This window comes from Scomber japonicus, chromosome 6 (genome assembly GCF_027409825.1).
Source record: "Scomber japonicus isolate fScoJap1 chromosome 6, fScoJap1.pri, whole genome shotgun sequence".
In the NCBI taxonomy this organism is placed as follows: Eukaryota; Metazoa; Chordata; class Actinopteri; order Scombriformes; family Scombridae; genus Scomber; species Scomber japonicus.
This window is the reverse complement of record NC_070583.1, coordinates 16,815,959-16,957,499: the sequence shown is the minus strand read 5'-3', so window position 1 is coordinate 16,957,499 and position 141,541 is coordinate 16,815,959. Positions and strand designations below refer to the sequence as shown.

The window sequence follows — 141,541 nt, the reverse complement described above, 5'->3', positions numbered from 1 at the left end:
AATTGATTCCCAGCAAGCAGCGTACATTAATAGCTGCTTTACACACTAATGCAGACCGTTCAAGTCAGGGAGAGATCTGTGTGCACATGTAGTAACACGGGGGCTGCCCCTCACAGGCCAGACTGCCAAGCAACAGAGATTTATTTAGTGATCAAACATGGCAGGAGATACCCAAAAATACACACACATACACACAACATACACGGTCGACCCAGAAAGCCTAAATCACCCCCGCTTTCAACCAAACTTAATGAGGAACTACGGTGTGAAATATTGCTTTTTGATTAAAATTTAAATTAAAAAATATACATGTTCAAATATTTTGCTTTTATGTGTGTGCACGTGTTTTTTTGCTTGAACAAAGTTGAAAAAGTCTTTCAAATTTTGCATCCTTGGGGGAATAAACACTCCAGTCAACTGACTTTCTTATTGTGAAATTATATGTAAACTTAAACTACAGTCATGACCTTTGACCCTGAAAACATACAAAACACTCCCGATGGGGTCGTAACTCACAACACAAACACATTACTTGAGAAGCCAATGGGGTGACAGTGACTTATTTTCCTCTTCTTGGAACCTGGTGGTTTTTAATCTCTTAATCTGCTTAATTAGTCTGGTATGGAGAGGTACTATATGTGTTTACTGTGTTTACTCTGGTTCAGTGTTTGTTGTTAAAAAAAAAGGACTGATACATGTTTATTCTGTCTGCTCCGTTTAGTGTAATAAACCCCTGATAGATATATTATTCTTTTATGAAAACTCATGTGACCAATCTCTTAATTTTTAGCCATTTCTTAGCTGTTTCAGAAAGAATTATTAATATGTTTAATTGTATTAAAGCTGAATAACTGTCGAAATTTGAGTGAAATTGCAATATATCTGTATCAATCTATATCAATTTTCATATTGCAGGAGGCAAAATATGTGTCAAAATGCAATTTTTAACCCTTAAAACAGGCAGGAGTGGAAAATGAGATGTGAAAATTATTCTTTTTATGTACTTTGATGTTACTAGTTAAGTCATTTGCACCTAAGTAAACATTTCCCCAAATCATTTTTAAAATATTTTGGATATTTTGGATTTTATGAGTTGTACCTCAAACAGGATACGTTGCCCCTATTCAGGTATAAAAAGATGTATATATGTATATGTATCTCCTGGTGCATGTTGCCTGTTTAAGGGTTAAATTAAATATATTTAACTTTTTTTGAAAGTTGTATTTATCCTTTATTATATCGTTTTATATTGAGATAGCTTTGGAGTTAATATCAGTTCTATTTAATATGAGTAGATGCATCCTGCGACACTCTTTTGGTTGCCCAGCTTGTCTTTCATGTTGACCAATCGCAGCTTCTCTATGAAGTGACCCCTGTCTCCTGCACGGATCCGAGCGCCTGCGGCAACCACAACTCGAGTTGCCACAGAAACGAGCACCCCTGGCAACTGCAGCGGCTGCTTTGCTGCTAGGAGGATTACGACTGATCCTTAAAGATGCAGGTGACTAGACAGACAGACAGAGGGAGAGAGAGAGAGAGAGAGAGAGAGAGAGAGAGAGAGAGAGAGAGAGAGAGAGAGAGAGAGAGAGAGAGAGAGAGAGAGAGAGAGAGAGACTGAGGCAGAAAGGAGAGAGCGGGCAGAAAAAGAAAAACAAACAAACGGAAAACCCTGGCTTGTTGCCAAGGTAACTCTGAGGCAGCACTCCTAGAGACGTCTCCATGCGATTGGAGGACTGAGCGGGGAGTCAAGCTCTGATAGGGTGGATGGAAGGAAGGGGTGGTGCTGGGGATAAACCTGTCTGTTTGATAGGCCGAGAAGGTAACAGGGAGACCCCCTGACAGAGGAGCAGGAGAGAGGGAGAGACAGCAGGGTGATTTGGTTGCTCGGTAGGGGGGCGGGTTGAGGGGGGCGTGGGGATAGGGATGGAGTGGTAAAGTCCTGGACTCATTTCCATCATTGTTCCTGATGATATTTATCAACCGATCATCTATTTACCAAGATGGACTTCATTGTCTTACATGAAGATTTACTACAAATATACTTAAGATTAATTTAATTTAAAACAAATAATCCATTAAATAATTAACACATCACATTATAGAAGAAAGTGGCTGTGCGACACTAATTTAAGAGCAAATATCAGCACATAAAGGTTAAACGTACAAACACATCAAGACATCATCACTCTGTAATAACACTCTGTCTAGTAACCATTGTTAGAAGGATTTCACTCATCTTTAATTAAACATATTCCTTTTTCACACCCTGAGTCCGCTGTTATACCCATGAACTGTTAAAAATAGTTTATAAAGTAGCCGGGAGCACTTCTGTGTAATAACTTAATACCATATTTAATTGCCTATGACATGCTCTGTCGTCAACTGGGGAGCAGTGAAGTTGTATGAAAGAGGATGCACGAAAAAGGATGAAGCTCAATAGTGTTTGTGCCAAGTGTCCAATATCATAGCAGAGTCAGAAGATACTAAAAAGCTCAGAAATGTCTCCCCAGATTTCAACCTGCAGGTCCATGTCTGGCAGATAAGACGCATCAATGCTAAGTGCTGCTGAGACCACTTTACCTGCAGGTCAAGTAAAAGTAATAGATGTACAGTAACCCTTCCCCCTATATCACCTTCCCTCCTAATTAGGCCAGTCAAATATAAAAAGACAAGTTTCAAAACAGACTGAAAGTAGAGGTGGAAAGCTTAAAGATTATCAGCATAGCTAATTATTATTTACATGTTACTTTACTATCAACCCAACTGACACACTGACTAGTTAACTGACTGATTGACTAAAGAAATAACCCACGAATTAACCTAAAAAGCTGACTTTACAAGCAGCTTGCCCATTAATTGACAAATAAACTCAATAAATAGCATCACAAACAACCCAAATTTACACTAAATTCTCCAAATAAACTAATGATAATCTAATGACTGAATTATTAACTAGCAAACTGACTTAGGAGATGCAAATATCTGAGCAATTGATTAACTAGGTTGCTGGTAACTGAATAATTAACTATCTTACTGACTGAATAACTAACTGACTCCCTAATTAACTCACTAGTAAGCATACAATCTGAAAGAATGTATCTGAATCTGACTTTCTGGCTCATAATCTTGAATATTTGACTTAGTAAATGGCTTACAGAGATCTGCAAGGTGACTAAATGGTCGCATTTATGGCTTTTGGCAAACTTCATGATGACTGACTTTGTGCTGACTGGCTGAGCGGCTCAGAGAAGCAAGCAGGAAATGCTGCAGATTGTTCCTCTTGTGCAGCCAGAACAGCAAGAGGACAAGCCTGAACATGCCCCGAGACGCACAGCTGACCCACAGCTGAGAGCGGAGGTGGAGGAGGAGGAAGAAGAGGAGGAGGAGGGCAACTTATCTGTTTACATTGCTACAAATCTGTCACAACACAGTGGCTGTGAGCCAAAGTGTAAACCTGCCTTTCCTGAAAGCAGCTGCCACCTAAATTTCCCTTTCTAACGCTTCCAGATTTCCCTCCAGGATACCGAAGTTTATGTTGTCTCGACTACATCCGTCACTGCACTCACTCGAATCTTATTATTCTTTTTTTTTTTTCGGACTAAACAACAAGAACCACATTTAAAACAACCGAAAAAAACATTTACTTCTGGAGCCGAGACAGTAAATCAACCCCCCCCCCCCCCCACAAACACAAACACATTTTTGTCATTATTCACAGTGGTAAGAGAAGCATAAACTATCATGCTTCTTTTTTTTGACTGCACAGTCAAGAAACAAGCAATAGGAACATCTATCATAGGAACAAAAGAGCACCTTTTAAAATCTTTTCAGGACTAATGCCCATCATAACCAGTTTAACCTCCTCCCCTCAGACCTCAAAACCAGACAAAGTCAGACATTGAACCCTTGTCTGGTGTGAAAACCAGTCTGAGCAGTTTCACCGCCTGTCTGACTTCTGCGTAACTTCATGATTAAACCAGTTAAAGATGGCCCGCTGGTTACAAGGCTACCACGCAACACTGACAACTGTAACACACATCTCTCATCTCCTATTTCTTTATACTGTACTTCCCCCTCCAACCCCCCTTCCCCGTCCACCTGTCCCCCCCCCATCAACACCACCCAAACAGCAGTCTCATGTCATGGAAACACTACACACAAACCGATACTCCACTTTGCTATAACTGATAACTGTTTTGTTTACTTTAGGGTGGAGGTCTACAAAGGCAAACGGTGCTGTGAGGCTGCGGCTGAGTCACATCTGGTGTTTTCCACCGTTTCATCAGGACCTGAATCCACCGCCACCCGTCAGCAGACGTGCAGCAGTGAGCATAAATCAGCGCCGCCTCTGTCATGGCTCATTCTATAAGAGGCTAAATGATTACTGACATGCAGGGCCCGACCAGTACTGCATTTTAGAGGCCGATGGGTCAGTGACAAATAAGGGTTGGCAAGATGAGTAATTCAAAAATATCTTTAAAGTTTTTTAGAATGTACATTTTGCATTTTTGTTGGTTTTATGTCATTTGAAATTAAATGGATGGATTAAAAGCAGAACTTTTATGGTCCACCAAAAAAGAATGTGTTCAAGCTAACGGAAGTAACTAAATATAGTTATTTGCCCGATAAAGGGTTAAAGGAATATTATGATCCTACCTTGAACAGTGCCTCGGTTGCAGGGCGGCGAAGAAGGAAGAGGAGGAGGAGGGGGCGGCGCTGAGGACGGCGCAGATACATGCTGATGAGTCGGGGGCTCGTCCTGGCCCTCTGGGTGGGGAGGGGGCGCAGGCATCTGATACGACAGGTAGAAGGCCTGAAGAGGGTGCACTTGGCTCCAGGTGTTAAAGGGGCCCGGCAGCTCCATGTGGCAGGTGCCGGGGCGAGGAAGAGGGCTGTTTCCTCCACTGCCAGTTTCCCCGACGTTGTCGATGGTCTCGGCTCGGGCCATCTCAGTAGTGGCCTAAACAAGACACAGAAAACACACACACACACACACATATAAATAGATGGACTAGTGATAAAATAGTGATAGACAGAGAATACAAAACAATTATGTTTTAAATGGAAATATACTTAAAATATTAAACATTTAGTTCTTAGAAGGACTTTATGGGACATCCCCTCCATGTTTGTATAGTGTGTTTAATGTTGTCACAGCTGAAAGATCAACAAACCGTCATTTTTACTGTCCATTTTACAACTTTATCACTTTTATTGCCAACCGTTTATGTTAAGTTATTTTTTTAATCTATGCATTTATGATTATTACTTTTACCCTTTGCACTGCTACCATGCTGATGGTGTCAACAAACTGAAAGTGGAGTTACGTCCTGTATGTTATCTTTATTTTGTTATGACAACACTTCTCAAACATTTTCATGTCAAAGACCCCTGAACTTTAGATATGTCGAACCCCCTGACCAAAACAGTCATACATGATAGTCATTGTGTTACTTATGGATTGGTTTATTGGTTTATTTGCACATTTATAAGATAAAAGTCAGAGGAAAAATAGTAAATAAAAAATAAAACTCACGGAGTGCGGGTGAGGTAGAAACCCTCTATGGGCTTATCTTAAAACCTCACCTACAAGAGATTAAACACAATTACAATGAAAAGTAAAATATAAAAATAAACATAAATGTCATTTAGCTAATTAATATTACATACAATAAAGCAAAACAGCAGAAATTATATGTATTTAGGAGGTAGAGCGGGTCGTCCACCGGAAGATCAGTGGTTCGATTGCCGGCTCCTCCAGTCCACATGTCAATGTGTCCTTGAGCGAGACACTTAACCCTGAATTGCTCCAGATGGCTGTGCAAATGGTGTATGAATGGGTGAATATGATATGTAGTGTAAAAGCACTTTGAGTGGTCAAAAAGATTAGAAAAGCGCTATATGAGTACAGTCTGTTTACCAAAAATAAATGATTCCCCCTACTGTTGGGCACCCCCTAGAACCCCCTCTACGCCCCCTTGTGTTTTCTGTTATTGTATTATTGTCACACATGTTGTAAGTGACGCTCAAATAAAGAGTTGGAGGGGCAAATACATGCTTTGTCGCTTAATGTGCCTAATATTTTACCCCCTCATGTATGATAATGTATATAGCGGACAAAATATTAGGAACACCATTCAATATAATAGTCCACCACCACCTCTACAACCTTAGTAGGATTATTACCTTTCTGGCAGACACTGATACAAGCTTCAGAAATCTATCATTTAGGCAGGGCTTCTGTATCGAACTGAATTGCTCAGGTGTTCCTAATAAAGTGATCAAAACTCCACAGTTCAGTTCTATTTTTAGCACAGTTGTTTTTTCCCCGCATCCTCTGTTCTGCACCACTTTGACCCACCAACCTACATAATACGGCGTTATCTGCCGCTAGGGGGCAGCAGCGGCCCCACTTTTTCATGAGAGCACGAGACTTCTGTGTTTGTAAACAAATCCGTGCCGCCCGAGCACGAGGAAGCACGCGTGCACACGCACACTGAAATGCAGAGAGTGTCTGTCTCCATTTAAGCGGTGCTAACAGCTTATAATAAAAGGAAGGAAACTATTAAGCATCATAAAACCGCATGAAGAAATGCTCTTGAATTCTGCCTCAAACGCGTCTGGAGACACAGATGGTGCCAGACAGTGCAAAAATAAATGATATGTTTTAACTTCATTTACACCTACAGTTACATGTCAACATCTTTTTTTTTTAATTGTAGATCAAAAAACATGCCTGGACTTGTCACAAAGGTGTTAAAAAAAAGAAAGAAAAACACCACAAAAGGCTCACTAACAGACAGATGTTACAGAGTGTTTGGTGACCCTTGAGTTTCTGTGACCTGCATTGTTAAGAGACATTTGGCAGATTAGAGCCTTTCCCGGCCCAAAAAATGCGGATTTTTAAAAATTATTATTAATAATTGTTATATTGTAAAGATGACGTCAATCTCAATATTAACACCACCATTCATGAGTTTCATCGCAGCACTGCTATAAAATTAAGTTTACAGCTCAAAAAGCGGAGAGCATTACCTCTTTAAGTAGAAGTACCACAACCACAATGTAAACAATGCGTTATTACCAGTACAAATCCAAATGAAGTAAAGTTGTATAAGTTTTACAAGCTTTATTTCTTACTTTAGTGCTTTAAATAGAGATTTTAAATGTACTTTAAGCAGGATTTGGTGTTACAGACTTGGTGTTTGGGGGGTGATCCATCAGATATTCTGTGATATTCAGTGTTGGAAGATGACACATAACATACAATGATCAATACTACAATAAATACTCGATGACAAGTTAAAATAATAAAAGAATTAAGAAATCCTGCATTTAAATCCTACTTAAAGTAAAAGTAGCAGTTTACACTTACATACTTTGACTTTAAGGATCTTCCAATACTGCACAGCACATAATCACCAAATAGGTCACCAAATACGGTGTAACACATGTCCCTATGAACATGACTTTTAGGAAATAGTGGTACTTCAGGTCTGTTCTAAAAGAAAAGGGAGAGTACTTCTAATATACTTAACTATAATAGAAATAAACAGGCATTAAAAAAGATATCTGACAGCTGGACAGATGATGCAACTTTGCCGCTGTCCACAATCCTTCCAGCTGTTTTACACTTTTAATTCATTCATTCATTAATCGATTAAAGCACTACTTACTGGGTTTATGTGACGCTCCGTGGTGAGTGTGTCTGCTGGTCAGAAAATGACGGTAACAGGTGGACATCAGAAGGGATAAAACACGTAAAAACCAAAAACAAGCAGCCGATGCGTCCGATGGGGGATCACAACAACAAGAAGAAGAAGGAGGAGGAGAAGACGAGGAGCAGTGAAAGTCCACTCGGGGTAAATGTGTCATTTCATTTTCAGGCTTCTCGGTTTTTGATTGTCTCGGATAAATATATTCACTCTTCTTTGTTTGCAATTAATCCATGAAAAACAATAATATCGAGGCAGGTGATGCAGCAGCAGCGACTAGTGGGGCTGGTTGTTGTCTGTTCGGGCTTTGCGGTCTCAGTGGTCCCTCCCTCCTTCTTATAGCACAAATACAGAGAGCATCCGGTACGATTTTTCACAATAAAGCTCCAGTGATACTGACATTTTACGACATTTTCCTAAAGTAGTGCAAAATGTACAAAAATGTTAATATTTATATACATATCTATACTTATGTAGCTCAGGGGCGGATATAGAAGTTGACAAGATTTGACAAACTGCACTTTTAAGAATAGACAAGATATCAAGAGTTTTTTTGGCTACAGCAGCATAATTCAGGTGTTATTCACTTTAAAAGTGTATATTTTTGTCAGGCGAAAATTAAATGTTTAATTTATGCTGTGTTCAATCTTCATTTAGTCTGACCCAGTAACATATGCTGATGCTTTCACCTCTACAGATATCTAACAAGTGTTACCTTTATTATGATACCAATATTATTCATATAGACCTTGTAGTTACAGAGATGTACTATATTCATTCTGGGTGTGTCATTTTGGAGCAGGACCGTGAGCCAGAGGCCTCGGGAGGAAGAGGTCCACTTTGCTGCCTCAACAATGTAAACCCATCATGGGACTAATAAAGGAATATCTTATCTTATATCTTATCTTTCGATTCAATAACAGTACATTTGCATGAATCAGCGTGAAATATGAGCAAATCAATGATGTGAAAATGTGTCTGTGTTCACATTATTTGATTTTAAATAACATAATACCAGATGAAAACTATTTGTAAGTGTTTTGAGTGCATGGATTTGCATTGTGAAGAAAACCGACTTTAGTCACCATTAGAGCCTCTTTCTTCACTCCATTAAGGTCATTTCCTTAAACGCTAGCTAACGTGCTTTTATTTAGAAAGCCGAGTCACAGCATTATGTGATTAACTTGACTTCCGTTTATGCTCCTTTCCTCCTCCATAACAAGTGCTGACATGCTCCTCGACGTGCCCCCCCCCACACACACCTCCCCCCACCCCACCCCACATACACACTGACATATTTTCACCCCTCTTTCTTTCTTTTTCCTTCCGTGTGTGTGTGTTTATTAAGATGTGACTATTTTTTATTCCTGCTGCATTGTTTTAATAAACCAAAAATGATCTCCCAGCTGCATGTCTATATTTACATATCTGTCTCTTTTTGTCATCTCAATACTTCAATATTGATTGTTCCTTCCGTGACTTTAACAATTTAACAGTCAATGGCCCCTTCATATCCTGTATTTTTCTTCCCCTCTCTCTGCCTTGTTATCTCTCTCTATCTCTCATCTCAGGACACAAGACATTTCCTCAACATGTGACAATCTCACACAGGAATTAACAAAACATTCACCACCCACCTACACACACACACACACACACACACACACACACACACACACACACACGCCCCTTTCCCTCTGCCCACACAACAACTACAACTAGCTTTCCCCCAATTTCCTCCTCAGTTTGACACATCTGCAGCAGTGGTTAACTTAACCAACACAATGTGACCAGTATGATGTGAAGCTGAGCTGAGTCAGCCTTTGAGTGTAACACATAGTTTGTAACACATTCACAGTGAAGGTGTCAGAACAATAAGTACCTATAATCACCTTAACAGTTGTGATTTAGGTTTTTTTTGCATGTCATTTAAGCAAATTAAAACATCACATTCTTTTTTTTTTTTTTTACACTGAAGCACAAGCCCAGTGCTTCCTGTTGGTGTGAGCAAGTCTTTGTGGGGTTATCTGACACTGCTCAGCTTTGGGGAGGAGGTTGTTTTTTAAAATTTTTATCATGATTTTAAACATGATTAGTTTTTCATTTGTCATGGTGTAATTTGGTGTAAACAACCCTTGTGTAAGGTTTTTAAAAATGCCCAGGAGTCCCGGATTAGTCACATGTAGAAACGTCTTGGATTGGATGAGAGGGCTAAATGTCTGCAGGTGTATCATTTCATATTTAGTTTTTTTCAGCAGTGTTCAACTTTAATAAGAAGACAAAAAAGAGCTGTAAATTGTAAATGTTCAGCTGCACAATCTGACATATTCAATCTTCAGGGTAAAAGTACAGAAATCATTTTTATAACGTCTCAAACAATAACAGCAGCAGTGTTGTGCAACCAAAAGTGTGGATCTATAGCTTGAGTGACTGCGATGCATCTCCATGTGGTCTGAAACTAACGTGGTGACATACAATACATTAACAATATGGTACTAGTCGAGCTGCTGCATTTTTGACCAACTGTAAGTGTGTAAAGGAATTCTGGTTAACGCCAACATAAAGGGTATTACAAAAAGTGGTGAGTAACTTGATTAGAAAAAGACAGACTGTCATGGAAGAAGTAGGCCTAACAACATGAATGTGTGTGTGTGTGTGTGTGTGTGTGTGTGTGTGTGTGTGTATAATATTTTTATTTGATTAATACATTAACAAATTGGTACTACTAAAAAATATAATCATTTATTGTAAAAGTATACCCGGTCATTTCTATTATTCCACGTTTATAGTGAAGACATTGAATCACTATAGGTATTCTTATACTGTGTGCATATGTCAGTAATTGTGATTCTCTGTATTTGAGGGTTTAAGGGTGTGTGTATGTAATTGGGTGTTTAATATCAGTGATGAAAACCGAGTATGATTTATGGTTTAGTGGTTGAGCAATTTAAGCAGAACAAATGTAATTTAATTCAATGATAACTATGTTGAAAGGATATTTTTATTGTGTCTGTGCTTACATGAATTAAAAAAATCATTAAAAAAGAATAGGATAGATAGCCTTTATTGTCCCAAAGGGAAATTCGTTTTCACAATCTGTCATAGACCTTACGGACACGAACAATATACATACACACAACAGCTATACAAACACCACCAAACATTGAGAACATATAAGTACACACTCACTGCACAAACACCACCAGACATTGAACAACCGACACATATATATATATCACACTGAGGAGGTTGGGTCCATATGGGGTTATTGGGGGAGGTTATTGAGTGCTCTTGCTGAAGCGTGCCCATCTCCATCTCAGAGTCCTGTATCTGTGACCAGACGGCAGCAGTGTGAAGTGAGGGTAGAGAGGGTGATCCGGGTCGTTAGTAATTGCTTGTGCGAGGCGTGTGACTGCTCTGTGGTTGAGCTCGGTGAGGTTGGATGCGGTATGAGTTATTTTTGTCAGTTTGTTTCTGTTGGTGATGGACAGCATGTTGTAGAAACAGGGTGAACAGTACAGGAGGATGGGTTGGATGAAGCTGGTGTAAAGTAGTGACAGAAGGTGGGGGGCAACAGAGAGGGCACAGAGTTTTCGAATAACATGGAGTCTCTGTTGGGACCATAGACTGTATATATGGGACCTTTTGAGAATGTTGGTGATGTGTTGATCAAATGACAGTTCATTGTGTATGGTGAGTCCGAGCTATTTGAAGTGGCTGACCTGTTCAGCTGTCTGGTTATGGATGGAGGTGGGGACCAGTCCAGATGGGGGTGTGCCTGAAGTATGGAAAAGTATGGAAAAGGAAAAAAAGGATTTATAAAACAGTGTTATCATTTTTGGAAGTCAGTTTACTTGTATTACAGCTTAATCATATTGTGTTTTTCTCACTGTTGAAATACTTTATTAATGAATTGTGAGTAATGTGGAGTGATGTGGAGACCCTGAAGAATCATCTGAAGTAGTTTTTCACACCACATTGGTGAGCATGAAAGGTGCCCATTGTGACTTAAACTTAAAATAGATGATTATATGCTGCAATTTGCATATTTTGCAAATGAGGTTAATGTCAGCAGTAAGCAGTATTTGTTAAACAGACTGCTCAGACATCACTGAGGTGTACATCATAGGTTTGATAAAAAATATGCTGAATTATTGTAGCATTATTGTGAGCATTTGTATATTCAGTGCTCAACGTGGCAAATTTGATTTAGTGAAATGGGATTATTTTCTTCACCGATTGCTTAGGCATTCAATTCAATTAAGATCCTATTTTTCTTTGCTATTATGTGTGATTTTATACAGAGATGTGTAAACAAACTTTTTTCCCCTGAATGACATCATGTCTGATTTAAAACCGCTATCAATGACGATCTATTTCCACCCTCAAAAAAAAGAAAGAAGCCTGAACAGGTCTGTGTGTATTTATAAGCTTCAGTCTGAGCTAACAATAAAAGCTTATTTGAAATGCAAACTTCAGTAGGAATCCATTAGATGGCTTTTGGGATAGATTTCCATAACCCACACATTGGAAATGATAATCCGGGATTAGTGGCTGTTTTGTTGACGCTGGAATCCATTTATGGCAAATTGTTTAATCCAAATATGCTGTCAGACATTAAACACATCTGGAACATGTGTAGCTACTTGTCCATTTAATGAATAGTTTATAGGTGTATTTTAAAAAAGAAGCATTGTAAAGTTGTAAACATGATTGCAATATATCTGTACTTGAGTTTAGTTGTCTTTTATTTATTCTGTTTTATTTTCTAATCTCCTCCTTGTTTGATTTTCAGGAGCATCCCAGGAATATTATTGTGTTTTTCTTATTTTTTTTTATTAAACTTGCACCGAAATTGGAGTCACAACAGCAGCCTAATTGTTCAAGCTTTTACACCCTATAGTCTGAAAACCCTGCATAACATTAGCATCCCAAATGACTTCAGAAACCCCCCTCTGTCTCGACCCCTGACACTCAGATCATTGTCCCCAGGGCACACCCCTCAGCTGCAGAGCATGAGACAGGGGTCGGAGGATGTTTAATCGGCTGGAAATGGCAGCTTGTTTCAAGGAGATCCCCCCAATCCTCCACTCACCACCACCCCGTCCACCTCCTACAACAGCAGATCTGGGGGTGTAGAGAGGGGGTGGTTCCTCTCTCAGGTACATGCCTGGGCAACATCCTCTGCCAGCTGACAGACACACAGACAAACAGGATTTGCATGGCATCCGGAAACAGTTTGTGCAGACTAGATAATGAATGTTAATATAAGTCGAGGCTGTGAGGATGCTTTTGTTTAACTGTGGCAGTTTTTATTATGAATGCCATTAATTACATTGTATGACACACTGTTCCCTATCATTCTTTATAATATTCTTCATCTCATTCTTTTACCTTTTTTTTTTGCATCTTCATCTTCTCTTATTCTTCAGCTCAGCATCAATAAAGCAGTTGAAAAGCATTATTTTCACCACTTATTGGTATTATGACAATGCTGTTTATTGAGTTTAATGACCTACTCCAAGTTTAGATCATGCAATATCAGAATGAATCCTAATGACTACAAGGATCAGATTTGATATTGAGGAAGAACTATTGGATGATTTGCCTAAAATTCCCCCCATGTGATGATCTCCTATCTGCTTATATAACACCATCACCTTATCAATTTCAATTTGACCAGTACTTTGATTTATGACCAAACGCCAGCAGAACTAACAATATTTACTTCTGTTAAGTTATACATTGGTTCGCTAACATGCTAAAGTGTAAGATGACGAACTGCTTAAAGCAGTGTTGTGGGTAAATGAAGTCTCACAGAGCTGCTCATCAACCAAGATTTCATGTTGGTATCAAATGTATAACCCAAAAATAACCCTTTTATGCATGAATTATGATAACCTCAGTAAGGATTTTTTTCATCCTAAGTGTTTTTATTTCTCCTAAATAAAATATTTGAACTTAATGATATAATTAATCAGGTCTGTTTATTTTAATTCACATGTTTTTTTTGATGCTGTTCTTAATTTATGTCGAACATTTCAGACTCAAAGGCCAGTCACTTATCAGTAATAAACAACACACAGCAACTTAAACACGTGATGATAGCACCTGTGATGAAGTCACTGTGATCAACACAGTTTTCTGTCCTGTGTGTGTGTGTGTGTGTGTGTGTGGTGATGGAGGGTGGCGGGGGGGGGGGGGGGGGGGTAACCTGAGTGCTGCAACTAGAGAGACATCATGACGCCACCAGATAAGGTGTTCACAGACCTGTGGCCCTGTTTTTGTGTTCACCAGCATCTCTCTCCCTCTCTTTTTCGCTTTCTTTCACATGCACAAACACACACACACACACACACACACACACACACACACGCAAACACACACCTCTGACAGGCAATCTATACCTCCGCGGCTGTGATAAGCATGTAAATGAGATCTGCCGCCTCACTCTTGCAGCACGAACCAGGTCACTCTCTTCTCTTCTCTTCTCTTCAGTTGAACAATCGCACATCAAAAATCTAATCTCAGCCTTACAACAACTACATCAACCCAACCGTAGAACCTCATTTGTCTTGGAAATGCATCATAAGGTGAGTGAATAAAGTGGAGTGTTATCTAAGGATTGTCTGCCAGAGCACCACAGTCTCTCCACAGTCTTTGCATGACTGTCTGACTTGCTGACCAGCAGTCAAATGCAGGTCACATGATCAGCACCTCATGTCAGCCTCTGGTGTAATCATGTTGATGTATGTCTCAATGTTCAAGCTCGTGAGCCGCGTCTGAACTTGAGCAAGGCACCCTGGCAGCCCTAGATGATGCTGACCTTTGACCTCTGACTTAAAAGCTGCTTCCATCTTTCTACAAAGTCAAATATATCTCTTTTAGCTTTTAGCTGATAATAAATCAATTAAGAAACCTCAAATTCTGCGCATGTGATTTGAATATTTGAGAATCAGACTATTGTGAGGACGTGATATCAAATTACAGGTGATTCAGGGGCATATGTAAGCTTAAACCCCCCCCCCCCAGAAATACAGAAACATATTAACCTTTATTTTACCTCGAAAGACCATTGAGGAGGAATCCTCATTTACAATGAAACATTAACAGCAACACTACAACACACAAAACAATATTAGGTAAAATAAAATAAAATAAAATGAATGAATTAAAAGAAAATATTAGTAAAAATATATAAAATGAAATAAAACAATGAATAAATACTGTTACATTTAAGACACAGTGAAGTTAAAAATGTTTACAATCAAATAAAACAAGGTCTTAGATAAGGCTTTTTGAACAGTAGAGAAAATGATCAATATTGACAGGGTTAAGTATATCAAATATAATACAATGGAAAAAGCACTTTTTACAGATGCAATAACACAGAATCATGGACTGCAGAGCTTGTTTCTCTTATTCAACATATTTTGCAGCTATTACTGCTCATTGACTTCTATCCTCACATAGATAAGACAGTTTCTGAGGGTCGCGGAGATGGATAAACTTGTTATTGCAAAGAAAACCTCTCTCAAATCCTTATCCATATATATTTCAAAGTATTATAGGAAAATACTTGTACTTTTTAAATCATTCAAATATGATAATATAGGGTTTTTATTTGCATTATGCCAAAAATAAAATGATTTCACACATTGAATGGGCTTAATTTAAGCAGCTTTACATTAGATTTTACTCCAGTTGTTCATTATAAGAGAAACATGTTGAAATCTGAAGAATCTGTATTACTTTTGCACATATAAAAGCAACACACTATCACATGAAAGCTTTGTGATTTCAATTTTACTAAAGATGTTCTTATCTAACCTTAATAACCTGGTTATTATGATCGCATCAGTGGTTTAAGGAAAAACTTTACCAACGGTCTCTAGTGTCTGAAACTGTCTAAAATCTAATAAAAGAAACTGAAAAACGTGTGGTTGTTGGGCTCAGACTGAGCTGCTTTGTTTTTCTTAGTTCCTGAAAACTTTGACATTTTTGAGGATAAATGTTTCCACCCAGTGCGTGAGTGTGCTGTTTATTGACCTGGATCCTTCCTCCACTGGTATAATCATGTGGTGGCAGAGAGTTTGCAGGTGTTTATCACATGAATGTAAAATCACAACAGCGTCTACAGATGCGGTTCGCTCTTCGCTGTGGAACAAACCCCACTCCTCATCATCAGATCAGCTGACCCACCCGTACAGACTGGCATGTGTGTAATATTGCATAATTATTTGTTTAATGTGTTAATTTTATATTTGTTTCATCTATTCATGCTTAACTATTGTTGTTTTGGTATAGCTTTTAAAATGTGTGGTTTTTGCATCAGTGTGATTTTTTTATATTTAATTCACTGAACTTGCCAAGAACAGAGAATCCCACCCATTTATTTGATCAATAAAGGGTTCACCAATTTTAAAATGATTAAGTCTAGTCAAATCAAAGTTTATTTACACAGTCGCCCATAAAGTTGGAATGATTATAATAATATTTTTTACTTCTTCTCATGAAATGATTGTGACAATGTGATTTATTCTTGATAGATAAATATATTCACAAAATTGTATTGATCAATCTCATTGCACCTGGTCAAAGGTGATTACTGATGTGTATGAATAGAAAATAAAAAGAGGAATGTGTCTGAAAACAAAATTATTCCAACTTGGGCGACTGTGTAGCACATTTAATACAACCTCGTCTTCGTCTTCGTCGAATAATAAAACCTTAGTGGACCAAAGTGCTGTACAAGCTTAAGACACAAGATAAAAATAAAATAACAATAAGATAAACTATAAAAACACAAAATATAAACTATAAAAACACAGAAAAATATAATTGTGCAATAAAATGCAGGATGTCAAGCTCATGTCATGTCATCACTGGTGTTTATTGTGTTCATTTTATATTTGCTCCATCTATTTATGTTTGACTTAGTGCGTGTTTTGTGTATAATATTGCTTAAATGGTGTATATTATATCATGTGAAGTTTATTTTATTTATATGGTGTATATTGTATTATGTGAAACTTCATTCAACCCTTACATTCAGGGTCAACAGTATGTATAGTTTGTCTTCTGTGACCCACAGCATACAAAAATGGAAATTAAATGCATATTTTTACATTTTTTTTATTCAGCCGATACACATTTTTATATATGCAAATGTACAAATATGACTTGTATCTATTTAAAAAAAAAAAAAATCAGCATTCAAGCATGTTATATTCATCATATTCTTTAAAATGTTCTACTGGACCATAAAATAGTGATTGTGATTAATTAAACATTTAATAATGACTGATGGATAATTGATGAATGTGAATTGGTGTAGAGACTAATTCTAAGTTAGAATATGAAATAAATGATGCATTATATTTCCATTTTTTTATATTCAGGCCAGGGTCACATTAGGGAAAATGTGTATAAGGTGTCTTTATGACTCTTAAATGTAAATTTTGACCCCTGAACAGTATGTAAGAGTTAAATGGTGTATATTGTATTATGTGAGGCACCTGGTAGCTTTAGTCTGGAAAGGTGCTATAGAAAAAAAGTTTATTATTATCATTAATCTCTTCCTTCTGCTATAATTCAAAGCTGACTGACTCCATCACCTCACACTCTGCCTCTCTTTCTCTCTCTCTCTCTCTCTCTCTCTCTCTCTCTCCATTTCATCCCTCTCTCTGTTACCATAGCTGAGGACATGTGGCAGCAGGTGGGGGACGTGACGAGAGGCTGAAAACGAAGGTCGGGTCCTCTGACAGGTCGGTGGTATCCACATCAAGTGTTTGTGATGTTTATCCTGCCGTAACCAAAACATAAGGCCTCAGCGTGTGCCCCATCCCCCCTCCCCTGCTACCACTGAAAGCCGAGCCAGTGTTTGGGTTGCTACAATGACATCACCCTCACCCACTACCTCCTCCCATCATCTGCCCCCGAGGCACAGAGGTCAAATTATTTCCTCATTTTCCTCATTTCTCAAAATCTATCCTCCTAAATTTCCTTCTTTTTGAACCTCTATTTTTTTTATTCTTTCGGCTTTACTCTCTACATTTCACATGTTCTTCTTCCTCTTCTGCCTTTATTTGCTCTCGTCTTTCCAACCTTCTTCCTGTCCCGTCAACTCTCTCTCTCTCTGTCTCTCTCTCTCTCTCCATCCTATACCTTTGTTATTTGATGCATTATATTTCCTCAATCTTTCAACTCTGTGTGCTTTTGAATTATCCTGTTATTCAAACCTTTTTGTTTAATCTTATCTCAATCTCCCTTAATCTGTCATTCCTTTGGTGTCTTCATTTGTTTATCACCCCCCCCACACACACACACACTCTCTCTCTCTCTCTCTCTCTCTCTCTCTCTTTCTTTCTCTCTATCTTTCTTGTGTCACTTGCATCTAACAAATTAACTCCTGCTGTTATAATTGTGATAATTATCTGCTAAAGAGGCACCAGAGGAGGTGGGAGAGATTGAACCCCCCCCCCCCCCTCCCTCTCTCTATCATCGAGTAATGTTAGAGCTGCACAGATACCTGTTAACACATAGAGGTAAAGCTATCTGAATTGACTATGGGGGAAGCCCAAAAGCTTACTGTTACCTTATCAGATGTTCGTTGTAATGTTAGCTGGGTGCTGATGGGATGATAGAGATCCTTGGTGCTTGGTGCTATTATAGCAGCCAGAGATCTTTTTTAAAAAAAGCTAAAATTTCTTTGATATGACTTTTTACAGCTTAATCCTCCATTTAGTAAAAATGTTTTTGAAATGACACTTATTGAAATCCAGATTAAAATAATATCCACAGAGCCCATATCTCACATAACTATAGGTAAGTTATTCCATAATTTTGGAGCATAATTTAAAAACACTTTGCTACCTGTTTCTTTGTGTGTCATAATGGTGTATATTTAAAAACTCAGATGATCTGTTCATTTAGAGCTTTAAAAACAAGTAAAAGAAGTTTTAAATCTATTCTAAAAGATACTGTGGTCTAGAGTCCCATAAGACATATGAGACAACTTACATAATACACAACAATTAACAAAAATGATACAGTAAAAGTAAGATAAAATCATAACCATCACTGTAACTTGTATTACACAGCAGCACTTAACCATGAAGAGATACATGTACATTAAAGGAAGTGATGGGTTTGGTGGCAGCCTTATAATGATAGTAATGATAAAAAAAGGTAGTGTGTGAGTGTGTGGGTGGAGGGTGGAGGCCTATTTAAAGAGGCTCTTGTTGAGGATGGTCACAGTTGATCACAGATAGTCATCGGTTTCCCAAAAATAAAACATTTTCCTGTAAACATTGTGGTCATATTGTTGATATAGCTGTTTGCCTTATAGTGATGATTGACTGTAGAGTTAGTTTATTCAAATTTATACCTCAGCTAGCATTTAGTTAAGCTGTAAATGTCACGTTCATCAGTTTAAATCTCTAATTGAAGCTGTAATAAAAAAAGGATGTCACATTAAATTCAGGTATGCCAAACCCTCTCATTATTAACATTATTCTCTCTTTTTTTTGTTGCAGCTTGGCTTCCTGTGGTTGAAAAGTGTCACAGAGCAGCGAAGCAATAAAACCTCACCAAGAATTCAAGGTACAAAGTTCAGACTATAAATCCACAAAGATAAACTGAAACAACGTGTGTGTCACTGTAACCACCTAAACATCATAAAAAGACTAATTTTACAGTCTAATTCGCAGCTGTTAACCTCCCACTTAGTCCCTTTTCACATATTTTTTATTGATTGACTACTGAATGAATGAAAAATATTGATTACCCTGGCACTGCTGCACTGATATCCCTATTTCATGTCAGAGAAGTTGTCTGACATGAATCCATTTGGATGCCAACACAGTTAATCAAACAGTCATTAACACTTAGCGGCCTCTACTGTTGATGACTGGACCAGCAGACAGGTGTGACAGCCTCATATGACAATCTTATTGTAGATAAACATGAAAGCTATTAGTACAAACACTATATAGATTTTTCTTGATATATATGAAGTATTTAAGTATTTTGAGTCTTTAAATTGTTTTTGTTTTTAATACAAGTAGTCAAAATCTACTCAGAGGAAGTCATTTTTTTCTATCTATTGCAACTATTATGTTTTCTTTATATCTATATCTCTTTTTTAATGTTCTTCGATGAACTGGAATGACTGGTTGTTATATTGTTGTGTATATTTTGTTCAATAAGAAGGAAAAATATGATATAAAATGCTATGTTATACTGAATTTCAAAACAGAATGGCCCAATATTTAGAGCACAGCCTGATTGAAGACATAAACATCTGACCACACAATGAAAACACTCATACATGGCTGACTGGTTTTATAGATTTTTAATTTAATTATTGAAGGAAAAGTGAATTTTATCTCCCTAATTGTAAATTTAAAGAAAATCTAACACATCAGGTCAAATGTCAATTCAGTGCTTCTTTACAGAGATAGAGATAGGGATAGAGATAGAGATAGAGGTAGAGATAGAGATAGAGAAAGATAAAAAGAGATTGATAGAAATTGATGAAAATAAATCAATAAATAAATCCATTATTGTGTATGGAGGAAGACATCAGAGCAATGTGATGGACAGGTTTATGAAGAAGGAGAGAGATAAGCTACTACTTAGACAATACCGATGAGCAGCAGCATTACCTCATCAGTTTCACCTCAAACAGGGAGCTGGACAGATGGACCCTGTGTATATGTGTGTGTGTGTGTGTGTGTGTGTGTGTGTGTACTGCTCAGCCTCTGACAGCCCACCAAATCCCTGTTATGATAAACCTGAGTCAACACAGTGTAGAGGAATGTGCATCTGCAGCACATCACTCCTGTTCACACATGGATTTATTTCTCCTACACAACGCCGGGAAAGATGGGATGGATGGGAAAATGGACACTGGAATTGGGGATATACTCACACAATACACATATGGTCTGATGAAAGTCAGACCATATGTGTAGGGCTGGGTATTGGTACTTGATACCTTTAAGGTATCGAACAAAATAAATCGATACCAAGTAATATCAAAACGTCTCCTGAAATCAATCCTTTTTGCACACAGAGCTAGAAAATATGACTATTTGAATAGACTTCCTCACAGTCAATCAACAGCAAGAGTTCTTCATTTTACTGTGATATGTGATTGGCCCACTGCCACAGCAGCTACCACCCAGTCTGTGGTGGTGAAGTCGTGATGAATTTGAGTTAGCACGTTTAGTAGTTCAGCAGCCAAGATGCCACCTAAACGCTCTGAAGTGTGGCTACACTACACGCCTGTTACACTGGATAAAAGCAAGTGCACAAAATGTGTAATGGGCAGTGTTAAGTGTAACGTGTTACAATGTAATGCGCTACTGTAATCACATTACATTTATCTGTAACAAAGTAATATGAAGGGTTACAGTGTCAGTCAGTAATGACAATACAGTTACAGAACAAACAAATATGGCATTTGAAAGGTGCTTTTCACTGCCTGACCTCTTATGCTAACACAAAGCTAATAGCCAAACACTTATGGACCAATGGTTACGCTTAAGCTGAGTGTATGCAGACTCCAACCAAGCAACAAACTCAGCAAAGGATTGATATTAGTGACCGGACTATATAATATAATATATAATATAATAGTGAACAATTATATTATATAACAATTCCGTAATCACACAGGAAAACGTTGGTGAGCTATTTGGACTGGTTGTTATGTCAGGATGGAGACGCCATCTAGTGTGCCTGTGGCCTCTTCAGTTTGGCTAGTTTTGTGCTGACTCCAAGGAGAAACAGGTTGTCTATATATCATTTTGAGGTAGTAATTATTTGTACAAGGTGTTATGATGGTCAAGACTCATATTATTTTATCTGTTGATATATTATTTTTACACATCACCAGCTTTGCTAAGGAGCAACGCAAAAGTAATGTAGTGTAATTAATTTCCGCAGGTAGTGATTAAGTCATGTAACCCATTACTTTATTAAAACGTAACGAGTAATGTGTAATACATTACATTTAAGTAAAGAGTAACTTCCCCAACACTGGTAATAGGTATCGAATGGAGTGCTCATTTGGTATCGGTATCGCTTTAAGGGGACCTCGATTGGTAATGATATTGTTATTTTTTTTACGATACCCAGCCCTACTGAGTAGCTACATGTACTAACTCTGCTTTTATACTATTTATTGTTTTATTTTGTTTTATTTATACAGACTGTAATGTGTCCACTTTACTGTATGTAGGCTACCAATGGAGATACTTTATTTCATTGTACGCAAAAATGTGAAATGGGTATCTAATGAAATACTTAGTTGGTTTCGGTATCACATTAAGGATAGGATATAGGGTAATATAATAATTGCAATTCTAACTTGTTTACCTTATTTACATATGAATCCAATACATTATGTCAACACCTTATATCATTATGAAATCCCTGAGATGTTTACTTGTTAAATCAGAAGACAATTTTTGCATATTGTACTCAAAAGGAACATGGCACTTATATTAATATTCCTTGTGCCAAATTGTTTCAGAATTTGTAATCTGGTGCACTATTTTTTAGGCTTGGAAATACTTTGATTTATACAAAGAAACCTTATCTGCCAAAACGTTCTGAAATGTGCATACCTATAATTTTTAGGTTAAAAAGCTACTATATGTTCACGTATAATTTTAAACAATATAACTTACACAGTACGCTTATGCTAGTTAGCTTTAAAATAATTGAATAGAAAAAGAGATAAATGCACTGGAGCTTAGTTGTCCCACATTAGTCAATGTCCCATATTACCCTTATCCACACTACTTGGTTTGGTACTGGTATCATCATTTTTTAAACGATATCCTGCCCAAGTCTCTCAGCTGATCATAGCTAACCATATCAACCTATTTAACTGCGATGCAAGTAATTATGTAACTTTTGGACTTCATGTATGATAAAGTTTCAGTTTTTCTTATCTTGACACAACTAGAACCTTGAACTCCCTCCAGGATTACTTAAAATGACCTGATCTGGGTTTTAGTTAAATGTCAGTGTTTACATGAAAACACCTATGAACATGAAACTGAAAGCATGTGTCTATCACATGGTCATGTCATATGATGGTGGGGTGTGATTTGAACATAGATTGCATGTTTAAAGCACTAACAAACAAACTGACTCAGCAGATGATTTCGAGTAATTACCACATCCTGATGCCTGGATGACCCCCTTGACAACTTCCTGACATGTTTTTACACTTGAAATATAACTACTGAAATACAATGTATGATATACTGTTTATATCTTAGATTATATCAATTTCATTATGAGGATCCAATTAATCCTTCTTTAGATTTACAAAATTCATGCATCATCTTTGGATCGTCTTTTTTGGACTCCAGTAGATGAATATCCAAAGGATCAAAGTCCATAGGTTTTCAGTTTCCATGGAGTCGAGTCAAGTTTTTTTAATTTTTATTATTAAGAACACAAATCACAAAGTTGCCACAGGGAGGATTCTACAATCTGTACAATCTGTACAACATGCTCTATCTTTATAACCTCGACTCGAATGAGGAAAAACAGAACTAAAAAGCCCTTTAACAGGGATAAAATGGAAAAAAACACACGCGTAGCAGATGTTGTGTGTACAGATTACAACTAGAAAGCAAAAATTATAGAAATACAGTGGGAAATAACAGAGAAAATTATAACATATTGAGCAATTATGTATAACACAGGAAGTTTTACAAAGAAGAAAAAAAAGGCAGAATAAAGAGTGAGTTTTCTCAAGCTGAGGCAGAGGCTAATGTCAGGTATTTCCCATATTTCTTGGGAGGGTTAGTTAGTGACTTTTCCAAAAACACGTGGATACTTCAGCTGTAAACTCTGCTCAGAGAGACACAGACAGTGTGCTCTGTTTATATTAACAAGAGAAAACCATTGTCACTTTCATCTGTCCGTGATCAGAGCCTCAGGGGGTTCTCATGTTATCCCTGGAGAGGCTGTTGTTTGGCTCTCACAACAATGAGCTCATCACTGAGTCCTTCCACCCCCTCCCTCCACCTCTCCCTCAACCACCCGCCTGTATCCATCCATGCCTGTGAAAGGGGATCCACAACTCTGCACCGGGCTGCCATTTCAGACTGGCATGTTGGACTTGCAGGATAATTAAACTATGGTTAATCCAGCGTACATGGATCTCAGCTGACCCATGTCATAGGGTGACATAATGAGTCACAATTAATAAATCAGGAGCCCAACAACACGAATGCTTATGTAAAGAGTTTTTTTTAACAAGCTGATTTATTTGTTGACTGAGACACTCATTTAAAAATATACCCTTAATATAATCTAACAAAGTGTTGCTAAGTTATAAAATAATGACAAAACACACAAAATTGAGCCAAACTTTATATATTAATTAATGTGCTGTTATAATCTTCATATGTAGGCTACTGCGGCTGTGAATCATGCGATCATTTAACAATGCCATAAATACCACATGTCATGTTATCGCACTTCCCTTCAACACCTCCCATCAGGTGATGCTGATGAAGTGATGATACCTCAGATCATGTCACGCTATCTCACACATCACATCACGTTACATATGTTATGTAACGTGATCTATCTTCTTTTTACAGTTTGTATCATTCTTATTTTCTCTATTGTTTTTTGCTCTTTTTCTTTATGTTGTCACTTATTCTGCTTTATTATCAGCCTGTCAATTAATGGAGCACTTTGAACTACATTAAGCTGTATGAAAGGTGCAATATAAATAAGGTTTGATTGATGCTATGTTATGTCGTGCTCACATTAGGCTCTGTGATGTAATGTGAGCTTACAGCTACATTATGCTTGTTGTTATCTTAAAGCTGTACTGTGCAGTTTTCTTGTATATAAGCTAAAGTTCTGTTTTACAGTCAGTGTTACACATCAAGATGCATTGTATGAGTCCTTGAGGCCCCCAAATACGTGTTGAATGCATTTCCTTCCTCATAAGACATCCATTTAAAAATACATTTTCCATCTGATTTCAATTGCTTGCACTCTTCTTGACTTTTCTGGTGCACTGTTGCATTTCTTTGCACATCACTGCTACCAAGTTAATAAGTAAAACATTAATATCACAATGTAAAAATTAATTACAAGTGAAAACCTGCATTTGAAATCCTACTATAGCAGTATTAGCAGCTAAATATACTTAAAGTACTAAAGTAAAAGTATTCATTTAGCAGAAAATCAGACTGTGACCAATATATTAAATGCATTTTTACAAAGTGCATTGTTAATACTGATCAGCCAGTGCAAAAACAGCATTTTTTAAAATAGTTGCTGTCCATGTAGAGCTAGTTTGATTAGAGTTACATGAGATAAAAGATAGTTCTGCTACATAAGTTTGGACTCATGTTTCTTTGTGTGTTTGTGAAATGAGAAATTTACCTCAAACATGTATTTATTTGAAACCACGTGAAGGGAAATTTAGAGGGGAATCTCTCTGATGTAATTGAGGCAACAAGCCAAAATGGGTGGGAACCCCATGTTTTTTCTTCAGTGTGTTGTGTAAAGGTCAAACTAAGCTTAAAAAAAAGGGAACTAAAGCTGTAAAATAGAAGTAGTGGAGTAAAAAGTGCAATGTTTTCTTTTGAAATGTAGTACAGTGGAAGTTACATCACATCATGTGACTTTGTTTTTTGATGTTAGATCATGTTAGGCTACATGCTGAGTCACATGCTGCTCTTTTTTGTCATGTTAAGTCACATGTTAAGTGCCATTTTGTTGTGTTGAATTCATGATAATGATGATGAAAGGGAACTTGGCTTCTTTCTGTGCGATACACCAGTCTTATCAGTGTAACTGATGCTGCTGTCTGCTGTGCCTCTCCACCTGTCTACACCTTTAACTTGGCACCAGGTCTCTTCTGTACATCCGTTGGTGACATGATGGCACAGCTAACCCGGTTCAGGTTGCATGATCTTATCAAGTGATAAACAAATCCTGCGGTGGTCATTAAATGTTCTGCCTAACAACAGTGTGGCTGTTTGTTTTGATTGTGTCCGCTGAAGCTGGGCTGCACAGGACACTCTGTCATGTGTGTATGTGTGTGTGTCTGTGTGTGTATGTGTCTGTGTGCACGCTAGTGTGTCTCTCTGTGCTTCTGTGTGTCTGTGTGTGTGTGTGTCTCTCTCTCTCTTTGTGTGTGTGTGTGTGTGTGTGTGTGTGTGTGTGTGTGTGTGTGTGTTAGTGTGTGCCGTGCCGGGGTGTGTGTGTGTGTGTGTGTGTGTTAGTGTGTGTCTGCGTCTGTGTATATGTGTATCTATGTATTTTGGCGGCAGGATTTGGCCTCTTTACAGCGGGGTTATGAGGTCAAGTCCGTCCGCTAGCCGTTGGCGCCCTCTGGTGGAAAAATAGAGGACAACAATTTTTTAAAACTTAATGTAACATCTACTAATTTCGATTATCTACGTCGTTATTCACCCAAACTGTAAGATATGTAGTGTAATTACGCAAACACTACTAGAGTAGCATTAAACCACAATAAGAGAAAAAAAAAGAAAGGGAAAAAAAGCCTTTAATGTGACTGTTGCTTTAAGTACCGAGGAGCGCTCCCTATTTGGCAGGAAGTTAGCCACTGCTAACAGGAAAGCCAAATAATGTGGGCACATTGAGGTGCAGGAATTGGCAAAGAGCAACGAGTCCCAAACATTGCTCTTACCACTCGTTACACCTACCTGAAAATAAGGTATTCTTGTTTTTTTAAACGAAAGTGTGCCTCAAACGCTTGCAAATTATGACTTTATCGTGTGGTCGCTTTTGTCGTCCGCTGGTGTGTTGTGTTTCCATCGCAGGTTGTGTCGGCGCTTTTTTGTAGCTATCATGAGCAGACATGGCTCAGTGTGCTTTACATTAACATCAGATGCAAACAGAAAGCTGAGTTTAATAGTTTATTAGAGGGACTGCAAGGCTCTTATTCGGTAAAATATCTCCAGCAGCCTTTTGTGGGTGTTTTTGTGTGTGTCCTAATTGCTGCTGTGGTTCAGGTTAACTTTGTATTTGCATCCTGTTGGCAGCTCTAATACGCTTACAGAAGCTTTGGAAACGCATCAAGGATTTATTCAATTTGTTGTTGTGTGGGTTCACATACATACACTCACACCTGGCTGTAACCTCACCTGTGATTAAACCTCGTCTTGATCAGTCATCAAGTCATAAAAGTTGAAGAGAGGTCATCACCAATGTGGATCCTTCAGACAGGACAGGAAGAAAACTGCACCCTAATTACTGTTTTGGTTCATCTATGGGTTGATACAATCAATTATTCATTTGATTAGTTGTGTGTAAATGCCTATTAAATGTTACCAAAGTTAAGAATCATGTGTTAATGGTTCGGATTAGTAGGTAAACCAGTTAATGTAATCAATCACAGCAGAATATGGAGGAAATTATGCTCTAAACACTAAATATTTGGTGTTTTCAGGAGGTAGATGTAGGAGTAGGTAAATAGTATAAAAGAGCCCCTCCAGATCTGCTTTAATACTTAACATAGATAAGTTCAGTAGGACAGGAGAAAACTGCACCTAATTACTGTTTGGGTTAATATATGGGTTAATTAGTTGTGTGTAAATGTTCATTATATGTTACCAAAGCAAAAAATGATGTTACTTGGTCAGACTAGTAGTTAAACCACTTAATGTAATCAATCACAGCAACAAATGGAGGAAATGGTGCTCTAAGCATGTAAATGTATTTTACAGATCTGCTTTAATACTTAACATAGAAAAGATAAGACAGTTAATCGAAAATTGGACAGTAATTGACTTTCTAAACTACTCTTTAATGCTGTTGAATCATGCAAATTCATGTCATCGCTCTGCAAAGTGAAGCTCAAATGTCCACATCAAATAACATTAAGCAATTTGGTAACCTTTTATATCTTATTATACAGCATCCTCTTCATCCTCTTTGCCTTCTACAATTACAGGAGGAACAGACAGTCTGCCATCTGTGTATGAAGACAAGTCAGAGGCAGCAATGGTGAGTAAAATGGAGAAAAAGAAAAACCTGTGAATAGTTCAGTTCGGTTACATACTGGCAGGAAGATCCCAAATACTGCTTAAGTATACATTCAATGGAAATGCAAGGATAAAATGTACATTATATTATGATATGGAGGTTGGTGTCATTTAGGACAGACAGGCCTACTCCTCCTCATTTAATTTTCCTCTCTGTGCCAGTCTTCAGCGGTGGATCTCAAAACCAAGGAGGAGAAGGATGCGGAGTTGGACAGACGAATTGAAGCTCTGAGGAAGAAGAATGAAGCTCTGGTCAAGCGGTATCAGGTATGGAGATGCTAGTTTTAGTCCACAAGATACACAAAATATACAGTTTTAAGCACAATTAAAGATGCTAATGATCATTTCCATCTATTGACCCCGGCTAATTGTAATCACAGATTTTTTTATGACTCACTTTTTTTTTGGGTCTACCTGCAATCTACAAGCCAAAATAAGCACCTCAGACAGATTCATGAATTTAATAAAACACATGTTTATATTCCAAAACTTTTTCAATTTACTTTTACAAACATATTGCACCTGAAACAGTGTGTCGGGTTAATGGTTAATGGTCCGATAATGATTTGCTTAACTGAGCTGGACCCGTATATTAACTCAGACTGGGTTCAGATTAAGCTATGAGTTTCAATTAAACCTTTTAAAAGAACACATTAACTTTATATATTTGATACAGTGTGTAGCTGTATAGCTGTGTGCTCACTCCAGTCCACAAAACTCGTTATCAGAGCTGTCGCTGTACGTTGTAAGTCTCACCAAGCGCGGACTCTGTATCAGTGAATCTTTTAGGCTTTAGATCTGTGCTCATACATGTACATACATACATTGTACATGTTTCTTTCTACAACCTTCAAAAGAATAGTCATTACTTTTTACTGCTATTACCATATAATCTATTTAAGATTAAATCCAGTTTAGTAGTAGATTATGTTTGTGGTTCCAATGCAGCAAAGCAACACATCCACCATCTTTTAAATTATGGTGTTGACCTTATTTGGTGTGTCCCAGTTAGGGGTGGGAATCTTTGGGCACCTCACGATTCGATTACAATTACGATTCAGAGGCTACGATTCAATTATAAAACCATTATTTATACAGTTTTTACTGTTGGCTGTAACTACACCAAAACAACCAACAAACAAGGATTTAGCTGCAACTCCAACTGTGTACTGCTCCTCTTTCCTCCAGCCTCCTCATACACACAAGCACACGCACTCACACAGCCCTCGTCGTTACATATAACGTAGCTCTTGTCCAGTTCACTTCCACCGTCAACGTTTTAGAAACCAAAGTGTTTCCACACGTCTGTTTTTAAATTAGAAGGAGCTGGTCGGATCTCATGGTGGGGTGTACAGCTGCGGTCAGCCTTGTTTGTTTTCTCTGTGTGGCGTGTCCGCTCCTGGTGCACTCCCCATAGTGTCCCGGAGATGTTCCGCATTTTAGAACTGTCTGTATTACTTTATATACAAATTTAAATAATCGAAATTTGGACGTGTGTGAATCATCCACGTTCGAATTGCACTGCATTTAAGAATCGGAAATATCCCCCACCCCTAGTCCCAATCCTATACTACATATTAAATGTATACATATACTTTACATGAACTAATCCATGTTAGTGAAACTTTAACTTTAGTGTGACAATGCCATTTAAACCTCAAAAATAGACATTAAAAAACCCAATTTTAAGGATGTAATTTTTGATTCTTTTAAGGTGTTCTTAAAGCACATTTTTGTAACCGTGAGTAGCTGTTATTCTTAATTACTTCAAACCTGCTTAGATTTAGATTAACTATGGAGTTTGGACACAGCTGTATTTTCATCCATCTCACCGATGGCCTTTTTTGCCACTGATGCCAACAGGAAATAGAGGAGGACAAGAAGAAGGCGGAGCAGGAGGGCATCGCCATTACAACACCACGGAAGCCCCGCAGCCACGAACCAGAGACAGACAGGAGGAAGACGGAGAAGGAAAACTTCACCGTCACAGTCGACCTCTCTAAACAGACAGGGGTAAGAGACACAATGTTGTAACCTAAACTTTTTAAGATCATGCTCCCTTTAGTTTTTCTCATACAGACATGCACATTCATCCTCTTAAAACAAGACAAATGACAGTGAATATACATTTTAAGACTCCTGAGACAGATCTATCCATCATATGGGGTTTCACACAGGCTTGACTGGAAGTGATAACCTCTTAACCTGTTATATGATGATCCTGCAGACAGAGGAAGCAGCTTATAAACTTTGACAGATCCTCATTACTTTGATCAGTTTACCAGTCACGCGCCTGCCTGTCTACTCATCAAGCCCTGCATCAGTTCTCTGCCCATTTTCTTGTGTTATGGAGGCTTACAGTTACATTTGGGAAAACTGAAATAAATATATATTGATATACATACAGAGAAATAAACAATAATTAAATAGTTGAATAGAGTCCCTGGGATTAAACACACTCTGTGTAGAAATACATCAACTGAAATGGCATGAAAGACCAATCAAACTGCTGACATAGGATTAAATCATTGTGGTGATCACACTGAGGTCTCCTGCACTAACAATAGAGCTCTACATCGATTTGTGTTGAACCCATTCCTCTACACACTCCACACCAGTGACTGCACCAGTGTGTCCTACCTCAAATGCTCTAAGCCCCAGACTATCACTAAACAGTCTCACATTTCATCCAGAGCAGTGTGAGGATAACCATCTTCACTTAAACGTCAACAAGACAAAGAAAATCATAATTGGTCCCACCTCATCTCAGCACCCCATTATCATCAATAACCAAACAGTTTAAATAATGGACACCTTCAAATATTTTAGAGTGATGCTGGACAACAGACTCAATTTTGATCGGCACATTAATTACACCTTTTTAAAAAAAGGAGCCACCAAAGACTGTCTGTCATCTGCAAGGTTAATGGACTCTGTGTCACCCCCCATCTCCTCCTACTGTTGTACCAGAGCATTATTCAGCCCATCATATACTGAACTGTTCCACCTGCTTCTTTAACATTTTATCTGTTACCAACTGAGTCAACCAACACTGCTGTCAGGATCATTTGTATCCTCACACCCAACCCTGCAGAACTAAACAATAAAACAGTTGGACACATTACAATCACAATCATTATTATTATTGTTATTGTGGTTTATTTAATAGGGATAAATACAATATACTCACCGACTCAATCATCACCTTACTCTAATTCCCCTCTGGGTGCTGGTACAGAGCACTGAGGTGCAAAAAGGCTGGCTTTGGGGGGAAAAGGCCTGATTCTTGCAGTTATAGCCACCTTAACAGCAGGCCTGAGTGTGCACTGCTGTCTGTCATTTTAATGACAACAGTAATAATGGTAATAATGATACGGTTATTTGTATAGCACCCTTCGTACAAAAAATGCAGCTCAAAGTGCTTTACAAACAAAGACAATGACATACACTAAGTAGTTCACATAAAAGGAGCATAAAACAATGTTTAAAAAAGAACAGGAAAGAAATAAAAACAATGCAAAGTTTGTCCTTTTTTTTTATTGTAAGACCTGTTGTCTGATCTGTACAATGTTTTTGTATTAGTGCATGTATTTATGTTGGTTATCCATCCATGCAGTCCTGTTTCTGCTGCGTAAAGATTTGATTAGGCAAACTTTTCTGGCAGCTGTCTTTAAAAACAGAGCAGCGATGATTGTACCTGTTTATAGAAACGTAACGAAGTAACAAAGCACACAAACATCCTGGGAAACGAGCTCTGTAATCTGTTTTATGTGACTCTGTATGTTCAGTATTCAGTTTACTGTGTCTGTTATCGGTTACTATGCGGTATGCAAACATAAAATTGTTTTTTTGTGAAATTGTATCAAAGTTAAAAATCCTCCAAATCAGCAGCAGTATGCTTTTAATTGTATAAATGTAAGATTAAATGATAGTAATGTGGTTAAATAGAACAAAAAGATGAAAAGCTCAGTAGTGTCCTCAACTTTTAACTGCGATTCAGTCAAACTATAACAGTACCACTTTAAATTTGTTGCGTGTTTCTAATCAGCCTCCTGCAGGCCGCTGAAGTTAGTGCTGATCATGTCCGAGAGAGACGGCGGCGTAAATGTGCCGTCAGCTCCTGCTGATTGCCTCAAAAGTGAGCGACGATGGCTGCAGACGCCCTGCTGATCAACCTGCGAAGGTTACAGAGCAAAGATAGACGAGTCTAAAAGGCAGCAGGGTGGCGTCGGCTCTGAATGCGTACCTGTCTGAGTGGATATCGATTCAGGGTCAAAAGGTTGAATTCAGTTCATTAATCTGTTAAACCTTTTCTAAAAGCTTGACAACAGTCTACTGATCCTTGCATTAGAGCTGCTTTTCGTCTCTCCCTCTAATACTCACTCACTCTCTCTGAGTTCTTCATGTCGTAGTTTTGCATAATCCATAGCCCTGATTAGTCCTTTGTACCTTTTTATATGGCACCAATTCTCCAGATTGAAGAGACTGAATCTGTTTCAGGTGTTATTCAGGGCAGGAAACTATGATATATCCCCCCCACAGATCGTTAGAAGCATAGACTGGTTAGAAGTCACCAGCTGTTAACACTTTATTATTACAAGTCAAACATGATTTCTAGAATAGGATGTAATGTTCAAATCAGTTGTGTGTGTGTGTGTGTGTGTGTGTGTGTGTGTGTGTGTATAAAACAACACACACAGTTAAGGTATGGTGAAGTTAAAAACATTTACAAAACAAAGTCTGAGATAAGGCTTTTGAACAGCTGTATTGACTGTTAATTGTTCTATGTATAAGGTGTGCATTATTAAGAGGACATTTTTCCTTTTTTGGTACTGACTAATGGAGTGTAGAGCAACAACCAATTCTGTGATCGAGTACCAGTACTGTGTGACTATTTTAATTCCTATTCCAAAGACTAAAAATCCTAGTGATTTGAATGAATTTAGACCGGTAGCACTCACCTCCCTCGTAATGAAAAATTTTGAGAACATTTTTAAAGAGGAGGTGCTCTCCCTTGTGGAGGGCAAACTCGACTCGCTTCAGTTTGCCTACCAAATAAATAAGGGAATAGAAGATGCCAAACTTTTTATTCTGGACAAAGCTTTGAAACACCTGGAAAAACCCAAAGCTCAGACTTTTATTTGTCGATTTCTCTTCAGCTTTTAATAAGCTGCAACCTCACATCCTGATCGAGAGGCTTCTTATTTTAACTTATCCCACCAGCTCCTATCTTTGATCTTTTAAACTTTTTAACAAACAGACCACAACAGGTTTTAGTTAATTGTGCCAGGTCAAACATAGTGGTTTCAAACACAGGTTCTCCACAGGGCAGTGTTCTCTGTGAAAGACAATAATTGTCTTGGCAGTGTGGTCAAAGTCTGTTCAAAAATGATTGGAGTAAAGTTGACTGATCTAAACTCTCTGGGAGCGTCGGGTCCTCCAAAAAAAGCTGGTCATTTATCGCCTCCTCTGATGTTATTGTGTAGGAATGAATGTTGTTGAATTGCTGTTTGTTTATGTGAGGTGGGGCCTGTAGAAACTGAATTGCCCCTCAGGGATAAATAAAGCTGAATCTGAATCATCTCCCATCTCCCAACCCTGAAGATATAATAGCTAAGCGGATAAAGGCAGAAAATAGAGCACTCTGTTAAGCTCAGAAAATTACATTTTTACTGTAATGCAGTCTTTAACAGCAGGAAAAGACAACACTTATTCCATATCACTATATTATGAGATGATATCTATAAAATATCAATATAATATCAATTTATGACTAATAAGTCAATAAATATGGTTTAGATTTAAGGTTCATACTGAAAATACTGTGTGTGTGTGTGCAGGATAAGAGAGTCGTGAACGATTGGAAACCTGGTACACCTCGTGGCCGGAAGACATCGGAGGAGAGTGAAGGGCACAGAGGACCAGGTGAGGGCCACAGAGGGCCGGGTGAGGGCCACAGAGGTCCAGTCGAGGGCCACAGAGGTCCAAGTGAGGGCCACAGAGGTCCAGTCGAGGGCCACAGAGGTCCAAGTGAGGGCCACAGAGGTCCGGGCGAAGGCCACAGAGGTCCGGGCGAGGGCCACAGAGGTCCGGGCGAGGGCCACAGAGGTCCGGGCGAGGGCCACAGAGGTCCGAGCGAGGGCCATAGAGGTCCAGGCGAGGGCCACAGAGGGCTGAGCGATGGCCACAGCCCACCTAGGAGGTCAGGATCTGGACGAGTGGGTCGAGGAGGGCAGAGAGGAGGAAGAGGAGGAGGAGGAGGAGGAGAACGTCAGGACAGGAGAGACCGAGAACCCAGGACACCCAGAGATGGAGAGACTGGAGATTCAGGAGGACAGGGACGAAGAGGAGGAAGGAGAGGCAGAGGAGGAGGAGTAGGGGGAGGTGGAGGAGGAGTAGGAGTAGGAGGAGGAGACGGAGGAGGGACCCCAGGTGCAATGGACAGAAAATCCAAGGTGAATGTAGACAAATTACTGTAGTTAATCAAAATTTAATGTACGTTAGAATGTTTTGTCACTAATGATGCAACTGTGTGTTTTTATTTTTTTGGGGCCAGGAATGGGAGGAGAAGAGGCGACAGAACATTGAAAAGATGAATGAAGAAATGGAGAAAATAGCAGAGTATGAGAGAGGACAGCGGGTATGAAAGTCACTGATTTTTGAAGATGAATCAATAGATTTTGCTTTGGATTTCTCCTCCTAAACCCAGAGAGATGACATAGAGTCCTCCCTCTGATCGTTTTTAACACACTCTCATGTTTCGCTTTATTGATCAACTTAAAACATCCCAGTTTTATTTCTAGTGTCCTCCTGTGCAGCCTTTTTAACAATTATATAGCAAACTCTTAGCAGCTCATCTTTAATTAGTCTTCAACATCTTAATCCTATAAAGTTGTAGTCAAAATGAAATGAAAGAGCTTTCATTATCGAGCAGTGACTACATGTAGAATTTGTCTCTTAGCCGGATGGAGACAAGCCTATCCGTAACTTCCTGGACGACCCGAGACGCTCCGGTCCAGCCCCGGATATAGACCGCAAAGAGGGCAGCAGGAGACACGTACGAAACTGGGGAGGCCTGGACTTCGACAACGTAAAGACGGGAACTGAACTGGAGAAAGAGTGGACTGTGAGTAATGCCTCTCTTAAAAAAACAAAACAAAAAAAATTTACGCTATCTCTGTTTCTCTGAAACCCTCAAATGTAATCCTATAGAGTCGAAGGCCTGGTCCAAAAGGCTCCATGGACATGACAATGTCCATGACCGGCCGGGAGAGAGCGGAGTACCTGCGCTGGAAGAAGGAGCGTGAGCAGATTGACGAGGAGAGACTAGCACGCCATCGTAATGCCACCGGCCAGTGGAGACGAGAGTGGGATGCACAGAAGACGGACAGCATGTAAGATAATGTTTTTTTTATTATTAACAATATTGAAATTAAAACGTGCATGTATCTCAAAGGAAGATAAAGATTATTTATTTAAATGTTTTTGGTGCAAGTTTCTGAATTACTATCCAACCATTTCTACAAGATCATAAACTTTATATAAACTTTAATTTCAAGACATGTTTTTAGGTCTATAACAGCTTTGCTCCTTTTATAAAAAATAGAAGTTAAATCATCAAATTCTGCATTCAACCTCCTGTTCAGTACACAGCATTTAGACTTTAGAAGGCCTCCTCATGTTTATTTCCACCCATGTCCAGAACAAAATGTCGTCTACTCAAAACATAATCTTTCAAGTCTGTAATATGACTATTCATATCACCACAAATATAGACACCATCTCTATCATCCGAGTACATCAGTGCCAATAAATGGCTAAAAATAGATCTGCATTCTGTCCCCATGCTGAGATTCCTGGAGATAAATAAAAAATAAATAATAATAAAGGAATATTGTGGCACCCGGTGTTCAAAATGAAAGCAGAGAATGATTTATCTACAATTTTATAAACACAAAACTGTCCAAAAACAGTGCCCTTAATAAAAATACCAACACCACCAGAGGCTTTGAATAGGATTAGCAGGTGAAATCTGCTATCCATCTGTTAATATTTCTACTAACAGGAAGTGTTCAGTATTAAGAGGCTGGGAATGCAGTCTGTGTCCTGTGGGGCTGCATTTAACCAGTCGACCATCCCCAGCTGGAATTTCTCTAAGGAGAGTCCCCGAATTTAAAATCCAGCAGCTGCTCCACATGTGATTTCACAGATGACACATTCATTAAACTCTCTGGGGGTGGAGGTGGTTGTTGTCGTCATGTTTTGCACATCCACTTTCTCCTGGATGAACTATAGTTTCACCTTATTAAAAAAACAACCTTCTCGTCCGGATACATTCTGCAGCTACAAGGTCGGGCACTAAGACACAGAAAAGACCTTCACTTTACACATTTTTCACTTAAACCATCAAATTAAATATCCAACAAATAAACCCCATTATTACCAGAGAGACATCGTCAAATCGATTCCTCTGCAGAGCTTTTTCTTTCGAATCTCGAGCTTAGAAAGCCCTCCTCAAGCTTCAGTCACAGTTCTTGGGCTCTTCTTTCCAGAATATCGCTGCTTTCTCCAATAATCCACATAGACTGACGATGTAACTGTTAACATGCTTTTCTATTGGATTTTTCATATGCTGTTTTTAAATTAAGCAGCTTCAGTTAATTCATGAATGCAGTAGTCTGGTGTTATCAGCCATCATTTTTGCTTATATACTTCAAAATAAGCCCCCAGTCTTTGCAACAGTTTGATGAATACCACTCAAACAACATTTCACATGTTGCATCTTGCCTGGGTATTACTGGAGGTTAAGGAGCATCAAAACATGTAGGGCCGTTTTTTTGTGGCAGCGCAACGACCAGAGCAAGCAGCAGTGAGACGGTTTGGTATTTGGACTTTGAACTTGCTTTGACTATCTATGTGATAGTTTGGTTACCAGTACAGGTGGGAGGAAAGGCGCATACAGGTGGGAGGTTCATTCAAATGAAACAGCACAAGGCCAGGTATTGTATTTTGATTGTAATTTGGTCTTAGATATTTCTGAACCAACATCAATCTGCTGCTACTTTTATTCACTTTATCAATAAGAGGAGTAAGTACCGTAAATACATGCTGCAGACGTTCTGCAATAATGGATTAATGCATAAAATATAAATAATTTCTTCCAATTAAACAATCTTGAACCAAAATCAGCACAGAAAACTTTTAACTACCATCAGTCCGATAGTTTTATAAGAGTGCAAGAGTGGAGCTATTGGACCAAGTTTCTTCTATTGGTCACTTTTTTAGTTTAATCTTCTGTGTCTCTGATTTGCCACCATGTTAATGCATTGTGGCAACTCTCATCTTAAATCAAGGGGGGGATTTTTTCATACTGATGTCCAGTCTCCTGCTGAGTCCTCATCCTCGTCAAACAAAGACAGGAGACACGAAGGAGGCAAGGCGTTCGAGTGCCTGTCAGTTGGGATGAGGGTGATGACTCAGTGGCGTGACGAGAAGAGAGTGTGTATGTGTGTGTCTCTAACCCCTGCAGCTTTTTTCACAGGTTCAAGGAGGACCCATATGCGGCAGCAGAGGGCATCACATCAGAGCAGGGCAGCAGAAGAGGCAAGTACACATACACACGTGCGCTTCTATCATGCCGTTGCTATGGTTACACAACAGCTGGTAGGACTAGGACATCAGCAGACCCTCGATCACCTCCATCCTATGTCTCCACTTGTCTGACATGGTATCTCTACAACATGTCGTCACACACACACACACACACACACACACACACACACACACACACACACACACACTGTAAACACAAAAAACCATCTCTTGCTCTCTCTCGCTCTCTCTCGCTCTCTCTCTCTGTCCTCAAGCTTGATTAAAGCTTGTTATGTAAAATGAGAGTTGATTAAGGTCGTTATGTAAATGACTGACTGTATTTCCCTGGAGTTCAAATCTGCCTCTTAAGCTGCGGTCGTGCTGACCTGAGAGGAGCCCCACTTTTCATTTATGGGTGCTAACTGACTCTCTCCTTCAACAAAGTAAAGGTAAAAACAACAAGATAAACCCTGACCACTATAAACCAGCTGCACCATATTACAAAAAAGAGCACCAAAGTCTGCCATTTTCAACCTCTAATTGATCCAAGTTCCTTTTTAAAATTTATGACAGCCAAAATCCACAAAATAATTAATTTTCATTCAATCATTAAGGATGTTTATGTGGTTAAAATGGCTTTATATGCTTTCTATGTTAACCATTTCTCTCGTGGATAAGCTGTTTTTTGTGTGCATGCGTGTGTGTGTGTGGTGGTCGTACTTGTACTGGTACTGTACTGTAATGTGATTTTGTGTGTGTCCTCTCTGCAGCCCGGGGGCGTAACTTTCGTACAGAGCCTCGGGGCAGGGCCTCAGGTTAGACCGCAGCATGGGACTGAGATTTAAATCACGTGTGCTCCCATTTGTGTGTGTGTGTGTGTGTGTGTGTGTGTGTGTGTGTGTGTCTCTCTGAAGAACAAAAGCTGCACCCAAAACCAAACTCACACGCCCGCTTCACAATAAACCATCTAATCAGCTGAGCCTATTGTTACACTTCTGTTTATCCAGGCTGCCTCATCATCTGAAACTTCATTTTGAAGGTTTTAAAAGTCTAAAAACATCTTACTGATTTTATATTTTACTATGCTACATATCCAGTCTTCACTTATTGCAGAATATATGCAAATTAATAGATAATATATAATATAAAAAGTGCTCTACTAATACACTTGTACCTTTTTATGTTTCTTAACAATACTTTAATACTAATTCCTGATTTATTTTGACCTATTCTGCCTCATATTAGTCATATTTTCTGTCTAATAGAGCTGGTTATTAATATTAAAAGCTCCTACAAGTCATTAAATGTAGCTTTGGGACACCTACAAATACCCTCTAATTAGACCTCGCGCTGCCCATTAAGCTCCATGCGCCTCACATGAATTTTAAGCCATTTCTCTCAAATTTTGTCAAAAAATGAGTCGTCAGCTTGTTCTGCAGCCACACAGATTTTGAAAAGCCACAAAGTTCAGTCCTTTCAGGATTTTTGCTTTGGAGTTGGGTGAGCATCAGTAAGGATTAGCTAATCTCCCCCCCCCCCCCCCCTTGAGGCTGCCGACACTTCAGAAAGCTTCTCGACTTCACATACAAACACACACACACACATGCACACGCACACACACACACACACCAACCTCAACCTCAGGATGTCAAACAGTGTTAGTAAATAGTTCTCAGTGTTTGAGTTTCCTTCTCAGCACCTCCTGGGTGAATTTGCCTTTTTTGTGCGTGAGAAAGGTCACACAAGAAAACTGAGAATTATTTTTAACCCCTGTTCACTGCTGGTTCCCTCCATTTCACCTCTGCCTCACTATAACTGGAGTGTATATTACAGATTATGGCATTACACCTGCCCCACATTAAAGCCTGTGCTCGCTTTGGCTGTGTGTGTGTGTGTGTGGGTGTGTGTTTTTTCCTTCTTTTTTTTACTCCACCGTTTCTAATTCGCTGAATGACTCGAGTGTCCTCGTCACAGTCCTGGGCTCCTTCCTCTGTTCAATCTCCTCATCTTCATCCTCTCAGTCTTTTTTTTGTTCTGATCCCTTCATTTCTTTTGTTCTTGTATCTTTCTCTTTCATGACCTTTTTTTTCTTCTTTTTTTCACACCCTCCCCTCTCCTCTCCCTCTTCAAACTCTTATCTGTCTCCCTCTGTACAACCTCTCCCTTGTTGGAGCTTTCTGTCTCTGACCTTTCTGTCTCCTCCTCCCTCATCTTTCCTTAATTTTGACTCTTTCCTTGTTCTTAAAGACCGTGTAAAGTGAATTGAGACTTTTTCTTCTAAACACATTAAATAGGTCATAAATGTATGTCTAAAGAAGGTGTAAAAAGCAAAAAGAACTGTGGAGCTAGGCTTCACAAACTGTGTTTCAAGATTTCTGTGTTCAGGATTTAGTGGACGGGTCTGAAAATGTAATTAGCATAAACCCGCCCCTGCTGCTGTAGAGGTATAAATACATTCAGCGCACACTACTACTACTACAGTCCAATGTTAGCCAGTTAGCTGAGTTAGCCGCCGAGCTGGCAGCTGAGTTAGCTGCCGAGCTAGCAGCAGAAAGCTCTGACATAGCGTCCATGTTTCGGGTAGAGGTGGTGACTTTGATTGACAGGTGACACTTGGTGGGGGGCGGGGTTTCAGCGAACTCGGAGGGCACGCCCACAGCGTTTGGCAGCAGAGAAAGAGGCTGATTTTTACACAACTTTGAAGCCTAATTTCATATATTTGGCGATTTTTTTTAATCATTTAAATTTGGCAGGGTGGTTAAAAACATACTTTCCTGTGGTATGTCAAACTCAGAACACATTTATGCTTTACACAGACTTTAAGTCTGCTTCTCTTCCTTCTTCTATACATTTCTTCATGCCTCCGTCATCTGCTTTTCTCTTCTTCTATTTCTCTCACTTTTTCGCTACTTTTTACTTCACTTTCCACTCTTCCACTCTCTTTCCATTCTTGATTCTCTTCTGTTTTCCAACATTTTTCTTATTATTCATCTCTCATTTTCTTCATGATGAATTCAGTTGTCTTTCTCTTTGTGACAAATTGGCTATGACTAAAAAAAAAAAAAATCTAAATTACTCTTATTACTTTGAGAGGGTTTGCTAAAATATATCACATACAATATACAGGCATTTTAGGTGGTATTTAAAACTTCTTTAATGGAAGGTTTCCAAAAGCTCAGAGGATTTTCTCCTTACCTGATGTCTTCAAAAATGTATTTTTTTTTGTTTTCTATTCTTTTGCCCATCATAATTATAATGTTCATGAAAAAACAAGATTCTCCACATCTAAAAAGGGAACAAGGCAGAGCTGATTTCTTAACGCATGTGAATCCTCAGCATGCTGACTGATTTTGAAATTACAACCTCTCTGGTTCCACTTGAAGGCAGGGTGTGTTTTGGCTCTTATAAGGTCTCTGCATTTTAATAGCTTAGTTATTCCTCTTCTCCCTTTCACTAGTAAACAAATAGAGGTTTGACTTTGTCCCAGAGTTCAGATGGACTCTGGGACAACTCCGATGTTATGTAAGACATCATCACTCAGACTGCAGCAGCAGAAAGTGGAAGAGAAACAGATGGAGGGATGAGCAAAATGTGACTGGAGACAGTTTTTCTTTTTACTACATACTACTTTAAATGACTTCAATACAGTTTTAAAAAACTGATGAGAGAGACTTAGTTTGTTTGACTTCACTTTTTATTAATTAATGGGGAACATAATAATAATAATATTTATTCACTTTTCTTAACATTATAAAGTGCTTTACAGAAATAATTGAAACCAAACAAGGTAAATAAAAAATAAGGTAACAGGCAGCACAGAGATAAAGACAGAAGCACAGAGTAATAGTACATGATGTATAAAATAATAATGATAATAATAAAATGCACAGAAGTAAGCTAGACTAAAATAGAGCATAAAATGAGTGCAGCATAAAATAATGATCTACATTATAACTATTTAAATGACATACAGTGCAAATAAAATATTAAAATTTAAAGTGCTTTAAAAGAACCCCGTCATAAACACATGAAAAGAGAAAGGAGTAAAAGAAGATGAATCAATTAAAAGTTGTAAAAACAATAAATAGGTCAATTCAAACATTTCAGAAAGCTGTCACAAATATAGTTAGTATGCTAATTTAGTGTGCAAAAAGTATTTCTACAATGATTTTTCTTATAATTGTAAATCCATACCTTACATCCAGTATCGTGTAGATGCTACAATACTGTAAGTTTATCAAAGGTAAGACAGACATTCACAAAGCCATAACAATGTTTCAAAAAGCCTTTTCATTTTGTGTACGTAACAAGAGAGGCTTCATTAGTTTGACTATTTTAGTTTTTAGTTATTTAGTTGTTTGAGTATTTGTATAATTATTTTTCTTATAATTGTAACTCTAAATCTTAAATCTAGTTTAATGTAGATGCTGCAGTACTGTAAGTTTATTCAAAGTAAGGTAGACAGTCACAAAGCCAAAATGACATTTTTTAAATAAATTGTGATTCTATGTATTTTTCATGCATTTATATATTGACACACAGTATATGCTCAATCTGGTTTATGAATTTTGGTTCCTGCCTTTTTAAAAACTTCCCTTGCATGTATGTATCACTTGTTGCACGGTAACGATCCCCAGCTGCTGTAACGACCATAAACACGTTCATCACCTCCTCCTACTTCTTTCAGCCCCTCTGCTCTCTGATTTTACCCCTGCCACCTTAAACGTTGTTTTGCAGCACATACACTTACACTTCCTTGTTAATATCTCCTCCAGACGAAAATAAGCGACCACCTAAAGCTCCGACATTTGGCGAATTCCTGTCCCAGGGCAGGACGCAGGGACCCCGAGGGGAATGGACCCGGGGACGGGGAAGAGGACAGAAACAGAGCTACAGGTAAATCAGCAGGTGTCAATATTAATAGTAATAATAATAACTTTATTTGTTTAGCACCTTTTCATACAAGAAATGCAGCTTAAAGTGCTTTACAGCAAAAGATATTGCATATACCAAATGCTTCACTTTAACCTGACCCTTGACCTAAAAGGAGCATTAAGCACTGTTAAGAAACATTAATGTAATATAAGATGGGAAATAAAAATAGCAATAGCTTTAAAATAGTAGCTGAAATGTAGAACAAATATATGAAATCAAGTAAAATTCAACATTTTAAAAGAAGTTCAGTAGTGCATCAGTGTGGATGGGATATAAAGCTAATAAAAGGATAAAGTAAATTAAAAAAATAAAAAAATAAATTTGATTATTCTTCAGCATATAGAAGGTTAGAAAATACAGCAAACACCCATCATAAGTGTCATCTTTAAATCAGCTGCTTTGTCTGAACAGCAGAGATTTATTTTATCATTTCTAGCAAATTATTATTGCTATCGATTAAATTTGTGTGTCAACTAATTCCAATCAATCAATCAATCTTTATTTATATAGGGCAGAATAACAACAAAAGCCACTTTTCACTCAGAGCAGGTCTAGAGTATACTCTTTAATGTTATTGTGTTAATAGTTCAGCAGAGTCTGTTAAATCACTAGATGGAGCCTTTTTCTTTCTGCTCTTCTTATTAATGACAGTTTCAGTTTGTTGGTCTGTTTTTGGGACTCTGATACTCTGCAGCAGAGCATCTGTTGTGTTGTTTTTCACTCACAGAGGCACTGAAATACTGTTCCTGCACTGGTTAAATAGTTACAAATCTTGCTGTTAACATTATGTTATTGTTTTTTTCTTTGATTTATAATATTTTATTGGCTGTACAGTGTGTCTGTGTTTGTTTGTTGAAAGAGACTAATGTTGTTTGGTCCAGCGTTATTTCTAACTTGATGTTAATTTCTTGTGACATTTCTGGAATTCCCCTTTGACAGCATGCATGACAACCGCTGGGAAGGAGAGAAAGAAGAAGGAGAGGAGGAGAAGGAGAAAGAAAAGGGTGACAAAACAAAGAGAGAGGAGAAACCTAAAAAGAAGGAGAAAGAGGAAGAAAAACCCAAACCTCCAACCGTGCAGAAGGTAGAGGGGCTTCTTTTAGGAATATGATTGCAAGAGTTGAAGGAAATCCTTGTTCAAGGTTTGCTGTGATGGTGTATGTTGTATTTTCTGTGATATAGGTGAACATTCATATAGGAACCAGGGCCATCTTGGTAAGGGGGGAGGGGGTGTTTTTTTTAGACAGTCAGATGTCAGTAGCAAGAGGTAAAATCATCATGGGCAGGAATGATCAAAGGGTTGTTATCAGATGTCACTCAATTAAAGGTGAGATCATCAGGGGCAGGAGTTACCACAGCTCTGTTCCCAGACGTCATTATCACGTCTCTGCCCAAATGTGTTATTTCTTCTTCACAAGCAAAGAACCATCCATTAACTTACAGCTGGAGCTAAACTGGACATGTTCACATTTTGATAAAAGTTGCCTTTTAGAGTCTAGGGGCCCCATCAAAATATGCAGTGAGTTTTTGGTGTTTTTGTGGAGAATGGGTCTCAAAACCTTGTCTGCTTCTGGAGGAAAGACACTCCGCTTCCACTTAGTGATTTTATCAACAAGAGAAGCATCTGAACATCTGTGGTTAAAACATCTGTATTAATCTGTTAATGAATGTGGGTGATTCTTACAGTGTCTGTTATCCACAGCTGTTTATACTGTAGGACTGATGTGTTGATAAATCTGTAGCCTCTGAGATGCTGCATAGAACGCAGTGCCATTACGTACAGCCGTTCACTGTTTATTAAATCAGCTGATGTCACCAGGCTGCTTTAACCACACACCTCTACACTCATCAGATTGGTCAGTTATAACTCCATATTCTTCCTTTTTATGAATTAAATGTGAGGTTAGCAGCTCATCAGCCAACTTTCCTTTTCAGCAAAAGTAACTCGTTTTATTCATGAAACGCATTACTTGGCAAATGTGCTGTTATAATAGCAATTCGCCAAAGTGACAGCACTCCTTGTTATTAAAAGGCAATGGGAGATGACACTCTGATTGGTTTATCACGTATTACGCCCAAACCACGCCTATGATTAATGAGGGGACTTAAGTCCAACCCTTTTAGACCATGCGCCTGGTGCATTGACCGTTTCTCCACCGTTAAAATAGCAAAAGTGGATTTGGACACGCCCCAAAGACACTTGTGCCACACGATTTAAAAAAGTCTAAAATATAATATAACAGCCATCAAACGTCAAAAGCACTAACATACACAAAGAAACTTGGAACTTATTTTTTATTTGATTTTGATTTATGTAAGATAAGTTAAGATCGTCCTTTATTAGTCCCACTGTTGGGAAAGTTACAGTGTTGCAACAGCAAGTGGACAGCAAAGAGCATCAATGGAAACAATTAAGAACAATAAATGAAAAGTAAGTACATAAACAATAAAAACAATAGTGGTGGAACATTTAGTAACGTTATGTACAAGTGTAATATTGGTGTTGAATGATATTACTCTTGTACATAATGTTACTATTTTTAATGTTACAGACACGGAAAACACACTAAACAAGCAAAAATCCTGATTTAATGTATACAATCTCAATGTTCTCTCAGTTGTCTTTTGTATGGGGTGAAAGTTTTAAACCTCAATATATCAAAACAGGAGGTCTTTTTTTTTTTTTAATTAAAAAAGAACATACTAGATTATTTTTCATTAAAATGTCTGGTTGAGCTCAGAAATAAAAACGTCAAATTATATTTTAGTAGCTTTTTGTGATTTGATATGAATGGAAGGGATTGTCTTAAATCAGCTGTGATATTGTCTCATATTGATCGCTGCCTCCTCAATCGAATCAAAATCATATGGTGGCAGATTTTGTGATATCAGCAAACATCAAATCATCGTCCATTGAATCAATATTTTACCATATCGTGAAGAAACTTGTGATTTAAACCCCTAATATCCCTTTCCATCTTTTCTCAGGTGGAGGAGAAAGGCGCTGACGGAGAGGAGGATGACGGAGAATGGGAGGATGCCAGCGATGGAGAGGAAGTCGACGAAGGAGTGGAGGAAGGCAGCGATGGTTCTGACGGAGAACACGACGAGAAGAAAGACACCGGGAAGGAGAAACCAAACAAGAGTAAAGATGCCTCCCCTACAACTTCCAAACCTCGTTCTCGAACAACATCGGCAGGAAGCCCCAAAGAGCAGCGGACCCCCAGGCCGAAGGTCCACATCCCCTCCCCGGCAGCGGCGCAGGAGTCACCTGAGGGAGGAAAACCACTCAGCCCCTTCTCCCCGCTGGACGGCCACCAGCCCGTTACAGACTGGGGGGAGGAGATGGAAATGCAGTCGCCCCGAAGCAGCATGGGAGGAGAGAGCCCACTGAAACCCCCCAGCGCTGAGTCCAGCCCCCCTCAAAAGAAGGAGCAGGGGGAGGAGACAAAGAGTCAAGCTGCCACCTCTGATGAACCTGCTGAGCCACAAAAAGAGGAGGAGAGAGGTAAGATTAGATACCTTCACAGGAGGAATATTCTTTAGTGTCTTTAATGCTGTGAGTTGAGGCTGCTGTATTTGTCCCACTCTTTTATGCCACAGCAGTATTAAGATGAACTAATGCCCCTCATGACATTTAAATTACTTTCTAACTTAATTAGAATATAAATTAGACTTGTAGAGGGAATCTCATCCGCTTCAGACACTCCACAGGCGGAGGTCGGCGCTTTCAGAACAGGACGAATTATGAGAAAAACAGTTTAAAGGGCCACTTCTCGAGGGCCGCACCCAAAAATAAAGATACTGGATTCACTTCACATTTATTTATACACGTTTATTCAGCTGCAAAAACGAAGCTCACTGCGTCTTCATCAGAGTCAAAACCTGAAAAATCTATCTCCAGTTTCATCTTTTGGTGTAGCTGTTTCATATAAATTACACTTGTCAGTTGAAGCCATGATAAAATATGACACCTTTCAGAGTCTCTAAACATAATATTTATGGAGTTTTATATAAAAACAATGTAGGCATGCATGAAGCTGCAAAGGCACACCTTGAAGTACAATCAGGGGGTGCCATAAGGTGGTGATAATATTAGTACATTTTTTTATTAACATTTTATCATTAATTGACATTAATAGAACATTTCATTTACAATTAAACCAAAGCATTAAACTAACACTTCATTTGTACGCACAATGTAGCATGCATGTTTACAGTGTTATATTACTGTATCTGATCATCAGCTCTGCTTTCTTTCCACCAATTCAACTGTATCTAGTCTCCCATCTTTGGCTGTCAAATTCAAGTCCCTGAACCATCAAATAAACGGTGACAGCTCAGATAAAACTGCTGCCACATGTTGGTTCACCTTTTCTGTTTCTCGCCACTTTCCTGATCTGTAGTGTTTTTTTAAAGTCTGTAGAGGAAATGATGAAACAGTTTACAAAGTTGGCTGCTAAAATTATGAACAATTGACACATACAGACAGATGTAGCTGAAGATCGGACAGCTAATGATTCAAGATTCAAAAAACTTTATTGTTCAAAATTAGCTGTCGGATTCAAACAAACATGTTGGTGGTGTGGAACTTCTTCAGAGTAAATGACACAGATAAAACATAAGCCATCTGCAATCTATTTAAGGGGAGCATCTGCAAAAAGGTTCAACACGACAATGACGACATTGAACGGATCTGCGAATTAAGACATTACAGCCGATCTCACAAATTGCATAAAATGCAAAACATCAGCCGATCCGATTATAGCCGATCAGATCAGTGGAAAGCATAGCAAACAGTCTCTCTCTCTCTCTCTCTCTCTCTCTTTCTCTCTTTGTCACTCTGCTCTCCTCTGATCTCACAACCTCGGGATAAAAAGTTGTTTGGAGAAGAGAAATGCTGTTTGAAGTGTGGATCTCCCCCGTCTGTCTCTTTGATTCATGTCTTCTCCGCTGCTCTCCTTGTGTCTTATCTTGTCTCATCTCTGTTTTCTGTTTCCTTTCACTTCCTTTTACGCTCTACATCACTCTCCTCTACTGTCTCCCATCTTCACCTCCTCTCCTCTCCTCTCTCTTTCTGACCCCTCTGTAGGTGTAAAGGTTTCCTCGCCTCCAGAAGAAAAGCCTCAAGTCCGGCAGACTGTGATAGTGTCAGAACCAGAACCAGAGTCTGTCCCTGCAGCCTCTCCGGCTGCACCGGCATCTGACCCCGCCCCACCCCAGGTGGAGGTGTCTGACCCCGCCCCACGCCAGGTGGAGGTGTCTGACCCCGCCCCGCCTCAGGAGGAGGCGTCTGACCCTGCCCCGCCTCAGGAGGAGGTGTCTGACACCGCCCCGCCCCGGGACGAGGTGTCTGACCCCACCCCGCCCCAGGAGGAGGTGTCTGACCCCGCTCCCTCTGAAGTTAGCGAGGCTGCTGTGACGAAGGATGAGGATACACCTGCTGCCCCTTCACAAGGTAATAAAAATAAAACATCTTTGAGTGCATGTCTCAGTCTAAAGTTCAACATTCGGGGGGGGGGGGGGGGGGGGTGTGGGAGTGTCCCGCTCTGAGACACATCCACCATCACTGACAATACTGTGGTCAGACTGAAGTGTGACTGAAGACCTGAGTGTGATCCTGGAGGACAAGCTGTCTGTAGCTCCTGTATAACATAAGGAGGATTTACCTGTTTTGTTTTTTTTTTGCAAGGGAGGTGATACAGGTGCACCTCCCTCCAAATGTTTGCAGCTGGTACAGAATACTAATGCTGCTCTGGTCTTCAGCCTCACATCACTTACTTCTCCATTCACTCCACTACCTCTGCTTTTTCGACTTTCGATGTGCGACCCGAACATTTCTTATATGACTGAATGGGTGCCATTTTTGGTACCATAACCAGCTCTTATAATAATTACGTCTATGTCAGCCCCCCGTTTCTTCCTGTGGTAGCTCATCAAGGATCCACTCTGTCGTGGCATTGAGCACACTCTCAGTTGTTTGTTCGGTTCATCACGACATCTAGCTCTTTATCTTACAGAAGAAAAAAAGCCTCTGCTAAATTAATATAGAGTAATGTGATTAACATGCTTAGTTTCAGTCATCAATACACAAGTTTAAAGATCAGACGCCCAAACAACTCACAGTGGTTTATGTAACTACAAGACAAGATTTGACAACTATTTTCTTGTCATGACAATCAAAAGGTTAAAGGTTACAAATGAATCTACCATGAATGTGGATAGGTTAGGATTGGGGTTAGAAAAAAGTTTTGTATAGGGCACGAAGCAGTGTATGGTGTACAGCATATCCCATTGATTTATGTAGCCATAGTCTAATTTGTGCCGCTAATTTGTAGTTTAGTTATTTGAAGAAACACGACACAAACTTGAAACAATGTAGAAAAAAGATATTTACTGGAAAAGTGTTTTATATGTTCCTCAGTAATGAACTAGTTGAACTTGGATAATCACTTCTGCTTTCTTTGTTTCAGAGCTAAAATATGGACATTAGCCTTTTTTGATGGTCTGTTTGGAACATTTATGAACTGGTAAAATGTATTTCCCATGCTTTGTGGGTGTGGCCTTTCTGCTGTGTCACCACCATTCATACCAATACAACCAGTAGTTAAAGCACTAAAGCATTTAGAACACAATTTTATTTATAGATACAACTTCTTAATTTTGCTCCCAGTGCACCAGAATGATGCTGTATTGCATTGGGGTTGAAGTTGAGGCCTTTCAGTTTTTTACCTGACTTTTGAGGAATGTCTTTTTTTATTTTTTTCAAGCAGGCATTCATTTACAGAAAAAATTAAGCAAATGTGGTTCCTCCCTAATTTATTTAATTTCAAACATCTTTGCTGGGAGAAATCAGTTAAACAGATCAGACACTATCACGTGCATCAGTTTGTTTTTTTTAAAATTCCCCTTACCACTCTCTCTCTCTCTTTCTGACAACAGACAAAGCGGACACCCCTCCTCCCTCCTCTCCCGCAATCCTGGAAGCTGAGCAGAGTTCCTCTGAGCCAGCAGGAGACAAAGATAACAACAACCCAGCATCCTCTGAGACCGCCGCCACTGCTCTGACAGCAGAGACGGCGGATTCCTCAGAGCAGCCGTCCTCAGGTGCGGTCTATATCACTGACTTTGAGACAGTGTCGTACAGTAAGAAATCCCCTGTGCACCTCTAACGTCCTCTCACGCTTCACTTAATCTTTAATTTAATTTTTTTTTTGGGGGGGGGGGGTGAATGTGTCGGTGTGCTATTCCCATCTTCATGTTTGTCACTCTCTTGCCCTCCTTTTTCCTCCCACGTCTAACTAACACTCGTGAGCTTTTTTTTTTTTTTTTTTTGCCTGGCTTTTGGATCTAACACAAGCTTGTCACAGCACCACTACCCCCTCCAACCAATCAAGACAACCATCCTGTGATGGACTGAACTCCTTCTTTTTTAACCTTGTGTGTGATGTATGCTGCCCTCTGTTCATCCTCCTCCTCCTCCTCCTCATCTTTCTGTTCTTCATATTCTTCATTGTCTGTTCTGGTTTCGTCCTGCATGTCGTGTCGTGTGCTTTACCGAACCTCAATCTACTGGCCTCTTGTTCTCTCTCCTCCAGATGTTCTGATGTTAATTCATGTGAAAATTCATGTAAGTTTATTTATGAAACGACTGATCTGAGGAGAGAGAACGGGAGCAGTAAAAATGCTTTGTGTGTTTAGCCTGTTTTTCTGTACAGTCATGAATTAATGTTTGATTTTTTTTTATATTAGCAGCTAGGTTTAGACATGAATGCTACTAAAAATATTCTACTATATCTCTCAAAATAGTTATAACTGCTCCTTGACTTGTGTTATGATTCAGACCATTTTTGCAGGGATCTGTTAGGCGAGGTTTAGGTTTGAATGACAGGGTCAGGCTGACACGCACACAGGTTTTTGGCTCATCAACCCAAAGTGGCGGCAGCTGCTGCTCAGACAGGATGATGGGAGACAGGGGCAGAGCTAGGCAGTGTTTTCTCAAAAACCTCAAATCTCATTTTAAAAATACAGTGAATTCAACCATCTGCTGACTTAATCTGAATGAGTTTCTAACAGTTTTAATTAAGAGTCAAACTTCTGAAGACATTTCAGGTTGAGTTACAGGGTGAAGTGTAATTTAAAATAAATGTTTTTTATTTTTATATTTTCCATTTGATTTTATGCCTAATAACAATTAGGTATAATTAACATTAGATGAGCTTATACATAAAGCCATTAGTATAAATATCAAAAGTTAGCTTAGCAACTATAATACTTTATTTATTTTATGTGTTTGCTAACATTAATTTAGCTGGATTTATTGTAGTGCACAGATTAAGAGAGTTAAAGGATTATGACATGTATCTGAGTCAATCCAAACTTTTTAAGCACTTTCTGTAGACTTCATATGTTTTACTACCTCTGTTTTAATGACACAATATGATACAGCCTTTAGCTTCTGGTTTTCTCTGTTTTCTCTCTGCACAGCTTCACTCAACTTTTTTATTAGCTGTGTTTTATGTAGTGTGCTTGTGTCTGGTGCTTTTTTCTCCTCCCTGTATGTCTCTATACTTCATTTTATATATATATATATATATATATATATATATGTATTCCTGTAAAGATTTTACCACATGATTTTATTTATTGCTGCTTAATAGAAGAATACATGGATTGAAAGCACATCATGGTACCATAAATTATTAATTGATATTTTATTAGAATGAATGCTCTTATCTCCCCAATGAGGTAGACCTCTCTGTTTTTCAGCACGCAGTGGTTTAAAAGTGAGCGAAGTGAATCCACCACAGACTGGAGGAGGACATCTCCTTACAATCACTTAGCTTGTGGTTCCTAATGGATTTAATAAGATATACTAATTTGAGGTCAACTTATTCCAGTTAGCTGCTTAAAATCACAAAAGTATAAACATAAAACAATGATAATAACTCTCACAATAATATAAACACATCCAGTGATCCATCATGATTGTCCTTAACTTTAAAATTGAGAATTAAATTGATAAACTAATTAGATGAGAAATACAGTTGCTGAAAAAATAGATTATTTTTCAACATATTTTAAGTTGCTTTTTAAGGGTGAAAGGGTAAGGTTAGTTTGTGGTTGTTGTTGTGGTCTTTTATGATTGCTGCTGTAGCAGGTAGAGCTGATAAAGGTAGTCAGTTTTAATCAATAAGTAAACTGGCAAAATCCATCTGCTGCTAATTCAGTAATCATTTAATAGTTTGAGTCATTTTTTAAAGCCAAAACATACTAACCACACTCTGGGTCAGTCGGATTTAGTGACTTTCTGACTTTTTATAATCAATAATTGAAATGATTGTTAGTAACAAGCTTGAGGAAAGAGGCACCAGCTGACTCTTAATGTTCCTCACGAGTCTGTTTACTATTCAAGAGATTGAATAAATGTTTAGTTTTTGTTAGTTTAGCAGAATTCATGTGGCCCTGAACGAGCCACATGAATAGAATCATTTTAAATTGTAAGAAAACTCTGCTGTTGACTCCTTTTTGTTCTGGTGTAAAAAGCTGCACTGATCACATTTACACTTGTCCTGATGACTCATTTGTGATTAACAGCAGAATTCAGATGAGCTCATGTGGCCATTGTGTGTGTGCCTGTGTGCACGTGCAAACACACACACACACACACACACACACACACACACACACATCTGTCGGCGTATGTAGCGTGTGACGGTGTCAGGGTGGAGATCAGGAAAGCAGGGAAATTACAAGCACAATTAAGTTTTTAAAAGGCTTTTGAGAGGAAATGAGCTGCAGCCTGCTGGACAGATGATGCTGCAGATAGAATAGAGACCGTTTGAAGTGCTGAAGTCTAATTGAATTAAAGCTTGTGATGTTTCTGAGGCGCCACAGTCGATAGTCTGACTGTGTGTGCGGAGATGGAGCTGTACGACATGAAGGAAAGTAACAGTAAACAAAAAAACAAAAACACTAAAAAAGAGAAATAAGAGAAATATTAGTCTGATAATCAGCATGTAACAAAAAAAGAGTAACTTTCCTCCTTTAAATTCATCCAAAGTGACACATTCTGTCATTTCACTGAAGAGTGCGCCACATGTATATGAAAAGACATTTTTCATATACATGTGTCACATTTAGGCCTGTAACAGATTATTGTATTAATCATCGATTGATCTAGCATTAATTATTTATTCATCTTTTATTTAAAAATTATTACGTGTAATAATTTCAGAAAAATGGCCGTCACACATTAATGAAGCCTAAAAGTGATGGCTTGTTTTATTTTCTTTCTCTTCAGGGGAACAACAGACACTAACATATAGAAATAAAGAAAATAATCAAAATAAATAATAAAATAATCATGACAATAATAATAATACAAAATATAAAATGATACCAAATATACTAAATATTGACAATACTTAAATAAGACTAAATGGTGACTTATAGATAGATAGATAGATAGATAGATAGATAGATAGATAGAAAGTATACAGATAAAAGTACATGTAAAGGCACAATAAATACATAGGTAAAGGTGCATTATGTAAGTGAGGCATTGTACAGTTGTATTGCAGTGGGTAGGAAGGATCTTTTGTATTTTATCAAATTAGATCAAACAAAACTTTTTTTTCAGATTTTTTAATTTCATAACGATATAGAACTGAGAAAAGCAGCAAAACGTCATATTGTAGAAAAGTTTTTTCTACTTATAATAAAAATATAAATTATTTACCCGTTGATTTGCTAAATTATCTCTTTAGCACTAATCTCTTAATTGTTCTTTGAAAACCACATTCTCCTACATAAATCTCCTTTTTAACAATGCAGTCGTGTTACAGTGACTAAAATTTAGTTCAATTTTTCTGACACGATAACACTTCAGATTAGTCCTTTTTTCCCGCCTGTTTCAACTAGAACAGGCTGTACTGAAGACATGAGATTAAAAATGATTCTATCAAGGTGTCGTCATATGTCTGGTGCATGAACACTTTGAGCGGTATTGATTATTAGACACTCTGCATGTGATTATCGCTCTCATTCAGCAGTAATGTTGATTTAATGCTGCTCCATTCTCAGGAAGGCCTCTCCCACGGGCACGCTCGCTCTGAAAACGTGCACACTTTATGGTACCGTGATGTGCTTCAGATAAAAGCATAGAGCACAAAGAAACACACACACACACACACACACATGCTTTTGGCCGCTATATATGACCCCTCCTTCTTCCCCCCCTGCACCACCACTTCCTCTCTTTGTATCAACAGGCTGAAGCTGCTGGGAACAAAAGGAGGATGGAAAAAGGAGAGAGAGAGACGGATGAAGAGCATCACACTACTCATCACTGCAACGACCATCACACATCTTTAAAAAAAAGTTTTTAAAAAAAGACTTAAACTATATGAGGAGGAAGAAAGAGGAGGAGGAGGGACTGTGCTTTGCCACCAGCCTCACATGTTCACAGCTCACTCGTTTGTCTGCAGCAGAGCTGTTCAACTCTTCTTTTTTATTAGGATCATGTCTCGCTGCCATTTTTTTTGTCTCACTATATTTAATATGGAGATATCACAGAGTTTCTGGTTTTTCAGCAGAATGAACTGAGCATGGTCCTTGATTATGTCCAGAAGAACCACCACATACACAAATCATGGAAGATAGATTTAAAAAATGCTGAAAAAATAACTTTTAAAATACCTTTTTCACAGCTTCACATACAAGATTATTAACACGTTTATGAATTAAGCCACTTGTCCGTTATAGGCTGATCCAGTCCCCCCCCCCCCCTTAAAATGAACTAAATGATGCCCCGTTGAGCCTGGCTAATCCAGTGTCACTATAAAAACAGTAAGATCCAAATCAGTGTTTTATTATATTTTCACTTGACATCGGTGTATATAAAATGGATTATAACACTTAATAATGTAGTTATGAGCAGATAAGAGTTTAATTAATGTATTTGTCAACTGTATAAACATAATGAATGACTATAGGTGTAATAATGTAAAATGTCATTATAGGAGAAAATCTAATAGTTGACACATACTTAAGATGAATAAACATGTATAAGGAGCCTCATATCTGCTCATAATTACATTTAAAGTCTCAAGTGATTTAAAAAAAGATGAAGAGGAGGACGTTAAAATGTCCACTTGGCTGTCAGACGTGGATAATTGGACATCGATCATCTAATTCAACAATTGATTGCTTTTTGTGCTACCTGCTAGCAGTGTGGGTTAATAGCTGCAATCATGGAGAATTGGATAATTGACTATTGTAGAAGCTCCATCGAGACTTTTAATGCAACATTTGGAGTCTACAATATCTACTGATATCTACAATATCAGTCTGTTTTTAATTTAATTTCATATTTAAGAACAATAATTGATTAACCTAAACCCACAAAACTATCTCACTATTGACTCCCATCTTTCTGAAACTGGTCTCCATGACGATTTTCTCTTTTATAACCTGTGTGAGTGTGTAGCGTCCACCTCGTGATTGTCTCACCTCTCCAGTGATCTCAGCACCATTAAGTCTCCCCATAATGAACAGATGCATTTTTAATCACTTCTGTCTTCAAGAATGAAATCCTTTTTAGAAATATCACCCACATCCAGCCCCGCTATCTTTTTTTTATATTTTCATTTTAAATAATAATCATGAGAGAGAATATTTCTAAAAACATCAAAAAAAAAAAAGACACATTCTCAGCCGGACTGTTTACATGAGCCTCACTGCAGGTCGTTCATGATGCTTTAAGTGTAATTTATTTTTACATCGTGTGTGTGTGTGTGTGTGTGTGAGAGATGTTTGCTTGCGTATGAACTGCCAGGATCAGGTAGAACACCACATGACCTCTTCACTCCTAATTATCATCTCAAAATCGATCAAAAATATAAAATGATATGCTTAGAGTGAGTTGGTTTTTTTCTGTTTATATACGCATAAAAACTTTTTTGTTTCAATTTTAGTTTTTTTTCTTCTTTCACTGGCGCAGACTGTGCTGTTAACGTTTTGAGTTGTGAACCATCGGAGGAAATCTCTCTCCCCCCTCATAAACGACACTCTGCCTCTTTTTAAATGAAGAGTTTGTGTTTGTTTGTTTTAAAATAAGAATTAAAGAGTTTCATTCCAAAATGGATTAATCATGAAAAAAAACCCTTAAAAAATAAACTACTTTCAAACTAAATTCTTCTAAATGCTTTTCTTTGGGAAAATGAGAGATTTGCAGACTTTTGAAGTGTACTAACATGAATTATAACATGAATAATGATATTTTTTTTGAGCTGCATTTTGGGATGAAACCTTTTCACTCATACCTCAGCAGACCAAGGGCTTCAGTTTGGTTTGTTTTATTGTTTTTTTTTCGGGGGGGGGGTTGTGCTTATTTTTCTGCAAAACAGCTCAGCCTTTTGATTTTGAACGTTTTGCTGTAGTGGAGGATAAATTGAGAGGGGGGGATGCTTTAATGTTTCTGTGTTCTGTATCAGAGGAATACAAGTCATGCATTTAATTTTATTTTGAAGTGACAGGAACTGCAATCTGTATAGTTTTAAAATGGAAATAAACATTCCGCATTTGGGTGTTTGTGCAAAATATAGCCGGTGTTATATATCAGCAAAAAATTATTGTGTTATGATTTTTTTTTCTTTTTTTTTGCAATATCGACGCTTCTGAAATGAGTGTCGATGACTTGATTGTATTTCAGGCGGTAGATGTTTTAATGTACAACCATTTCTACAATGTCTTCCTGTTTGATACATGAAATCGCTCAAATGACTAACAAGGTTTGCCTTTTTTTGTTGTTTTTTTGGAGTGGTGCAAGCTGGTTTAATTTAAAAAAAAACAATATCAGGACTATAGGATTAATCTAAAACTGTAGCTTTTTAAATGTTGTTAAAGCCATTCATGAGGTAAATGTCCCCACCAGCTCATAAATAAGAAAGAGAAGGAGAGAGAAAGAGACAGAGGGTGACAAGCTCAGATGTTTTTGTACAGCTTTCTGGAAAAAAAAAGTGCACCCACACGAAATGTCAAGCACAGTCTTGCTTTCTCAATTTTTTTTTTTTGTCTTTCCTCATTGAGCCAATAAATGTATTTCTCTGATGCTCTAAACATCACACGTTTTGGGTTTTCTTTTCATTTTTCCCTCCCCCTCTTCCTGGAGGTGTGAGACAGATTAAAAACAGCATTTTGCTTTAAAGCTGTACACTACATCAATGTTGGATTAAAAAAAATCATAATGCTAGATGCTCTTTATATGTTCTTAAAGTGCTGCTCCTCTATTCATCCACCACAATGATTTAACATCTTGATAGAAACCTCAGCTCAGTGCACACTCTGAATACCCTCAGTGCTGTTAGTGGTGGTGGTTCTGGTGTGTTTGTGCTCTCCTCTCCTCTCCTGCAGGAGTTTGACCTTGGCTGCTGCAGGACAGGAAGAAGAAAGAAGAAAAGGGCCACATATCCTCATCCTCACATCCCTCCTGCTAACCATATGGAGATGATGAAGGTTAAAGTTACACTTTCCAGCTGCAGCCCTGTGACTCATCCGTGTTTTTTCTTTTCATTTCTTTTTCATTTGATGGGCTGTGTAGCGACCAGCTGATGTGCAGATTGTTGCAGGCTTGGAGGAGAGACTCGGAGGAGGTGGAGGAGGTGGAGGAGGGGGATGATTTGTGGGTGAAGCAGCTCTGCGCCTTGCAGCTCGCCCATCGTCGCCTTCTTCCCCTTCTTGCTGCGGGACGTTTTTATCTTTTTAAGCAGGACCCAATCCAATCGTTAGGTGTTGCGTACTTTCAGCCCCTCCTCGTCCGAAGAGGCGTCAAGTCAAGTAGAAACGCACCCAGCGCGGCCGGAAACGCGTCGCATTTTCCTTCAAAATAATATCTTACAAATATCTGATAACCTTATTTATATATGTGGGAAGGATATGTTTACAGTTGAGCTATAAACAATACACGCTTCACTTGGAAGTTAACTCTTATATACTGTTCAGGGCTAACTTCATGTCAATCAGTGAAATCATTATGTGTATAAGTACACTTAAATACATTGTAGGTGGATAAAATATTTAATATTGATCATTCTTTTGTGGTTACACCATTTGATATTTTCAGGAGCATTCAATGTTACTTTTGGTTAAAAAACAAAATGGTGCAAATGATATTTCAAATTACATAAAACCAACAAAAATAGCCTACAAATGTACATTTTAAGAAACCTGACGTTGCTTGTAAGACAATTTTTAAAAGATTGTTTTTGAATTGCTCATCCTGCCAACCCTTATTTGTCACTGACCCTTATGAGCCATGTTTTAGTTGATCCAACATAAATGTCCATTTTGAAAATGAAATTATGGAGATCATAAAATGTCCTCCTTTTTTATTAGCCCACAGTAAGTCTCCACTTAGGAATTACTTCTTATCAGAGTTGACATCTTGACTTGTCAGATTTATTTGCTGAGTTAAATAAATCTCACTCTTTGACACATTTTTCTGTGTTAAGGCTTCGTAAAGTAGAAACCTGTAATCACTCCAATGTGGTTGAAAGTTAATGCTCTATTTAGCTACTGTTTAGAAAATGGATATTAATGTCTTTATTATTTACACTTGGTTTCATTTTTAAAGTCCGACCGGAAACTGTTTCCTGGACCCTGTCAAGATTGACAGTGGTCCCATCTAGCTGGTGTCAGGGGAGAAAGCCTCCTTGAGTTCAGTTTGCCCGGTGCGCACCGAGGACTCAGAGGGTCAGACAGCTCCACCGACCTGCGGACACGGTACCGGGAGGAAGAGGAGGCGGGGCCGGAGTAAGCTGCCTCACGGTTTTTAACACAGCATCTCAACCGGGACCGGAGGAGTGCAGAGAGAGGAGAAAGAGGAGAGGGGGGGTGCGCAGCTGGATCTGGCGTCCGGAGTCAAATGTACACTCAACACTCAGCAGAAGAGGAAACATCACTGGAGAAGATTTCAGCGCTAATCACGAGATGAAGGCGTCCTCCAGGCAAGGCTCCGTGACCGTGGAGAGGATGAACGGGGACATGAAGCGGAGGCCGAGCTATCCCGGCGAGCTGCGGGCCAAACACGTCAACATGTCAACTAAGATTTGGGTAAAAGTGGCCATGGCGATCGCCTATTTCCTCTGCGTGTCCGTGGCCGCGTTCATCCTGGTGATTTATTATGTGTTTTTCTGGACACCGGACCCGCAGTACAGCATCAACAGCACCAACAGCACCGGGGCACAGAACCGCACTGACTACCAGCCGAGGTTGGGATGACTTAAGCGTCCACGCACATTCACGCACATCTACACACGCGTATGTATGTAGAATAGTGCACACAGTTGATGAGAGGCTGCAGCAGGATGGATCTGGACAGAACGGCTCCGAATCCAGAGTTTGGGATGCTGACTGAGGACAGAGGGGGCAAGTGCTGCTGCCGCATGCCGGATTCAGGTGGGATGAAGGGATGACGGAGGGGATGGAGGGAGGGGGGGTCCAAACACCCAGTCCCAGGATTTCATATGTTTTTAGCCTTTTATTTTCACACACACACGCAGGACTCTTGCTTCAGTCTTACAAACCACCATAATGACATGTTTTAGTTTTGTTTTTTTTTTAACTTTTGTTCTTCATCTAGTGAATGTTTAAAAGTCTTCATCCTACATTTTTGGGGTCCCCAGACACCTTTTGTCATATCTCACATGTGCTTTTATTCTATCATTCCAAATTTTTCATGATTTTGTGAATTCATTTGTTTCTGATGACTTCATATCACTGTTTTCTGTTTTAATTAGTGTTTTGTTCTATTTTTTATTTTTTGTTTTTTTAAATACCAGTTTTTTGTTTAGTTTTTTTGCCTATGCAGTTTTAACAGATGGAACTAATAATTGAGTCAAGGGTTCTAATTTAAAGAACACATGTATCAGGAGAGTTGGGGGTGGGGGCACTCTGTTATTTAAAGGCTTTGTGGAAAGATTGTATTTATTTGACACAATATGCAAATTACCTGTAACTTTCCCCAAATTATAATGATCTGTTTTTGTTTCTTTCAGATGACATTAATTACATAACTAATGATGTTTTCAGAAGTTAACATTTTGCTGTGATGATTGTTTGTTACCGTAGTGTATTCTTGGGGTCCCTAGGGGCCTCAGTCAGTAGTCCATGTATGTTAAATACAGACGGGGTGACAAATTTAAAGGAAAAAAAACAAGTGTCTTAGTATGGCAGCTTCAATGCACCTTGGCACTGACTCTACAGTCTGTGAACTCTACTGAAGGGATGAACACCATTTGTACTAAAGATATTCCCTCATTTGGTATTTTAATGTTGCTGGTGGAGAGCTCTGTCTTTACATGTAGCTCCAAAATCTCTCACAGCTGCTCGAATTGGTTGAGATCTGGTGAATTTGAAGGTCACAGCATCTGGTTCACAATGTTATCATACTAATTAAACCTTTCAGTGACCCCTTGTGTTTTAAAGATGGGGGTATATTCATCCTGGATCACTCAGAGCAAGTGTGTATTGATTTGCAGTGACCCTTCACTCTAAGTAGACCCAAACCAAGCCAGTAAAATGCTACCAGATCTCCCTTCACTGGAGGGGTTCAAGCATTCAGACTTGTACCGGTTCTTCCTTTAATTTGTCCCCTCTCTCTGTATCAATCAACCAATCATTCTTCATGTATAGAGCACCTGTATGTTGGTAGGATGATAAATAACCATATGTGAGGGATAATACGATGGTTCTCTGACATTTTCTGGTGATTTTAAACCATATCATTTCTGCATCCTGAAGAACCCCTTCAGTCTGTACCTCCTGCAGCCCACACAGCAACTATAAATACACTAAAGACCCACCTCACAGAACCCTCATAATCCCTCTGTGAACCCTTGAATTCCCAGAACAACATCCCTGGACACCTCTGGAACCTCCTTAAAGAACTAATGAACCCTTTGAAGTACCTTTGAAAGCCTTTAATATCTCTTATATAATGATCTATAGCACCACATACCCTAAGAAGAACCCTCTGAGAGACCCTTTGAAAGTCCTGGATACCTCTTATATAATGATCCATAGCACCTGGACCTAAGAAGACCCCTCTGAGAGACCTTTGCACCCTAGAAACACTATCAGTGACCTCTGCAACCTCCCTGACGAACCCCTGAGACACTACCTGAGAATGCTAATCCCCCCTGCAAAGAAGAACTGCATCAAGAGCCCCTAACCCCCCCAACCCCCACCCCCCTCAGAGGACGTCACCCTGAGATTTACTGCTCAGCACTAATGGAGCCTTTTTCTTTTTTTAAAAAAAAGTTTGCCTGTAGATGAATGATTTACTTCTGTCACTTCTTTCTTCTTTCCAACAGCAGGATGCTGTTTTTATTCAGGTATCTAGAGGAACTTAAAGCGATACTGTACTGTAGCAGAAGTAGCCTAAAATAATTATGATCTCTAGTAGCTCATTGTATTAAAAGAAATGCAAGGTGATCACTTCCGTATAACTCTCAGTAGTTGCAGCAATTTTACCTTTTTAGAGCAACTTTTTTGTCTTGCCATCACCTCACAGAAATGAGCATACGTATTCAAAATAATGCAATGTCACAGTTTGTACCTCTTCTCGATGATCATTCACCTCACTTCCTGTTCATAATTTAAGGTTACGATCTTTAAAATTTACTAGACTGTTTTTTTTCTTTTGTTTACGATGTAGCCTTGAGAAATTATTGTTATGATATGATAAACTATGCATTTATTCCAGTGTGGGTGTCGTGATTGTTGTGAGGAAACACAGATGAAGTAACACGAGGCACATTTCACTGGCAAGGCCGAGCCGACGTCTGCCGAGTTCTCCTGAATTTTACATCTGCAGCGTTTCTGCTTTATAAAACAACCCTGTGACATTCCCCTGCATCCATTTTCTGTAGAAAACAGAGCTGTGTGACTCTCTAAATTACACCAAGAACAAATATAAAGTATATTTTTACCCTTTTCAGTGCACTTTTTGTAGAATTTTAAGTAATTTTATGACAAACTATGAACTTTCATATTTGATCTACATCTTGAAATTCTTTACCCCTTCAATTAAAACATTTATATCATCATTTGTGAATCTTATATACAATCCTAAAGTTCTTAAAGATTTCATCTTCATTGTTGACTTCATCTCCAAACTCAGTCTCTCTGTGCTACAGCGGTATTCCCCGTCGTCCACGCTCGATGGCGAATGACAAGACAACAGCAAGGTCCTCTCCTCATCAGCTTAAAATCAGATGTCTGATTTCATATACAGTGTTTTTTTCCGATACGTATGATGTTGGAATGAAACCCTTCAGATTTTTACAGCATAGTTTATGGCTTCACCTTTTGATCTCATATTCAATCTCACCATCAAGCATTTGAATAGTTTTTCCCTCATTCTTTGTGTCCAATAACGTTAATGTCACCTCCAAACACTGCTAGAGAAAGGTTTACCTCTCCAATCAATATTTCAATATTATCATCTATTGATGGTAATGATATTAAGACAGGGGTGTCAAACTCATTTTAGTTTAAGGGCCACATACAGCCCAATTTGATCTCATGTGGGCCGAACCAGTAAAACCATTGTAACCAGGTAATGGCACTCTATAATGTTAGAGAGATCCACCAGGCATAGAAACTAATCATTATTCCATTTTCATAATATTCTGTGAAAACTCTGACCAATCATATCATTTGATCCGAATGATATGATTCGCCCCACCCGGAAGAGAGTCTGTTGTGGATCCATGGTATTATAACACATCCATGATACACAGAGATAGCCATAAACAGACAGTAGCGACTGATAATGACCGACATAAGTGGGCCACGGCTTCCACCTCCAGCTGCTCCCATGGGGAAAAAGAAATGTATATCAGAAAACTATTGTAGTGCACGTTCGCGGAGGCGGAGGGGAAGGGAGTGCAGGGGTGGGACATAAGAAGGGGGAGGGGTTGTTGCTGTTCAAGTTTTTTCAAAGTGCTGTGTGAAATGCAAGAAAGGTAAGAGTCACTTAAAGAAAAATGATTTTAATTTCAACAATATTATACTCAGGTTTCAGTTTTGTTTTAATGATGCTCATCACAAAAAAGTTTATTCACAAAGATCAATTATCTCAGAAGCTTTGACTGGTGAGTGAAAACAAGCAAGAAAAACTGTGAATTTTATCGAAAATTTGGAATTACTATTACTTTTCTGCAATTTTTACACTTTGCTAAGTTATCCAGTGGGCTGGATTGGACCCCTTGTCAGGCCGGTTCCGGCCCACAGGCCGTATGGCAGTTCCTTTTCTGAATTATTTTTTTAGTTTTCCAAGGTGCAACAACCTCAAGGGCTGTAGCCAGCTTGTTGTTAAAAGAATGGATGGGATTGTCAATAGAGGATGAGGTAGGTATGGATTGGTCACTGGTAAAATGTGCTAAAAAATTTGAGGTAGCTTCAGGGGTAAAACAGTGTTTTTTAATCACTTTATCAGTAAAAATTGGAAGAGATAAATACAAGACAAATACACAAAAAATACACAGTAATGGCCTGAGAGAGCCAAGTCAACAGCTGAAGAAACATCCGCGTGCAAGCCACAAGAAATGACCAGGTCCGTAATGTGACCCAAGTTGTGGGTTGGTTTGTTAACAGCTTTAGTTAAAACCTTTATTTAAACTCAAAGAATCTCTGAGGTTGGCCTTAATTACAATGATGTAGAGTTACAAACAACTTGAAATAAAAAAGAGCAAAAATACAAATTAAAATCACAGAGCAGAACACATCCTGAAATAGTTCAGCCTCAGTGGGAGTGAACAAACTCTCCTTTTCGTCACAGTGGTGTCTTTGAGTGAAGATTGGTGAACCCTGAGCTGTTGCCGTGTGACGGATCGGAGAGCAGCAGATGAAGACTGATTACAGCTCACAGGTGTGACTGTGTGAAGCAGGATGATGCTCAGAAAGAAGATCCATGCTCTGAAAACCTTCATGAGATGAGTTAAAAGCTAAATAAACTGAATACGGCACCAAAACTAGAAAGAGCTACAATCAAAAAATTAAAAAACAACAACTAGAAAGCCATTATAGAACAAATCCTGTGAATGTATTACTCGTAGTCTCCTGATAGTGATACCTCTGGCTCAGTCATGTCTTCCAGTAAATATAACTAGCAGTGATGGGAAGTTAGTGAAGGATAATGTTCTTTTTATTTACAGCAGTGATTCCGTCTGGTTGTTCAGAAAGCAGCAAAGTATCTTATAATGTTTGGAAACACTTCTTAAAAAATTAGCCACTTTAGCTGATGACCAAAAGTTTCATCTAATTTGTTTTTTTATTTTTATTTTCTGCTTACAATGATATTTGTTGGAGGCAGAAACAACTTAAAAGGTCCCTCAAAGTGAAACAGGTGAGAGATTATTATTATGTTACATCCAATTCAGTGCAATAACAGTATCTTTAACAGTTTTGCTAAGACTTCAGTGTGATCACATTACTGGTTCTAAACACATAAGATCAAAATGTAAAACGAAAGCATAAAAGTTGAAACACAAGAACAGAAGATAGTGTCACTCCTGAACGGGCTGACATATGTTTTAATGATTGATGTAAGTGAGAGAGAGAGTCACTGTGCCTCCTTTAATCAATAAATAAATTAGCAGCTGAAGTTGTCAGCAGATGTTCTTCCTCACAGTCTGCAGCAGCCACAACCACGACGAGGTGCGTATGACTCAGCAGAGCTTGACGTCCTCTCCGGACTGCAGCAGCAACAATCCACAGATACTATGCTGCAGATGTTTAAACCTCCATCAGTCACTGGATTCAGTTTGTGTGACTTTATTCTCTTTACCCCTGCTCTCAGTTTCTGAAGACCCAAAGTTAGGAAACTGGGCAAAAAGTATAAATTCAACTTACACCCATTACTGGGTGTAATCCATTACAGTTACTGAGAAAAAAAAACTGTGTCATTAAATTACAGTTACTAATGAAAATGTTGATGATTACAAAGGAGGTTACATTTGAAGTCAGACTTTTAAGATCTTGCTCAGGAGGGTTTTTTCCTCATTTTTTAATATTTAACATGTTACTGAATACATATGTTGCTGTTTTTAATTCTTTGAGATTAATATTTAGTAAATAAATCATGATGTGGGCTTATTTAGACCACACATGGACTTAAATGGTGTCACAGTACCAATTAAGTCCATACCAGACTTTTGACTTTTTTCATCAAATATCTTTATTTTATATTCTAAAATCTACATGAACTAATGAATACATTTTCAAATGAGAGATAAATGTTTATAATGTTTATAAGAAATGATCTCTCTTATAAATCATATCAGTATCCATGAAAAACACCCGAACTTAGATTTTGGTGCTTAATGGGTACACTTACCCTAACAGCTCAAAACATTAGTTAGAAAATTAGAAAAGTAATCAAAAAGTAATCAAATGTAATAAATTACTTTACTTTGATGAAGTAATTGAAATAGTTACATTACTTATTACATTTTAAATAGGATAATTAGTAATCTGTAACCTTTTACATTTCTAGAGTAACCTTCTCTTGAGTGAAGGAGGACGGTTTACAAAGAAAAATCCCATCCTCCACAGCTGTAATGTAACTATCTGTAGCTGCAGATAGATAGTGGGACTAATTAAAGAAGAAAAAAAAAACAAATAAAAGAGAAGAGAAACTGAGTGGAGAAAATAATGTTAACAAAATGCTAGCATCAGGTTTGTTGAAATGTACATTTTGTAATTTTATTTTATTTCATGTAATTTGAATTGACATTTGCACCATTTTTTCCAAAGGTAAGACTGAATGCTCCTGAAAATGTCACATGGTGTAACCACAAAAGAATGATACATATTCAATATTTCATACACATTACTTCATTTAAAAAAAACTGAAATGCTTCCTGATTTACATGATTCCCCTGATTAAATGTAATATTTAGAGCAATTATTACGTTTATTTAATATAAAAAAAGTTTAATATAAAACTAGTTGATATGGTGTTTTATTGACCATCTCCATGAGACTGATTAATAAACTTTAATATCTATTATATGATGTCTGTGATTGTCTGTGATGCTTTATGTCCATTTATACATCTGGCTGGTCTCTCTTGCAAAATAAATCTTTACTTCAATGAGATTAGCTGATTAAATAAAGGTTGTATAATATATAATAATGGTGTTCATCCCTCTAATAGAGTTACACAGACGTGGCAGAGAGCTCTGAAGCTGTTCTGGAGACTCATCATGGCGGCCTGGATTTCATATTAAAACACTTCATGTTGGTTTTTCCTTTCATTTATTACCTATCTGTTCATCTGTTCAATTTTCTCATTTCTCAATTTTTTCCCTACAAAGAATCAGGTGAACTGGCTCTTAGTTATGTTAAACAGCATCAAGTAATCATTCATTTGATCATTTGCAGGTTAAAAGATGTCGAGGTGTCATGGTTCAAACATTTAATATCCTGCCGTCATCCAAAGATTTAATTGGTGGAGATTTCTGGAGTCCAGTACTCTTCTTCTTAATGCTGCTTCAACACCAGAGAAACATATTTACCATGAAAACCACAACTCTGTCTGTATATTTACAAGCCAAATGATTTATTGTTATTATCATCATTATCATAATGTTGGCTGGCTCATCTTTCCTTATCTTTCTCAACTGTATCCAGTGAAGATGCATAAGAAAGACAGATAGTGAGACAAATGAAAGAAAAAAGAACTGCTCATTTGCCACTTATTACATTTCCAAAGTAACCTTCTCTTGAGTGAAGGAGGATGGTTAACAAAGAAACATCCCATCCTCCACTGCTGTAATGTAACTATCTGTAGCTGCAGACAGATAGTGGGACAAATTAAAGAAGAAAGAACTGCTCATTTGTAACCTATTACATTTCCAAAGTAACCTTCACAACCCTGTAAGACTCATTTTACTTTACTAGCAGAAATAAATAAGAGAAATAAATCATCTGTATTTCAGTATTTTCAGGATCAGTATGTTACAATAACACACAATAAGGAAACTCACTGTATGTGTATCAAGAAAAGGAATTGGGTTTTTCTTTCCTGGAAACAAATGTAATATTCTCATGTCTCTCTTGTCTGATATGAGATAGATGTTTTGTGCACTGTGAGTCGTGATATGAAGGGCAATGCCTCTGCTGACCGGAGCTGCAGGCCGTTTGGTTCAGAGCCAAAAGCTCAGTCACCTTCATGAGAAACAGACACACTTTTCATGTAAACACACATTTTAGGTTAGGTTAGGTTAGGTTACTTTTATTGGTCTCCACCAGGGAGAAATTTGTCTTGGAGACAGGGAAAAAAGTTGCAGCACATAAATGACATACAATAAAAAACAACATGTAATACAAACGTACAGGTAAAAAGACAGTGGTGGAACAAACACACCCTCCATCAAAGCATTCACACAAAAGGTCATGAGAAAGATGAAGCAGTGTATATGCCTAAATTCAGGTTGTGATATGAAGTTGAACTGATATTTGTTTGTGTTTAGCAGCTTGAAATAAACATGTTTCATAGTTTGATGTTTCTGTCCTGATATTTCATTGAAGTTGCTTGTTTTACACTAAAATGTGGGATCCCAGTTTATGTGAGTGTTTTATGTTTTATTATTTCATTCAGGCTGGCTAAGCAAAAGTGAATAAAATGCTGTTATGTCACTTCTAATTGGTGCAAGAAAATATAGTTTTACATTTCAGGCCTTTGGGGCAATAAAAGGCTGAATCTTGTGAAATGTGCCAGATAACTTCACCACTTTTGTGCGATACTCTTTCTAACAAATAATCTGCTATATAGCATTTACAAAATGAACATTGTAATAGTGTGATATACATCATTTTTTCTTGCTTCTCTCCAATTCTTCAGAAAAAGAGGAAAATTGAACTCAGGACATTCTCTTTGTTATTATAAACAACAAAAAATGATATAGTTGTATCTAGCCTTGAGGTTGCAGATTGTGACCAACTAAATACTATGGAGCCTGTGTTTGGTGTGTTCAATCTGGGCTACTGTAGAAATATGGTGATGCAACATGGTAGTCTAGAAAGGGATCCACTTGCTATGTAGATATAAAGTCTCATTCTAAGGTACCAAATACACAATGATTCTTATTTTCAGGTGATTATACATTCATTAAAACACACCTATGAATAATATATTCAATTTCTGCCTCACCGTCTGTTCCACTATATGCCACTAAATTATATGCACTGGTCCTTTAAATGAGGCCTTTGAAGGTCTATTACAAAAAGTCTGCTCCCCCTTTAACCTTTAAACAAAGTCACATTTACAGTATCAGTTTTGGGAATCAATAAACTATGTTCAGTCTCACACACACACAAGGTAAACAATACACCAAACATCAAGAAGCAGAAAACCCAGCAGCAATAATAAAGACAAACATGATTCATGGGGTCATCAGAGAGAGTAAATATTAATATGGAAACATACTGCAACGCAGCATTAATCACGATAGGTAAACATGCTGGAATAGAGCAAAGCATGCTCAGCGAAACATCCTGCTGGATAAATAAAGAAGCAGTAATAAACTGTGAGGAATGTACACAGAGGATCAGCAGCATCAGCACATTCAGCCTGTATTGATCAGAATTTGCAGGGAGACACAGAAAAGTCGCTGATAGTTGAGATTTACCTAAATTTGCTTTCCACTGCAAAATGAATCGTAGTGAAGCCACACAAGTTTTTTTTTTTAACCATTTAAAATGTTCCTGGTCGAACTGCTGTATATACCCTTTTTAAAAACAGCTCTCCTTTATATATGAATAGGTCTATAATTTTATACATTTGAGTTGTTTTTTATACACAAACACAAAAAATCTTAAGAACTCTAATGAACAAATGATAATATATCAAATGTATTTAACATTCACTCATTTCCATGTTATTAAATCACATTGAAATTGAAATTATTATCTTTTTACTACCATATTGTAACCCTATGAGGGATGTTTTTCTTCTTTATTGCAATATAGGACCAGAAAGACATAGAAAAAAAGGCTCAAAATTGCCTGATTGAAGAGCAACAGAAACCAAATTATAATAAGTCTTTGGTCAAATATAAATATCAAGTGTACAAAAAAAGGTAAACCAAACAGGCAATAATATAGAAAAATACTTAATAATAGCAGCAAGAGGAGAAAAAAGGGGGGAAATAGAGGCAAAACTCAGATATGTTAAAATATTTAAAAAATAGTAATTAGAAACAATATGAGTCCAGCAGTTTTATGTATTTCTTCTTATTAAGACGTTAGTTTGTACATTTGATCACTAGAGGCCAGTGTTGCACAGATTTAACTACACAGTGAGATTGTGGGATTAATTTGCATCTGATGTTGGAACCATTGTGAATATTAGGTCATGTGACCCAAAAGGGGATAATTGAGCAGGAATGAGTTTAAGAGTAGTAACAGTGTTTGATGGTCACACTGATCTATTCCACTGGCAATACATGCTATTAGTGTGTTAATATATTTATGCAAAGTTCTTTAAAGACTTGTAGTTCAGTGAAGTTTGTAACAAGTTTTTTGATGATAAATAAATAAAGACATAGATACATGTACATTTTTCTGCAGTGATGTGTCTTTTGATTTGTAAAACAAATATATTTGAGTCCATTTCTCATTCAGCAACATTTCATACTGTATTGATTCATATGACCTAGAAACCATCAATGAAATTACAGCTGTCTGGTTTTGTGCATCAATGTTTCATGTTAGCCTAATGCCATCTTAGGACATATACAGTATCATATATATCAAGGTATTATTATATATCTTGGTTAGTAAGAGATTGTATGTAAATCCTCATGGTGGAAAGCATGAAATGAAATTACAGCTGTCCTGTTGACCTACAAAGGCAAAAAAAATGTGGGGAAGAGAGGTTGTTGTTCGATTGATTTGACTTATTGAACAATAACAATACTGTCCTAGTAAATAATGAGTCAGCACCCTAACCACAACTGTCTTCAATAATAATAATAATGATATAATAATAATGATTAACTTTATTTCAAGAGCACTTTTCAAGACCCAACCTTCAACCAGCAGCTTCTTCAGGTCAATGTCTGGCTCTTCCAAAAAAGTGGAGTCTCCATTCAGGGGCAGCATGATAATGTAAAGCCCTGAACATGTTACAGTACCTTCAGTATCTGTATTTTGGATTCCTTTCTTTCTTTATTAGGATCCCCATTAGCACTACAGCCTAAGCATTGGCTATTCTTCTTGGGGTCCATCACTCATACAGTCATACACACTCAGGCACACTACAGCCACATCAACACAACATCTTACTGAATTAACAATCAAGTACATACAGAAGAGAAACTAAATTGTCATCCTTTCAACGGACATTAGACTTTGGGGGTTTCTCCTTTCACCCAGGTTTACATCTTATTTCGTACACACAATTGTTTCCCCTCGTTTACACACACACACACACACACACGCACGCACGCACGCACACACACACACACACACACACACACACACACACACACACACACACACACACACACACTTTAATTATGGTTCCTGAAATGTTTGGAGATACTGTTGTAACAAAAAAAGTCAGTTCCCACACATACATATCACCTCTGCATTGATTTATTTTAAAAAGTGTCAACATTTCCTGTATTATGAAAGATTTATTGAGAAAGTTCTTTGTGAAAACTGTACCCACCTCAATCACAAGGAATTTTCTCAAGATATGATATGTGTTGAGAAATGTCCTTCTGACCTTGTGACCAAGATGTTGACGCATTTAAAAAAAAAATAATAATAATAATGAAAAGATGATAAGTTTGTGTGGAAATGTACTTTTTGTTCTTTGGAATCAAATTTTGGAGGAACTGAGTCATTGCCCCATAGGAGAGATAAAGCAAGTGGTGCGTGTGTATGTGTCTGTGTGTGTGTGTGTGTGTGTGTGCGTGTTACCTTTTACTGATGACTTCCATCTGACAATCACTCTGCACATTACTGTTCTCTACATCATACCTTCTTTCACTTGCATGTAGTGTTTGATAGTTATGTTAACCCTTACATGCTGTTCAGGGTCAAATTTGACCTATTCACATTCCTTTTCAATTTTTGTGCAGCTGATACACATTCTTATTTATGCAAATTTGCAAATTTGATCTATGTTTATCAAAAAATCAAAAATCAGCATTAAAACATGTTGTTGTATTCATCATATTCTATAGAATGTTATCCTGGACCATAACATAGTGATTGTGAATGTCTTTTTTCCACAAGTTAATCAAACATTTATTATTATTACTGATGGGGAATAGATGGGAATAGATACTAATTATGAGTCAGAATACAAACAGTATGTACGGGTCAAACAAACTGAGAGAATAAGCTTTAATCTTTGGAAATCATTCATTGATCATTAAACATCACCATCATCATTATCATCAATTTCTGACTTGATATAACAAAGCATGGCTGGGTCTCTGATGGACAGTTAGTCATCCATGTCTATTACATTATTTCCATAACAACACAACTTTATTTATATCTTTAATTGAAGCATTGGACCAAATCATGAAGCAGCAATCTGGCTGTGAATAAATGAAGTAAAGCCATTAAAACTCTAAGCTAATTACATCAAGGTAACTCAGAATTGACACAGCTCTTCCCATTTCACTCACAATGTTATCGATTTGTTTAGACCAGGATAATTTATGATCCAAGGGGTTATGCAGAAGTTTTGTCTCTTGCACTTCTTCAAAAGGTTTATTGTTTATATATCACTACAGTGTTGGTTCAGCTTTTAACTGATGCCATGATCCTATTACAGCAAACTTTGTTTTACCAACATTACACGCCAATTTTTCACTTGTTATCGATTCTACCACTAACTCTAACTTCTTATTTATATTGTTAAATCCTCTGCATACATAACAATTTCAGTCTTTTCTAAAACTAATGGAAGATTATGAGCAAAGACAGTAAAACAATAGCGGCCCCAAACAGCTACCTTGAGGTACTCCACAAGTAACTAATCTTTAACAAACTGCCATTAAAGAAAACTGTCTGCCTCCTCCTGTTTATCAGGTGGGTCTCCATCCACTTTAATGCCGTAAAAGTGAGGCCTACACAACAAAGAATTATCTATAACAACAACCAAAACCTACAAACATGTTGATAATCTGTTTTTAAGCTATTTATTTATTTAATTAACATCATAACAGGTTTAGAAAGCTGAGAACAAACTCATTGGGCAGCTATTTGCACCAGAAAAGGGTGCAATTGAATTCTTTAAAAGTGGAGTAACTTTTGCTAGAGCTCACTGTGCGGTCAGAGAGGATCTTTCACATTTACTTTCTGTTTTTACAGACTCTCCAGACTCTCCTGGATGCGTCTCTGTCTGATCACCCCCCATCCTGTACATCTTCTGACACCCTCCATCTCCTAACTGTTACACCTCTGCTCCTTCTCCTCACTGTGCAGCCACATCTCTGTTTATCCTCTCACCTACTCTCTGCTGATTCATGGCACTGTTTTGTCCCTGAGCAGCATACACCAGATGGGCGAAGCCACGTTGATTTGACAGCTTCACGTCTGGTCCACATCTAGCTGTCAATTTGCATCCACATATCTACTCTCAGAGGCCAGCCTCGGGGCATTGCACACCTCCCTCCGCCTCCCTCCTGTTCATCTCTGCTCCTCTTTAGAGCTGAACCTCAGCATTGTCTGTCTCTCTTTGTAACAGTCATCCTGGCATTTCCTCAGAGGTTTAGTTCAGTTTTACTCAGTGAAAATAGGATAAAACCTGAACCTGAAAGCCTGAACTTTGCATACTTTTACAGCCTTCTTCTTCCATTCCATCATTTTAGAGAGTAGGAGTAGAATATAGTAAGAATTACCCATATAACAAAATGTGTCTTTTGCTATAATTAAACGTGAAGAAAATGTATCAAACACTTAGGATTAAGTACAAAAGATCCCTGCGTAACAGAGTTTCAACACTAATGATAAGTAAGTATCAGGAGTCATTTTTTATTAAGCCTTTTAATAGGTGCATTCCTGAGCTGCAAACATGATTTTTGCACCTTATTTACAGCAAAATAGCATTAATCCTGTACTTAATTTCAAGAATTTTTCACAACTTTGATTCCTGCATTCCAATCATACTTCATGTCCATACTGACTATTAAAAGATCTCCTTTAAATGTGCTTTCAATGGAAGTGATGGAGGACAAAATCCACAGTGTGTCCACACAGTCATTTAAAAGTAGATGTGAAGCTTATATGAGGCTTCAGTAGTTAGTCATATCAAGTGGATATCTGACATATTTACAGTCTTTTTCAACATCAAATTCCCTCTTTGTGTTTCCTTGGACAGTTTTCCCCTGTTTCACATGGACAATAGCCTACATGTTATATTAATGCAAAATGTATAGATTTATGTTGTACCTCTGAATCCATCACATCTAACGTGGTGTGTTACATTACCACAATTATTTGTATTGTTTGTATTAATACACTTGTACCTTAGCTATATATACTGTTTATACTATGAACATTTGCACATTCCCATTTAATAGCTTCTTCATTAATGTTTAAATCAACAGCTCCCTTCACATATAGATATAATAGATAGATAGAGAAAGAAAGCCGAAAAAGGTGTCCCATCACAAGCTATCTATCTATCTCTCTAGCTATCTATCTAGCTATCTCCGTCTCCTTGGTGACCGGCTGCACACTCGGTTGCCATGGTGCTTGGCTGCAGTTTCCCGGATGTAGTACCCCCCCCCCCCCCTCCCATACACACACACACCGTTCAACATGGCGTCGGGAAAGTGAGACTTCGGGCTAATGTCACACAGTTTGATCAAAGTTAGTGTGCTTCACCTCTTTTAAATAGCACAAAGTTTTTACTCCACACCTCGGCGGCAGCTGGAAACGTGTACCTGGGAGTTTCGGGGGGTGAGTAAGCACATTTTAGGGTGTAAAAACTTCACTGTTTTAAAAGCTGCTGCCGCGTCTCTGTTCAAACCGTGTAGATGCTAACGGCGGCTAACGTTAGCTTGCGTTAAAGTCTGGTCAGTCTGTTTTTTTGAGAAGAAGAGGCTAACTTTACTTTACGTGTGTTATTTCTATTTGTGTGCATGTTATGAGAAATAGCGTACGGGTGAGATGTAGAGGTTGTCGCTTTTAAAGTATGACCGAGATACAATGTGAGGAATCACTTGTTAAAGTTGGTTTTAACTTAATAAGAAGATGGTTTTTACGTGTTTCTTTGCTAAGACCCTCTAAGCTCGCTTGTGGGGCTTAATGGTAAATCCAGGAGACGAGCCAGTTCTGGTAATTTTACCTGTAAGTCCTGAATCACTGCATTCGTCTTGTCTTTATTGTCATTCATCTGTTTTTGGATATATATATGTTGTGTGTGTATTGTTGTATGTGCCGGTGAGTTTAACCGGTTCATTGTCACCTGAATGGGGATGTGTATGTGTGTGTGTGTGTGTGTGTGTGTGTGTGTGAGCGAGCGTGCGTACATGCGTGCGTACAGTCTGGGCATGCTGCCGGAGGAAAGAGGATATTGTCTGTCTGAGAGTTGTCCCCCTTCCTCTCCTTAACTCCACTTTTTTATTTTATTTTAAATTGCACAAGTGATTTCTCTACATCCTCTTGTCTTTCACGTTTTCCTCCCTCTTCCTTTCCACCCCACTCAGCTGGCATGTATGTCTGTGTGTTTGTGTGTGTGTGTGTTATGTCTGAGTGTAGCAGTAGATTACAGATGATTTAAAATGTAATAAGTAATGTAACTATTTCAATTTATTCATCAAAGTAATGTAACTTATTACATTTGATAACTTTTCTAATTTTCAAACCAATGTTTTCAGCTGTTAGGGTAAGTGTACACATTAAGCACCAACATCTAAGTTCAGCTGTTTTTCATGGATACTGACATGCAGGAGGGCAGGGCAGTAAATCAATATTTTATTGATATCCTCTTAGATTTTGAATATCCTAATATGGTACTCGCTGTTTGAGCTGCTGCCCTCAGGCAAATGCTTTAGGACATTGAAAGTACACACTAACAGAGTAAAAAGCAGCTTTTGCTGCTGTAAATAATGGCTTTTTTTAGAAGTAATTATTTATTTATTATTGTTTGTTTCTGCACTTTTTAGGACAGCATCTCAATTCCATTGTTTTTTTCTCAGTAACTGCAACAGATTATAGTTATATTTATTTTATAATTAAATAAACATGTAACCAGTTACTCACTGACACTGGACATGAGCAGGTCTGTGAGTTTATGAGTGTAAAAAGATATTTTGTGTGCAGTCAATTACTCAGCAAGGTTGTGCGATTAGTGCTTGGCAAACCTCACATTCCTGGGATACCAGAGCAGTATGGAGGGGTCACTCACTTTCTTGCTCACATACCCCAGCAGTGCAGTGAGCACCCTTATCAAAATCAACCCCCCCCCCCCCCCCCCCCCCCAGGTCTACATCATGCTCTGTAAAGCTTGATTTATACTTCTGCGTCACGTCCACGTCCGCAGAGGGCTGCATCGACGTGGACCCCTACACCGTAGCCTGACATACACCTCCAAAAAATCCTATGCGTCACGGCAACGCGGACCGCAAGGGCTGTGATTGGGCCGCTCAAAACGTCAGTTCCTCTGGCAGTTGCTTTTTCCGGTCTTTCTTCCTGCAACACCGCCATTATTATTACTAATGAACAAAAGGTACGTCTTTTCTGTTATTAGAGCACATAGTGCAATGCTACATGCTACTGTGTCCGGAAGATAAACAAGGATACGGATATGAGTCCTCTGAAACCACACACAAATACATGCACAGTCACCCCCCCCCGCGACATGGCAGTGAATTGCAGATCAATGCGTTCCCTCGACGCAGAACTTCGAAAGGTCAACGGCGGCATAGTTCCAACGGCATAGTTCCAACGCAGAAGCATAAATCAGGCTTAAGTCGATTAGCAGGAATCGCTGTACCAAGCAGGAACTAGGTGCCTACCCAAGCTGGGAAATTACCAAGAGCCACAGATCAGGTGACCAAAGTGTCACTGGTACATCTGCATACTGTCTGTATCAGAAGATTTCAGCTTTGAGAAGTTATAATTAAGAATTTATTAATAGTCAGTGGTGGAAAGTAACTCAAGGTCCTGTATTTAAGAATACATTTGGGCTCCTGACTGCTGTTTTAAGACATCATTTAACTACTTTCCACAAATGGTTAATACTATTGTAGAGATATTACTTAAAGCTAAGTAGCTACATAAAACATACAGTAATTAGCAATAATGTCATGGTATATAGCTGCCATTGTATAATTACTCAAGTACAGTATTTAAATAAAGTACAAATACCTCAAAATTGTACTTAAATATTTCGAACTTATGCTACTTTATACTTCCACTCCACTACATTTCAGAGGGAAATATTGTGCTTTCTACTCCACTACATTTATTTGACAGCTTTAGTTACTTTACAGATGAATATTTGACACAGCAGATAATATAACACGCTTTTAAAATACACCACATTAAGATTAGACCAGAGTTTTTCAACCTTTGTGGCTTTTGACATCTTACAAAAAGCAGTGTATTGTCGGGTTCACATATGATAATGTATTTGTTCATTACTATATTTTTTCACTGTTAGATGTACTGCTGATGTGTGTTTTTGTGACTTTTTTCAAGGAGTGTGTTACATTTGTGAAATTAGCAAGTGAGGACTGAACCTTTTTTAAGCAAAAATAAGTAGTTGAAAATAACTCCTGTCCTGTATTTAATTGTACATTTATGGTAGTTGTACTTTACTTGAGTGTTTCCATTTGATACTACTTTCTACTTTCTACTCCACTATATTTATTTGACAGCTTTAGTTACTTTTCAGATGAGAATTTGACACAATGGAAAATATAACAAGCTTTTAAAATACAACACATTGTTAAAGATGAAACTCAACCTTTTTGTCTTTTAATGTCTTACAAAAAGCAGCGTGTAGTCGGGTTCACATTTCAGATGTCTATGAGTTAACAGCTCCATCAAAATAGTGACTTTCCCTCTAAACTTCTCACATGGTTTCATTACAATAAAAGTTCAAATGATCCAATATTTCACCCAAAAAGTTACAGAAATTATGTGTTTGTTTTTTCTTCTTTCCTCTCCCATTAATTATCTCACCTCCCTTCACATTTATCTGCTGACCCTTTTGGAGGGGTCTTTCACTTATGTAGGACTTTTAATGCAGGTCTGTTACCTGTAACAGGCTGTGTTGGTACTTAAGTCTTTAGCTACTGGAAATTAAACAGAGTATCTATGACAACAGATCACATGATAGGTACACCTTACAAAACGCAGCCTGTAGTCAGGGTCACATGTGATAAATTACTTTATTCTTCCACTATTAATTGTACTGCTGATCTTTTGAGAATCTTTTTTCAAGGAATGTGTTACATCTGTGAAATCAGCAGGTGAGGAATGAACTTTTAAGCAAAAAAAGCAGCTCAGGAATGGAGATAGTAGCGATTATTTAGTTGATGGTGTCTTAATCTGGTTCCAGACCAGCAAAACAAACAACATAGAAATAACATTGTCTGTTGTATATTGATGTAAGAAAAAGACTGTACGAATCCCACAAGAAAATCAGGCTGTCAGGGTCATCCCTTGTCCTCAACGACATGTTTACTGAACCAAATCTATATCTGTAACGGTGACATGTGCATCAAGTATTTGGCTGCCTGCTGTCAAACAGGTGGTAAAAAGTACAAACCTTTTATTGCTACTAACAGGCGAGGCGAGGCGAGGCACATTTATTTTTATAGCACATTTAAACAACAAGGCTTTACATGAAACATAAAATGTATCAAGATAGGATATAAAAGCAACACATGGTAAAATAAAAGACATTCAAATGCCATTAAAAGTGTTAACCCTTACATACTGCTCATATTCTACACCCTCACAGTAAGAATCCCCTCCTAAAAAGTGTCTGTACCAAATTTTGATCTGTTTACAAAGCATCAATAGCTGATCTGACTGATCAATAAATGTGTGATTAAACCTTGATTAATGCTTCAGAGAGCAGAGAGAGTGCATTTTTTAGGTTTTACACCACTCGTTTTTGGAGAAAAAACACCTACTATCACCCAATATCATATTGTATTTTACCTAAGACATGACAATATAACATGGCAATAATTATTGCCATTATTATAAGACCTCCAGAGCACAAAAGTGAAGCATTGAGTCATATAGCTTGATTTAAAAAAAAAAACAGAGGCGCCTCTATATAGCAGATATCACTCATTTAAATATTGCAAATATATATCAATCCACATGATAAATCCACTGCACATAGGAAAATAAGAGTATGTTATATGAAAGAGATAGGAGAATAGTCTCTTAAGAGTAAGTTAACAGTCACAAGAACGTGTCAAAAAAGCCTTTATTGTTACATCATAAAAAGAAATCCTCATAACTACTATCTTATTAAACCTATTAACCTTCACATACTGTTCATATTCTGACTCGTCACAGTATTTCCACACATAATCAGTCTCTACCAAACTTCTGAAACACAAATCATTCATAACGACCTAATCAGTCACAGATAAACATGATGAAGCTTTCACAGAGCAGAGAGAGTTTATTCTTTAGTTTTTATGATTATAATCTGAAACTCTTAGCTGTTGTCTGCTGATTAATTTCAGGTCACTTTCAGACTTGCTGCTTTCATCAACAGCATCTGTACCTCACCATAGGTACCCATTGTGAGCAGATTTTCGGGGGTTTCTTTCCTTTCCTTGACAGCCGAGCTGGTTTTTTTTTTAAGGGACAAACCTAAGCAAATCATGCTCGGCAGGAAAGGCGTTTGAGGCTGGACCACGCGGGGGTGGGTGGGGTGGGCCTTGGTCACGATGAAGGTGGAGACAGTCAGGAAGGGTAGGTTGAGTGTTGAAAGACGCGTCCAGCAGGGGGCAAAGAGGGAGGGAGGGAGGGAGGGAGGGAGGGAAGGATGGATGGATGGATGGATGGAGGGAGGGAGGGATGTTGACCCGAGGGAAACAAACACAGCTGCCGTTCAGACGTCTTTCCATCAACTTAACAGCTTTCACATTGATGATTGTTGATTGGTCACTTTTGAGACATCATGTGTGGTAGTTTTAATTATCAAGCTTTAAATTGTCGGCCATTTTCTGTGAGTTGGCTCCTTTTTATTTGGAGGCTGTTGAAAGAGAAAATGTAATGTAGCGATGTTGTCTCAGTAAAGATTGGAGTGGAGAGTGGAGGTTTAACTCACTCTCTGAGCTTCAAAGATATAGCATTTTACTTCTACACTACACAGATTAAAGGGCCATCCACACTGAGAACGATAACGTCTTATAAACAGCGGTGTCCAGTGTAGCTGTTTTCTATTGATATGCTGTTACTGCTGTAGTACTTTGTACAGAGAAATAAAAAGAAAAGTGGAAGAGTTCAGAGGTGGATGCTGATTCATTGTGTAGATCAGAAGTGTTTTAGACACTAGTTGCTGTGATGTTTCAGTGTTTACAGACCAAACTGACCCGTAGCAGATGTTGAAGCATGGTGTGTAAAAGGGCACCCCTACAGCACTGACACACAGTATGAGTACAGATCCGCTTACAAAGATCTGCTAACTTTGCTGTTTTTTTTACATTATGATAGAGAGCAAAGCTCCAGTATATTTGTAATAATAAAGACCTATCTAAAGAAATCACCTCTGTCATCCTGCTTCAAATTACAGCATGCCAGTCCGTGGTGAGAGAGGAGCAAAGCTGCATTTAGGGGAAGCACAGAGGTCAAAGTTATTCCCCGCGAACATTTATTCTGTTATTCAGTTTTAATGAACTATCCCTACTTTCAACAATAAGGCAATTCAAAGTGCTTCGCAAAAAACATAAAACGCATGAAGACGAGATATAAAAGCAATACATTGCATGATAAAAAGACGTTTAGATACAGTTAAAAGGGTTGAATTGGAAATAAAATTAATCTAAAACTGAATAAGACAGATAAAATCAGCAGAATGAAAAGTTACAGTGCATATAAAGAACATAAAAACTGATCTCCATGTTTTAGTTTTGGCTATAGTGGACGAGAAATGTTGGAAACATTAAAAAAAAGTCTCTCATCTCTCTTTCTTTTCTGGTATCAAGTTTCACAGAAGAAAAAAAAGATGGCATAGGCTTGAAAAAGAAGAAGAGAGAAGAGAAGAGGGGGAAGGAAGGAATGTGTGTGTGTGTGTCTCTGGAGTGATATGAGATAGTCTGAAGAGAAAGAGGGAAGCGCAAAGATGAAAGAAGATACTTGTTCTGTGCATGCAGGTAGACGTCTGTGAGAGAAAGAGAGAGGAAGACAGAGGAATAGAGAGAAAGTGAAGAAGCGAAAAGAGTTAACCGATTCAACTAAAAGGCCAAATAACCAGAGCTGCAGTGTCTCCACCTCCATGTCAGGAGAGCGATGGAGAAAGCAATTTTTGGAAGAGAGGAAAGTTGTTTTTCTTTCTTTCATTCTTTGTCTCTCTCTCTCACTCTCACGCTCACTCTCACTCTCACTCTCACTCTCACTCTCTCTCTCTCTCTCTCTCTTCCTCTTCCTTTCATACTCAAATAAACTTTATTGGCTTAACAGAAGCAGTACAGATGTAATAACACAGAAACATGTATCACAAATAGGGATGTCCCGATATGACTTTTTCACTTCCGATACGATACCGATATTGTAGCCTTGAGTATTGGCCGATACCGATATCAATACGATACGATATAGGCACGAATCATACATATATTTATTCCTTATTTTGTTGTGTGGAATGTTAGAAAAGGCTTGATAAAGTGATGTTACTGTTACTGTTACTGATGTTGTAGTGATATAACAGAAAACAATAGTCAGCAACAGTAGGTATAGGAAAAACTGACCCATTTATTATTAACCAATTGGTTACATAAATTTTAACCTTCAACATAAATAAAAGAGTATTACCTCAACAAATCCAATAAAAACAAAATGTTATATTTAAAGTGCAAAATAACCACTGGTTACCAACATCATTATACAATTGAATAGAATAAATTAAATTTTAAAGTGCAAACAATTCAAGTTCACTCCAGTTATTTTTTTTACTGTCAGCATATGTTGGAAACAACTGTGGGCAGGGACAAAAACAACAACAACAACACAATATTGTCCACTGTCCAACTGCTCTAAGTTAAGAGTTCACACAGCTCCAGTTTCACTGACTGACTGTGCCCAAAACAATGTAGTAATTACTCTTAGTCTTCACTGAAGAATAGAGTGTAAACACAATAAACATATCACTCTAATAACAAGAGCATAAAACAAATAATAATAGCAATACACTTTTTAACCTCTTCGTGCATCTGGGGTATAGTTTTATCTACAATGTAGTGGCGGCTAGGAATAATGTAGCGAGGTTCGAGGTGCTCCAATTAAGCGTTTAAACCGACATTACTCACCACCGACAGGGGCTGGTCATCAAGCACAATAAACTGGGCTATCTTCTCTGTTATGGCCATTGCCTTTTTGCTGTCCCGTGGTAGTTTGTCACGTCTTGCAAAGCTTTCGGCCAGCGTGGGTTGCTGAAGCGAGCCAGAGGCTTGTTGCTTCGCCTTGCTGCTCACGCGAAAATCCTCATGTTCTTTTTTGTGGTGTTTTTTCAAATGTGCGATGAGGTTGGTTGTATTGAACCTTCCCGGTTCTGTCCCTCCACGGGACACTTGCGCCTGACAAATGTTGCATTTAGCTGCAACGTCTTTGTCCGAGTTTACAGTAAAATACTTCCACACAGCCGACATCACTACACCTTGCTGCAGGCACACACGTTGTCGTTGTTGTGATCACGTGGGCTGTGCATGTTGGAGTGTGATCAAACCAGAGTCACCTATTATTATAGAAGTGCTGGAGCGGTAAATGGACAGCTTATATCGGAGCGTTTATATCGGAGTTTTTAGATTCAGTCCGATAAAATCCGATATTCACTTTTTTGGCTGATATCGGACTGATTTCCGATATCAATATCGGATCGGGACATCCCTAATCACAAATAAGTAGTGTTGTCACGATACCAAAATGAATACCCACGATACTATACCAGCCAAAGTATCACATAGGGCCCTATAAAATCTGTTTTATTTTTTCCCAAATTCCGTTACTTATTTTATGCAATTACTCTTATTTAACAAACAAAAACAGTGTGTTTTTGCAAAACAACAGTTCACCTGACACATAGAAGTCCTTCGGGAACTGCTTGTACTTACTCTATTGAACGACCCCGAAGCATGAGCAAACGGGCTGTGTCGGTTCGGATCAAAGAGATGCGCCCTGTCACTGTCAGCACAGGGCTGGCTGACAGTGTACCCTGCGCTGAGAGAAGAGAAGAGAGAAAGTGGATTGTAGGTCTGTTTGTAAACGGGGCTTCTCTAACAGTCATGTATTTCCTCCAGAAACATATTTAGACCAAATACATCGATATCGATTTTGCAGAGATGACTGTTGGTGCTTTAACAAAATATTTACACTATGACATTTTTGATAAATAATAATCAGTAATGTTGATATAATGACAAAGTGGGTAAAAGGTAAATAACAGAACAGTCTGATAAGTTCATAGAATTATATATTTTACTGTAATGCAGCCTTAAAAACCAGGAAAAGACAACACTGATGACATATTGCAATATTACAAGTCTAGTCTAGTATATTTAGTCTCATACCACGATATAGATATAATATCAGTATATTGCCCAGCCCTAGTCCACATGTATAATGGCATGTTGCCTTTCAAGACTTTGTAAATGAAACTGAACCAGTGCATGTCTCGTCTCACAGATAAAGGTGCCCATCCCATCCCACCTGTTTATATCAAGCAGTGATGAGTGGTGTAACTATCACCAGTAATGAATCTGAGTGCAGATTGACTATTATTTGTACATTTTGGTCTTATTTTTATACTTTTTGTGTTTGTGTGTCTGTTAATATTATGTATGTCATATTTTTCTGTTTTATTGAGACGTATATGACCACATGAATTTCCCCCTAGTGAGATAATAAAGTTGACCTTGATTAATGCATGACGGCACAGAAATACAAGTGAGAGGAACATTTGCTTTTTTAATCAAAAAGGTTGAACAAGGAAAGCAGAAATCAACATTTTCTGACCTTGCTAACAGCTGAACGACTGTACTTCTTAACACTATATCTGTTGTACATGCTGCAGACTTTACAGCTCACACTCTAAAATAGGCTGTGTTATTGTTATAATATTGTATTGTTTTTTATTCAAACTGTGTCCGTGCCTCTGTTCCTGAGCACCTTCAGATCTGTGTTGATGTTGGCTGCTTCAGTCATTCATGAGAGGATTTTTTCCCCCTCCCCTTTTCTCCATAGTTACAGCGAAGAATCATAAAGTCGAGTCTGATATGATCGCTGTGTGTTTTATTTTAAATGTTTCTATTACCTGGTGCTTATTTATTCAGTTACCAGTCAGTTTAGCTTCATCCAGCTTCTCTAGATGCAGTGACATTGTTTGAAGGGATCAACAACAATGTTAAAAAGACAATTAGCAACTGTTTTCTGTCTGTTTTCTTCTGATCCATGGTGTGTTTGTAAAGATGAAACTACATCTTTGGCTAATAGAAAACTATAAAACACAGTATACAGATTGGCCATAGGAACAGGCTGTAACGAATCTGTAGCCAGAATCTCACTTCCTGTTATACTGTCAGAAATATAAAGATTTGAGAGAGTTTTCTTTGACTAAATTAATAATATATACCATCACTGGCCTCTTCATTAGGTCCACCTGTGCAGTCTAATTCAATCCAATACAACAGCTCTGCTTTAAATTCTACATTTATAAAGTTTATACATTTTCAGTTTTGTTAACATTGTCAGGAAGGTGATAATTCTACTTTGTTTATTATTGTTTGTTTATCATAGTGGTTGATGGTGGTGCGTTATATTGAGTCTTCCTAATATTTTGTCCACTCAATTAACATACATGAGAGGGGCAAAATATTAGGAACACCATTCAATATAATTCACCTCAGTACATCACCACAACTTAGTACAGGGGTATTCAATTAAAATTCACTGAGGTCCAGTTTATGAAAATGTCCTCAAGTGAAGGTCCGGAAAACATAATAATGTCTGTGTTATTTTTCAGTACCTTGAAGTAGCATTGTAGTTATATCAGCATCTGTGTCTACTCTTGGCATTTTAAAATATAGTTACACATATAATTACAAAAAGCTCAAATAAAGTGCTTGGTTTTAGAAAAATAAAAAAGAATCCCTTTTTATTTTTGAACTTAACTTAAACTTAAACCCACACATTTAATTTGACATCTAATAACTTTATAACAAAACATCTCAACAAATATGAACTATTTTCTCCATGTGTATCTCATTGATAGTCGAGTCTCTCCACGTGGCCGATGCACTGATTAGTAATTGGCTGATTAGTGTCACGTGAGAGGATTCACTATGCCCACTGGTCTGTGAGTTTCCCAGGGCTGCTCCACTTTCACCATAATAGCTGGAGAAGCTGCGCCCGTTAAAATAGAAACGCTCAGACTAAATTTAACAATCCTCTATATTTCATCAGTTACAGGTCTGGATCCAGATCCGGACTGCGATCCGCCTATTAGTGACCTCTGACTTTGTATGACCTCAGTATTAAACATAAAGTAGAATTATCACTTTTTGACAACGTCAACTAATCAATTTTTTTTCAGTTAGGTTGATCATTTAAAAAAATAAATGAATCGGTCAATTTCAACTCCAAAGATATTTGTAAGTTAGAAGAGTTTTATTCTTGCGTTTGCACGTACAGACAGTTTTTAATATTAGCTTTAAAGTCAGATCAAGCTCGGGCCTGCTGCTGGTTCCTGGTGATACAGACGTTTGACAAACATGCTGAGTACAAAGAGAGAGAGAGACTTTCACCTCAGCTCTACTGGTGTTGCAATACACGGGAATGCTTGTATATGATAGAGGACAGAAAAAAGAGAGAGAAAGAGAGAGGGGGGGGGGGGTGCTTTTTTTGTTTACTTTTTTTTAAAAAGCTGGAATAGTCTGGATGACGCAGGCGGGACTTTTGTTGCAGAGCTCAGCCTGTAAAATGGACCCCGGAGGCTGCTGTTGAATCATTGAATACCTCTTTATAATGCTGTTAACCAGTTGTCAAGAATAATAAAACTACAGCAGGAATTTTTGTTTTTTTTTCATAATCTAGTCCAAGAATATCTGAATTACTAAGGGAGCCACTGAAGGCAGCTGGACTTGTTTTTGGCACTAAAATTCGCTCAGATGTTGAGTATTGTTTATCACTAGCCTCACTTAGTGATGGACGACATGGTGATTGCTGTTGAAGGAAGAGAATAAAACTCAAAAAGACCATAAAACCATGCAAAAATTTAAAAATGAAAGCAATGAAAGAAGAGTGTTAAGTAGAGCTCGACTGATATTATGGATTGATATTGGCCTATCACACATATATCAGTATCAGCCTATATTTTGTCCGATATGTACTGATATATATATATTTTTTATTTTTAACATTATGCTTTACCACAATGGAAAACACCATAAAACATGCAAACATTAAAAATAATAAAAGAAAAAAAAAGTGTTAACCAGACCCTGACCGATATATTAGTCAGCTATTATTGGTCCATATCAGCCTATCACAAATATATCATTATGTTGTCTGATATGTACCAATATATTTATATTTTTTTAATATTTTAACATTATGGTAAACAAATTTAGCAATTAATTATTTATTGATTACAGTAAATATAGATGTATATAGTGACATTATATATAATATGTATTAGTAAGACATTTGTATATTGTATTATTGTATTAATTAGGAATGAATTGATTTCATATGTAATCTCGATGCGCGATTGGGCGACATCGCGTTTGGTGTGCCCCTTTATACAAGTAATCATTGATTTATGGAGAAGGGGTGAGATTTAATAACTGTTCTTCTTCCCACTCCTTTTCGGGTGTGGTTGACAATCTTGCATTGTGTTATGCTTACTGTCAATTTTCAAATCATATCAAAATATCAACTTTACGGCATGATACATGGACATGACCTTGGTCATTTTTTTGACCTCAGTATTGCCACACTTCACATTAGCAGCTGAGAGGCTATTCATGTCACATTGGCTAAGCGAGTAGTGTCCTCCATTCCTCACTGTTCACGTCCTGAATGGAGACTGCAAATATTAAAGGTAAATAATAACTCTGTCCTGGCCCATAATGGCAGTCTGTGTTTTTATAGAAGTGTAGCGCCCACTCTCCAATCCCACCACCCTGCCCCTTTTACATTATTATGTTAATATATTATTAGTATATCAGTTATATAAAATGATCTTCAAATGACAATAATATCGTTTATCGTGATTGTTTCTGACACAGTATATCGTTCAACTGAAGTAATTATCGTGACAGACTTAGGCCCGACCAATACTGGATCTTTGGAGTTGACACTGATATTGGGGAGTGAAAAAAATTTAGACATATTGTTTATATACGGAATATATACTTTTTTTTCTTCTCTGATTTTATTGTTTTTATTTTATTGTTTTCTTTATCTGTCTTTGTAGTCTGTCTCTATGTCATTGACTACTGCTACTAATACTACTACTACTTCTGCTACTGTTACTGCTACTACTACTACTAATACTACTACTACTTCTGCTACTGTTACTACTACTACTACTACTACTGCTACTGCTACTAATACTACTACTGCTACTACTACTGCTACTACAACAAGCACACCGATATATATTTGTCATGGGGCAGTATCGGATGGTAATATGAGCTAAATGATATATCAGTGGGGCTCTAATTTAAAGAGATGTTACTGGTCAGTGATAATCCAACACTGGTCTAGTTTTGGATTTGAAAAAAACATGAAAAGGAAAAAAGAGCTGTCTAAGTGCAGGTTTTTGCATAAAGGATATTGACTCTATATTTGTCTTGTTATGTTAGAACAATTAAAAAATTGATTCAGTTCAGCAGGAAACAGTTTTTATTGTTAAACAAATGAGCTCGTTCACTATAATCACCTGACCCATGCTGTACTTCCTGTAGCTGCTTTTGTTTTTCAGTGTTTGCTGAAGCGTTTCATCTGAAGCACACAGAAGAAAAACAGGAACAGGATTCATTGTGAGTCCGATGGTGGCGACAGAAAGAGTTTATCACAAAACTGTGACGCTGATATTTTATTATTCATCATTAGAGTCTGATAGATAAAAGTAGAGGAACAGAGGAGTGGAAAAAAACAAAAGTCCTCACTCAGCAGCACAGGCAAACTTGGAAAATACTGATAAGTACTGCAACTGATGATTATTGTTATAGGTTTATTCATTTATCTGTCTGGTAATCGATTACTTGTTTGATCTGTAAAATGTCAGAAAATGGTGAAAAATATCGTTCACTGCTTCCTCTTTTTTGTCCACCACCTTTAGATATTTAGTTTATTATGACAGAAGACTAAAGAAACAAGAAAATATAAACATATTTGAGCTGGAATCAGAAAATTGCAAAATTCTGTTGTAAAATATGACTCACAATGATTGTTTATCAAAATAGTTGGTGATTAATTTAATAGTTATTTTCTTTAATGCCTGCTCAGATGACATTATTTGATTATCGACCAAACTGGGAAAAAAACAGATTAAAGCTGCTGATCATTATTTGTATTATCGATTAATCTGTCAATTAATTTCTCTATTAATAGATTAGTTCTCAAATTGATTAAATAGTTGGTGATAAATTTAATATTTGAGAGCTCTAAAACTGATTACTACAATCCAACTAGATGATGAGTAAAACTAATAATAATCATCATCATCATCCCCTGTGCTACCACACCATGTCAGTGTCATGATAAACATCATAACTCAGCTGTGGCTCCGCCATGACACACTGATGGCAGGTTGTGGAAAACGGTGAGGTGATGATGTTATTGTGAAGGAGTCGGTCTCCACTGTCATTAGTGAAGCCCGTCATCATCAGTCATCATCTGCTCCGAGATGTACTGCTCAGAATGAAAAAGTTCAGCCAAATACAGCGGATGAAGTGAATGTAGGTACAAAATTAAAATCAGATTAATCAGATGCTCGTTAAAAAGAAAATCCCTGTAACACAAGCAGGGAAGATACAAGCAAGGAGAGTAAAGGGTTAACACTAAGGGCCCGACTCATACTGGAGCTGATAACCGTACCTATTACATATATTGATGTATTGGCCGATAATCCTATATATACTGAATATAAAAAAATACATACACATATACAATACTATGGTACAGTAAGTCCATAATGTAATTATAGTGACAGGCTCAGTTGGAGCTACTTTAAATATAAGCGGTTTATTAGTTAAAACTCTATATGATAATATATAGACTATAGTCAGACTGTACGCTCTAAACTGCCTCCACCTGCAGCTGAGTTCAAACTCATTATAAAGCAGCAGATAACATCTTTGTATTTGCATTGTTTTGTTTGCTTCAACACTCTTTTTAAAACATTGTTAGTGTTGTTTGTGTGTGAGGTGACCTGTAACATGTTTCCTATTCATCCTTGAACTTGAACCCACCTCATGAACTAAAATATTTCAGTGTATCTGTCAGCAAGTCTTGTGTGTGTGTGTGTGTGTGTGTGTGTGTGTGTGTTGAAATATCTGTAACTTAGCTTGTCTGCTCCGTGTAGCACTCTCTCTTTCTGACTCGCTCTCTCTCTGTCCCCCTCTCTCTCTCTCTCTTGCTCTCGCTCACACTCACACTCACTCTCTCTCTCTCTCTCTGGCCAGTCTTTATCATTGACCTTTCCACATTCCTCAACCTGGCTCTGAAAGTTGGCCCTCATTGGCTGCAACACTACATGCTTTGTTTGAACTCGGCCTCAGGATTGGCAGGTTTGTGTGTGTGTGTGTTTCTGGCTCTCATTCGTTGAGCCGACCTGTTCCTGCTGTTGTTTTTTTTTTACTCTCGGAGGAATGTGAACAGACCTTCTCCTCACCGATTCTGACACCTCGTAGTCAGATAGCAGATAAGAGAAAGTTAAAACAGACAGACTTGAGTCACAGTTACTCTCTTTGCCTGGCTTTGATAAGAAGCTTCTATTATACACTGATTAAATGTGTTTTATTACATGTTTATTCATGGTTTTACATTGTACATTCAATTTGGGTTTGTTGGATCTTAAACTTCATTCTGCTTAACTTTGATCTATTGTTCGTACAACTTTTTTTGTGCCACCTAGTAGCAGGATTATTATACTTAACGAAAACTAAGACTAAAACTAGCAGTGAAAAACAATCTAATTAACTGAAATAAAAATAAAAATTATAGTTTTTTTTAAAACTAAAAAATTGTCAGCTTCGTTTTCGTTGCCTTTACCTCATTATTTCATCCTTTTCAGCTTCTACCATTTTTTTTTTTACTTATCAGGTCATCCTAATCCCAAATATCTAGGAGAAAAGCTTGTTCATGAGATTAAATCAGTGTGTTTGTTCACCTAATTATGAATTTCTCTACTTTAAAGCTGAGGTAACTTCTGTGATGTAATGTTAGGTATTTGTAAGGCAACATAGTATAGCTCACAGTATAAAATTACTACTGTCCATGTGTCTGTGATGATGGATGTGTTCATATTAGCAGGCAGACATGATATTCCACATTAACCTGCTCTGATTAGGCTTCTATAAATAGCAATAATTTGAGCAACACTGTCAAGACTCTGCTGTGCCAAAGTGGATTATACAGTCATGTGACAAAAGGAGCAAAAAATAAAAAGCACTTTTTAATGAGTTAATCTGTAAAAACTATTCTCAAAAATGTGTCTAATCATCCAAAATCTAGAGTGCTTGTTTCACTTGTTTGGTTTCTTATCATTTTTTAATTTATTTAAAAAGTCACTTAATCAATATAGTAATCATCAACTCGTATATCAAGTAATAGCTTCTGTAGGGTTTTTATTGGAGGGGTATAGGTCAACTTAAAGTCCAACCAGGCAGTAAAGATTAATTAATAGGATATAGTAGGAAAAGTGCAATAGGCTGCCTGAGCCACGTCACGTGAATACAAGTAGGGGAGAACAGGGTTGGTAGTCACCTTTCCAAACTAAACCAAGAGAAAAAAGAAAAAGAAGAATACAATACAATCAAACATTAATGTGCATACAAGTGAGTGAGTGAGTGAACAAAAACACAAGTGATTTAACCTGAGTCCCTCAGATTATGTCAATTTAAGACAGACTGCAGAAGGCTCTTCTTCACCTTTTGGGATGTTTCTTTTTAGTTTGATGAAAAAGGTTTGTCTTAAGTTGTCATACTTTGGGCAGTGTCGAAGAAAGTGCTCCTCTGTCTCACAGTGACCACATATTCTTTGTTCTATGGGCAGCCAGGTTCTTCTGTGGCTGCCTGTTTCCACGGCTAGTTTGTGGTCACTGAGAATTTATTGTTCTTTATTATTTTTTATTGCCGCTCTTCTATTTTTACTGTCCACTTGCATTTGTAATAATGCAAATTTCCCCATTGTGGGACTAAGAAAGGAATATATTATCTTATATTTTTATATAGTAATTATTTGGTTAGTTTTTATGTAGTGCTATTATTTTCTGTAATGTGTAATTTTAACTTTTTTTAGGTGGAGGCTTTAAATAAGCTCATTTGGTCTTTCTGACCTTTCCCTGCACTGTATTATCATTTGTCTTTTTTTGTGTAAATTTTAACTTGTGTAAACTAAACTAAACTACTAAACACAGCTACACCTGAGAGTCAGAGTGTGTGGCTGACAGGAAGAGTGAGAGAAGAGTTGAAGGAAAGGTTTCAATTTCATTCTGAATATTTGACAGTAAATTAAAATAGCATTATAATAATTAGTATATAACAATCATTGTCTATCGTGGACGCGCCCGCGGGCACACGCTCTCTCTCTCTCTCTCTCTCTCTCTCTCTCTCTCTCTCCCTCCCGGTGACGTCATGATACTGGGCCGCGTTTTGCTGAAACCATAGGAATGCGACACACTTTATATTTACAGCCTCCAATCTACAACACTGTTTCCGCTCTCTCTCTCTGTGTTTTTTTTTATCTTTAAGGTTAACGCTGTCTGTTACCGTGTCCCAGTTTGTTTTAAATACGTTTTTTAAAAAATAAGTTAAATTTTTTTCGCGGAAACAACTTTTGTTGCTGCAGGGAGTCTGTGTGTGTGTGTGTGTGTGTGTGTGTGTGTGTGTGTGTGTTTTCCCCCTCTTCGTCCTCAGCTGCGTTTCCGATATGAGATCAGGTGGATAGTGGTGTTGTTGCTGCTTGCTGCTGCTGGATAAAACACTACCTGTGGTTTTAAAAAAAAGTGAGTATACCCCGACTAACATATAGCGAGTTGTATGCATATTTTTTTTTAAATCGCTGTATTGTTTAATCAGTTTAATCGCGTTTAAAGCAAAGTTGCGAGACTTCGGTTTAAGTTACAACTTGTGGTCGCTGCTGCTGCTGCTGCAGCCGAGCCAAAGTTAATCTGCGCCATAACAACTAAACTGTTAAAGTCCTCACAGCATGGATTAACTGTGAGTCAGGACAAAGAAAGAAAGAAAGAAAAAAGAAGCATAATAACTTCATTGTGCGAGTTGTGTGAATGGGGAGCAGCTAAAGAGAGAGTGAGAGGGATATAGACATGGACAGTCCTGCTTGACTGTCTCCTCCCTCATTTTACCCTCCAACCCCCTCATGACTTTTTGCCATTCAAATCTGTTACTGACAGCTGATATTTGTGACTGTAAAAGCAGCTGTTTGTACTCTTAAGCTTATCCCCAGTGATCATCTGTCTTTTTGTGCACAAGTGTGACACATGAGGGGGCAGAACAGGTTTTTAGGGTAATGATTCACTCACTCGCTACCACCTTGTTGTATTTGTGTTTTTAAAAGCTTGGTATTAAGGAAGTACTGGGTGCATGTAGTTGTATTCATGTGCAGGAAGTTTGATGTTATGCTATTTAACAAGGGAGTAGTTTGAAGTTCTTACTTTCAGATACATGTGGGAGGCTGAGGTTGCCTGCTTGTTCATTTTTGAGTGTTTGTTATAATAACAATAATACATCTATTTGTAAAGCACTTTGCATTTGAAAAAAAAAACAAAACTCAAAGTGCTACAAGACAAACCAAAAACAACAACAAAACAGAAAAATATTAATAAAAACACAAAGATTGTAAAAATAGAAATCAGTTTTAAGGTGTTATGATATTACATAATAAAGTTACTATTGTCAGTCTTCAGTGTTTCCCACAGAATTTTGAGAGAATATGGTGGTGAAGTCTCAGTCTGACATTTGTACATTTTTAAGTAAAATACATTATTCTGGTCCACTCTGAGAGCAAAATTAAGAGGTTATGTCTACAATGTTTTTGTGTGCTTTAATAATTTAACTACTGATTGAACTACTGGTATGAATGGTGATGACGCACCTACAAAGTACAAGAAAGTCATTTTACCAGTTCATTTAATGTTCGTATCAAACAATCAAAAAAGACTAATGTCCCTTTTTCAGCTGTGAAACAAAGAAAGCAGAAGTGATGATCTAAGTTCAACTAGTTAATTACTTATGAACATATAAAATACTGTTTCAGTAAATATCTTTTTCTACATTGTGTTTCTTCAAATAACTAAACTAACAGTCTGCTAATCAAGAGAAGACTCCACTTCTAGATGACTTAGAAGTGGATCAGGATCAGTTGATTTATTTTACAGATGGAAATAGAGAAGATTTCTCATTAATCTGAGCCAATCAAACCAGCATAATGCTGCTGCTGATGTGTTTTAAACAGCACACAGGTGTTTCAGAGGTTTGAGGCTGAGCTGCAGGGTTGAGTGGAGGTGTGTGGGGAAGTGTATTTGTGCTGTTGAACGTAACTGCTATGAAACAATCAGAAAATAACGTTTTATCGATCTGATTCACAGACTTTCTTACTGTCAGCGCTCCCTCTCTTCATTCACTCTCTAGCTCGCTCGACCACAGCTGCTAATAACAGCGTCCTGTAGCCGCTTACTGAGGGAGCAACTCTGTCCCTCCATTCAGTTTCCGGACCTATTATACAGAACAGCGAGGCGGAGTAAAGTAGTAATATTCCCCCATTGAACAGACTCTCTGAGAGCAGAGGAGTGAAACGTGATGAGAAGTGATAGCAAACTATAGCAGAGGCTAATGTTATCTGCTCCTCTCCTCTGTCTCGGCGGGGTGGAGATGAACCCTCCGTGCAGCAAAATCAGAGACTGTAGAAAGTTGTCACAACTTCATTCAGTAATTTAACAATATAATCCACACAAAAGAAGATAATGCCTCATCCTATATCTTGTTTGAAAATACATCGATATCTCTTAAAAACTCAATATACCGCTCAGCCCTAAAACAACACAAGATTTTGGAGAGTGTACAGATGTGTTCAGCTCACTGTGGCGGCACAGATTAGACTATGACGGGCCGCCACAGTCTATATCATTGTTGGCTGGTCTTCTAGGCAGAGTCGCTCACTTGTGTCAGCAGCTGTGAGTCTTTAGTATGTTCCTACCAGATGATATTATAGGATGACGTGCATAGATTCATTCATAACTGCTCCTTTTTAAATAAAAACAAACAAACTCTATTTAGGTTTTAAAGGCTTTAAAACTCTGATACATCTGATGTGTAAAAGTGATACCCAGTGAAAGTCCAGGTTTTAACACCATGTCTAAACAGGTGGTGTAAGTAAGTGAAGGCAGAAGCAGCTGTTTCATTCATTCAACAGCATATCTGAGCTGGTACTGTGTGTAGATCACCTGCTTGTTGGCAGCATTCAGAGCCCAATAAAAAAAAAAATACTGTAAGAAAGTAGACTTAAAGCCTCAACATGCTTTGAGTCACTACTGCAATATCCATTTTAAACAAGTCCAAATAGACTGTCACTGCTTAACACCTGCTCTTAGTTATTTATGGAGTTGTTTATGTTTTAATTAGGGCTGTCAAACGATTCAAATATTATTACACAATTAATCGATGATTGTCATGAGTTAAATTGCGATTAATCACAAATTAATAGCAATTTTTTAAATTTGTTCTTAATGTACTTTTAAAGGGATATTTTTCATGTTTTTAATACTCTTATCAACATGGGAGTGGACACATATGCTTGCTTTATGCAAATGTATGTTTATTTTTATTATTGAAACAATCCAGAACAATGATATACTGCATGCTCAAAAAAATCTGCTGAAAGCATAACATGACAAACCAAAGGCAGACCACCCTAGATAGTTTACAACGGAGATGAATGAACAACTCTACAAGCAACAAACTTTCAACAGCAATGGCTAAATTGGCGGCTACAGCATGCAGGCCAGTTTACATTGTGGAGGACAAGGGTCTGCCTTTGGTGAGCGGGAGGAGGGCTCTTGTATCAGCTGTATTTTTGACCAGCAGGTGGCATTTGATATTCGACGTACTCCGGTGGTAGCTCAGTTCACATTAACAATTAATATAAATAACTTTGGTTTGTGGATAGAACATCTGGCAGGGCTTTGAAGCTGAATTTGCCGTTCATAAGACTCTTATCTTTATACTTTTCTGCTTGTTATCCAAAACGTTACTGCTGCATCACTTCCTTATTTCAAAACTACAGGCCATTATGAAGGTGTTAACTTTGACAGCCCCTAATTTCTAATGTAATTTAATGTGACTTTCAGTGGTTATGTGTTTATATGTTGTGTGTGAGCCTCTAACCTATAAGACATATTTTTGTCATTATGTGACAGACAAATAATGTTTTTCTGAATCTTGCGCACTGTTCAATAAACTTGTAAAATAGTAAACCAACATGAAAAAGAGTCATGGTAAGATCGTGGATCGTGATCACTGCCTGAAAACTTTGTGATATGATATTTTTGCCATATCGCCCACCACTGCCGTGCAGTAAGTTTTGGCCACAGAAGACCTCTGTGCAAACGAAACTAAACCACAAGAGAATGATCAATTTTAAATATTTAATCCACCTACAATGTATTTAAGTGCACTTATACAAATAATTACTTCATTTTAAAACATCAAATGAAAATAAGCATTTTTGGAGTATTTGTACATTTAAATTTTGAATCATTTTGTCAATACTAAGCAGGACATATCCTAAAAACAACAGATTTTCTCTAAATAAATTGTGAGGAATGATGTAAAATTAGTTAGAAAACATAGTGTTACATTGCAAAAGTTGATTATATTTATTCCATATTGTAGTTCACATTTATTTTTCTGTGTATAATCAGATTTTTGTGGGAAATAAATACTGGTTACACCAATTGGACACTGGTTTACATCACGTCATTGACCCAAGTATCAGATTGAGGCTAAATAATCCAATCAGGACATCTGTAGTAAACATGAACTGGTCCAGTGTTTTTCCATGTTTGAGCTCAGTGGGTCGATGCAGTTTTATGTCACGGGAACTTAAGTAAAGTGTAATAAGCGGCTCTGTATCTGCACTGCCTCATTTAGTGTAACCGTAGACAGATGTAAGCAAGCGAGTCTTGCTCGGTGTAACATGGTGCAGCAGTCAGTAGCTCCAAGGTCTCACAGTACACAGCATGTTTGCACAGCACGGTGTGTGTTTGCAGTAGTGAGAGAGCAAACTATTAATTATCAGCCCTGATTCAGCACCAGTAAGCTAATGTAAGAACACTATAACAACAACAGTGAGTGGATACTAGAGGTGTTTCAGATATCAGCTAAAATAAACCAGATGAAATGCAGATTATTGGTTTATTGCCTGCTTCTGTTGTATTCCTGCTGTCCTTTATCAGTGTTTCAGGCCGCTGGAAGTTTCAGGTTAAGTCACTATTGGCTCTACAGTCATTTCCTGTAAAGAAATCACAGTAAAACATATTTTATAGGGAAAAGGAAAGAGAAGACATTTATAAATTGCATTCAGGCTCCTGCAGGTTTTTGTAGATGAGATAAGTTTTAAATAACAGCTATCCTATTGTGTAACACTTGTTCCTTAATCCTGATTCTAATTTTGAGTATATTTGAGTGAGAGTAAGCACAAATCTTTTATATATGAACAGCCATTAATCATAAATGACAAGGTGCTTTGTCATTCTTTGTGGTTTCTTAGTCATATTTAGGTCTTATTTAGACTTATACTTCCTCCCTTCTCCTCCCTCGATTGAAATTATTTTTATACAGTGATTGCAGTATGCTGAGGTAGTCATTGTATTTCATCACGTTCAGACACTTTGGTGATGTAGCTGAATCATAGCTGAATATTTTCCATCATCGACTGAATTTTTTAAAACAATGATGGAGAAATCTGAAGGTTGTCGACGTCATCATTTTGACAGATTACATTGATGTTGATTTACTGTAACTTTAAATGATTCACACCCCTGTCCAGTCAGTGGAGAGATATTAGATATTCATTATCTAGTTTTGTCTTTGGTCTCACTCTATAACCCTCCTGTTGTCTTGCTGTGGACTGTGCAACTTTTGTCTTCCCAGTTTGAGTTTTTATAAAGTATAAGGTATAAATTATCCCCCCAATTCTGTGTTACACCTTTTTAGCCAACTTCAATCCATCTTATTACCACAAGTTTTACACATATCTCTGGAAATTAGAGTAGTCTTGATTTCTAAGTTACATCTGTTGTCCTCCTGGGTCAAATTGTGACAATGTCTAATAGAGGCGACTAAATCTATCAATAAATTCCTCTCAGAGCATTTGGGCATCACTGCTGACCTCCCACTGAAGAGCTACAGACTGGAGGCTTTGGAGCATATCTGTGACCACTACAGTCAGCTGCACCAATTAGCCTATTAAACATTTAAAAATGAATGAATGGAAACAAAAGCTATTAAATCTGTCTTATTATCGTCAAAAAAATTAAAACGCAAATATCATGTAATAATAGATTTAAGACGCTGTCCATCAAAATATAAGGTTAGAATTTTTTTTGATGAATCAACAACATGTTTAATAATAAGTCTAATGGCTCTTTTAACACTAATGTAAGAATGCATCAATGGCTGATCCTTGATTAATGTTTCAGAGAGCATACAGAGGATTTGACTTTGTTGGGGGGGACTGGAGGCCGCACCTTGCCCTATTCTTACCGCAGATTGTATTTTGTCACTTTCTTTCAATTTAAGGTATTCTCTGAACTATATTATATAGTAATTAGTTATTTAGTATGCTGAAATTCAGGCCCTGTTACTAGTGCAATATTTTATCTGACACTTGCATTCACAGCACTTTATTTTTTACTTTACCTGCCTTCTTTTGGTTTTTGGTTTTATTTTATGTCATATAGTTTTATGATGGGTCATGATTGATTGTGTGTGATGCTGAACGTATGTATGCAGTGTAGGGCTGGGCGATATGGGCATATTCAAATATCACAATGTTTTTGACCAAATATTTCGATGTCAATATTTTGACAATATTGTAGTGATGACTATCGGTGCTTTCACAAAATATCAACACAATGAGGCTTTTGATAAATACTCATCAGAAAGTGGATAAAGGCATTTTTACTATAATGCAGCCTTTAACCCTTTATAGATTCATTGAAATACTTATAAATTCAAGTGTTATTGGGGATATTACATGATTTTTTTTTTTTTGCTTTTGTGACTTTTTTCAAATGTTTTAATTTTTATGTTGCAAATCGAAGTCAATGAAGTTACCATATATGGTTCCTCATCTGTCTACGGTAAAACATTTCCCAAAAAATCCACATGGTTCTACAACCTTATAGAGAGGCATGGGGAGGCTATTTTTAGAGAATTTATCAAATATAGTTATTCGCCCAATAAAGGGTTAAAAGCAGGAAAAGACAACATTTATTCCATAATCATGATATTACGATATTAAAAATCTAAGACGATATCAAGATATCACTATAATATAGATTTATTGCCCAGCCCTAATGTAGTATGTTTAAATACGGCTGTGATGAGCACTCGCAATTTCATCTTATCTAATAACTATTAATTTAACAAAAAAGGCATGTCAATAGATACGGGTCAAATTTGATGGGTCAAACTTTGTAGCACTTCTAAACAAAAGTGTAAAATCTTAAGATATTTTCATTTTTGTGCTACTTTTTTGGGCCACTTAAGGAAAAGTTATCGAATTTCAGGGTTAAAGAGCAACCTGGGGTGTTTTTACAGCTGTTAAATGTCAAATTTGACCCAAACAGTGTGTTAGGGTGAAGTTCAGATCAGGTTCAAAGTAAATAGTATCACTGCCTCTAAATAGTGCTGCTGCTGCGACTTACAGTCCTCCCACCCCCCCGACTGCAGACCACCCACCTACAGCACTTTAATCAGGCCAGAGGACAGCAGCTTCATCCAGAGCTCATCAGCCCGACTCTGAACCGCTGACCAGACAACCTTTCTCACTGCTCAGCCAGGCAGAGAGAGAGAGAGAGAGAGAGAGAGAGAGAGAGAGAGAGAGAGAGAGAGAGAGAGAGAGAGAGAGAGAGAGAGAGAGAGAGAGAGAGAGAGAGAGAGAGAGAGAGAGAGAGAGAGAGAGAGAGAGAGAGAGAGAGAGAGAGAGAGAGAGCTAATAAAACATGTTGAATTGAAAAAATTGAGAGAGAATATTTAAGGGAGGAGGGTGGGAATGGATCAAAGGGAAAAAAAGGAGAGCAGAGAGATTGAGGGTAGGGCTGGAGATGATGAGAGAGTGTCATGTTTTGAGTGGGAGAGGAAAAATACAGGGAGGGTTTAACTATAGTGTGTGTGTGTGTGTGTGTGTGAGAGAGAGAGAGAGAGGGTGCAGCTCTTTTTAATGTTTTAGCTTCAGGTTAAAACCCCACCATAACATTTGAGACACTAATTTACACACTGACTCCATATCAGAGCATAATTTTAACTGTTTAAGGGTTCTAAATAGGCTTTAATGATCTCTGAGTCGACAGTAATATTCAATAATCTTAACAACATTTAAGTTTAGTTTCTTTTACTTAATGGTCTTTCTTTTACTTAGAGTCTGAACAGTATAAAAGGTTTGAAAACAAGTGATTTAAATTCACAGTATAAATTCTTCCAGATGTGGTTTATTGTTGCGTATTTCTGCTTTTCTCATGAGAGATCTGACTGTCACACCCAACTCTGTTATTTTTGTGTCGTACTAGTGCAGTTTCTGTTCAAAATAGGCTGAGCATTTGACTTCCAGACACTACATCGAGAAATTAAGACACATTATGTGAGGTGTGACTGAAAATAAACACCAACAACATGAAAGAAACTAACATACTATTATATACATATGATTTGAATAATAGGCAAAGTACTCTTGTTTTTTTGAAGATTTTGTTGGCTGTTATTTATCAGTAGACCGGCAGGAAACATGGGAGAGAGAGGGAGGTGTTGACATGCAACAAAGGACCTCCGATCGGGATTCGAACCGGGGTCGGCTGCGTATATGGGATGCGCGCTAACCACTCGACCACCTGCACGCCAGGCAAAGTACTCTTAATAGTAAACACGTTATTTTCTCTTTTCAAGTAAAATAAGGGCTGCATTTAGAGATGAAATAAAGTGGATTAGGGCTGGGCGATATTGATAAAATCAAATCATCATCATTCTTTGCTTTATGTAGAGAGATTTCTGTGAAAATTAATTCAAACTAGCATGAAAAAAAGATTTTAACAAGTTTTAAAAGTCAAACTTGAAACATGCAGAGATTTGTAGAGATAGTCACTCCCAAGAGAAATAAAGACGTGAGTAGTCATCTGTGAATGATGAGTTCATAGTTTGTGTGCTTGTTTTTCATAAAATTGAGTCTGAATTTATTTTAACTATTAAATAAACTGAATCATGAAGTGGTGAGAGAGATCAGACATCTGTTGGTCTCTTCCTCTTTTTCTCTTCACTGTCACGCAGTGTCTTATGATAATGGAGGATGGAGGGGTGTGTGGTGGATTGAGCTGTGGGGATTGTCTCGGTTTAGGCCGGGGCGTGAACATACACCTGCTGCAGCAGTCAAGATGTCAGTCGAGAGGCTCACATCTGGATCTAATTCATTTAGTGTTTAGGGGCATTTAGTGCAGATATTTGACACATTAATGTTCATAAACTATTAAAGATACTCAGATTTCAGATTTTATTTTAGTAGCTTTACTTCACATTTTGTCTCTATTTTTTAACACTTAATGTGCATTTACTTTCCATTGACTTGCATAACCAGCCTCTCATAGTGATGTAAATGTTGCATCCACACAGTTATGTTTTAATTCTAAACATTCGTGAACATGAATTCATTTCTTTCTCACATCAAATGAAATCTTTGAGGTCAAAACTCTGTAATCCATCTGCTGTGTTTGATTCATTACATTTAAATCTTATTATGTGTGGTTTTTTTGGCTCTTGACAACAGCAGTTAAATTTAGTTTTTCACCCGCAGCCCTTTTAGCTCAGTGTTACAGATACTTTGGGATTTGTTGTGCGTTCAGTCTGTACCAGGAAGTCGGATTTTTGATTACCCAGTCAGAAATTTAAACTTGATTGTCCAATTGTGAAAGTTGTAGTAATATCCTGTTTGTTAGCAGTTTTGTCTCTTTTGTGTCTTGTTAACATACAAAAACTTCTCCACAAAATACAGTGAAATGGCTTTTTTATCACCTGGTATTGGCTATTAGTATCTAACCTACTCGAACTTGAGCTCTTCAAACTCGGCTGTGACGTCGTTCCCAGCGCTCCGATTTCCAACTTCCAAGGTGAATTGAACGTAGCTCTTAAAACCCACAATCCTCCCTGGTTCTCAGCCAGACCGCCCTTTATGAACACGAGACGCACAATGACGTCCTCGATCCCCACATGACAAAATGTTTTCTCACAGATTTACAGCCTGTTGAAGCTCTTTGTGCTTTCAATAAGACTTTAACTTCAAATTCTAATTGTTTCCATGTTGCTGAGAGACATTTACACATTGATACATTTTATTTTACACTAAAAACTTCTGCAGTCTCCTCCTTGGTCTTCGTTAATCAGTGTCCTTTGTTAAGTCGTTCAGTTCTGTGTCCCGCCCGTTGATAAACTCTTGACTGTATCGCTGACTCAGCTGAACACTAATGATCGAACCTCTACAGTGATTTAATACCACCTCTCCTCTCCTGTCACCACACTCATTATGACTGCACAGAGGCATTTAGCACACTGTTACCAGATAGTTTTTGCAAGCGATTAATAAAATTCACACTTGTTAGTTGAGTGGACTGTTAAGGTAACTCAACATTTATTTAGATTTAAAATGATGTATAATGTAGATGTAACTTTACATCAATTGTGTACAAGGATGCCAGCGTTACATCGGCACTCATCAATCTTATTATTGTGATAAGATGAAGAAAGAAAGTGCCGGAAATTTGCTATATTCATCAGATATTTGAGGATCAATGGCAGGAAAATCGGGTTAAAATATGGAGGTGTTGTGTCACTTTTAAATGTGTCAAGAATACATTTCTATTAGTTAGTAACTCCACTGTAACTAGTTGGTTTTGCTTGAAATGAGTGGGATCTTTGTATTTTTCCTCTGCATAAATCCCTCAAAGATTTTGGAAGTCGATCATAGGCATGGGCCGGTATGAGATTCTGGCGGTATGATAACCATAAGCAAAAATATCACGGTTTCACAGTATTGCGGTATTGCGATTACAACTCTAAAATGTTCCTAAAAAAGGAAGACAGACATGTTAATTTAACCTGAATATACACTGTAATGACAGTGTGAGGGGTCGTGATACTCTACGCTGCACTTTCTGTCTTTGACCAGACTAAAAACAGCTCATACCTTAGGAACGGTATGGCAGAAAATATGGCGGTTTCGGTTATCGTGGCTTTTTGAAATCGCGGTATACCTTGAACACTGTTATCATCCCATGCCTAGTCGATCAGCATGTAAGATATATTGGGGGTTTTTAACACCATTTTATGCCTCAAACTTGGCATGCTGGCTTTATGCTATAAGTATGTAAAATCTAGTGTTGGGGAGTGACTAGTTAATTACAAAATAAATGTTACTGTTATCTGTTACAGCTACTGAGAGAAAGTGTGAAATTAAATTACACTTACATGAAAATGTTGATAATTACAAAGGGGGTTACATCTGAAGTCAGACCTTTTGAGATTTTGCTCAGGAGGGTTTTTCCCTCATTTTTTAATATTTAACATGTTACTGAATACATATTGCTGTTTTTAATTCTTTGAAATCAATATTGTTTTTAATATTTTATAAATAAATCATGATGTGGGCTTATTTGAAGCACACATGGGCTTAAATGGTGTGACAATAACAATTATACCCATGCCAGACTTTTGACCACAATGCAGGTTTTTTATTTCAGCCTTCCACAGCAGCAGATGCTTCCACTGATTACTGAGGGTCGAGCTTTGATGATATTCTTGTGATGAGGAAGTACAAAAAAAACACTGCGTGCTCGTAGCTAATACCAGCCTCGTCTCTTTACACAGAGTCTATTGGATAACGGCTGTCAATAAGAGAGTTTCATATTTGAACCACATAACTTGAACTGAACTGCCGGGGGTCTACGCTAGCAGCAACATTTCCACTCAGCTGATGCGCTTTTTATTTTTTGCACTTTATTGATTTTAGTCTTGTATGGTGCAATCTATTCATTTATTTATTTGTTTAGTGTTGTAAATTTCTTAACTTTTATTACCTATTTTCTAGATATGCTGTGCTGTCTCGTTCTTGTAACAGTGGCAAATTAAGTACTTTGAATCTTGAATTATTTTATCATAAATTGAATTTATATTTAGTTGAGACACAATAGCTTTTTTTTGCAACTGAACTGAGTTTTGTCATCTATATCAGGCGCAAAATAAATCAGCTAAATATAAATATTAAGTTGATAGAGAATAAGGTAAATTAATAATAATAATGATGATGATAAATGATGTGAAAGCAGGGTTTGGTTGGAGCTAGTTTTGTGTCAGCTGCATACACTCTTAACATTGATGGTTATTCTATTGATTACACTTATTACTCCACTAATTAAACCCCTGCTGTCACTGCTCCAACAAGTTAAAAAAATATACCTCCAGGTGACACTAAGCCTCTAAACTAACTGTGAGGGAAACTGGTGACAAATAATGAAGACAACTGCACCAAATCTCTGTCTGGAAGCAGGTAAAACAATAGGCAGAAGTCTCAGTTTGAACTAATATCACAGAAAGCGAGAAAGAGTCAAGAAAAGAAGCTCTGTGTGTCTCTGATTCAACACCAGATATTATATATGACATATTCTGCAAATATTGACATTGAAACTAGGTGTAAAAGGTGTAATATTACAGGTATTTTGTCTATATGACTATCAACAGATTATTTTCACTGTCTATTTTCGCTGAGAACCGCACACATTACGTAGAAGAGACCCCCGAACCTCTACATGATGAGTCGAGTCCACTCAAGTGTGACGAGGACTCTGATGTTTATGTGCTGCTTGTGCACAGATTGTTCTTGCCCCTCCAGGCTAATTTTATTGCTCATTAGGAAGTGCTGGAGCAGTTGTCCTTTTATAAGTAATGTGAGACCAGCTGTGAGTTGATTGTTGAGCCTGTGGATGACCTTCAGCTTAAAGGTCATAGCTGGTTTAATGCCACTAGGTCGCTTAATGCTTAATTGGGTGAAATAAGATTTTTCATGCTGAGCTGCACACTTACATACAACACAAAGCACCTTAAATACTGTTTTACATATTTTAAGTTAAACTAACCTTCCTTTTTCCTCCTCTTCCTCTTCGCAGGTCTGATGTTAGGCTGCAGCCGCCTCAGCCGCCATCATGTTCACCAAGAAGAAGAAATCTCGTATCCAGATCTCGGCGCCGTCTAACTTCGAGCACCGCGTGCACACAGACTTCGACGAGCAGGAGCAGAAGTTTGTCGGGTTGCCGCGGCAATGGCAGTCGCTCATTGAAGACACGGCGAAGAGGCCCAAACCCTTCATCGATGCAACCGTCATCACTACTGTAGAGCCACGCAAGGTGGGGAGAAAGAAAATCTACACAAAAAAACACACTGAACATTATACATATTAAAAAACGTGTGCTAAATATTAAGAATTATCTTTATATTGCAAGTTTCATGTTAATCAGTAAGGAAAATAATAATTAGCTACAGGCATAGTCATAGTTTATAATGTCTTACAGCTCGTGACGTCATTGCTATGCATCTGCGTCTTGGTGTACCCGCCAGAAACTCTACCAACTTTCCACCTCGTTTAAGGCTATATATTTTTTCAACACTTGACAACTGTTGGTATTTTATTTACTTCCACACTAGGAATCGGTGAATAAAGCTTACTTTATCGTCTTCCAAGTCTCTTTAACTGACCTACAGTTCGGCATAACTCTCAGATTTTTTGGACTGGCCTAAGAGTCACATACACTGTTTGGTGCATTGCATTGACTACTGCTTGGTCAGTATAGCCGTTAGCTTCACGGCTAAGCTAACCATAACAACATTACCTACTATGCCTGGTGTGGAGAGTGAGCTACTGCAGCAAGCAAACAAAAAGATCTCTGACCTCAAGGAAGATATCCGACGGCTCTCTAATGAACTTCAGAAGAAATAGTCACTGTTGTCCAACTTCATGGATGTGGCATCTGTACAATCCAAAGAGATCACCTCGCTCAGTACAATCCTCCGGGACACGGTTGCTTGGGACCCCGCCGCCGGTCCACAACTCTCCTCCTGCTGAACACCCAAGCCAGCCGCCTTGGACCGAGGTTGTGGTCCACGGTCGCAAGAGGGACTCAGATGGGTCTGCTTCTCCCCCTTGCTTGAACCTCTCAAACCCCTACACAGCCCTGATGAAGGAAACCCGAAGAGAAAAACAATTACGAAATAAAAATTGAATAAAAAGGAAAGCCATGATTGAATGTTAAAGGCTCGGCGTTATCAAACATAATTATTGGCTAAATTCTCATTATGTGGACAATAATTTCAGTGTTTCCTCAAGGATTGGGGGCTTTTTGTGCCTGGGTGGTGCAGTATGGCAGTGGTTGGAGTTAACAATATGTGGTTAAAAAATAATGAGTAAAGAGCACTTTATTGCATTTTTGCATTTATTTAAGAGTACATGGCATAGAGGCTGATTAGAAAAGGGGGGGGGGGACATGCAGCAAAGGTCCTTTGCCAGAGTCGAACCAGGGACGCTAGGATTAGACAGAATATTTATTACTAAACTCAAAGGAAGGTGAAACATATACACATAATACACACATAAGACACTCCATTGCACGATTTCCCTTAATATTGCACAGATAAAGTATTATTGCAATGAATGTAGAGAAAGCACTGAATTACATTTTCTTATTAATCAGCCAATAGTTTATCAGCCATCAATATGTCAATCCTAATCCTGAAGTACCTGAGCATTTGGAAGCGTTCAGTTTTATAAGCTGTTTGCAGAGTAGAACAGAATCTAAAAATAGTGAGTTCTCACCACTTTTAAATTTATTAGAAGTGACTAATCTCAGCCTGAGTCTTGTATGTCTTATATTTTTCTTCCTTTTTTCAAAATCTCTCAGACTATTGTACGTGGCAGTAAGATCGGGGTGGACGGTTCTCTGACATGGCTGCTGGATGAATTTGACACAATGTCGGTGACTCGCTCCAACTCCCTGCGACGAGGCAGTCCTCCCATCCAGCCTCGCAGGGACTCTTCCTCTGTAGTAGGAGGAGGAGGAGGGCAGGAGAATGGAGACCCTCACCACAGACACTACTCACACCCAGACAGACAGGAGAGGTAAGGAATTAAATTGCAGCTCCAGGTGGAGTTACATTACAGATTTATTTATTCCTGCTTTTTATAGCTTCTCATATGTGAAGATTTGCAGCTTTTCTCTATTTTATATCATTGTGAACGCAATGTTTTTGAGTTTTGTATGACATTTGAAGACAATTTATACACTTCCCACCTTTTTGGACCTTTTTGGTGGACACATTTTTTGCAATTTTTTACGCATATTTCGTTCAATCATCACCAAACTTGGTATGTGACATGTTTGTGTGAGCAGTGATTTGTGTTTGGATACATTGCCATTTGTAATCGGTTACCAAACCTTTGGTGGGTGTGTTTTACTACTTATCAACGGCCATATTTAATATTCCATAGCAAACAAATTCAGCATAGTTGTAGAGGTCAGGATGGATGAATGAAGCCTTTATTGCACCTAGGGGGAATTTGCTTTGCACAAAGAGAGCACAAATATAAAAATTAAAGCATTGTGACAAAAATCAAAGTGATCGACAAAACATAAAGTGCAAATTCAGTAAAGTGTCGTGATTTAAAGCTTGTTAAGCAGCTGAGCACTGCACGGGACAAAGGATGTGATGCTTCTTTTAGTCTTTTAGCATCCTTGCTACACCTTCGCCTTGAGGGGTAAAAGTACTTATTTAGACCGCAGTGGGTGCTGTGGGTCTGCTATGATCTTACGAGTTACAGTTAAAACCAGTAAATAAGTCACAAAGGTGTATAAGACAGTCTATTTTTTGGGGGGTGTCATGCAGGGAAAAAAGCTTTTCTATTACAAACTGGTTTATTTGAATGCACCAGTAGCTATTCATTTATAAACACATATGTTTATACTCAAAAATTATCATCATGATTTTTTAATGGAAACAATAAGATAGCAAAAATGTGTCAACACAACCCAGAGAGCTGTTACACCACCATTAATACCTCCACTAATCTTTGCATGGCTTTGCTTCTCAGAGACCGATCCAGACCAGATCACCATGGCGGAGGTGACCCCCGCCAGAGTGAGCGCGGGGTCCGTCTGCCTCAAAGAGACGATGGAGTCCAGGGTCGGCCCCAGCAGCAACCGCGGGGCCAAGAGCCCAGCAGGGCCCACAGGGACAGACCGGCTCCTCCTCACAGAGACAGAGAGCCTCGGGACCGGGACCAGGTAGAGACTGGAGATTGCAGATGAATGCTGGACCTCGCTCCTCATCTTATTTGATTAATCTTTTTTTTTTTTTGCTGTTAATAGGCCTCACATGGCTCTCTTTCCTGCAGTTACTGTCCTCTAGACCGACAAATATATTTTATATTTTCCTATGTTTGCCTCATTTTCTTCACCTTTTACCACTCAAATCTGTAAATTGCTTTTCTCACACTGATATATTCTTATAGTAACCAGGGCAGTTAATGATTTTTAGGCCTAAAAATAGCAGAAAATCAACCTTGTAGCTGTCATCTTATTGTTAATTTTATATTTTCCCATCCATCCTTCCACTAATGCCTTCTCTCTTTCTCTCTCTCCTCAACCCTGCGTCTCTCCAGGAGCAGGGGGTCCGCAGGGATCAACCCGGTGACCACCGGCCAAAGTCCAGCTACGTGTCACGTGACGGCAGCCCTCAGTCTCCCAGGGAGAAGAGGCCTCTCTCCGGGCCCAACATCCGCACCCCAAACCTGCCGGTGACAGAGGGAGTGATGAAGACCGCCCAGCAGACCACACGGCCATTCAACACCTACCCGAGGACGGACAGTGAGGGAGGACGCAGCCCCACAGGACAGGTAAGGATGGCAATCAGCAGCAGCAGCGGCAGCCCAGAGGGAAGATATCGACTGAGAGAAATAAAGGCAGACACGTTCAAATTGAGTCACTGGCTGATGGATGGTAGCTTTTATCACTCTGTTCTATTTTCTCCAGTTCAGGTGTAATTATTTCTCTCCTGATCCTCTTCCGAAAGCTGTTCAAAATTGCTGAGATCATTTATTTCATCTTTATCTCATTATTTCTGCAATTAAAGTTTATGTTTATGTAATCAAAACAAAATGGACTTTTCAAGAGTTAAAAATGTGCTTTGAAGTCCAGAGTTGAATTTCTTTTAGTTTTTTTGTTAGATTTTTATCTTTTAATGTACTAAATACATAAATAGTATTTTTTAAGTGTATAGTTTTAAAGTCTACATTTTAAGCGTTTTAATGTGTCTTTTTATATCTCTTTAAAAAGTAAGGCAGCTTTATTTATATAGCGCATATTATACACAGGGGAAACTCAATGTGCTTTACATAAAAACAAAATATCAGATGATATAACAGTAAGAATTGGTAGCATAAAAACAAACAAAAAAGGAAAAGGTTTAGGTTAATGATGAAAATAATAATAATAAAACCAGCAGGTCATACAAAGCAGCAGAATGAAGTAAGTCATCATTTAAAATAAATCATAAAACAGTTACATTAAGACTGATTACGGTGCAAATGATCAATAAAAATCAACAAATTCAATAAATTTATAAGACTTAAACAATCAGAGCAATCGTTAAAAGAAGTTACAGTGTCACCAGCAAAATGAGGGCGATCAGAAAGATTGATAAAACATACAAAATCTGTAATAATCAGTGGTTCAGGGAGTTAATAAGATCAAATAAAATTTTAAATATGAGCGTAAATGCCATGTGATAATGTAGATCCCCCACACTAATTATACTGTCGTATCTACGCCTTTAACATCTTTTTTTTTTGAACGACTACCGGTAAATTTGTTAATCACTTAGCAAGACTACTTTATGAGATTATTGGATTTTTATGTCATTTTAATATTAGTTTGATATGAATTTTTCTTCACAGCTGTCACCAAGTGCTGTTTATGGGGGAATGTTTTTATTTTTTATTTTTGTGATTTGGTGCTATATAAATAAAGATTGATTGATTGATTGATATGGAAAAAACAGAAATGCTTATTTGGTTATTTCAATGATTTTAAGTTTTGTTAATAAATAACTTACTGCATCTCAAATCCTGAAAAGATTTATTACACTTTATTTATGTTGTGTTTTTCTCTTCTGTTTCTCCTCCTTCTAGCCGGTGCGACACCATGAATCCTCTCCTCAAAACGGTCCCTCTAGCGGCTCCCAACGAGGTTCCTCCAAGCCCCCTGTGAGCCACCAGCACCCTCACCACACCTCCCACCCCAGCCTGACCCCCGATGCCACCCAGCATCCACACACTCCTCACCCCAACGTTCCAGCCCCGCGGCCGCCCGTACCTTCCGGGCCCCCGGCGTCCAGTGCTCCGCCCCAGGGCCGCTCCCCCCAGAGGGAGCCGCAGAGGGTTTCCCACGAGCAGTTCAGGGCAGCGCTACAGATGGTTGTCGATCCCGGTGACCCACGGACCTACCTGGACCACTACATCAAGATAGGGGAGGGGTCCACGGGGATTGTGTGTATCGCCACGGTGAAGACCACGGGGAAACTGGTCGCTGTGAAGAAGATGGACCTGAGGAAACAACAGCGTAGAGAACTGCTCTTTAACGAGGTAAGAGTTCATCTCTGGTTAAAAACTGATTGGCTGATTTTGTGATTCAAAGCAACTCAAAGTCGATTTTATTCGTCTCTGTTTCTTTTGTCTTTTTAACCTTGTCTACCTGTAGTCTAGCTTTTATAAAAATGTGTCCTTTTTTACTTTTGTTTTGTCTTTTTAATGTATTTTAACCAATTATTTTTACTCTAACTTTTAATAAACGTTTTCCCTCTATTTTTTTTAACTTCATTTAATTTTAGATTTTTATAAAAATCTTAAACCTTAAAATATCCTAAATCCTAAAATGATCAGCTGGTCAATCAACTGTGAAACACTTTGAGCTACATTGACCTGTATGAAAGCTGCTGTATAAATAACATTTGATTGATTAATTGAATGACAAGTTTTACCACTGTGATGTGGAAGATTGTTAGATTGTTTTATTTTTTCCTTGGCATGTTATATTTAATGTGTGTCTCATGACTAACTACCAGTAATTAGACTAGTTTAATGTTAAATGTGTACCCACTGACAGCTCAAAAGAATCAAGTAGTAGTCAATTTATGTTTTTAGGTAACTAAAACCTTCTTGATTTTTGAGTTATCTTCCCAGGAACACTAGTATATATTTTATTATCCCAATAAGAACATTTACTGTGATAAATTGCCAAACCAGATGACCTCTTGTTTATATAAATATTAAAAAGTCTAAAAAGTGTACCCATTTCATATACATTTCCCTGACACAAGCACATTTGATAAAGATAGATGACATGTATAAAAAAAGAGTTTCACTAGCAGCCTTTTCAGATTTTGCAGCTCTCAGAAATAAAATCATTGAATGAAATAGCTGCTTCAGACACATCAAACAGAAAGTGTGTAGAAAGTGTTAAACTTCTGTGTAGGTGGTAGAGTGTACTGCTCCATTTCACACTCACATTAGCTGCTAATTGTCACTTTACATTTTAGATGTTTGGACTAATGAGTCATCAGAAAAGGGCTCAATGTGGTTTGTTGATGGTTGTTAATTAATCTATACACTATTGACTTTACAGTTATATGACTCTCTCTCTCTCTCTCTCTCTCTCTCTCTCTCTCTCTCTCTCTCTCTCTCTCTCTCTCTCTCTGCCTCAATGTCTTTGTTTCCATGGAAACTGCAGGTGGTGATCATGCGGGACTATCACCATGAGAACGTAGTGGAGATGTACAACAGCTACCTGGTGGGGGACGAGCTGTGGGTCGTCATGGAGTTCCTTGAAGGAGGGGCTCTTACTGACATTGTGACGCACACTAGGTGAGAGAGAGAGAGAGAGAAACTTTTTTTAATCTATCACGTGGCACGTGGAATAATAATAATAATTATAACAATAATCTCAACTGATAACCGATCAACTGCTGTGCTAACAATACACACTTGCCCCAAACCGTGGCAAGCATACCGAACGGGACGGATTTTTTTTAATGAACTGTTCCACCCCTAGGTTTAACCATTGTGTGTGGATATGTGCTTCATATTTTATTTAATTAATACACTTATGTTCTTTAAGTCTTTTAATCGCCAATCGAGTGTCATTTTTATTACTGCTACTACCTTATAATGGATCCTGCTTTGAATTTCCTTGCACCCACAAAACTCTTTTCATCCATAAGGGGGCAGCGTAACCAAATTATCTTCATTCCTTCTCAGAGATGCAACCACAGCCTGACTGTCATTTTCCAAGCAACTTTTGATTTATATGAAGGTTATCCAGATTATTACAGCTGTTTAGTTTACTAATATACTAAATATATATATATATGAAGCTTTTGTCTGGTGTGTGTTTTTGGATGCTACACATCATCAATATTGTTTCAAATATGCATTATATTTAATTCTAGAGTAAACTGGCATATAAACCCACTTTTCTCTCCGGTGTCTCCTTTCCTCTCCTTTTCCTTCCCAGGATGAACGAGGAGCAGATTGCCACCGTGTGTCTGTCTGTCCTGAAAGCGCTGTCTGTCCTCCACACACAGGGCGTTATCCACAGAGACATAAAGAGCGACTCCATCCTCCTCACTCATGACGGACGGGTACGTACCACATTACATAAGCATCTCTTCAATAAGACTTATTAAACAGCTGCTTCTTACTTCTTCTTGGGCAGCAAGAGCCATTTTATGAAAGCCATTTGTGACTGATGGTGAAGCTGTAAAACCATCTTATTATTAGTCATTACTGCTTGTTTTTGTTTAATATGCTCATCTTTTAAATGTCGGACGAATACAAAACTATTCTTTTATGAGCTGATCAGTCACAACAAAGAAGAGAAGAGCGTGTGGTTTCAAAGTGAATATGCAGTCTGCTATTGAAATCTTCTACCAGCAGTCATTGGGGGTTTTTTTGGCTGTGGTTTCAGCCATCCTTATTTCACAGCTGACATCTTGTTTAGTTAAAGCAGGACAGGCAAATATGTGACTAATAATACTGATCGTAGCTGTGTTGTGTTTTAATGTTCCCAATAGGTAATTCCAGTGCATTTGCATGCATAATACCTCTACTGGCACACCTACTTATTTAATTGAATGCAGCACTTTTTCATTTTATTAGCTGCACCATTGCCTTTCCTCTTATGTCAGAATGTGTGCAGAAGATTTACAGATGAGGTGCTCCTGCTACTGCTGCTTTTATTTTAAGTTAGTCTCACAAATGCAGTAACTTTGCACCGTGCAGTCATCAGCAAAATTGGTCGAGAATAAAAAAAAATGTTTAAAAAGGAAAATGCTGGAAAAAGGAACTAAATGCACCTCGGCTAAACCACCAGACACCAAAGCTGAGGCTTGATGAAATCACTTCCTGCCTGTTGACAAGCAAATGTCTGCTACCTGCAGAAAATGAAACCAGTGTTGTTGGTTGCACAGTAAAAACCAGGGGCGGGGCGGGGGGGGGGCAGTTTACATGCATGTTTCCCTTTAGCTGGGGAGACATGTTTTGATTTGTATCCTAGGCCAAAACCTGCTGCAACTTACAATGTAGCCAGCTATGACTGACACATGTGCTCAGACTTGAACATAAGGATGCAACCCTCAGTCGGTCTAAATGGTCGGTCTATGTTGGCAGAAGAAGAAGAGAGAGAAAGAGAAAGGCAGTCCTGCCATGAGCTGAAAGGAGGCACAGATGGCTAGAAGATGCACAATATGATCTGTCTGTTCTGCGGTGCTGTTTTATATCACAGCAGTCTCAGTCAAGATGTAAAATATGAAAATAATAATATTAAAACAAAGATTACAAGAATTTTGGAAGGAGCCATGTAAGAAATTAAGATAATAATAAGACAAACATATAAAATGTCTCGCAGGTCAGCTGATCAGGCCTTAACTGCACATGAAACAACCACTCGGCAGAAATTCAGCACAATTGGTAAACATTTGTCAATTTGTGGCTAAAAAAGGGTTTAATCTGCCTTAACATGACTCTCATCATGACTCATGACGTGGTCCAAATAAGATAAGTGAGGACTGAAATGACTATGATTCTGTGTGCCTGTAAAGCTATTTAATGCTTCTCTCTGTGTCAGAATACATGGAGGTGAGGTTTCAGCCGCACCATTACAAAGTATTTCAATAAGGTCAATAAACTGAGGCAAGCGCGAACCACAATGACCCATATTCACATCCGTCTGGGGTCTTCTGTTGTATATTATTCCCGCATCGTCTCTTCTCTCATGGTGATGTAAAATTCCCCCAAAAGAATTAAAAAATAAAAAACCTTCCTAAAGTCATCAGAGTTCAGCTGTTGCTCGTGAGTTCGTTCACACTGGTGCTGAAGTGTTTTCTTCACATCCATAACTGCACATCACAGCATGAAGACCTATTTTGTAAATGACGAGGTGAATCTAAAGCCAAGTTTACACTACAGGACTTTTAAAATCTTCTTAATATCCTTCTCCGAGGATAGTAACTCATGTCTCACGACCGTTAATCAATCCTGTTAATAGGGCATACACTAGGCCAGTGGTTCCCAACCTTTTTCTTGAGGGACCAATATTTTTACCATTGTAAACTTTGGACTCTGGAGGTGACGAAATCATTCTGCAGCAGTTTATAGGTGCTTATTTTGGTGCTTTCTGTTGACATCACATCCCACTTTGAGTATACCCAATCAGCAGTGAGTCAACCTCAAGCCCTTTATTTGGCAGTGAGTGGCCAGGGACTCCGCATGGAATACATACCCCGAGGCAGGAATTTGTATTGCCCTCGTAAAAGTTCCAGGAGATTGTCCTCCAGGGGTGGTTCCTGCTATGGAGACACTCCAACGGTCACAGCCCTGTAAAATTACCCCAAAGTTTGTGCAGTGGAAACGGCCTCTATACTTAACCTCAAATTGCTCCCGATGGCTGTACCAATGGTGACTGAATGTTAGTTTCCTCCTGATGAGCAGGTTGGCACCCTGTAGTAGCCCCTGCCATCAGTGTGTGAATGGGTGTGTGAATGTGACATGTAGTGTAAATGCGCTTTGAGTGGTCGAAAGACCAGAAAAGTGCTACAAGTACATCCATTTACCATAGTGAGGCCACACATCACAGGATTTTTGCAGGACTTGTTACGCTAAGTTGCCTCAAACCCATAACTGCATCACAGCATGAAGACCTATTTTGTAGATGATGTACACTACAGGCCTTATAGATATATATAGATATATAGATGATTCCAGAGGAGAGGAGGCTGATAACTGAAGGCTCTGCCTCCCATTCTACTGGATTTCTTTATGTCCTCGAATTGTTACGCCATATTGCCATGCCAATGTAGAGCACCTCTGACCCGGGAATTGCTTGAGCTACTAAAATTAGCAATGCTTAGCTGATACTATAAGGTAAAATAATTTGGTAGCTAACATTAGTGAGCAGCAAGCTTGAAAATGTTTTAACTCACTAGGTAGTTGAAGGGTGTCAGCAACTTCGCCCCACCTCTCCCTCTTTTCTTCTCTGTCATGATTCATATCCGAGCAGAAGTTAAAAATGCCCCACAAACTTTTCACCTGCTGGCTGCTCCACCGTAACATCTAACCAGCCATTATTGTTTATTGTTGTAAACTCATTCATCTCTCAATCAGTCTGAAATGATCGTGCAGTCATAGACAACTTCCCGACTGGACAGAAAATAATCCCGTCATTGAGCACCTCACACTGTAGGACTGTTAAAGCACTCTGTTACACTTGGCTTCAGGAGACTAAATAAGTCATTTTCAGCACAATTTTCCACATCCTGTTACTGAATCGCCCACTTTCAGTCAGTTAGGAAGTGCAGATTGAGATAACAGAAGTAATGATTACTTTCAAGCCTGGCTTCAACATCTGCTGTTGTTACAGTTGTTAGGGAACAAAAATCTCCATTCTTGTTCGTTTTTTGGCAGGTTGCATTTGTCTCCCTTTAATTGTTTCTTTTTTGATCTAACGTAACTTGACCTATATGCAAGTCACACACACACAATGATTAAATGATCTAATGTGTTAACCTCAATATCCGTGATGCAGTTAAGTGTCTGTGGCTTCGTGTCTTTATGCGCTGTGGTTTCTGCCTCCAGCTGTATGCAGGGCCAGTCCGCTGTAACACTTTGGTGCTTCATCTGTGTTATTCAGGCAGTAACATGTGAGGTGTATGAGGGCTGAAAAGGCATCTGCAGGCGCAGAGTCATGTCTCTGATAGTCCTGTTACTGCGTTTCTCAGAATATATGCACTGTCACCCTGCTCTCAGATCGCAGTAGAGCTGCATGGTAATGAAGTCTGACTGTTGTTTGTGGTGGATATAACAATCTTTATTACTCTTAATGACATGAGAAGGTTTATTTTATTTTATTGAATCATACATTTACACCTTTTTGACTTTTTTTTCAAGCACAGCAGATATTCCAGATCAATTGAAATATTTCTGAATATCCGGCACATTTCCAGATCAATAAAAATATTTCTGAATAGCAGACACTGCAGTTTAATGATTATAAGTAAGATTTATAATGATGCACAACACATCTAACAGAGAAAATTAAGAGTGATATCTGTATATGTGGCAATAATTGTGTGCAGTTGTCTGTATACACCATATGGTTAAAAATTCACTTGTACATCTAATTATATAAAAATACAAGCAATTTGTAGTGTTAGTTTGCTGTGCTGTGCATGTATATATAGAAAGAGAGAGAGAGAGAATGTTTTTACTTGTACTGGCTGCCTCTGTGTTTGGTTTGAGATTTTGCCTGCAGTTTGGCCTCACAGAGGAACCAGACCCGACCAAGCCTGAAGCGTTTCTCATCAGCAGAGGGTGTGTTCGGGTGTTATCTAAGTGCACCTGCGGTTGGTTGCTGATGGTTGGCATTTATGAGAAAGAATGATTTACATCTCTTAAATACATTAGATCTCTTGGGGTGTTATATGTTATATATATATTTGAAGCTTTTTTTTTAAATGCTCAGGCAGTCAGTGGAAGCCTTTGTCATCATGTTACAGTGTTTCTTTTGTGAGCATTTTCATACATGTGCGCACTGGTTCTCTAACCGAATTTTGTTTCATTTCTCTTTCTGAGCCTATCTGAGTCTAGCAGTCGACCCCATGAGCAACATCAAACTCTGATTCTCTGTCTAGATACCGAGCACAGGCTCCCTCAGAAAGAAGGGTAGATTTCACCGGACTGGACTATTAAAACATAGCAAGGATGTTTCTGAGCTGTAGCACCTCAAATATACCTAAATGTCATATTTTACACGTATGAACTTTGCTTTAAAAGTTCAGTTTAATATGCTGAAATAATTTGTGAAACTAGCTGATAGAAAATTCTCCAATTTTTTTGTTTTTCAACCCTGCAACAGCACTAGGAAAAGACTGCAACTTTAAAAAAAGTGGATACAGAGAGTTGTTTCTTTAACCTCACTTACACAAACTTTTATTTTATTAGTTTATTTATCAGGGACGATGCAAATGCTAGTGTAGCACCAGGTGAATAAAGGAAGTTTTTACAGGTGGTGGTCTGAATTATTTTATTGGTTATTATTGAATCAAATTATTCTTCTTACAACCAACCAACCAACGTAAGAATAACATTTTTAAAAAGAAAGTTATCAGTCTATGCATATCCCATTAGCTTATAGCATTTAGCTTTATTTTAACTTTAATTTCAATATAATCATTAATGTAAACAGTTAACCTTGTTACTAATTACCTTCTGTTTACCATGAATTTATCATCGATTGCCCCTGCCCCTAGCTGTGAGTTGGCAGCCTAAAAAATAAAGAAACAAATTTAAAACACAGTTAGTAAGACATGATACAATAAATATAAAATACATAGTGACATAAGCAGAATGCAATAAAAACAGAGCAAACTATGGTTGAATAAAGCGACGAACAGTTACACAACAGCTTCAGAAGAGCAAATATAAGCTTAAGATGTGAGTACACACAATTTAGCAGCTTAAACAAAGATAAACTAGCAGGAACAAATAAAGATAGATTACAAAATGTGCTGTTACAAACTCATCTGACATTTCTGTACCCCCCCCCCCCTGTTTCTTACGCTCCCTCTTTGTCTGCTTTCTTTCTGTCTCCAGGTGAAGCTGTCAGACTTTGGTTTCTGCGCCCAAGTCTCGAAGGAAGTGCAGAGGAGAAAGTCTCTGGTTGGCACGCCGTACTGGATGGCACCAGAGCTCATATCCAGACTTCCTTACGGACCAGAGGTAACACTCACACCCCCTTTCAGGATTTACTGTTATCTGAACATCGAAACAAACTCATCTCACTGTCTCAAACAAGAGAACTGGCACACTCCACTCAAATATCTTCCAGAGGGTGACTGATGCCAGCATAAAAATAGCAAATGAAGTCATCAGCGCTCATAAATCAGCATGCAACACTTTTAAAAAATGCACAGTGAAGGCTGCTCTCGTCTATCAGCGCTCATGGCTGAAGAAATAAAAATGCAGAAAAGAGAATTGAGATAACCTTTTAAGATGGAGAACTGGACCAAATTCTGGTTCAAGAAGGATCAAATAAATGACTTGACATGTACCTCTGCATGTTCTTATTGTTAGTGGGTCAGAGAAAAATAAGGGTTGGCAAGATGAGCAATTCAAAAATATCATAAGAAATTGTCTTAAAAGCACATCAGGTTTGTTAAGATATACATTTTGTGTCTTATGTCATTTGAAATGACATTTGCACCATTTTTTACCAAATTGAATGCCCCTGAAAATGTTGAATGGTGTAACCACAAAAGAGTAATAAATATTAAATATTTCATCCACCTACAGTGTATTTAAGTGTACTTATACAAATAATTTCTTCATTTAAAAATGAGTATTTTACATTTAAATTTTAATTCATTTTGTTAATACTGAGCAGGACATATCCTACAAGCAACCATTTTTTGTTGTAACAAATGATGCAAAATATGTTTAAAAAAAACAAAACAACAAAAAACAAAAACAACTCAAAACATAGTGTTGAGTTGCTAAAAGTGGATTATATTTATTCCACATTTTAGTTCCCCTTTATTTTCCTGTAAATAATCATAGTTTTAGGGTGGCGGGAAATACTGGTTATACCAACTGGACACTGGGTTGCATAACGTCATTGACTAGGGTCATAGGGTCATGCATACTAGTATGTATATCTGATATACATACTAGTATGTATATCAACTGGTCATTTATGTCATTGTTGTGATAACTGAATGCAATAATGTCCTCTTATGACATAATTTATCTTACTACTATGTTTCTTGCTTTCTTACTTTACCTTTTGATGTTTGTTTCTTTTGATGATTTGTATCAGCGGATGGTTAATGGCTGCTGTTTGATAGGGATCACACCCACACGTGAAAGCTTAAGACTGAAACATCCCCATTTACTTCTGCTGCTACATACTTATTTGCAAATGCTTATGAATTAATTTGTGATTCTTCTCGCTGTCTCCAGGTGGATATCTGGTCTCTGGGTATCATGGTCATCGAGATGGTGGACGGGGAGCCTCCGTACTTCAATGAGCCGCCGCTCAAAGCCATGAAAATGATTCGTGACAACCTTCCTCCCAAACTGAAGAATCTGCACAAGGTATAAAGACAAAGAGACAAAGTTTGACAGACCAGCTTTTGTGCACCAATACTAAATGCTCATCTAAATCTCAATCAAACACATAATCATGAATTTTTTGTATCTATCAGAGGAAAAGAAAAGAAAATCTGCATCTGGCTTTGAGGAAAAATGTTTGATGAAAAACTGTGCCTTGAGGTTTGGGAGTGTTGAGTAATCTGTGACCTTTTCTATGGGTTTCTTCATTGAGCAACAGTGACAGAGTGGTCAGGTCCCAATGCCACTTCCACCACATTGACTAATGGTCATTCATAGCTAAAGAAGAAATGTGTGGCATAGATAGGAGTAACAGACTTTGCACTATTAAGCAAGTGACTTTGCACGTTGTTTAAAGTCAGTTTTGAAAGATAGAAATATGATAGCCATTGTGATAGTGATCTTCACACTCACCACACGCTTAAGAAATCTGATTATTTCTGAGGGAAATCAAACAAATCTGATTTTATTTGTTATTGTTACACAGATTCCTTTATGTAAAAACGGGCCAAGCAGTTCAAAGAAATGTACTATAATCACATACTTCAATACAAGGATGCTCTTTCTTCAGCCAAGACCACATACTACACAACCTTAATCAGGACAGCTGATGGGATAGTTGAGCCCTATTCTCAACTATCAACAATATTCTGAAACCACCTGATGCTCTACCACCTCACTTACTCACAGTTACACAGTGTGATACCATCATGACCTTCTTCAATGCCAAAATTGAAAATATCCACCAGACACTGACTGCTTCAAATAACTCTGCATCCTCTCTGCACTCTTGGCCTACATCTTCCTTCAGCTCTCCGCTCGCCAGCTTCATACCGCCAACTGTCTCTGAAATAACTGGTCTCATTCATAAATCCAAGTCATCTACCTGCCAGTTAGACCCCCTGCCTACCCACCTGGTAAAAATTTGCCTACCTGCCCTGTCCCTGTTAATAACTGACATCATTCCTGGCCGGGATGCTCTCCTGAGGCTGACAGGCTATGAGCAGGAGAGATGCTCTGTCCTGCGAAGCACTTCTGCTGTTCGCTTATTTATCAAAGTTTATGAATATTGAACATGTTGCAAGTCCAAATTTCCCCTCTTCCCAGCCATCACTCTCTGTTGCTGGCAAGCTGCATGCGTTAACGCGTTCACTTTGACAAAAGTGCTTTCAAGTTTGGCTGCGGGAGTATTTGATTTTATTCAAACAACTAGTTCCGTTACTGAAGCTCTACTATCATGACGCTCAGGTCTGCTGCTTCTGCCGGCACTGCGAAGGAGCGCGGGACATTGCAGCTGTGCTCACAAGCAGATTTGTTTTTACAGAAACTATGGGTCCCACTGGTACCATGTTCAACGGTAGTACCGTTGTGTAGAAATTATGGTATAGTAGGCACCGTGACGTTTTGGCACCGTGGGTACCGGTAGACCGTGCAACACTACTGATGATACCCAACTCTATCTTTCCTCTAAGCCCACTTCCACTCTACCACCCATAGCTCTATCTCTGCCAAATCTGCCAACTTAACTACCATGGGGTCAAAAGCCTTCAGCGATCTGCCCCCTGTCTTTGGAACTCTCTTCACCAGACATTCGCACTTCTGACTCTGTCTCCACCTTTAAATCGCGCCTGAAAACGCACTTATTCAGAGTGGCATACTCTGTCTCACATTAACTATGCACTCACGTTCTTGTTTATTTATTGTACTAATGCACTTAGAATAATTATTTTAAGTCTACAACATCATTTCTCACTGAATGTGTTTCAAATCACAAACTTCTGTTAGTACTCTTCTGTGTACTTGCTTGTGCAGTGTGCAATTTTCGACATTTTAGGTTAGTGTTGTTGCTTTCCAGAAATTAAATCATTACAGACTTTAAAATTAACTCAATAAACCTACTGATGACTTATATCTGACAACAGTGTAGTGGTGCTTAGTGCAAAAAACACATGTATAATTTACATTTGTATAATGTGGTGATTTTAACTGTATTTACAACATCCTGGGCTGCCATTTCCTGTTTGAAATGTGGTCCCTCCCTTTCTGCTATGTAGCCAAGGTGGGGACCATTGAGGGCAGAAGTGTCCACAGTTACACATTAGACTTTTTGACCATTTTGAGTGCACCATGCAGGTACATTTTTCCCAACTTCTCAGTGTGAACACACTTATGCATTCAAAATATTACTGTAAAAACCGGTCTATAAGACGCACCTTTAATACAATATTTTTTTATTTAAAACTATTAATTATTTTTTTTATTTATACACTGGTGTGTCCTATTCACCAGTAAAATATAGAGAGAGTTTGGATCTGTATATGATTATAGGTCAGTAAAAGGCTGTCCACACTAATAACAATAACTATAACTGTAAATATAATGATGTGAGTGTCCACACTTATAAACTATAACTTCCTATAAACAGCGTTGTCAAGCACACGCTGCTTGCTCCACCTGTTTCAGCAACTAATGAAAATAGACTATTGATGACCCATTAATGCTGTATGTTGTGTTTTTGTTTTTGGGACTCTACTAAACACACAGCTACACACTGTATTAAATACGTATAGTTACTGTGTTCTTTTAAAAGCTTGAATTGAAACTCAGCCTAACCCGAACACAGTAAGTGTTAATGTACCAGTCCAGTTCAGTTAAGCAAATCATTACTGAACTAATTGTTTCTAATAAAAGTAAATTGAGAAAGTTTTTGAGTGTAACATATTTGTTTATAAATGGTGCATTCAAATAAACCAGTCTATAATAGAAAAGTGTTTTTCCCAATGTGAGAACCTCCACTGGTTTTTACGGTGAGTGTGCAACATTTGACACACACAGCATGTGACTCCTGTTTTAACCTATGTAGACTGTAAAGGAAATGTGATTGCTGACTAAAGGAATTTATGTAAACTCTGGTTTTCCAACAGCTTGAAACTTGATTTTACAACAACCCACAAGTCCACAGCTACCTTTTTTTTTTTTTGTTTCTTTGTGCAAATCTGGTTTCATTGATACACAACGCTGTTCTTTCCTCTTTTTTTGTGTTCCATTGACCAATAAACTTTTTACAGATTACCCTTTTAGTTTTTTTAGTTAGTTAATTTATTTATTTGAACATGTTAAACTTTCCCTTTTCTTTTTTTTCTTTCCAATCTTTTAATCACTCTCTTAATCTAGCTTTATTCCAGCTTTTCTTAAACTTCATCTTCTGTTTTACTTTTCTTTTGTCTTGTTAATTTAATTTAACCTAATTTTTTACTCTAACTTTTAATAAACCCTTTCCCTTATTTTCTGTTATTTTACTTATTTATTTAATTATTTTATCTATTTAATTCTTTATTTTCACTTATTTTAATTACATTTTTAAGGTTTTTTAAAATACTTTTTTTTCCTTCCAGTTTTGTCTTTTCAAATTTTATTTTATTTTTTTATTTTTTTTTATTTTGTCTCTTGTTCTGTCTTATTGTCAAGGTTAGGGTCACTCCGCTAACTGTAAAGCACTTTGAACTACACTAGTCTGTATGAAAAGTGCTATATAAATAAAGTTTGATTGATGACTGGTGATTTACAGCGTTTTCTCTCTCCTCTTATTCTCCCAGGTCTCTCCTCTGCTCAAGGGCTTCCTGGACAGGATGCTGGTGCGAGACCCAGCTCAGCGGGCGACGGCCAGCGAGCTCCTCAAACACCCCTTCCTGACGAAGGCCGGCCCACCGTCCTGCATCGTCCCACTGATGAGGCAGAACAGGATGAGATGAGACACGTGACAACACTAAAAAAGATCTCCAGACTCTGGAGGGGGCAGAGAGGCGTGTTGTGCAGGTTCAAATGCGAAAGAGTACTCCTGCACACAGCACAGAGAGCAAGAGGAGGGGTTAGTGCAAGCCCACAGAGGTCAAAGGTCACGGGCACCAAAAACCCAACAAAACAAAAAAAAAAAGAAACACTCAGAAAATACTGCGAGCTGTGAAGCGTAAACTGGGTGTGCAGGAGTATTCTACTTTTCTTATGTGAATCACTGAACTGTGGGGAACGTATTCCCCGGAGAAGAGGCAATAAGGAGGGGTGTGTGTGAGTGTGCGTGTGTATGTAAAAATATGTTGTCAACACTGTTAATGACAGTGTTTTCATGGCTCATACCTGTCAGCGTGTGTGAGCTCTTTGAGTCATTTTTTTTGTTTTTTTAGCTGATCTCTCGCAAACATTTCCTTGATTTCTTCTAAGGGTCTGACCTGGAAAGATTGACGACTGTAGCATCTTACCTGGATTTTCTTTTTTAAGTGTGAAGGTGTTTTTTTGCACACACCAATCAGATGCTTTGAAGGAGCAGAAAGAGCCCATATGTAAATTTTTTAGAAGGACCTTTTTAAATCTCACGTTTGGGGGACTGTCTGGAACCCGAATTTTTCTTCACTACAAGAAATGTCTCTCTCTATTTCTCTCTCTCTCTCTCACATGCACACGCACACACAGACAGACAGACAGATAAACAGATAAACGAATCCCAGACTTTGGACACTATCCTCATCACACCCAGAACTACTTACTACTGAGGGAGGGGGAAAAAATCTCTTTTGACTCACAAATGAGTCATGTGGACTTTATTTTGTAGCTATATAAATAAATAGCTTCCTGTTGTAAAACAAGCAAAAAAACACACACACTAAGTCAAAAAAAAAGGTTAACACTGGAATTGTGTTTTTTTTTCTTTTCTTCTCTTAACGATGAATTTTTCCTCTTATTTCTTTCTTCCTTTTCCCGTGTAAGTACAATGAACATAGAGAGATATATCAGTTTTGATGTTTTACTATCTCTATTTTGTGATTTTTATGATGATGATGAATTTTATTTCCTGCTTTATTTTTTAGAGTGAGATGTCATGAATTTTTTTGAAGCACTGTCAACAAGAGAGAAAAAAGAGATAGAAGCTGCAGTCCTGGCTGATTCCAAGCATGCAGATAATTAGACACTAGACTTTTTCTACTTTGATTTTGTTTTGTTTTAGATCGAACACTTTTCGACCTTTGTCCTCGACAGTCGGGATCTCGCTCAGACAAGCAGAAAAGGACGAGAACTTCCCCTTAAAACCTAAAAAATGGACCTAAAATCTGTTTTCCTTACAGTTTTTTTGTTATCATAGTGTTTTTAGAACAGTAGGCTTATCCATACCCTATTTTAAAAAAAATCTTAATTCACTATTTCAGCTGGTAGATTTAGCAGCTCACTCACTAATGTTTCCTCTGAAGTAGAAAATGAACACAAGCACCGCTTCAGCAAGCTGTTTTTAAAAAAAAAAGAAGTTGTTTGTTTTTTTACTGTGGTGCACGCCAGCATCTTTGTCACATAATCAGTCTCCTTCAGCAAACAAGCGACTGCTATTATTTTCAGTAAATAGCCAGCTGCTGACGCGGAGAAGCGCTCAACTCAATTAACGTTTGATTGGTCCATTGATGCACCCGACCGACCGCCACCTCTTAATGTTGAGTGCCTCAAAGGAGCAAAACTGAAACTATAGGTTCTTTATTTATAAAACTCTTAACACTACTCAGCTCCACACACACACACACACACACACACACAGTGGAGTGTTTATAGATCAGGGAGAAAATTTCAGCTTTTGTTTAAATTTGCATCTCACGTGTGCCTCGATGTTCATGCCCCAAAAATGTTTTTTTTGTGTGATAGACAAGAGACAGAGGAGAGGAGAAGAGAGGATATGAAACTGTGATTATTTCTGCTTGCATTTATTGTAGGTTCTGTGAAAGAAGACCATTAGTAAGATGACAGAGAAGATCACAGAAATACTTACAGGACAGGAAACACTTTGATGAAAATACACTCTTGAAGACTCAAGTGAGAAACAACTGCTGATAGTCTACACACACACACACACACACGCACATACACATACATACATTTTTCAGGATGGCACAGAGATCTTTCCTGTCGCTTCCAATTTAAAGTTTCAAGTCATATTTTTTAATTTCAAGTCTGTTTACAGCGATTGTGTGTTTGGCTCTTGAGTGCTGCCAAAACACAGATGACCCACACTTAACACCATTCCTGAATGCTTCCCGTGTAGACAGATTGGCAAGCACACAGACTCCTCTACTCCAGTCTGCTCTGTTGTTTTTTTTATTTTCACATCAGAAACTTTTAGCCACTACAAATTACACTAAATCTACGTTTTAAAATATTAAACTGATCGGCCCATGAAAAAATAATGAATTAAACTTCAGTTTGGCTCAGGTTTTTTTCTTTTTATAAACACCCACTTCAGTCCTCAATCAGCAGCCTTATGTAGTTACACACTGTACCTCCTTGTATAGCGACGACCAACACTCCTTGACATAGACGATTGAATAAAAGATAAGGCCGTTGTTCCTGTTATAACTAATCGCTTTGGACCCCCCCCCCCCCCCCTCTCTCTCTCCCTCTCTCCCCCTCTCCCTCTCTCTCGGGGCTAAGGAGTCTGTTTCCATTCCTTCTATGTCTTCCCCCCCGGTTCAGCTACTTCTCATCACACCAAGACATCAGCAGAGTAGCATTTTTAAGACCCAGGAAAAGTCGAAACTGCCACTAAACAAAAAGGAGGGTGTTAGAAAGTTGCACACTTGCTGTTATTGTTATACACAACAGCATATTAATATACCACATATATACTGATATATATATATACACATGTACTTCATCTGTGGTCTAGCGCTCCTGCTTGATACAGTTCTTTGTGGGTTCTTCATGTGCACAAAAAATAAATATATGTAGAAACAACTGTGAGTCTTTGTGCTAAAAGTAGCAGCACATGGGGGGCAGGATGGAGACACCTTTTTAAGCAGGAAATAGGCTTTATTCCAAATAGCAAATAGTTTGTTTTATAACGGTGGAAGTTATAACAAATGCTTTAAATAGACTGATGTGACTGGTTGAACTTAACATCACCCCTTGTATAGTTAGTAATGTGTAGCTGTAACTTCTTCGGGAAGAAAGAAAGGGGGGGGGGTGTAATTATTATCTTATTATCTTGCATAAACGTAGCAGCAGAGGGGGTGTTGTGATACTGCAATTTATTAGTCCTGCATTGCACCTTGTAAAAAAAATTAAAAACCACAAACACTTCCTTCTAGGTTGTCTGTATGGTTTCACCTAGTTGAACACTGCTGTCACCGGGCTTATTTTAAGAAAACAAAGTGCTCAATTTAGTTACCACTTGCTAAACAATGCATCATCATCATCATCACCTCTACATACTGTGTACATTTGTTATGAGACACTACAGGGAGCTTGAAAAGTAGGTTTACCGTTTACCCTTTTTCTCCCTCCTTCGAAACGCATTCAGAAGATATTTATGCTCATGAGTTGTTGGGGGTTTTTGTAAGATAGGAGGGCTGAGGTGAATGAAACCAAATGACAATCAGATGTAAGATGGAAGTAACTCAGATGTAGCTGTGACACTTTGTATTTTCCCCTTTTTAAGAGACGCTTTCCTCACATTTAGGATCTTAAATTTGAATATCGATACCATTTAAATCCATTTTCAGACATATATATATATATAATGAATTATCATTTAAACACTTCATTTTGATTCAGGGGATTAATTGACCTTATAATGAAGGAGGGAGGGACATGCCACCTGTTAAAGCTGATCTTTTAAGAGGCCCATCTGGCTAATTTTGTGATTTATAACTCCCTGAAGTATGTTTAAGCGCTCATCCAGGTGTAAATAACCACACTCTTATGCCTCATTCCACATTTCATTAGTTTTCCCATTGATAATTAATATGCAGGCCTCTCAGATCTTTCCTCTCTGTTGGTGGACTGATGTTTTTATTATTCATGGTCTAGTTTCTGATGGATCTCCTACTGTTGAGTGTGTGTTTGTTTTATATGTCTGTGTGTGTGTGTGTGTGTGTGTGTGTGTGTGTGTGTGTGTGTGTGCGTATTCATGCCTTAACATTCACAATCATTACTTGACGGATTCTGACGTGACGTGAAGACTGTTATGAACGAAGGTGAAAAGGAAACTTCCGTGACGCGTTAATGCCGCCTCATCTCTTTCTCACACACACAGAGGAAAAGTTATTTTTTTAATGTGGTTTGTATGTGAAGTGGTGGTGTTGAGGTGTAAACATGACGCCTCTCTTTTTTAACATTCCTCACACTTTTCAAGTTAATGAGACCTTCTTCAGATTGGAGTAGGAATTTCCATGTCTTTTTTAAAAAAAAAAGGAAAAAAGAAAAGAAGTGGTTACTGAGTGTCTCAAAGTTTTCACTCTCGTCACGAAATGAGGGGGTTCTTCTTCTGGAGGTTCATTTTTTTGATGTGCGTCTTCACATCGCTTCTCTCACTCTAGTAGCCACTGAGCAGCTCCAGTGCTGTGCCTCATTCAGGGTTTAGTGCCTTGCTTAGCCGCATCTTGACACATACTTTTTTTAGGATTGTCCCGTTATATATATATTTAAAAAAAAATACAGAAAAAAATGAGTCGCCTTCTTGCTCTTCGGAAACAAATCGAGCAGGATGTACACTGCTGGGGGGGAAGGGGGGCGGGGGTTCTCCACAAATGAACACATGGTTACTGAGGCTCATTTTTTCTGGTGTCGCCAGAATCCATAAACCACTACTGACCAGCCAATGTGCTCTTTTGAAGATATGTGACGAAATACAAATGAATTCTTCCTCTCTGTAAATGGACTGTTATAAAAAAAAATTAAAAAAATCTCTCATCTCTGGTTTAAAAAAAAAAGCTGATTTTAGTTGATCTGTTTTTTTGCAGTATTGTCGTGTTTTTGTCAGACGTCGGATTCCAACAAACTTGTACCCTGCACCATCTTCTTGTGTTTTTTGGGTTTTTTTGTAAATTTCACTGGTATTGTAAAAAAAAAAAAACACACACACACACACAAAATATAGAATTCACTTTGCAAATTTTACTTTTTTTTTTTTTTTTTTTTTCAAATACAGCTTTTTTTGTAAAAGTCATCCATGGTGTCACTGTCTTTCTGTGTTGAAATGTGTTGTTTATTGTTCCACTCTGCCTTTATTCACTCATAAAACATGGTCACAGTTGTCATTGATGAATGCAGAAAAGGTCCACTAACACTTGCCATGTTTATATATACTGTATACTACTGCTCATAAAATGGAAGTGAAAAATTTTACATTAACTACATTTGTTATCAAAATGTGTGGTTTGGCTGAAGAGATGCTTTTGGGGAATTTCACTGTCAGACTTTTTCTTATGTTATTTAGTGTACTATGAAGGTGTCAGACAGCTAAATTGGGCTATTTTGGCTCAATTGTTGAGTGTCTATGGGGCCAAACAGCACAGTCATTAACCTGTAGGCGTCCAAGAAGTGAACTTTGTCTGTTTGGAGGCTCACACTGTCAGACTGAATATTATTGTGAATATTATTTCTATATTATTAGTGCAGAATAGTTGCATCTGGACATAAATCAGAGGGACACTGTTAAGAAATGTACATTGTCTGCAAAATGCAACAAAGCTGCTGCACTTTAATTCTTTAAGACTGTGTAAACTGAATTATTCTAAACACATTAAATAGGTCATAAATGTATTTCTAAAAAATGTGTAAACATTTAGATTTGAATTGTGGAGCTAGACTTCACACACTGTGTTTCAAGATTACTGTGTTCAGGATTTAGTGGGGGGTCTGAAAATCACCGCTGCGTTAAGTAACGCTAGCTGCCAAGTTAGCCGCCGAGTCAGCGCCATAGCTACTGAGCTAGTAGCTGAGTTAGCAGCAGAAAGCTCTTACGACTTAGCATCCATGTTTCTGGTAGAGATGGTGACTTTGATTGACAGGTGGCACTTGGTAGGGGGCGGGGTTTCAGCGAACTCAGCGGGCACGCCCACAATGTTTGGGAGCAGAGAAAGAGGCTGATTTTTACCTTTTACACAACTTTGAAGCATAATTTCATATATTTGGCGATATTTTTAATCATTGAAGTTCGGCCGGGTGGTTAAAAAAACACTTTTCTGTGGTATGTCAAACTCAGAACACATATTTATTCTTACTTTACACAGACTTTAAAGATCATAACATGTTAATATTTCATTATTTATTCATATTTAACCTGGTGTCTGCTGTTTGGACGTGGCCTACTTATTCACAAGGGAGGGAAACATGACAAACATGCCACCAAACAACAAAATGAGTTCACATGAACAACACCCTTAGCCACTGTTTTTCTGAGTAACTTAAGGGTGTGTCCTTTCTTTTCTGGGTCATGCACTGACAAGTTAATGATGCATAGATAATTTTTAGTTTTGATTTCTGTTTCAAAATTAGTGTTGTTATCATGAAAGTCATCCTTAGTCATCTGACTGGTTAAGAGCCTGATAAAGTTCCCGCAGGCTGCTGCAGATCAGCCATGAGTGGAAATCCTGGAGAAACTGGGTTTGCTGTATTCGAGCAGCAGGCAGAGTCAACACAGTTGTATTTTTAGCACTTCCGCCAAGTCGCCGTCAGTCTCGTCAGTATCTGAGCAGGCAGAGCTCTGCGGGCTGCAGCTCCTCTGTAGTGGTGCTTTTTACTGTAAAGGGTGGGCTCTGTCAAACAATGACAGACCACAGGACCAGCTGTATGCATGTGTGTATGGTGTGAATATGCCCGTGTTTGTTTGTGTGTGTGTGTGTGTGTGTGTGTGTGTGTGTGTTTGGTTTTCACAAGGATAGAAAATAAAGGCAGGCTTGCTAGTGCTGGTTTCTTTTATGGACTACTTTTTTAGGGTTAAAAACATAGTTTAAAGATAAATGTAGAAATTAGGATTAGTGTTTGTTTATGCAGATACAGTAAAGATAGGAACATATTTATTGAAGTGTAAATGTAATAAATAAACATGCAGTTCTAACTTTGCTCAGTCACTTTTAGATTATTGTGACATTTTGAGGATTCAAGTAAGGAAAGTAAAGATCAGTTGGATGAATATTAGCCTAGAGCTTTTATATCAAATGTGCATCATTTTTAAAACTTGTTTGAGCTTCTAAAAGTCATCATTAAATAGACTTCTGACTTTGCATTTTCTTATATTCTTATCTTCTTAAGTTTCCAGGAAACGGCTTTTCATATTTAAGATGAAAGATGTTTTAAGTTGTATTTTTTTTTTTTTTTTTTTTACTTTTCTCAGGGTGTGAGTGCCTGAGAATAGAGAACTAATTGATTTTTTTGGTTTTTTGTAGGTGTGTCTGTGTTTGTATCAGTGTGTGTGAGCGTGTGTGTGTGTGTGTCTGCGGTGAGAATTTCCAGAATATGGCGGAGAGGGGTGGGCGGCGCTTATCGGCCGCAGCGGCCCAATGAAGAGCCTCTGTGCCGCTGTCAAACACAGCTGATCGGTGATTCAGGGGCGAAGAGTACACCGAAAGCTGCCACTTGTTGCTGAGCAAGAGCAGCGATCGTCAGCTGACCGCCGGAGGTCTCATCCATCTTCACTTTTTTCCCCCCATCCTCACATCTCACTAAGAAAAAAAAAGCAACTAAACCCACCTCTGCAACCGCTCCGGTACCAGATCCCACCGCTGCTGCCTCATTTACGACTTCTAGGTGAGACATTTTATCGCTAAAACGGGTGAATTTGGGTCCATTCATAGAGAGGAGGAGTCGGCTGTTTTTAACTTTATCTACCAGCGACAGCAGCTGATCATCAAAACCTGAGAACGCAGCGTATAAATGATTATACAAATGTGTATTTGATGCAATAGATTGAATTTTTAAACCATAAAGCAGCGTTAATTATGAGCAGATCTTATTAATTAACGTTATTGCGATATAACAGGAGATTATAATATCTAAAAGATCAATTCGAGTCTAGCTTATAATCATCGAAATGTTAATTATAGTGATGCCATGAAGCTGATGAGCTTTTATTTTTTATTTCTTTAAAATATAATATAGGATGTTAAGACATGCAGACTGGTGTTCAGGTTCAACAGGTTCTCCAAAGGCTTTAGGAGGGGGTTTGTAGGTCTGTAGGTCTGTAGGTCAGGGCTTGCGGATATGATTTTTTTAAGGGGATTTCAGGAGGTCTGGCTCCAGTGTTCTTATACAGGGAATCAGGTTAGAAACTGCTTTTTTTTGTCTGGATTTGTTTCTGGAAGTTATTTTTTTTAATATACTTTGCTAATGCTGCTCATTACTGTTTTTATTATATGTGTATAGTATGTGTCATATATTCAGTTTATAAAGCTTTATATGTACTTCTATGTGCTTTTTTAAAATATATACTTGATAATATGTTGTGATAATGAGCTGTTATACATTTAGCTTGACTCATTTCCCCTCCCTCTCCTCCTTCCCCTTTCCCCCCTGCCCTGCTATGACTCTCCCTTACCTCAAGTGGCACTATTGCCCAAGTGTGATGGCACAGTGAAGGCTTATTCCCCTTTATGTACCTGGCTGACTTTTAAGTACACAAGTTAATATGAAAATGAGTGTCTGATTTACCTGGTGAAGCATCTGCAGGAAGGTGGCTGTTTTTACATGTATGGTGATTTTTTTTACAGATAGAAGATTCATATATTATTGAACTCCAGTGATCCAAAATAAATCACTTTCTTGCTTTTTATTTTTAAAGAGTTTAAAAGTCTCTTTAAAGCTTTCCATTATAACAGAAAATGGAAAGCTTCAGATTCACCCCCCCCCCCCCCCCCCCCCCCCCCCACTGTGTTCAGTACAAAAAAAGCAGCATCAGCACTTCCACTGTGTGTTGTGCACGTTCAGTGTTCATTGTGTTGTGTTCACTGACTTTCCAAAGCGTTCACAATCCCCGGCTCATCAGTGCCAACTGACCAGAGAACAGGTGGAGGTAATGATCCACCACACCGTAACCCTTCAGTTTATCATTTAAATCCACTGTAGTCAAAAAAAAAAGGAGAAGGCAAGGTCTGCACACAAAAACAGGTTAGAGGACAATAATAAAATATACAGTAAACTTTCATCCAGCAGTGATCCAGCATTCAACAAGTTGGTTTATTTTTTACCTGCTCAGAAAATGAGTGAAGCAGCAGAGCAGAAAGAGTAAAGTTCAGTATGGAGGAGAGGGAATCACCTGTGCAGCCACTGATCAACCAGACTGTCAGATGTGGTTCAGTGGGCGAGGCAGCTACTTACTATGAATTGTCTGTGTGACTTACAGTGGTCATGCTATTTGTAGCTTTGTAGCTTCAGCGTTCAAGTTTATCTTCACAGATCAGCTTTATTTTTATTTGGGCAGTTTTCTCTTTTTCTTGTCTCTCTTGTTCTTGTGCAACAAAAAAATGCTGATGTTGCTGGAAACATTAAATGCATCACTTCCTGTGTGCTAGACAATGTTTCCAAGTAAGATCAAACAGGCATAGAGTGTTTAAAAGCAGCAAATGTTACTCAACGTCATTTAACCAAACATCTTGCACCATCTGTTTGAGTGATTGAGCTGCAGAATCAGTTTAAGATGTAACACTGACTTTGTCAGTCTGGTCGTCTGCTGTCTTTCACCTTGACCTAAATCCCTCTCAGTCTCGATGGGGAAGTGAGAGATGTTTTAAAAAACGCTGATGCAAAACCTGATCCTGGTTTCATTTTCTTTGTAAAATGACACCATCATTTTTAGTCTGAATCAGCCTGAAGAGGACATCCAGTCCACTGAAGTGTTAAGTCAGCTGTGGTGCATCTCAGAGATGCTGTTAGTCATATTCAGTGCTGCCAGATTGTGACATTTAAGGGTTGCCAGAGTGATATCTGTAGTGATTGTGAGTGCGGTGGTGTTGATGCATCACATCTTTTTTAAAACAACTTTTATTCGTAAGCTTGTGAAAATGTGGTCTGAGTGAAGCTAAGTCTTAATTTCACAAGCTTGTTGAGGGTAAAATCTAATAAAGAAAAGATTTAACCACGTAACAATATGCAGACTGAGCTTATTTAGAAGTTGTTTTATAGATATTTATAGAGAGTATGAGACTTTTTTATTTTTGAATTGTCTGTTTTTCACAATAATTCTGTTTCTTCACTATTTCCAACTTAAACATTACAGCAGAAGTTACAATATCATAGAGAGCCATGATGACTAAGATGCAGACCTCCCACGCAGGTTGTGGTCACATAAGATGGAGCTTTGAATTTGTGTGTGTGTGTGTGTGTGTGTGTGTGTGTGTGTGTGTGTGTGTGTGTGTCTGTGTCTGTGTGTCTGTGTGTGTGTGTAATCTCTGGGATCCTGTGTGTGAGTGTGTGTGTGTCCATCTGAATGTGACTGGCATGCTGAGACGAGTCAAGCCAGTTTTATCTACATAGTAGCAAATGACAACAAAAGTTATCTCAGGGCTCTTTTCACATAGAGCAGGAAGGCCTAGATTGTACTCTTTCTTATACGGAGACGCAACATTCCCCCATGAGCAAATAGTTGGCGACAGCAGTGAGGAAAACCTCCCCCTTTTAACGGGAAGAAGCCTCCAACAGGTGGGCGGCTACCTGCATTGACCGGTTGGGTTGAGAGAGAGAGAGAGAGAGAGTACCTGACCGACTTGATTGAAAACTAAGAAAAACTTGACGATGTGCAGACTGAGTGAACACATAGAAACAGGCCGAAACAGGCTAGTGGAGACAGAATCTCACTTCCTATTTTACTGTGAGAAGTATGAGGATCTGAAAGAGGTTTTCGGTTTTCTTGGGCAAAATAAATAACATATATGTCCTGAGATTATCCATCTCCTCAACCCTCAGAAACTGTCAGTGTGCAGAAATAGCTGCAAAATATGCTCAGTATTGTCTATTCATTGAGAGAAACAAGAAACAAGATCTCTGATGCATGTCTCTGTGTGATTACATCTGTGAAAGAAAAATAAGATAAGATATTCCTTTATTAGAAAGAAAAGGAAAGAAAAAGCCTTTTTTATTGTATTTGACGGGGGTTGGCAAGATGAGCAATTCAAAAATATCTTTAAAAATGTGTCTTAAAAGCAACATCAGGTTTTGTAAAATGTACATTTTGTGTTTTTGTTGGTTTTATATCATTTGAAATGACATTCTCACCATTTTTTTTGAACCAAAAGAAAGACTGAATGCTCCTGAAAATATCAAATGGTATAGCCACAAAAGAATGATTCCCTGAATAAAATGTAATATTTAGAACAATTGTATTCCATTACCTTTATTTAATATAAAAACGTTATAATGTAAGATCATGCCTAACTAGTTGATATGGTGTCTTATTGAGAATTTAGTGTTTTTAAGCAAGTTGAATTATCTGGTACAAAGTTTTTATGGTTACACTACTTACATATTTTTGCCATAATCCTCTAATATATTCTCTCAAAATGGATTAAAAGCAGAAATGTGATGCTGGGTCCACAAAAAAAGAATGTGTGCAAGTTATTCATACGTTTATTTTCACATTTTAACCCCTTTAAATGTGTCTAAACCACATGGACACAAAAAAAGCTTGTTTGGGTTTGAAATTGAAAGGAGAGAGAGAGACAGACATGCACAGAAACAACAATAATGATAATAAGAATAGAAAAGTGGCTTATAATGATAGTAATGATAGTGTAAGTATAGGGCGCCAAGCAAGATTGAAAGGGGGCAAAAGCTAACGGTCTGCAACCAAAGATCAACACCTGCAAGATGAGAAAGCATAAAACTGTGGTGAAGATGCCAAGGTGTTAAACAGGGGGGGGGGGGGGGGGGGGCGGGTGGAGGGCCTTCCCACGCTGCTCCTGAGATGACTGGCATTTCTCCTGACATAAAAGCAACCGAAAACACAACATCAAAAAAAAAAAACACCTACATGCATATTTACACACCCTCAAAACAAATGTGGCATTTAGGTTGAGACTCCAGCAGTGGGTTTTGGCACGGTTGGCACTCTATCACAGGAAATGCGTGTCTGATAAGTGTTGTACGAGTCATCTGGAGAAAATTTTTTGGCTTGTTGTGGTGTTTCTGTTTCAGCATGAGGAAAGTGTTGTCCCTGCTCCGCTGGTGTTGCTGTGAGATGCAGGGGAGGAGGTGAGGGAGGTGAGGAGGGTATTGGTCAATATGGTCGATGTTGAAACAGTAAACAGTGCGAGGTGACGCTTTCGCTTTTGGTTGAGTCAAAGGTTGAAATCAGGCCAGGTTTGCTGCCACATTGTGAAAGGTTTGATGGGAAGATAGAGAGGGCGAAGAAAGAGAAGTCAGGAGCAACGTTTAAGGTCCATTTGAAGATGTCACATATGAGATTATTCCATTTATAAATCTGTTTTTCATTTATTTTGGATTCATTTATATTTTTGCACTGTCATATGCTGTCATAGAGGCATTTTTGTGATCTTTTAATGTCTTATATTTCCGTCAGGTTGATAATGAAGTTAAATTTGAGGTTAATGAGACTGTTAACTGAGTTGGATTTGCAGTAAGTTGCTTCATGGCACTAAATAGAAAAAGATGTTTGTTTTCCAGCATAAACATGAAGTGAACAATAACTTCCAATAAGAAGGAAATTGCACAGGGACTCACGGAAATGTGACCTCATTAGCTCAAAGCAGTCATTCATTGCATGCATTTCTGTTTATTACATAATATAAGCATTACATTTTAATAATAATGTGTTTAAATGAAGTGTTGCATAGATATTCACATGTGAAATGTTGCTGTTAAAGTCTGGCTGAAGGTTTTTTGGAGGTCAGTGGTTCCAAATCTCAGGTTTTTCTTAATAGTAATACTGTGTTTGAATCAAGTATTGATGGAGTGCTTTTGTAGTCTAGTGGTTACCATGCATGCAGCATAATGGCAGCGTCACTGGTTCAGGTCATTCAATCATTCAGTCTTTATTTATATAGCACCAAATCACAACAAAAGTCACCTCAAGGCACTTAGGCACACATAGAGCAGGTCAAGATGATGCTCTTTCATTTAGTTTAAAGAGACCCAACATTCCCACATGAACAAGCACTTACCCCCCCCCCCCCCCCCCCCCCCCCAAAAAAAAATGAAGTATTGCAGAAATATTCACATATGAAATGCTGCTGTTAAAGTTTGGCCTGAAGGATTTAAACAGCTCTAGAAATAACAGCTCACAGGTGTGAATAAACTCAGCCGTCTTCATCATAGCTGACTAATCTGTGTGTGTGTATTTATAGCATGTGTGTGTATTTTCCCTGACTCTTCTCCTTTTTTGTGTCATCAGGAAGTCCGGTTTGATGTCTGCGTCACTTTACTATCCTTGGCCATGTGGACGCATCAGTCTGGTCTGTGGACTCCTCCTCCTGGCCTCTCAACATCCCGCTGCAGGTACTACCTTTAACCCCTACCCCCCACCCCCCGCCTCACCTCCCCTGAACCCATCACACCTTCATATTAGTTAGGGTTTACTGGAATCGCTCGCCACTTAAAAGCATGCACTCATTCATTCATTCATTAAACCTGAACAGTGATTAACAATGATCGCTTACATTCTTGTTTTAGGCAGATGGGCAAATACTGTTTACCAAATACTTGAACAAAAAAAACCCCAGCTGAAGGTGTAAAAACAACACATGACCTCACTTACACTGAATTGAAGTGCTGTGCTAAAAGTGCAGTGCATGGATTGTGGTTTGTTATCTAAGAACGAACAAAATAGTCAAAAGCAGTCAAAAGGTTAAATGAAATCTTTCTTCTATCAATTTATCAAAGGAGACAAAACTTGAAAAGACCTTTGCAGCATATCTTTTTTGATTTGATGAGCTAAAGTTTTCCGTCTGCTGTGAATGTGAATTAATTTGATACGGTGGGAAACTTGAAGAAAAACAATTCAGAGAACAACAAAAATGTTTCTTTGCACTGTTTCTCCGGAGACTTGATATTTCGGTGGATCTGGTTTCCACTCATTTCAGTAATGTGACATTTTGAGGAGAGATTTACCACAGCGGTACTGAAACTACTCAAACCCTTCCACTCGAAAATCTTTATCATCCAAAATCACAGTTTTTATTGTAGATTGAACTCAGACAAGCGTTCACCAGCACACAGTTTTATCACCTTTTAGCTTTATTATGAACTCAAGTTTTCTAAAACTCCTCATAGTTTATTAAAATGTGGTGGTGAATCAGCCTTATCAGTTTAAATGACTAAAGCTCATATCTGTCTAACCATGTGAGATGTAGTGTGAGATTAGATGAAATATATCCACTATCTATTGTTGCAGCTTCATCTACAGAAAATCTTGTGGCTTTCCACTCACACACTTGACCTACTCTTCAAATGTTGATGTTTTTGTTTTTTTAGAAGTGTGCAAACTAAAGCAGTGGAAAGCGTAATTCTGCAGATGGGTATTTTAACAGTGGAAGGTGAAGAAATAAAGGAAGTGGGTAACAATGCTCCAATGAAGCTGGCCTGGTAAGGCAGAGGTTTTTGTGGGCAGCTTTTCTTGATATCTGTTTTTCACTGAATGAGCAGTGAGTTGCTGGAAAATGATTAACAGTGCATGGCCTACATTCATGTGTATGTAAATAGAGGTAAAAAAAAAACCTAATATCTGAGTCTTTTATTCAAATGTCAGAATGCGTTTACAGTAAAAATATCACCTTGCTGTCCTTCGATAATGTCTTAGTGTTCTTCTGTCAGTCACTTATTGACATCAAGCACTGAAACAACAAGAAAAAACACTCATGGACGCTCAAGGAGAGAGTAGTGAGATATCTATCCTCAAATAATCCCTGATAATAATACCATTTTTCAGTCTAATGGGTAAGTTTACAGCACAAAATGGGGGCGGGGGGATCAAATCATCAATCCAAACTGAGCTAAATCTCCCACGGTTACTGGCAGTGGCAGCTGGTGGAAGGAGAGAGCGAGAAAATCACCTCCAGAATGTTTATCCTCTACTTTTTAAAGCCATAAGAAAACAAGTGCATGTGTGGAGTGGAAATGGATGACGGGGGAGGAAGAGGAAGAGGAAGAAGAAGAAGAGTTTATGGGAAATGTTATCTGAGAAACATAAATTTGAACTAATAGTTATAATGTGAGGTAGCGGATATGAATTCTTAACTCTATTTTGCTGACAGCATTTCCAGTTACTCAAAAGTATCTTTTTTGTGTCCCTACAGGCAGACTGAGCAACTGCACTCATCCTCTGGTGCCTGAACATGGAGGTTTCCGCTGCGATCCGTCGCCGTGCCGAGGATTTCCCCATAGGAGCACCATCCACTTCTTCTGTGAGCCTGGATACCACATCAGCAGCAACATTCGCGCCTCCAGGTGTCGCCATGGGAAGTGGATGCCTCCGATACCGGCCTGCGTCCCGATCAGAGGTGAGGTGATAATAATAAAGAGGGGTAAAATATGAGTTTTCATGCAGGGGTTAATTCATGTTGAGTATGAGAGACTTGTAGCAATAAGGTCACTAGTTTGAACCCTTTTGAAACCTGGAGAAAAAGTGCTTTGGCAAACATTAATCTGAATAAATAAAGTTAAAAAAATACGTGACCTGCTCAGCCTCTGTATTTGTGCATACTGAAAATGTTTGCTTTGGTTACTCAGGAGTAGTTTGTGTTTTTTTAATGTAGGTCAACTAAGGACAGATAACTCAAATCACTTTGTTCCCTAAAACGTAATGAGGAAACACACACACACACACACACACATACACCCAAATTCTTTTTAATTTCTATGTTACAACCCAGCTCACTATAGGAGAAAGGGAGGCAACATAAAAGCAGATGTTATAATTGAAAAAATGGTTTATTAGTCATAAGTTAGACAAAAATTATAATAATGCACAACAATTACCAGAGGAAAAAGGACTGGTGGATGCTGCTTAAATCAACAAACAAGAGGACCCCTAAACTGGAGCTCTAAACTACCTAGACCTCATCTAGTAGTTTCCTGTGCATTGTGTTTGGAAAGATTGGTTAATAAGGGTCCAAAATAAGTCTCTACAATGCAGTAAAATTAAACCCTGCTCATGCAAAAGAAAAAAAGATTGACTCTGGTTCTCGGTACTCTGAGCTTATACCGGATCTTCCTTTATAAACCCACCCGTAACCCCTCCTGTTTTAAAACATGTTTCTAAATTTAGATTAAAAACCTCCTGCAGAAAAGCCCCAGTTATTCCTTCCTGTTGCTCATTTATTACTAAGCAGAATTTCTTGGATGACTCTGAGCAGCACCCGTCCTGACATTTCGGGGTATCATAACGTACCTGAGCCATTACCTCAGTTTATAACCCACTCATACTGACTCATGGCAGTGGCATCCGCAGCATTGACACTTTTTAAGTGTGATTTGTCATTATTACAACAGTTCCATTTTAGTTTTTATGAGTTCTCAGGAAACAGGCGGCTGTGTCATTGTGCTGTGGGCAGGTTACGCAGGGTTTTTTTGAGTTATGACTGCAGATGTGAGGTTTAGTCTAGCTGTGATGCTTCAGTCAACAAAAAGCATTAATAGGTCATCATAGAATTGAGGCCTGAAGCAACTACATAGCCATACCCAACAACAGCAACTTGTGTGTGTGTGTGTGTGTGTGTGTGTGTGTGTGTGTGTGTGTGTGTGTGTGCGTGTGTCTGTCTGTGTCTGTCTGTGTCTGTCTGTGTGTGTGTGTGTGTGTGTGTGTGTGTCTGTGTGCGTGTGTGACCTATTTAATGCAAACACGCTCAAATTCTCTGCAGGGGAAGCAGAAGCTTTGCGTTCCTCAGACCAGCTCCTGACTTCCTCTGTCACCATTCACCCAAATGCAATGCAACAGGAAGTCAGAACGGCAGAAAGAGGAAGTGGGGAAGCCACCATAATAACCATTAAACATTTCCTCTGTGTCGATGCTGTTAGAGAGGCCTCATGGAAAGATACCGATATGTGTGTATATACGTTGTGACGGGAGCTGGCACACCACAGAACTTAGATAAAAAAACTTCCTCTCGCAGATCTTGTATTTTATAATCTATTTCTGTTCAGGACGTCTACCAAGAAATCTTTGGTTTTCCTACAGCGGTGAAGCACACGTTTTTAGATTTCATTGACAGATTCACACACTTGGCATGAGACACATTTTAAATCCTGGAGACATTTCTTCTTTTACCATTTAATTTCTGGCTTTTTGGGTCATATATTATAATTATTTTCATTTTTATTTATTATCAGGAGATGGAGAAAAGCAGAAAATCTTTACATTTGAGAAGATAGAAGTAGCACATTTTTGCCAATTTTGCTTTAAAAGTGATGATGTAGCAGTGATCAGAGCTGTTGTAGAAAAATGGTGTTGAAGTATTAACAATAACAACTAATCAATGAATTAAGTGTAATTTGGTGTTATAGCATCCAGTTATTGGGGACTTTGACTTGACTTGAAATGTGTAAAATAAGAAGTCAGTCCTTCCAGCAGCGGTTATGTAATTGTCTATCTGTCAGTGTTTAGTTGTATTTTTCCTTTTTTAACGATCCTCTCTGTTCCTCCTTCTCAGACGGTCCAAACATGAACTCTAACAGCCGAGTGAATGACTCTATGCCCAGCATGGCCACGACGGCAGTGGGCGTGTCCATCTTCCTGCTCACCACCACCGCCTGCCTCGTGGTCAAGTCCCGCCTCTTCCCCTGTCAATCACATGGGTAAGTTTTAAGAGAAGAAGAACTCAGTGTACGGTAGAGCTGGGTGATATGGAAAGAATCATATATCACAATATTTTTTCACCAAATACCGCAATATCGATATTTGGCAATATTGTAGTGATGACTACCGGTGCTTTCACAAAATATTTACACAATGAGATTTTTGATAAATAATCACCAGTAATGTGGATGTGAGGCAGATAATAGAACAGTCTGATGAGCTAATCTTTACTATAATGCAGCCTTTAAAAGCAGGAGAAGACACTTATTCCATATCACGATATTACGATATTCAAAATCTAAGACAATATCTATAAAATATCACATTATCGATTTATTGCCCAGCCCTAGTGTAAGGATGCTTCACCTGTGCGACGCACCTGTTTATTCCACCTGAAGAAACACTCTCTTTCTCTTTCTCTCGCAGCAGCCGTCGCTCCTCAGACCAGCTGGACCTGATGGTGGACGGACTTCCTGTCTCTCTCCCTTCCTACGAGGAAGCGGTTTATGGCAGCTGGGGTCAACGTATACCTGCCTGTTCAGTACCGGGACCCACCCAGCTACTTTTGGCTCAGGAGGCGTCTGGCTGTCATCAGTCATCTGCCAACAACCAATCCGATGGCAGTCCTTGCCCCCTCCTGTCTGGCCAAAGCCCAGACAACCCCCCGCCCCCTTATGAGGAGGTCCAATCACGTCCTAGAGACAGAATGAGTGACGAAGATGTCCGGCAGCTACATGTCGCACTTTTAGATGACAAAGACACCTGAGTGACAGACTGTGCTTCTTGTTGTTCTTTGTTATTTCCAGCACATGAGCTGCTGTTGTTTGGCATAGAGAACTCGATTGAATTGACAGCTGATCTCTGCGGCGTCGACTCCGCAGATGATGACGGCTGAACCACTGACTGCAGACTCCTGTGCTGCCTGCACTTTTCCTGGTTGGCTGCAGCTCACCAGCATCAGGACACGGTCCTACCACACGCTATTTTAGATGATGCTGATAAGCTCTGATTGGCCAGCTGTCAGGTCACAAAAGACCTGAAGAAGAGAACATTTATTAATGAAATGTTGATTGTATTGTGTAATGTATGAATGCATGTGACAGGAGAAGAAGAAGCAGAGGGAGTTTATGTGCACATGTCCTTGCTGTCAGGAAAAAAGCTTTGTATCCAGAATGTCTCATTACAGAAAAAAACTGCCTTGTTTTTAGTGTGATGACGATACACATTTATTGTTTTTTCTTCTTTAAAAAAATATTCAACAAGGAAATTGATCAAATGAATTAACCAAAGTGGGTTTGGAGGTTTTATAATCCTTCAGTTAAAAGAAAATCCTAAAAAAAGGAAGCTATGAGATTTGTGTGTGTGTGTGTGTGTGTGTGTGTGTGTGTGTGTGTGTGTGTGTGTGTGTGTGTGTGTTTTCAGTGCTGTTCTGGAGACGTTGTCCATCCTTCCTGTCAGTGACGGGGCTTATCGAGACTCCCTCGGTGGAGTCAGTGGCGTGCTGTTATAGAAACCTGTGTTTCCACAGCAACCAACTCTATTTCATTTATATCTGAGACTTTTTGTACATTTTTTTTGTCATGCACATTTTGTTGATTTGACGCCAGCATAGTGCAAGGGCGCTCGGGTGATAGATGGTAACATTTTGTGAATTTCAGCAACAGCATGTTGTGATGTTGATTCATTGCAGGTTAATTTAGTGTACAGCAGATATTTAGAGACTTGAAATTGCTCCAAAAGCAAACGGTCTTTGAAAGTGTTTCACTCTGATGAGTGAAACAAAGAATAATATATAATTTAAACCCGCAGGAAAAAAAGAGAATGATTTCTTCCTGTTTACTGACTGAAATAATTGTATGAATTTGCTCTGGTGGCAGCAGTGCAGACACATAGGTGCTTTTTATAATCAAAATAATCATCCAAATTACAGTTTTCATCTACAATCTGCACTGCAGAACAACACATTTGGGACCAACCACCCCCCAAATATCCTGAAACTCAAATCAAACATGGATTTGGGAAACTTTGACTCTCACTGGTTCCCCTTTTCTGTCAGAGTTTGATCCTCTGCAGAGCGACTGACACCTTCACAGACCTTGAATGTATTTAATGTTTCATTTTGTGGCAAAACAAATCTAACTATTATATGGATTGTAATATGTACAGATTGATAATTTGTATATTGT

At 38.2% G+C, this 141,541-nt stretch overlaps 3 protein-coding genes across 3 annotated transcripts; all 3 read left to right on the top strand.

Annotated features, from left to right (window-relative positions):
* Nucleotides 1–26,368: 26,368 nt before the first annotated feature.
* On the top strand, nucleotides 26,369–54,127 carry ccdc9 (coiled-coil domain containing 9). Its single transcript, XM_053320838.1, has 15 exons — nucleotides 26,369–26,451; nucleotides 27,691–27,743; nucleotides 27,944–28,048; nucleotides 29,645–29,794; nucleotides 33,622–34,236; nucleotides 34,338–34,421; nucleotides 34,743–34,907; nucleotides 34,994–35,175; nucleotides 37,323–37,384; nucleotides 42,148–42,268; nucleotides 43,247–43,391; nucleotides 45,296–45,815; nucleotides 47,400–47,765; nucleotides 49,250–49,414; nucleotides 53,581–54,127. Exons 2-15 carry the CDS (start codon nucleotides 27,741–27,743, stop codon nucleotides 53,583–53,585), a joined length of 2,688 nt encoding a protein of 895 aa, XP_053176813.1. The 5' UTR covers nucleotides 26,369–26,451; nucleotides 27,691–27,740; the 3' UTR covers nucleotides 53,586–54,127.
* Nucleotides 54,128–73,164: 19,037 nt separating this feature from the next.
* Nucleotides 73,165–122,277, top strand: pak4 (p21 protein (Cdc42/Rac)-activated kinase 4). Its single transcript, XM_053321200.1, has 11 exons — nucleotides 73,165–73,306; nucleotides 103,209–103,445; nucleotides 104,994–105,211; nucleotides 106,181–106,373; nucleotides 106,751–106,984; nucleotides 108,278–108,730; nucleotides 109,875–110,008; nucleotides 110,658–110,784; nucleotides 116,291–116,416; nucleotides 117,656–117,790; nucleotides 121,402–122,277. The coding sequence occupies exons 2-11, from the start codon at nucleotides 103,245–103,247 to the stop codon at nucleotides 121,555–121,557; spliced, it is 1,977 nt and encodes a 658-aa protein (XP_053177175.1). The 5' UTR covers nucleotides 73,165–73,306; nucleotides 103,209–103,244; the 3' UTR covers nucleotides 121,558–122,277.
* Nucleotides 122,278–129,094: 6,817 nt separating this feature from the next.
* Nucleotides 129,095–140,474, top strand: zgc:152863 (uncharacterized protein LOC562658 homolog). The gene is made up of 5 exons (XM_053321201.1): nucleotides 129,095–129,364; nucleotides 134,958–135,061; nucleotides 136,858–137,061; nucleotides 139,210–139,354; nucleotides 139,782–140,474. Exons 2-5 carry the CDS (start codon nucleotides 134,971–134,973, stop codon nucleotides 140,119–140,121), a joined length of 780 nt encoding a protein of 259 aa, XP_053177176.1. The 5' UTR covers nucleotides 129,095–129,364; nucleotides 134,958–134,970; the 3' UTR covers nucleotides 140,122–140,474.
* The last annotated feature ends 1,067 nt before the right edge of the window (nucleotides 140,475–141,541 follow it).

What these genes read in the sequence shown, in the direction of transcription:
- ccdc9 (XM_053320838.1), top strand. An exon ending in AGTATGAGAGAGGACAGCGG is followed by an intron (nt 34,422 to 34,742) that starts GTATGAAAGTCA and finishes TTTGTCTCTTAG; the next exon opens with CCGGATGGAGACAAGCCTAT. An exon ending in AACTGGAGAAAGAGTGGACT is followed by an intron (nt 34,908 to 34,993) that starts GTGAGTAATGCC and finishes GTAATCCTATAG; the next exon opens with AGTCGAAGGCCTGGTCCAAA.
- pak4 (XM_053321200.1), top strand. Translation starts at nt 103,245, where the DNA reads ATGTTCACCAAGAAGAAGAAATCTCGTATCCAGATCTCGGCGCCGTCT. An exon ending in GACATTGTGACGCACACTAG is followed by an intron (nt 110,009 to 110,657) that starts GTGAGAGAGAGA and finishes TTTCCTTCCCAG; the next exon opens with GATGAACGAGGAGCAGATTG. An exon ending in AACTGAAGAATCTGCACAAG is followed by an intron (nt 117,791 to 121,401) that starts GTATAAAGACAA and finishes TTATTCTCCCAG; the next exon opens with GTCTCTCCTCTGCTCAAGGG.
- zgc:152863 (XM_053321201.1), top strand. Translation starts at nt 134,971, where the DNA reads ATGTCTGCGTCACTTTACTATCCTTGGCCATGTGGACGCATCAGTCTG. An exon ending in CTCTCAACATCCCGCTGCAG is followed by an intron (nt 135,062 to 136,857) that starts GTACTACCTTTA and finishes GTGTCCCTACAG; the next exon opens with GCAGACTGAGCAACTGCACT. An exon ending in TTCCCCTGTCAATCACATGG is followed by an intron (nt 139,355 to 139,781) that starts GTAAGTTTTAAG and finishes TTTCTCTCGCAG; the next exon opens with CAGCCGTCGCTCCTCAGACC.